The sequence below is a fragment of the Cinclus cinclus genome, chromosome 3 (assembly GCF_963662255.1).
Source record: "Cinclus cinclus chromosome 3, bCinCin1.1, whole genome shotgun sequence".
NCBI lineage: Eukaryota > Metazoa > Chordata > Aves > Passeriformes > Cinclidae > Cinclus > Cinclus cinclus.
The window spans coordinates 91,219,998-91,364,176 of record NC_085048.1 but is presented as its reverse complement, the minus strand read 5'-3'; the positions used below and the strand labels follow the sequence as shown (position 1 = coordinate 91,364,176).

General features: G+C 40.5%; 2 protein-coding genes across 2 annotated transcripts; one reads left to right on the top strand and one right to left on the bottom strand.

Annotated features, from left to right (window-relative positions):
• The first annotated feature begins 28,417 nt into the window (after nt 1-28,417).
• On the top strand, nt 28,418-94,285 carry PTPN14 (protein tyrosine phosphatase non-receptor type 14). Its single transcript, XM_062489304.1, has 18 exons — nt 28,418-28,620; nt 35,164-35,333; nt 58,677-58,774; nt 60,891-60,958; nt 63,917-63,987; nt 65,605-65,692; nt 68,116-68,204; nt 69,816-69,903; nt 70,542-70,624; nt 72,903-72,960; nt 76,247-76,325; nt 77,967-79,456; nt 82,090-82,233; nt 83,259-83,477; nt 86,777-86,905; nt 87,857-88,091; nt 90,075-90,238; nt 94,157-94,285. Exons 1-18 carry the CDS (start codon nt 28,447-28,449, stop codon nt 94,283-94,285), a joined length of 3,576 nt encoding a protein of 1,191 aa, XP_062345288.1. The 5' UTR covers nt 28,418-28,446.
• A 7,264-nt stretch (nt 94,286-101,549) lies between these two features.
• Nucleotides 101,550-129,481, bottom strand: SMYD2 (SET and MYND domain containing 2). The gene is made up of 12 exons (XM_062489303.1): nt 129,297-129,481; nt 126,614-126,677; nt 119,669-119,779; nt 118,001-118,061; nt 115,422-115,546; nt 111,692-111,759; nt 109,908-110,010; nt 107,403-107,513; nt 105,535-105,655; nt 105,162-105,336; nt 103,674-103,782; nt 101,550-101,675 (listed from the first exon to the last, which is right to left on the bottom strand). The coding sequence occupies exons 1-12, from the start codon at nt 129,479-129,481 to the stop codon at nt 101,595-101,597; spliced, it is 1,314 nt and encodes a 437-aa protein (XP_062345287.1). The 3' UTR covers nt 101,550-101,594.
• Between the last annotated feature and the right edge of the window lie 14,698 nt (nt 129,482-144,179).

Sequence of the window (144,179 nt, the reverse complement as noted above, 5' to 3'; positions counted from 1 at the left end):
GGACTGTAGTAAATCTAGTTAATACCTCATACCTCTGACACATCTCTCAGTGTGGTATTGTAATTATTTACCTTGCAAGCTCCAGGCAGGAAGTCCAGTCAGTGAGCACTACATCCCCAAGGCTCTGGCGTGTGCTTGCTGATCCCACTGCCACTGGCACAGCTGGCAGCCCTGCTCACCAAACCAGGGCGTTCGTGTGAGCAGGGGCTTGCGGGATCCAGAGACCAGTATGCAACAGGAAATTGTACTTCCAAAGGTGAGTGTGTGAAAGGGATCAGTAACTCCTGACAGCTTGTACCGAAGTAAATTCTGTTGGAGGTTATTACCTGCCAAGTTGGGTGCTGTGATTTTATTTTAAAACAACATGCTTAAGCAGTAAGTTTGGTGTGCCTACCTCGAGCTCCTTTCACACACTTTTTAGCTTTGTCTGGGAATAAGTAAACACCTAAAATAATCTCTGGTTTTGTCATCTCTCTGGTAGCATGCTTGCTTCCTGTATTATGAAAGTTATCATTAGATTAGCTGTGTTTAAGCTTCCCGTCTCACCAGGATTTTTTCCATTATTTTTACCATCTCTTTCAGGAGGTACCAGTATAATGTTTCTGTAATAAAGGTTTCATTTAAATTATGTATTGGGTTTTTTTTTTTTTCTGTTGTGTTTTTTAATTTTTCCTCTGTCCACTTTCCTTACTTTGTGTGAAATATCTTTTCAACTCTAATACTTAACCAGATTTTTGTTTTACTTGTTTTGTTTGCAATAACATGCAGGCTAAGGAAGCATAATATAACTTCTGCTTACAATTGGTGTGCTTATATAAATGGTACAAAATGCTCTACAACCTATTTAGCTGCATCACTACTTAGTCTTGCTCTTGTGGGGAAAGTGCTATTAAAATAGGTGACCCTGCAGTTGTGAACTGGCTGAGAAAATAAAGAACTGAGATGCACAGTGTCATGTTTGGCTCATCTAGGGTAGAAATTGAATTCATAGTCTGGAAATACATAATCTTTAGTATATTCTCTTACCCTTAAGCATGAAAACTGTGGCCACTGAAAATAATGGACTTTCAGGATTTTACATGTGCTCATTTACTTATCAAACCAAAAGGTAAACTTAGACCTGAGGTTTTAAAGCAAAAAGTCGAGCTGAATTTTCATGAACAATGAGGTAGAACTCCTTCAGGTCAGTCCAACCTTAGTTAGATCGTGGGCAAACATTTTGCCATTGTTGTGTACCCTGCTCAACCTTCTGTGTATCCCTTCTTGTTAAGTCTCAGTTCCCACTAACAGATGTAATTTGCTTGCTAGGGTGAATATTTGCCTATAGTGTTGGAGAGTGCACTTTTTAGTGTGAGTGAAGAGTGGGTGTGTAGGTCTTTAGGCTTGTCTTTAGGTTTTACCTTTTTGATTAACCTTTTTTTGGTTTTGCAGCGGCTGTTTCACCAATTGGTGTTTCTTTGCGGATTTCATGTCAAGTCTTGTGTTACTCCTTGTATATTGTATACAATATACACTACATCCTTTTGTGTTCTTTTATTTTCAGTTGTAATACTGATTTTAGGAGTTACCAAGATAATATTTAGATTTTTTTGTCATATTTTATTTTTGGGGTTGCCAACTACTTTCTTGGTTCATTGCAAGCTAATTGATACCTGAAACATTCCATGACAGTTTCTTTCTGTGTTCATTGATTCATTTACTGTGTCGTCTAGGTTGTTGTTAAATATGCACCTCTAGTGCATTTGGGAGAGTTTTGCCCAATTTGATACCAGCATTCATGTTAATCATGTTAATTCAAGTCTGTTTTTTCCTAAGCTTAGCAGCAGTGCTGTGGTATAAAATCTTGATCTTGTTTCATAATGATGCTTCTTTAGAATAACAGTCTGTCATTTCATTTATTTACTTCGCAAAGCTATGTATTATTTTAGTAAATTACATGTTTATATTTTGCATTTCTAGCCTATGATTGCAGTAATGAGTAGCCCTTTCCTTTCTCTTGAAAAATAGTTTCAGGCTCATCCTAATTGATTGCCTTCACTCATTTGCTGATGTTGTGCTCTTCATTTGAGCATCATTGTCTTGGTGGTAATTAAACAAAAGCCCAATTAAGTCTCCCACTATACTGGGAAGCAGCTTGCCAGAATCTGACAGTACAACAAAGGACATTTCACTGACCATTTTATTCAGAAGGAAATGTCTCAGTGGAGGTCTGTGAAGCAACACATGTGATTTTAGACACTTTCCTGCGATCATTTTTAAATTATTTTAAATTTGTGACTGAGCCTTCTGCTCTGTTCCAAAGATGTGACTCAGAACACTACTTGTGTTGGAGAGCTAATTTCCATCCACTGACAATGTGAAAGCCCTCTTGAAACATCATATTTCCAAAGCAGGCAAAGTGAGAGTAAGTAACCTCTTAGCTTCTTGGAGTATTTTTTCAACACAGGGCTTATGATAAAAAGACGGGATTAAAAATTTTCTTTGTTTATCCAAAACATAAGCCTGTAAATCCCACTTAACTGAAGCCATCATAGTTACTGCTCTTAATATTTTTGTTTCAGAAACTGTAAATTGGAAAAGCCACTTTAGAACTGGAAAAAGAAGCATTAATTAGAACAATGTTTTTTCCAAACTGAGCCGTGCATGGCTGTTGGCATTCATTCTGCTGAATAAAGTGGCTTGAGAAAGGGGAGGGAGCACACAAAATGAAGAGAAAAATTACCTAGAAGAGCCTTCTTTGACGGGACTCTAAGGTAGTCACAGGACCACTGCCTTACTGCATGAAAACTTGTAAAATGTATGAAAAGAGAATTTCAATTGGGTCTCCAGCTCTCTCTCTTTTACTGTTAACTTTTTTATTTGAATGCCACAGCTTTGTATCACTGTATATCAAGACCAAGACAATAATTGTCAACAGTTCCAAGTATGTGTGTACATTAATATGTTTGATTTCCACCAAGCCATAAACACCTTTTGTCCCTTGCCCTTTTACTAGCTATTGGCTTGGCTATTCCTTGTGGACAGGAAAGCTGTGTTTAATGCTTTGTAAAGTGGCCATCAGTTCCTCGCTTTTATCTCTATTCAGCGTAAATTATTTTCAGCAAGGCTACAGAAACGTTCTGCCCATGGTTTGCAGGTGCCCCTTGTGGAGAGCTATTTCAGGATAAAGGCTTAATCTTGCTGCGCCTTTCCTCTCCTTCTCTCATTTCTTCTGTCCTTGAAGAATACTAATCCTGAATCATAGGAGCCCATGGCTGGTCTCCTTCCTCCTCCATGGCTCATGTCTGTTGTTGTTTTTGTTGTTTGTTTTTTTTTTTCTTTTTGTCATTTTCAGAATTAACCCTCAACTGGATAGGCTGAAGTATATTCTTTTACCCTTAAGCTTGGAAACTTTGTGTGCGCTGCCATTGCAATATTTCTAAGGGGAAATTCAGCCCCTAATTATCAAATTAGATGCACATTCTGGTTCTTTGGCATGACTTTGCTTCTGCCCATCTGTTAGGTTGGCACTCTGCCCTCTCAGAAAGTAGCCGACCAGCTTCAGCTGAGCAGAGGAGCCAACCAAAGATGGGTTAAGAGAGGCAGCCCGCAGAACACTTTATGTTTGATTCCTCTTGCCAAAAGCTCTTCCTGTTTGCAAACAATGTCAGCTTAAGCCCATATGCTCCATTACATGGGATGACATCTGTGGAGACAGATGCAGGGATGGCAATACAAATGACATTTGATAAGGAAGGGCATATGTTATGAAACCAGACACCACTATGAGTTTAAGACCCTGTCTGTACTGCATTGCATACAGAAATATAGATTGCTTCTGTATTTCTGTGTGTTAGGGCATTCATCAGTCCCAGGGTTGGGCTTTTGAAGTGCATCATTGTTCAAGATTTGTGTGAGGTATACCTGCAATTTTGTGATTTGCTTGTTGCACATTATTAGCTGAGGTCAATATTTTGCTTCAGTACTCGTTGAATGGTGACATTCAAAGTACACGAAGGGTCCAGTAGCTTGCACCATGTAAAGAAACTGGATAATGCCAGTGTAAGAGGAGCCTGTTGTAGCAGAAGGTTCTGCTGTGAAATGTATTTCTGAAGGATTTGAATGTTACCTTCCAAAAATCCCTTTCGGCGTTTAGAGATAAATTCTTTGTGTGTGAATTTTGCATGTCTGGGAAGAAGAGGTGTAAAATCCTCTTCCTTTGACACAGTCTCTTTGCTGCTTTGCTAGATTTTGCTTTTTCACCAGAGGTCAGCTTTGTATCTAAAGCTACTCTTCTTCAAGCACCTCTGCTTTTAGCACCTTTTTGTTGTTCTTCAAATTGCTAAGGCTGGTGCAAAAAGTAGCATTTGGTGCAAAAATAGTAGCATCTATTTTTATTAAATAGACTTTGCGTAGAATCTGTTTTAACAATTTGAAGAAAATATTTACATTGAGGAAATATATTCTATTGGCTTAGAGTACAAGCAAAAATAAAAAGGTGCAGTATTTGAAATATATGCCTTAGCAGCCATACTTGAAGACTATATTTTTAGTATTGGGCTGAATGTAAACCACCCTTTTCTAAGAAGATGAACAGGTACTGGCAAGGGCAGCTCTTCCATTAAAAAGAAAAGTAACTTGCACATGGGTATGTTTTTCATATCCTTTTAATGGAGTTAATATTTGTTGTTTCCAAACCTGAGAATGTTTTTTGGTGCTTTGTCTGGCTTTTTGTTGAAATACATTTATCCAAGTGACATAATGTATTTGTTTATTCAGATAATGCAGGACTGTAATAAATAGTTGTAGGTGACTTCTAATTTTTCACTCACTGAGATTTATTTTTGGAGCATTTCCTGGAATGGTGACACTGTTTTCTTAGTAGCTTAAGGGCAATGTTATATTTGCTGGTTAAAAAAACTCCTAAAATGTATATAGCTGTTGAAGACTTGGAAAAAATCTGGCTTGTTGGATTTGTAGTGTCATGGTGGGAAAACCCATCTGGAGGAAGAGGATTTCCTTAATCACAGTGATACAGTCACTTTCTCTGCACAGCTTTTTTTCTGCACTTCCAAAAGGATAATTTCACTTCTAGATTGGATTAAACAAAGGAATTCTCCAAAGCATTGAGGAGTGTTGGTTTCTCTGGTTGGGGTTATTAAGAAACTTTAGGTATTTCATTTTCTTATACTTCTTGGTTGTTTTGTCTGTAATAAAACATTAATAGTAATGATGATGATGATAATATCTGCTTTTATTCTCCCTGTGCCCTGAATTCTTCGAAGCAATTTTTTATACTCCAAGATATTACTCAAGTAATACCACCCAAAAAAGTGAAAATAAATGCCTCCTTTTTCCTTTCTAAATTGGTTTAGTAGCTGCAAAATGTGATTCCTCATGACTGTACATAGTAGATAAAGATTCAGTGCAACTAAAAATGATTAAATTGTAGAGACGAAGAAGTTTACTGTCATTTCTTTTGTCACTGTATTAAACTGCTAGAAGTGCAGGTTTTTTTGTAAAAGGAGACCTTTTATATTAAATTGCCTGGATTTTGCAGAAATGTAGTGCTTCTGGTGCATTCAATGTCAGATTTTTTTACAAATTGCAGAAAAATTGGTGTTAATTTGCAAGAAGTCAAGGATATCCTTCTAATTCTCTTGTAAAATTTTTTGTTGCAAAAAGCCTGGCTTTAGTCTGTAGTGCTTTGTTATCAATGAATCTCCCCACAAGTATATCTATGTGTACTTTTTCCTGTTGAAGGATCAAAAAACTGTTTTATTTATTTGGTTACATAATGAATTGCATTAACCTATTGCCTATGCAAGGTAGCCAGAGGTTCAGGTAGAGCATCAGGAAAAATTTCTTCATGGAAAGGTTGGGTAAGCATTAGGATGGGCAGGCCAGGAAAGTGGTGGAGTCACCATCTCTGGAAGTGGAAAACATCTTGACATGGCACTTAGTTGATATGGTAGTGTTCAGTCAAAGATTATATTTTATGATCTTGGAGGTCTTTTCCAGCCTGAATAATTCTGTGGCTCTCAGAGGTCTGCTGGGCACAAGGCACTGCATGAACTGCTTTAGTCATCAGAATCTTTCTCTTCTTCTTCAATGGGAATTGCTCCTCTTGCCTCCTTGTGTTGCTGACAAGTGTTTTCAGTGTGTTGAGTTTTTCATGCAAGCTCTGACATTTTGCTAGCTGTAGAATCAGGCTCAGCAGTCCAAGCCAACCCTGAAGGCTGTTTGTTGCAGTTTTAGGATCAGCACTCTGAGAGTTCTGAGGAAATCTGTCACCTGGTGCTACCAGCCCAGCAATTGCATGAGACTTCAAAGCTCTAGCCTGACACACTGGAGAAATAGTTTTGATTTACAGAAACTCTCCTGTCAGTGCTTATCAGAGAATTTAGATGATGTGAACTTCCTCAGATAGACCATCTCTAGTAGTGATGGCTTGCTTTGAAAAGCCTGTTTGCTTGGCCCTCTGGAACAATAGTGGCAGCTGTCTTGAAAGGAGGAGTTGGACAATTCTGAGATACCATCTGGACCAACTTGGGGATCAAAACAATTATCTTTTAGAGAAACTGAAATGAATTCCAACACTTGAAGACTGCCACATCTTACTAACCAGATGCTCTATGAGTGCGAAATACATTGGTGCCTGCCAGTAAGGGAAAAACAATGAGGTGTATGACTTGGTACTGTTTTGTAATGTGCTAAATTAAGATGCCAGGTCTAGTCCAAATAGGTAGCACCACTGAATTTATATTTCTTTAAAGAAATAAAATAATGATAGTGCCTGCATTGTAGTGTCTGGAGAATTGAGAAGTCAAACGCTATCAGAAAAAAAGCAATTTTTAGAGAATCTTGGAAATTCTGTTCCCTTAATTATTTTCTTTACAGAGACAACTTGCAGTTTATCTCATTTGTTACAAGATTCAGAGTGGTTATAGTATTGCATATCTCTCCTAATGAAATTAATCCTAACCATGTTAACTAATGATATTAATCCTCTGGTGCAAGTTCCCACTACTGTGATCATTTGTGCACAGTGCTATGGAGGCAGAGGAGAAAACAAAATATCAGCAGCTAGATGATACTTGGGGAACATACAAGTTAAACACATCTGATGAGTCACTCTCCACGTATGTGTGATTGAATGAGGGTTAACTGACTGCCGAAGTTAAGTAAGACCAAATGTGTCTGAAATGTGAAACACTTTATTTCTGAAGGTAGTAAGAAGTGCACTGTAAACACCCATAATAACTGTCTGCAACCCACTCCCCAGCTGTCCTCAGGAACAGGTTTGTGCATTGTTTGTTGTTGCCAAGCAAGTATTTCTAACGTTTTTAATGCCCTTTGTAAACGAGGTTGTTAATTGTTTTCTAAGGCTTGAGGGGAATTGCTACACCTGGTTGTTTTCTGGTTGATTCTTCTCTAATGAAGCGACCTGACCTGCCCATTTAGAAGTTTCTGTGCTGTCTTGACATAAAACTGTCTGGGAGCAAAATGCAAATGTTGAACCAATTTTTTTTTACGGTCCACATGTTCACCATGACAAGAAAGATTCAGTCTTTTGGTGCAGACAGTGAGCAGGTACAAGTCATGGTTAGATATGTTCTGCAAAATACAGGTGTTGGTGTTGGGAGCACACAGGGTGGAGACTGAAGAAGCTTTGACCAACTGATGCAACAGCTAAAGGCACAGGTTGTTCATAACAAAGATTCATTTGGCTCTATAGGATCCTCAGGGAGAAGGGGATATCATCTAGTAAGCCTCAAACAACATTGTAAATAATGAATAATTTCAAAATGTGATGATGGTTGTAACGCTGCAGGATGCAGGTTGGGCCTGAGTGCTGACAAATGGGCTGGTTGGAGAGGCAGAGTGCCACCTCACCTTCTGCAGCTGTGTGGTCACTGGCCATTAGTTCTACAAGCAGCTGGTTATTCAAGTGCTTATAGATTGAGGAGCTTAATAGTAAATAGCTATTTGAATGATTGGTGTTCCTAGTTCAGTACTTAAGTCACAATTTACTGTTGCAAAAGTCTGAGCAAACTGTGATGATACTGTGGTTTAAAAAAAAAAAATCAGTGGAAAATACAAATAGTGAAATTTTGTGTTGGATTGACTGGCAGTAACGCATTGCTGGAATGCAAAACAGTAGTCCAAAATTAGTTAAATGTTTATAGCTAGATTATTGAAATGATGAAACTGTTTGGAATGTCGGGTTTTGAAACAACTAATCCAGGGCAGTGCTTGTGTTTTGATAGTTTTGTAGATGCTTTTGTATCTTTGGAAGGAGTTTCTGGTATTGTACATACTTAGTGCACAAGCTTTTAGTAAATTATCATTGTTAGACTTGCATCTTGTTAAACAAACATAGATTGAAACAGATTCCATGCTGTAAAAACAACTGCTTGCAAGCCAACTTCTTTTTGTGTGTGGGTTATGTATCATTTCCCCTCAGGAATTAACAACATACCTAGAACTTCACTTTTTAAATTGATTGAAAGAGAGAGCCTTGCACAGCGAATAAAAACTCTTGGACTCTAATCTCTTAATCTCCATAAAATGCTTGAATGTTTAACTTTGATAATATATGGAACAAATCTGGTGGTCCATAACATTTCTGATGTGCATTTCTTTTTTTTTTGCAGAAAAAAAAAGAAAAGAAAAAAAAATCAAAGCAGGCATAAAACAGTGTATGACAGATGGGTTAGTGTTAGTAAGAGTTAGCCTTCAAGCATGAAGAAATTCTATAGCCCTAACTCTCCCTTCTAATACACTACTGCAAAGTCGTTTTGGTGGCTTGGTAATTCCTTTGCCGATGTTGGTTTTCTTGCCAGTGGGATCACCAGGCACTGTCTTAGGCTTTTTGGTGCTAGAGATGAGACTATCGAGGAGAAATATCAAGGAATGGAACGTTTTGGCTCACAACCTTTTATGCTTGGAGGCTGCTGAAAAATATGCAGAGCCTTCCTCATGCTTGGGATCAGGAGCTGGTTGAAATTCAAAATCAGATAACTTGAGATGAGAAGGTGCACATAGCAGGCCCAGCTCTAGCACAGCTTTTCCAGCCAAAGAGACAGCTTTACAGAATTTGTGAATGCAAGGGAGAGGAAGATTTTTCAATCTGTTTTCTTGTATGCTTTTTTTTTTTTTTTCCCAAGGGGAGATAGTTCTTGGGGTCCTGCAGAATCCAGACTGGGACTTACTTCCCTCCCACCTTCCTCCAAGGGAGCAAGAGAGAGCTGAGTCCTGGTTTTGGCACATACTCAGAGGTGAGGTGATCTCCAAACATGTTGTAACTATTCTGCTATAATTAGTCCTAATGCTAGGAGGCTCATCTTCTGGTTTTTAAGTCTCTAGGGCTGAAAGAATTTTTTTGTTGTTGTTGACGATTGGGGGATTTTTACTTGGTGCAGTGGTTTCATCTTTCCATTGTATCTCATACAACTAGCATGTTGTGGTTGTCTAAATGTAGGCAAAATATACATGTTTTAGAAGTGCTTTTAGCTCTTGAAGGACATCTGCCCTTTGTATTGAACCACTTGGCCCTTAAGTTTTTCTCACCTTTGGGATCTTACACTGGCATTGAAAAAAAACAAAACATTGCTTCAGAGGAGGATTGTCTGTCTGAAAAGTCTGCTCCAGAAATGCTTGCAGGACCTAATAAGAATAAACAAAGAAAATACTGGCACTACACTATGTGTGGATTAGATTGGCAGGAAACTGGACCATAGTTAACTTCACTCATGTGTACTGAAAACACAGTGAACCCCACACCCACGTTGTTGGTATTAGTCTTTAAAGTTTTGTTGGCAAAGCTCTTCCTTTTATGAGCGGGAAAACAAGTCATACCCACAGCAGACAAGTTATGCTGGCAAAAAACTCAGTGTAATCTCTGCCAGTTGAATGAAATCCTCTGACGTATGTATTTTATTCCATTCGAGGAAGAACCTTGGCTACCTCTTCCCTGCCCCCTCATCCATTTTTTTTTTTTTTCCAGCCCAGCAGAAGCTTCTTCTCCACAGTGGGCATTGCACAGTAACACTGCTGGGTGCAGTCCCTTTTAAATGTTGGTAAGCCATTAGAAGCAGCTGCTGTCACCTTGTATCTTATTTGTGTCAGTAGGTAAAGAGAAAAATGCTGTCAGAAGAGACAGAGAGATCATTTGGAGGCAGAAATTGCATGAGAAAAATACTGCCAGGAGTGCCAAAGTCTCTGATCAGGTTCCCTGGGACTTGTCAACCAACCTTAGTGCACCATCTTCACTTTCTCAGTGACGTGGTTTTGCCTGGAGGCAGCAGTAAACCATCAGTATCCTGGTGTGACAGGAAAAGATCTTGGGGATCTAGGTCTCCCAAGGCTGTAAATTGACTGATGCAACATATCACCAAGTGGAAGCTACAGTATTAGAGTGATTTTTAAAATTATTTGTTTGTTTTCTTTTTCTAAGAAGGACAAGTTGCATGTTGTTTTTTGCACACCACCAGCTGCTCATGGAAGATAAGAAATTGCAGCAGCCAACGGTTTAGATTTATTGCTGAGGTCAATTTCCTGTTATTTTTAATAGGATGCGGCCCCTCCACTTCTAAACTGGTGAGCTGTTTCAAAGGACTGCATCGTGTTTCAAACCACTCTGTCAGGTCCTGAACACATGAACAGGGTTCTGGCTTCCTATGCAACCCTACATCTGGTCGAGGTATTTTTTTGTCTGTGTGTGCATCCACGGACAAGTTTCAACTCCCCATTCTGGGGTTTTTGAGGAACCTTTGTTTGGTTTGTTTTCAAGTCATATTGTTTGAAAAGAAGAATTTGTGTCGAGCTTTGCCAGCTCAGGGAGTGGGAAGCAAGGAGTACCTGGTTGTTAGAGCACCTCTGGCTCAGCATGGGTCACTGCTTGGGTCGGAAATTAGGGAATTCCTGGCTGGCTGCTGAGAGAGAGATTCAGTCTCTTTGCAGTGCCTGAGTGGCTGGAGCAGGGGGAGGAAGTCTGGCTGGTAAACTTTTAAAAGATAAAATTTTGAGTAAAAAACAAGGTTTTAAAAGAGGGAAATATGTTTTGTGTCAGTGTTTTGATTATTTTAATTTGGATTATTTTGGCTATTTTAATTCAAAAGTATTTTGAACACTGTAAGTAGTTTCAATATCCCAGTGTTCTCATGTATGATAAAAATAAGGAAACAGAAAATTGAGTCAGACACTAACAAAGAGCTACAGAGGGAGTTAAAGGAGGGAGATCAGTTGGTCTGTATTTTAAAAGGACTTAGTAGGACTTTGAGATGGTGGTGCCTGTGCCCTGCGTGGGATCCAGCATAACTTGCTGGATTTATGCAATGCAATGGTAATTTGGCAAGCTAAATTTGTAATCGTAATTGTTCGGTGGCTATTTCTAGACTTTATAGTAAATTTCAAAACTGCCCTTTAAAAAATGCATTGTTACTTTCTTTCTCTGGCCTTTTTTTTTTTTTTTTTTTTTTTTTTTTTTTTTGTTGGCCTTGGTTGGTTACTTTGTCCTTAGACCATTTACGTAAAGTTTAGTATTAATGAACAATGAAGTTAATTTTAGTTATGTGTATTTTAATGTTTATTTTTTAACCAAGATAATTGAATTGCAAATTGGATTAAACAGGACAATATTTTATTGAATTAAAACCAGGGAGGTATATTTCTTAGAATTTAGCATTATCTATGTCTCAGTTTCAACAGTGAATTTTTTGGTTTTGTCTTTAGAAAGTCACAAGCCCTGTCATACTTTTGACATCATGATCATTCAATTATTTTTTCTTTCTCTGTCCTTCTGGATAATATTCTTTTGCCTCCTGCTAATGATATTGTTAATAAACAAAACCAAGCATCTAGGATCATCCCAAGACTGCGAGTTTGATTTCTGATTGGTACAATCATGCAGGGAGTTTCTACGAGCAAGAGCTGGGGGGAAGAAAACAAATGTAATTTTTAAGCTCAGATGACCTGGAAAGTATAAATAGGATTCAGTATGCCTTGACTACTGGTAAACTTCTGTCCTCTAGTTCTGGACAAGAAAAAAACAGAAATGAAAGGCACGCCTCAATTCTGAAGGTGAGATAACAATACTCGTTTTCATGGGTCCTTGTATATTTAAAGAATGAAAGTGTTTTATAAATGGTGTAACAAAACCTGAAGGTATATCTGAATTGCTTGTTCATAATTGAAACTAGCTACCTAACTCAGTTGCTAATCAGACAGTTTGTAATTCTGAGGAATAAATTTTTCTGGTACTGGAAACTACTGAGTTTTACCTTGGAGACTGCTGCTACCTGTAGCAGCTACCTACAGTAAATACAGGGACTTTGCCATATCTTGGTTTTAGCATGAATTTTCCAGCAGTGGCACTCCATTTGTAAGGAAAGTCTGGCCTTTTGCCCCAGAGCATCCACGGGTTTTATTCATTTTCTCTTTTTAGATGCTTGCCTTTGTTGTTTCGCTCTTCATTAAAGCATACTGGTTCTGTATGAACATAAATATTTTTCTTTGTTTTTTTACATTTCGCATACTGATGTTTACTGTTTTGTAGTAGCAAGAACTATAGTATGTGATGGATATATGCTTGCATGCAATAAGACTATCTATGTCTCCATCTCCATCTACTTCAGATTATAGGAAGAAAAATCGCCCAGTTGAGTTTCTGAATTGTTCTGGCCCAACTCTGTAAGCCAAAACCACAGGGACTTTGGAAAATGAAGTGTATAAATTACAAGCAGAAAATACAGTTGCTCTTATGGAACCATCATAATGCCAATCTCTGTGCTTGCTAGCATGACACAGGGTTTGACAATGGCCGCAAAAGCTCTGAAGGCATCAACCTTCCCAAAGCTTTTCCACTGGACAAAAAGTAGTGTATCAAGCTGGCAGTAAGGAGTGATGGCTTTAATTGTAGCCTGTCCATTTCAGATGCAGAGTGCACGAAAGCTTTGCTTCCCTCATGGGCACTTGCCCAATGCAGTCCTTACTACGTTCTGTGCATGTCACATATTGTCATAGCTCCTTTCTGTAAGACCCATAATAACTATTTCTTTCTTACCATTTTTCCCCCCTGGTGCTGGAGCAGGAGAATTGTTTGTATTTCTAAAATTAGATATCCATGGATACATATAATATTTTTCTCTGTTTAAACTTGGCAGTTTAAATTGCACATGGAAAAGTGTGTTCCACTACAGGAAGTCTGCATGTTGTATTCTTCATTTACAGGAGAATAAAATGTCATATGGGGTATTTCACTCTTAGTTCTGTAGAAGGAAAATAATACTTGCAGCAGCTCGTTTATACTGATCTCTATAGCCAGTCTCTTCCTCTGTTTCCATTGTGTGGTATTCAGGATACCACCCTGTGAAGGACAGCTAGCTATATATGGGATACAGCTAAGGCACATAATCTTAATACTGCTTGAGAGCTTTTATAGAATTCCTGTCTTCCATTATTCAAATTAAGTGCTCTTGATTCAACATCTCCCTTCTTTTCTCAGGATAACAGATAAATTTGTATTGTTTGCAATTTCTTAAGATTCCACAGATAGCTGTAGTAGTGGAAGAAAATTAGGTAGTGGATTATTACTTTTCTTGTCTATGAAAGTAGTTAATTTTGTTTTCTAGAACCCCTTAAAATGCACAAAGAGTGTTCCAAGGGAAAGCAAAGTGAGAAAATGGGAGGCTATTTGATGTCTAGGCTTGCAGGCAGACTTGATTCCAGAATGGGATAATTCATCTTTCTAACCTTTTGAAATTGCTGTAATATTTGTGTACAGATGAGAAAAATGTATAATTCTTACATCTGTGAGGTAAAAGATGATAGCAATATGCAAATGTGAACTCTTTCATAGAATGGTGTAACTGCTGTCATCTATTGTCTGAGTAATAAAGCAGATAAAATAATGAGCCTCAGTCTTGAGAATGGGTGGTGAGTAGTTATGATGGACCTCTCTACTGAAGAAGCTAAAACATACATTAGGATTGAGGTGGTTTCTGGATTTCTTTTTGATCGTTAATATGGCACCCAGTTTTTTTCTGCATTTTTTTATGTTTAGACCACAAGTTAGATGAGTTAGATTTGCTTTTTACTGGCTCTCTGCAAAAACACAAACAAAACAAAAAAACAAACCCCCAAACTTTGCAGTGGGGAAAAGTGCAGTCTGAATAGGCAAAGGAGTTTAGAAGAAGAATGGACTTCTGAATTATGTATTTTACATGAAATTCATGCCACTTACTGTTTTGCTTCTTCAGAACACTTTTAAAACTTACATAAATTGGCCAACAGGTGGAAAATTTTTTCCCCCTTTTCTATCTGCACAGAAAAAAAATTTTCTCCATGTTCTTTGCTTATCTTTGCCAATGTTTTTTTTTTTCTTTTTCTCCCTACTCTCCCTCCATTTTATGCCAAAGTGATGTTTCCCCCCTCCCCCCCCCCAAATGAAATTCTCACTTAAAACTAACTAACTAGATAGTGTCAGATTTTTTTCCTAGTGTTGGGCCAAGTACTTTCATAAGTCATAGTAGTGAGTGGGTGCTATTTGAGTCTTACTTATACAGCCCAGTGACCTCTAGAATGTTACAGCAGTATGAACTTGGTCTTTTGGCTGTGCTAGTTTATTTTTTGACTTTCCATTATGAAAACATGGTAGTAGATTTATGCTGTCCTTGTCACTGTCAGAAGATATTTATTTGCCAGTACATACATCCTACTGCCAGTTAAATTGTTTGGTTTGCTGGAGTATTTAGAGATCAAAACAAAGGATTTTGAAATTTGTCCATCATGAGTAGCAGGTTAGCTTTTCTTCAAAATGGCACTTTCTTTGCTTACTCTTTCTTGGTATAATCATAACTCTTATACTTGGCTATTTTGCAGCATTCATTTTTCTAATTGAATTCTAGGCTTTGTGATTCTAATAGCTTTATATTATTTTTGGCTTGAACTGTAATATTAAGAGTCAGCTGCTTGTTGTTTTGACAAGTTTATATATTAAAGCTTAGGAAAAAGACTGAAAAAAATCTAGCAGCTTCATTTGGGGTATGTAATCAATGGTTGCCTATGAAAACTGATGTTATGAAATCCCATAAGGATATGATCACATTCCATCAAATCTCCTTGGCTTGTGACCAAAGAGAAACATGAAGGTGTATGAGTATTAATTAAGCATAGTTAATGCTTCTTGTTTCCAGAAAATTTATAAAAATAGCCAGGTATAATAACAATAAATTAATTTATCTTAGGAGGATATCCGGATTTTGACATGCCAGTATATGATTGTGAATTCTTGCCCTCCTGAAAAATGAAGGTTGTTTTGAAGACAGCCCTTCAGAAGGATTCTCCTATTTATGCTATGTGAATGCCTGTGTTATATTTAGGCACTGAAAATGCTTCTGGACTGAGTGTCCTGTATTCTGCAGTGGGGGAGTGGCTGGGGAAGATACGAGCTGTTCTGTCTTTGTCAAGGATTCTTAAACCTCTTTTCCAGTGATCCTGTTCCCTCTCAGAGAGTCATGGCTGAACTGTGCTGCCTCCAGTCACCCTCCCACAAGAGCAGGTTGTAAACCTTCCTTATGCTGAAGTGCAGGGCTGTGGTTTGTACTGCAACCACAGATTTTATTTAGCTGAAAGGGAACACCTAATTTCTGTCACAATTGGGCTGGTTACCTTCCAAACCAAAGCAAGGCAGCATCACCTCTTCAGGATGTCTATCTACTGTTTGACGGGCTTGATTTCATATTTTTTTACCTTCTTGACTAGATTCAGTATGAAGTTGGAAATGGAGAATTAAAGATCTCGAGTCATTATAGTCTATCACTATAAAGAGGAAAGAGAGCTGGAGCTATCTCGGAATCACACTTCACAATGATAGACAATAAATTGTTCAGTTTCTCATTCCTTACTCTGCATAATCTTTGTAATGGCTTTATCTGTCACTTCATCCCTGGCATTCGTGCTGTAAATAATTACCTTGTGGCCCTTTGGTCCTTAGTAAATCTTTCAAAAGCACAGCTAATCATTTTATTAAAAAAGCAGGCCAGTTAATTCTTGGGAAGTTTGTCCCAGAATTTTGCATCTGCAAATGGGAACACTGAACTTTAGCAGCAATAAATAAATAGCTTGGGTGGAATTGCAGAGCTGCAGCCACTCGGTGGGGAGCATTTCCCTTTCCCTTCCCGCTGACACTGGTGTCTCGTGTGGAGTAGATGTTGCTGTGAGACAGCATCAGGCATGGTTTGGTCTGCTCCATTTTTTGTCATCACATGCACCAACTTGCTATTCCATGGTTATAGGAATTTGTGTTAGCATGGGCTTGTCTTCGTGGTAAATTGTTGAATGAAATGCACGCTGGTGTCAAGTCTCTGCTGTGACATCTGCTTTCGTTTCTGTTCAGCCTGTTGCCACTCTGCACTGATTTTAGAAAGGCTGGAGACTTGTCTCACTCCTACACTGTGTTGGTACACCTTGTTTGATTTCCCAAGAGTAGTGATCACACTTAACAGCACTTCAGGAGGCTTGAGTGTCTTCACAACTGCCAAGGACAGATTTTACTGGCTTTTGGTAAAGGCAATCACTACATTCACACAGCGCTACCTACTTCACAACAGAACTAGGAATGAAGAAATTTAATTTCCTTTTTCTTCAAAGTGGATGGGAATATAAGGTTTCTTGCTATCCCTCTTGGAGTTTGTGGGCTTGCTGTGCTAAATAATTTAGCTCCTTTAAGACATGAGTGCAATCTGTAGTCCATGTCCACATTAAGCCACAGAGGAATGTTAATATCAGGCTTCAAGTCAGAAAAATGAAATGCTTCCAACTTGCTAAGCAGAGACAGGATTACAGGGAGGGCTGTACCATATGGGCTTTCTCCACTTTTTAATTTTGTTCCTTGTCTCTTCTCTTGCTTTTCTCTGTGTTGCAGTTAAACTGAGTGTAAGTCTTAGGGATACCTTGCACCTTAGACTTCTGTGAGTCCAATTACATGATAACAAATAAGTTGACCTGATGCATACAGACAGACTGTTTAATTATTATTTATTTTACTCCACCTTCTTCTCTTTTGGTGTTTAGGTTTTGCACTTAGAAGAAAATAAACTTACATAACCTATATATAGTATTTTTCTTTGCTTGCAGAACTTCAATGGCCACTGCAGTGGATGCAGTGGATCAAAGGCCTGTTTGTGCCACTTTGATACTAACATACAATAAATACACCTACCTGTGGTTTTATAGAAGGTGTTTTGATTTTGTGCAAGTTGTGCTTAGATCCAGGCTATTTTAATAAATTGTGCAATTTAAATTTAGAGTAACCTTACTGCTTTTCATTTGAGAACTAAAAGTCAGACTAGCTCCTGTTTTTCAAAGCTGAGTTGCTTGTAAAGAACAGAAAAACAAGAAATTGTTAATGTTCTGTTTTGATGGGTTCTGTCTCTCTCCATTGTAATATACAAAGTCTTTATTTTAATATACGAAGTCTACTACAGGAGCTACAGAGGACCACAAGCTTGCAAGTCAATTTTGACCTTTATTGCTCCACTTGCATGCTAAAATGTTAATGTTAAGATGGATTAATCTGAGCAAGAGATGGAGATGGTTTATTTTAAAGAAGAATTTCTTCTCAGCTCATGACAAAGTAAAATTGACTGCAACACAATTTTTCACTCTGAAGTGCTACAAAGCAACTACTCTTTCTAATGAGGGGGTTAACAAGAATCAGGCTAAAATCTCATTAAAAGCTGATAACCTCAGATATGATTCCAAATAAAGCTATCACTGTATGTTAAAGGTTGAGTATTTTGTGCAGACTTGTGGTGAAAGGTTGTAAAGTGGTTATCAAAGTACTGTTTGGAAAGGTGAAAAAAGAATGGCATGCCAGTTTTCAGAATGTATTACAGTGGGTTTGTGTATAAAGCTGCAGCATGTATTTTGCCCTCCAAAACTAATGCAGTTCTACTAGCCTTCAGTGCAAAACTGTTCTCTTTATGAATTAATGACAAATAATATATTAGAAGAAGTAAGCAGCCAGCCTAAACCCATCTATTATAGCACTGCTGCAATCAAAAAAGGAAAATTTTGCTTTTCTATAATGAAAGAATATGGGGTTGGTACAGTTGGTTGATACAATTCAGTTGGTGCAATTTCTGCAGCTTTCAATGTAATTAGCAACACTTTTTGGAATACTATGGAAGTTTATCTCCTGATTTCTCCCTCAAGCTCATTTGAAACCTTTTGAAAAATATAGCGGTGCTGAAGGATTAATGTTGATGGCTGAAGCACTGTTTGAGGTATAAAAGTTTTTCTGTTAAAAACCATTAGAAAATAAAAATACATTTGTCATAATATCTCAGTTGCTATGTGCTATCCAGCACTGTGATTCCCAGGTAATTGTTTTCATATCTTGTTTATCGATGTGATTTGCCACAGAGATGAAGGAAAAATGCAGAGGGCTGCTCACAGAGAGGGGTTCTTTTGTAGCCTTGTAATTCTGAGACACCGGTCAAAGAAGTCAGTCACTTCAAAGAAGGTTCCCCCCTAGCCTCCCCCTTTTTAGCCATAAATCTTACTTCTAAGTATTTTGACTGTTTCAGTCTAGTGTTTAAGCCCACACAGTGGGCACTGGAAAATAATCCTTTAATACAGAAAGAAAAGTGCCATTAGCTCATTTCCGGCAGCTATTCTGTATTTCGGATGAGGTGTTGTGCTGTCGAAACAAATGCAGTTATTCACCGGCTGTGGCTGTGTGATTTACATCAAGGCCTATATTCAGTAAAGATAACAGATTTGCTTTCTTCATGCATGTGCCCACAATATAATCCTCCTTTGATACAGCTTGAAGGAATTTTTTCAGCATTTTGTAGCATTGATGTTTTAATGCATTAAGTGGTGGAGAGGCTTTTTTCCATGCAAGTTCAAAAGTTCATGTTATGATCTTGTGTGAAGTATCTACTTGTGTAACTAAATGTGCCTGGTTGTGGTTTGGGATTGACAGTCTGCATGCTTTTTTAACTTTGTTTTTCTTTTCTCTCTTCCCCCTCTTCTCTTTTTTCTTCACTCCATCATGCTTAGCTCTCATTGCTTTCCTGCAGCCCCTTTTCCCCCATTACATTATCTCTGGTCATTACCTAATATGTGAATGGGACTAATTGAGCCTCTCTAGGATTGTTCTAAACTTCAAGAAACTGAGCTAAGTTTTATTCTTACTTCAAGTCTGCAAGCATGGGTCTTGCTTCACTTGGTGCCAGTCTCGTTACTGGCATCAGTGGGAGCAGGACTGGATTTTGTTCCTATAAGGAGAAGGACAGAATGGCAGTTCAGAGTTTATGCCACCACGTTGTTAACATTTGAGATGTTGCAAATTCAGTGCTTCTTGTTGATCTTTCCCCTCTCCCCCAGCTGTACTTATTAAGAAAACATTTTCTTTCCTGGTGGGCCAAGGAATCCACATATGTTGCAACCTCCTTATGTGAAACAAATACCTTTCTGACTTTTGGAGGAGTTGGAGGTAATGTGATAAATTTTGGAAATCTGTAGTTATAACCCAGGTTTTCCCAGTTTCTGATTATTTGAAAGGCTTTACAATCTTCCATGTATAGTTAGATATATATTTTAACAAATGAAGAAGAAGGGAAGGTACACAAGCATAACCACTAAGCAGAAATTGTAAAAATTCCCTTGTACAAGCCATTTTAAAATCAGAAGAAAGGCAGGAGCAGAAATATCACACCCTAATTAAATGCATAAAACTGTATTTTGCTACAGTAACACACCTTCCCAGCAGGATCTCAGCTGAGAGCAGCATCGTGTGAGTCCAGGTAGGCAGCTTCCAGTTTCCATCTGATACCAGAGCTGTGTAATGAGCCAATCTTTCAGTCTCATGAGCAGAGTAGCTATTTGCTTCCTCAGCTCCAAGTGCTCTCTTGTAACTGCTCCATTGCAAAATCCCAGTACGGAAGAAGAATTGCAGCCACCTCTTGAGGACAGGTATTTTTTCATTAAAGCAGGATAGATGATGTTTGATCTTTTGTGTCTTTCTTTTTAATAAAGTTTTTATTGCATTATTTCATGTTATACACTAGCTGGCACCAGTATGTGCTGGTGGACATTTAACTAGTGAGAATGCTCTGGGGTATATAATTTTACCCCCATCTTATCCTTGGATCTGTTGGAGCTATTGATTCTGCTCTTCATGTTATCCTTTGTTTAGAACTTCTTAGTTTTACTAATGTCTTTCTTTGTAATATGAGAGAATAATGAAACACGCTGTAAGAAGGTTTTCTGTGGTTTTTACTAAGCGTATCATTCATTGTTTTTATAATGTTTTTGCATGCCCATCAATCACATTTAGCAGGAAATGTAACCTCCTAAAAATCACTGTAGCTCTCACAAGTCTGAAGGAGTTGAAAACCTTTAAAAAGCTAACTAACTAGAGGAGAAATAAATAGCACCAATACTATGTTCCTACTGATTGTAGCCAGCAGGGTAAAATAGGGACAAAAGGTGAAGAATCCTGTCAAATATTCTCTGATGTTTTTAAGTCACTTGATTATAATGGATTTTAAATAGTTGACCCTTACAATAATGGTTAGGCTTTTCTGATCTTTGATTCCTAGGAAGTGTTCAGTGAAAATTTAGGCTGCAGGACCTTGTGCCTTTTCTGAAGGGTGGCACTTGGAGACCAGTTGTACCAGGTCTAAAAGAAAGATATGCCAAAATACCAGCATGCTGGTCTTGGTCTTGCTTCTCCTCTTCTGAATGGCTTGACCCATGCAGAAAACATAATACATAGAGATGTTGCAGTATTAACTCCTCTTATAGACATTCAGTTACAGAATGCTGTATTTTGGAGGGGGAGGGGGGGAGCAAAAAAAAAAAATAGTGCAATTTGAATCAATTGTTTATTTCAGATAAAGCAATTTTGGTTCCAACATAGCTTTGTAATACAGGAATAATGGGGATGTGTTCTGGGGAATTCCTTTGCTTCCTGGGACCAGGAGCCTTCCCTGGGCTGTGATTTCACAAACTGCTCTCCAGACCTGACCAACTGCTGTCAGTTAAGGCAGAATTGCTCTTATTTTTCCTTTTCTGTGCTGTGTGGTTCTTTTTTTTCCCTCTGCCAGATGAGCTATTCACTCTGGGCTCTACTGTGAGCTTTCTAAACTCCCTAACCAAGCTGAAAAGGATCATATTCTCTTGTGAAGTTAGGGAGGTGAAGTGTCTAAACCAGGAGGAAGCTCCAGAAGATTTTCAGAGTTGGCACAAGACAAGTTGTAATGTGCTCTGGAATTAAGGGAGGGAGAAGTGATCAGGACCTCTCTCCATTCCTGGCAGAAACGAGCTCTTAAATGAGATTGCCTCAGGTACAAAACTGCATCCTTGGACAGGTGCCATCCTGGCTCTTGGCTCTGTCTAATTTGAGGTCTTGCAATAACCCAGCCAAGGTGTGAGAGGGTTGTAAATGGTTAACTGCTGTACCCTGCAGACCTAAACCCTGCCATGACAGAGAGGTGGAGCTGCTGCAGCTACCTGGCCTAGTCAGGCAGCATTTCCTATTTGGAAGGGAAAAGTACTGGAATCTAGCATTTTGATTTGGTAGTTTGTTTGTTTGTTGCTTTGTTTTGTTTGTTTTTTTAACTTTCGAAAACAAAGTTCTACAAGGGGAGTGGTAACTCTGCCTTCATTACTGGTATGATGTGGGTTAAAATTGATCACAATGGCAATGGAAGTGTCAGGTAGGTATGTCACTTTATGCAGATGTGACTCCTAACTTGAATGCTTGGACTGCCTCAGAAAGAGCCCTCCATCAGCAGTTGCCTTAGAGAGACCTGTTGAATTGCTGTGGGTATTCTGCAGTGATAAGTAAGGGAGTAGTGGATAAGGTGCTAATTTGCAGTTTGGGAAGTTCACATCCTGTCTGCGATGGAAACTTTGTTGGACAGAGACTTACTAGAATCTGTAGAAATACTTGGTACGTGTGGGCCTTGTCACGGAAGAGGACTGAGGTGCTGCCTGACAGATTTGTATCCACAAAACTGCATAGTTCTGTGGATGCACAACAAAGGTGTGTTTACACTGAAAGTGTGATACTTGCAGGGGAGACAAGGAGGGAATAACAAGTGGTGCATGTATTAATCTCTGTGTGCTTCAGAATTATTATGTATTCTTTTAGGAACTGCCACAAAAGAGAGGAAGGAACAGAATTCTAAGTAGTTTGAATTGAAGTTGTTATTTTGACTTTATTTAAACCTCCCTAGATGTTTTATTTGGACTACTGAAACCAGAAGCTGACCCAAGTTGGATACAGTGAAAACACACAACAATGTTAGGTCAAAAAAAGATTTGTTACAGCAGAGGTGGATCTGATGGAGAACACTAGTTCTGAAAAGGGAAAGCTGTGATTGGATTGTAGAATCCAAGTAGAAATGCTAACCAAGATGGTTTTTTCATCTTTAGCCACTGAATATTGTTGTCTGGTGACTCACAACAGTTGTAGTAATAGTAGCAGTTGTCTTCTGAGTTCAGTGTCCTAGAGAAGCCTTGGCATCTGTTCACACAGGTATGGGATCTCTAAATGGTTACTGATTCTAAAAGTTCTGTGTAGAATATTAGTTATAAAAATGAAATGAAATTATAATTTGAGTCCTTTTCCAGAATGTAGAGGTGAGAGTGTTAATAATTTTATTACTGTTTGGATTAGGGAAATATTTAAATTCCTGCCTGCAAGAATTTTTAAGGAGATTTAAATGCCTGCGGATGAAGCCTGTGTCTCACCAGGGTCTGTATAAACAAGTAGTTGAAGACAGTGGCCTTGTGACAGAAGACTTGTTATTATATAAAGATTAAAAACCCCTTTCATCTGCCCAGAGATGAATTCAACCCCTGAAAGGCTTTGTGGGCCTTCCACCCATAACTGGATGGGATACAGACACCTCGCTAGGTGCAGAAATGTTCCTTGCTGTGGTCTACCTGTGTGAAACTCTCCCATGAGAGCACTCAAGGGAGAGAGATCTCCTCCTCTAGACACAACTCAGCTAGATGGAGATGGATTGTGTCAGACCTCATCTCCCATGCACTGTTGTTATTTTTACTCTTCCCTAAAACTGCAGGCCAGCACACCACACCACTTGCAGCTGCCATGCCATGCTGCGGTCTCTGCCCAGCCCAGGGTTACATACTTCTGTTAGGTGTGCTGCTGCTCCTGCAGTGCCAGGAGTGCTGGAGGGCTGCCAGGTGCTGTTGGTAAATACAGGCTGCAGTTTGACATAATTGCTCTCTTCCTGAAGTTCCAGAAATTACGTACAAAAGCAAACGAAGTGGAGGGAAGCTTTCTGCTTTAAGTGCATTTCCTATCAGATGATATTTATTATTTTTTTACGCTGCTTTGAATGTAGTACAGTCTGTACCTGTTGTCTGTAATAGAGGAGAGAGTCACGTACTTGGAAATGTCCTGAGAGTTATATTTGCCTTAATTATTTATAAGCTTTTCTTCACTTCTGGCCTTCAAATAAATTTCAGAAAGCGAGAGAATGCCCATTGACTGGAGCAGTGCCCTTCACCTCACGAAGCAGCTTCTGCTGTATGGCTTCTTCCTCATGAAACACCAAGCAGCTTGGCTTCCCTTGTTCCCTTCAGTCTTTTAAAATTGCTAACAAACAAAAATCTTGCCAGCCCCAGCTGACTTTGGGAGAACTACGGAAGATTCTTTTTTTTTTTGTAATTCTGGCTTCTTTTAGTTTTAGGTTTGGAAAATGTGTAAAATATGACTTCATTTGCTTTTTGTGTAGTTGTGGTGTTTGACCTGGTTTCACTGTAATGTCTCATTAAAAAACAAAAACAAAACCAACAGGAAAAAACAACAAAAACAAACAAAAAACCCAAGTAAATTGCTGGTTTGGAAAAGCACAATTTTTTATCTGTACCAGGTAACTTAAATTCATAGGGAGAGTTTCCATTCTATGCAAAAATTAACAAAGTTTTCTTAAAAACCAGAAGCAATTCCATGCCATAGTTCTTCATGCAGGACTGGCCAGTGAAGAAGGGTAGTTGCTAATGCCACTAATAGGTAGCACTGATGGATCAGCTTTTTCATCCCTAAACCATTATAGCTCTGTCATCTTGAAGATGTTTGTCTGGTCCCCAGCACTGTGCCTCCAAGATATTCTTGGTTGTATGAGTTATGCCTTTCCCCCCCCCCCACCTTTTGGTATATGATCAGCAGTATTCCATGACTGAACAGTGGGGGAATGGTGCCTCTGGAAACCCATTCTGTACAGAGATGGATTTTTTTGCAAGAATGGTCAAGGACTCTTTCTCTCCCCCCTGGCAATATGCAGTGGTGCTGTGGAGGAATCAAATGCTGTTGGAGAGATCCATACCTCTGTGTCTGCTGCTTTTGCACAGACAGTGTGCTGGTAAGGTTTCTGGGCAAGTAGAGATATTTCTCTTCAGTCACATGTTGAAAAGAGACAGGTTAGAGTGTCTTGAGCTGAGATGTATGTGGTTTTCTTTAAGCTGTTTGCTAATGAAGGCTCTTAGGAGAATTTGTGTTGTGCTTTGCATGAGATTGTGGATTAAAGGTTTAGTTCTATTCTGTGTCAAATTTGAAATTTGTTTTCGTTCTTTATTCTGTTTTCCCATTTTTGGTCTTCCCCATTCCACAGTGATTGACTTTATCCATATGGCTTTTTCAAGTAAGTACCATAAAAAGTCTGATTCCCATGACTGTGATAGCAAAGGAATTGTCCTGTTGTTCAGTTTTTTCTTGGTGTGATGAAGTAGGGGAATATAAAATTTTACCAGGAATCCACAAAGGTATGCAATATCTTTGTCTTCATACTGATGAAACTGCATTTAGGATACTTTTTTTTTGTTAGTAGCTGTTTTAGGAGAAATGGTTGAAGAACTTTAAAATTTTGTGTGTGTTTTGTAGGCCTACAGAGTATGTACTTCAAACACAAGGAATTTCCACTTAGAATGTTTAAATTCCAAAGCTTATACTCTAACTAAGAACCTTGTTTAACTCAGCATACTTCTTAGAATGAGCTTAATTTGCAAAGAGCAATTGATACACAAAAAAGAAAAAATAAAAAGTACCCAAAGAAGCCCAGTGTAATTTCTCTTCAGAAAAATAAATTCTTAATAGAAAATGTCAGTTTAAAAGGTGATGCGTCGCCCTCCCACACCTGAAATACTCTTAGTAGAAATCTTTAATTAACATTAGAACAAGTTCATGGTTATCCAGTAAGCTGTTCATAGGCTTGCTTTAGTTTCACTGGTTTGGTTTTGTTTTAAGTGGAAGTGTGAGTTTGAGAAGGGGAGTGTTGTGAATGCCTGCACAGTTGGGATGACTTTGTTAGGGACATTGTTTCTCCCGGGCAAACTTTAAATGGGGAAAGGAGATCCTTCATTTGGAAGACCAAAACATTTCTGTCTCTCAATGGCATCTTTTCTTCAGTTATCTACAAAATTACCATGAGTAAAATGAACGCTCCTGATGTTTTTAAGATGATGCGAACATTGAAGAACCTAGTTTACTTTTTGGTGCCTGTAAGTGACTGGTATTTGAGATTTTTCCTTAGTAACCTTAAGAGAAAACCCAGTGAGAAGTTGGTCAGACATCCAGAATATGTGTAAACAGAAAATTCAGACACCTGCATTGATTTGAGAATTAATAGTTTTTACAAACTGGGCCAATCTGAGCTGTTTTTAAGTGTTTCCAGTCTTGCCATCCCATTTAATTCTTTAGCTGGAAATTAGTTTAAGTGTGGCCTTTCATGTGAGAGAGATGTCATTGGGCATTCATTCATTTAAGTTAAATGAACAAGTAACCTAGTCCGTATTGCACAAAGTGCATCTATTAACCCATTTGTACAGCTGCACCTTGAGAAAATGGTGCTGGCTGATTGCCCTCAGCAGAATTAAGGAAATCCTGTTCCTTTACTGCTTTTGAAAAGCAAGGGAAATACTGGCCTTGTTTTCCTGAATGTATGATATAATTTAGAGCAATTAATGTCCAATCCATGTTGACATTTCTGGTACACAGGAGCTGCTGGGTTAATTCCAGACTAGCAGCTTCCCACACCTTCTGGGAAGGCTTGTCCAGCTGTAGCTGTACCTGGACAGCAAGGCCAAACACTTGGAGTTTTTTAACTAACATCCTTAGGCTACTGCTAACTGTACAATTACTGTACAGTTTCCTTGGCTCTGCAAGGAAATGTGTGCAGCTAACAGTAATGAAAGACAAGTCTTTTTTGAAATTGAATTGGCTAGCTAAAACTCTCCATGTGTCCAATTTAAAATAATCTCTGAAGCCATAGGCTGAACAGAAATGCTGTTCTTGATAAGATGCAGTCACCCACACCCTTCCCTCTCTGTAATTTCCTTTCATTCTTCCCACTTTCCAGATTCAGGCAGTAGTTTCAGACAGGTTGTTCAGCAAGGCAGCTGGTGAGTAGCTGGCCAGGGGTTAAAGTGGCAGCCTGTCCTGCATGGTTTAGTAAGAGGTCTGCAGCCATTCTCCTGAGCAGTGTTGGACAAGCTGGTGAATGTTTGTTTCAATTCCTTTTCTGTGAGTCTTGGGCAACATGTCCCTGACTCATCAGATTGTTGTGAGGAGGATGTATTTATATGTCTTTGATGGCTTCTGATGTTAGAGAGATGCAAGGTGTAACAGTTCTCTCATGCAATTATGTGAAAACAATACATTATGTCTGTACCCATGAAAGCTAAATATGGGAGATTAAACCACAGCAGCTAATTTGATAGGTTTGTTTGCATTTCAGTCAAGCAGCAGTGCTCCTTCTCAGTCCCTAGGCTGATTTCTCTGGTGATGCTGGTAGACTACCAGGCTAGTCACACACCTAGCCAGTGGTTTTCTGTTTGTTTGGGGCACTCTTGATTTGTTTTGTTTGTATTGCTCTAACTCCCTAATAAATGTCAAGTTATACTGGCTTTGGAAAATACACTTTGCGTAAAAATGTGATAGTTATTTTTCTAGTGTAATGTTAACCACTATAGTCAATCGGGCAGCTTTTAATAGTCTCCATAGCAACTACATTCAGTAAAAAGTGAAAATAACTGATTCATGCAGTTGTGTGCCAAGGGATACGTGTGGGCAATGTACTATCTGTTTGAAATGTCACACTCAGCTGATGCATTCAAATGATGCATACTCTGCTGGCAGTGCCTTCCCTTGCTTCTCTTAAGAAGTAAGGAAATGGAATCTAGTTTTTCATTTACAATACTATTGGTTAAGAGAAATGGACTCTTAAATGCTACCTTTAGTGTTCCTCCACTTTTTGCTCCAGAATATTCAAACATAACCAGGAAGACCTAGTAGCAAGTGATTTGCCGTTTGCTTCATTCCTCTCACCACATGGAAAGTGGCATTTTAGAGCTGGTTATGACAGTGCGAATGCTTTGTTTTAGTTTAACTTGAACCTGCTCTTAACTAAACTTTTTTTGTTTGTTTTGCTTTAAAAGAACTGGTTCTTGCAGGTGAGGGTCATAACTTCTTAAATGTAATCACTTCTGTATCTCTATAGTTCGTCTGTCTACTTTGTGTTTTGGCTCAGCAGTTGCATACATTCCTGATAAATTTTAGGAGTACTAGTTAGAGACAATATCTAGAATATGTGTTCTCTTGCTCCCGCTCGGTGTTGCCCTGATCTCTGGCAGCAGCGTTCCTGCCGTCACTCCTTCCACCTAGAAGGTGAAATGCAGAACTGCTTTGGAGCTGTAATCCAGCAAAATGCGAGGGGTTGTCTCAAAGGACGCTCCTCTGAAATGGCTCGGATGCTTCTTGCTTTTCACATGCATATTTTAGGTTTGATTTTTTTCGGAGGTGCTGAGTGCCTGCATTTCCTGCGTACTGCAGTCAGCCTTTCTTCTTTCAAGATCGCACCTCTTTTCAATGCCTCTACTCCTTAGCTTTTTGAACTAGTTTTCAAAGGTGGCCCGAGGGCATGAAAACTCGAAGATTATGTTATAGACCCCTGTGGTGGGGGTAATGATGGGAGAGTTAGCACCTCTGGATGAGCGCCCTGTAGAGCTGCTGTTTGTACTGAGCCTCTCAAAGAACGGCTTTGCAATTAAATCCGCGCTTTAAATTCAGCGCCAAATCAGTGTTTTGGAAGATTTGTTGTATAAAATATTCATTTGGGATATGTAGTAAGTGCCTGGCAATCCTGTGCGTGGAGGTGTCTATTTCATGCTTTTAAATGCGACTCTTTCTGAAGAAGTTAACGAGTCCCGCTGAACTTTAGGAACATCTTGTTTCACACTTCAGCCTCCGTACTTGTGTGTGTTTTGCAGGAATCCCTTGGAGCTCGCCCCAGGAATGGACAGCTACCTCGGTTTGTGCAGGAGAGTAGTGCCAGCTGAAGGAGCCTTCCAGGCGAGTGGACAAGCGTGCTGATAGCTGCGGGAAGAGCCCGGGGAAAGGGGCAGCCCTGCCGGCTTCCAGCCATGCCTTTCGGGCTGAAACTGCGGCGGACCCGGCGCTACAACGTGCTGAGCAAGAACTGCTTTGTGACCAGGATCCGTCTGCTGGACAGCAACGTGATCGAGTGCACCCTGTCCGTGGAGAGCACGGGGCAGGAGTGCCTGGAAGCTGTCGCTCAGAGGCTGGAATTACGCGAGGTAAGGGTAGCCCGGGAAAGACCATCTGTCACTGGATAACTGGGCACGTTTTTAGCTGAGGCAGTCTGTGCGTTTGAGCCATGTTGTTCTCAGGGCTGGCCAGATATGATCAGCAGCTGGAGCTTGGACAAACACACCCCGAGTGAGTGGAAGCTGATGGCAGAGCGGCACTCGGGGCTTTGCGCGTCCGTCGGAGCTTTGAGAGCTCTCCGGGCGTGAAGTTTCTTTCCTCAGAAAGACGCGAGTGTTACTTTTTGAGCTGTCGTGCCGAAGGACAAGTTACAGTAACTTTCTTCTGAATGTTGCCCTGGACTCGCAGGCACTGATGGCTGAGTTAGGCGAGTGGGAAGGAGACTCCAGACTTTTAAACATCCCCCTTCATAGAAATACTCTTGTCACTAAAAAGAAATATACTCTTGTTACTATACAGCTGGAGGACGGTGGGTTTTTTTCTTCCATTTGTTTTGTTTAATATTTCACATCTGAAATCCTGAAAGGCTTCTTTTACATTCCCAATGCTTCTGGAAAAGTTGAAGAAACCAGTCTTTAGTCAAGACTGAAATCCTTTATTTTCTACTTCTTGCTGTAGATTTTAGTGTTTAAATGTTGAATCCTTAATAGAAATACCTCTGCAATGTGCATGGCACAAATGAACTGGCTGATTTTTCTTACCTTCTGTGGGCTCCTATGTGTATCCTGCATTCTTCTAGACTTTGGCAAATAGTAAGTGGAAAGAAAACCATTCCCTGGAAGTGGCTGTGCTATCATCTGGCTGTCCTGGCTGATACTTTCTGTAAGCACAGCTGGGAAATGAAAAATCTTGCCATGTCTTGTGCAGTTGGCCCATGGTAGTGGGGGCAGCTGGAAGGTAGCATGCAAATAGCTGCAATATCTCAAAACTAAACAAACAAACGAAAAAATTATTCTTTTTTTAATAATTATAAAGAATGGGAGAAGAATCTCACTCCTGTGTGTGTCCAGAGTAGGCTGGAGAATGTGCAGACAGGAGCAAGGCAGAGGGAATATTGCATAGTGTTTTTCATACTTGGGTGTTGGTTTTTTGTTTTTGTTTGTTTTTTTGTTTGTTTGGTTGGTTTTGTTTAGTCTTCTAACATGAATTTTAGTAGAATCATGCCCCCCCCTTTACTTACAGAGATAAAGATTTACTAATAAATAATTTTTCCCTTATTTTTTCTTTCTGTTGGTGATGCCCTAGGGTATCCTTAGGAAGGAATCTAACTTCTCTCTTTCCTTCCAATGCAGAAAGCAGTGAAATGAATGAAGTGATTCTCCTCATGCTCCTTGTGAGCTTATCTAGTTGGTGCAGCAGAAGACTGGGACCTTCTGGTTCTCTCTGGAGGTCCACCTGCATTTGTAAACAACAGCTCTGTCAGCGACTTAGTATTCTTTTCCACAAAGTATTTTGTGATTTTAGAACATGTTCTGTTTCCACTTTGGAACAAAGCCTGAAGTTCCAAAATTTTCCAGAGAAATGAAATTAGACAGTAGAGTAGCAAAGGAAGCTGTTTTGGTCAGGGTTCAGTTCTATGGGGGTTTTCTATTGGTTTGGAGTTTTTTACTTTTCAAAATTATTTCTGTCATGCAAAAAAGAAATATGTCAGCACAAAAAGTTTGTGTTTCAAGATAAAAAATTATTTTAACAACATAGAAGAGAATGCTTTGATGTTGTTGGAGCGTATTCCCCTTCTTTCATCACCCTCCCTGCGTTTTTTTTCTAAACAAGGTTTTGGCAACGTTGAACTGGTTTTATAAAGTTCAGATTTCAACAGTACAGCATTTTTTGAAAGAAGTGGGTGTTTTGGGTTTTTTTTTAGGAGAGAATTACCTACCTCTTTCAACTCTGAGAGGGTCTCCGAGTATCCTCTTTTGCTTCTTGGATGAGGAACAATTGGAGCTAGCAAACTTGGAGGTGCCTGGTGCTGCTCTTTCTTTCAGACCCCAAATTAAATTCTTTTTCTGCCCCTGTAGTCTTCCTGCCACTGTTTGTAAGGATAATGAAGTAATTTGGTGACTGTCCCCTTTCCTCTCTAGGTTTACCATAGTTTTTGAACTCACTGTCCAGACAAATTCTACAGAAGGGTCAAAAATATTTTCACAAAACTCAAAATTTCTACATGATTTGTGCAACTGGATAGCTGAGTAAATAAACCTGTTAATTATACTGAGGCAAAAATCCTTGCAAGCATTCATATCAGAAAGACTTTTGAAATTCCCTGAATACAGCAAAAACTGCAGCTGGCTCATGCCTTTTCTTAGAAATCCTGATTTGCAAACTGTGATGTTGAAGTAAGGATAAGCCAACCTTCATTAAATCCTATGCTAACAAAAAAGAGTGCAAAAACCCTGTTTGTCTTCTTCATGCAGTCTCAGGTAATACCTCAGTTTGGTCTTATGTTCAAATAAATCCCAGGTGTACCACAACTTTTACCTTCAAGTTAAGAATGCATCCATGTCTCACCCAATCCAGTTTCTTAGAAATAAACAAAAAACTGTCAAACCCTTCCTGCTAAAAAGCAAAACTCTTTGAGATTATGCCTTGTTGTGAGGGACTGTCAGTCATACCACACATGACTGAAAAACAGTATCTAATGGATTATACATTTTTCTATTTGATCTCTGGGGAATGCAACTCCCCTGCCTGACTGACTCAGGGTTCAGGAATAGGTCAGTAGAAAGTGGAACCATATAACTACTGTAAAATCTGGTTTTATCCTTTTCAGCAAAGCTCTTGACAAAGCATCAGGTCTTCTACTTGAACAGTTACTGGTTTCAGTAGAATGAGCTCTTATTCCAGCATTATGTAAAAGGTAAAGATGAGAAGAGGGAAGGAGGGGAAAGACAAGGTCAAAAACTTCATTTTATAATCTTGTATGTATGTGCACAGATTATAAAAATTATTTTTTCCCCAATATAATGGCCTTTTTCTATTCCACTTCCAGACCAAGAGAACCTGCTTGAAGTAGCAGAGTCATCTATACAAATCTGATGGGAGTCTTCATGTTTCCTTCTTGTTTTTGCTCTTTTTAATTCACTTTCTAAAATGTTAAAATGTTTAAAGGTGGTATGCTCTGATGTATTGTGAGTGGAGGCGAGGGCAAGAAGGTTCTTCCCGACCAAAATTATCCTTGTGAGCCAAATTTCACAATGGTATGTCCATCACTGTGTTCGTGTAAGCCCCAAACCAAAGCAGGAGGTTGGTGAGCTGAGCACCACAGGCAGATGCTGTCCATTGTGCAGAGGTAGCCTTTTGCTGCTGTTCTGACCTTTACTTTGGTGCCCCTTTAGGGCACAACTGAAACCTGGGATTTTGCAGCCAGGTTCCCTCAAAGTGCGGCTTGGTTTGACTTGTCTTGCCAGCAAAGCAGAGATGGGGTTCAGGCAGTGCTTGGAGAAAAGACCTTCTATGAATAATTGGCCGCTGTAAATGGCACCTTCCCCTCTGTTCAAGTGCCCTGGGATAGCAGGGCTTAATGTTCTTTGCCTGAAGAAGCTGGAACTCCATCTTTTTCTCAAGGATAAATATTTAGTTGGCTGCTTAACCAGATGCTTTAACAAACACTGAGCTGGGCTTGGTTTAGTCATTTTCTGCCATCTCCTGAAGTTGACAATTCTACTTGTTTGGCCCAGCATAAAGGCTGGGGTAATTCTGGACTTGGGAGGATAGCTGAGGCCAAGTCCAAAACAAATATGTTGCCCTCTGAATTATAATGCAGCTATAATGCCACCTATTTTAGGACTTCCCAGTGCAGTTTTTGTACGTCCAGTGTTCTGACTCACTGTATTTTGAGAATCACATTTTCATTAGGGCACCCAGGTTCTCTGGTTCTTGTTCCCTGCTATAGCAGAGGACCTGCTCCTGGAGGAGTGTGAACTGATTTCCTTGTACCACATATGAAATTATGTGTGGAAGGTAAGACAAATTTTAAAACTTCAAAGGTAATATGTGTTACTTCAGAGCCTGACAGCTATAGGCATACATATGGATTCCATGGAAATCTGGGTGAAGTCAGTGGTTCTCTTTGTGCAGTTGGACAAACAGACCAGCTTTTGGAATCAACCTAGTTTTCAGTCAGCTGCTTATAAATAGAAGATCCCAATTTTTTTTATAACCTCAGCTAGTTTTTGGGGTGCTTTGTGGACTGGAGAGCATGGCATGACTCACCTTCTTGTAGCATGCTGAACTTGATGCTCTAGCCATTTCCAGTCCCACGTTCTTCCGTTCCTTTTTGGGGATTACTGATATTCCTAGGGGGCAGGGTCTCTTCAGTCATGCACAGTAGTGGCTACAGAAGTCCTCCACTGTGGGTTCTTTAAAAACACATTTTCAAGAAGTAAAGTTGCTGGCAACAGGAATCACAGAATCGCTAGGTTGGAAGAGACCATCAGGATCATCGAGTCTAATCCATAATGAGCTGATGTTCAAGTAACTGTGTGGGTTGTCTCTCCAAAATGCATGGATCTGTGACATGAGCTGAGCTCTGCACAGTTCCTGTGCTCCAGCTGCAATAGCTTGATCCTCTCTAGGCTGCTTTCCAGGAAAATATTTGTCTTTTAGTTGTGCAAAATGCATGTTGCGGTGTTTGCTCCATGGTACCTGCTGTAATCTAGAAGCTTCAACACTGTGTTTCATTTACCTCTTGTTCCTTGGAGTTACTTCTGGATTTGGTACTTCAGGAGCCTTTCTACTGTAGCATATCTAAATTTGTGCTGTCTCCCAGCCCCCACTCAAAGGGGAGGAACTTGGCTTATTCCACCTGTTTAATTGCAGTACCTTAATTCCTTGAATAACTCTTTCAGGCTTCAGAGTCTGAATCTTCTTCATTGCCAGATGTTTTACAAGTACTTCACACTTTGAATTGGGGTTCAAGGTGTTTTGAATGTTTACTTTTCCAAGTAGTATGGAAGCTCCGTGTCTCCATGCTGTTTCTTGCTGAGGATGAGCTGCTCTGCAGTGATTTCCAAGTGTGCTAAAGGGTTTCCCTTAAGAGTGGTAAAATCACTGCTTTTTTCTGCCCTCACATTAATTCCATTTCTCCACTTTGCCTCCACTGTCCCTCCCACCTTCATTTTAATCAAATTACTACCATGGTGAACTCATCAGAAATAACTTTTTATCCACTGGTGATTACAAGGGAGAGTAGAAATATATCAGGGACATGTGTGAGTTTTTAGTTTTGTTTGAAGTTTATCCTGTGGGAGATGTTGACTTCTTGATTTATTTGTGCCTTAGATTGATTGATTGATTTATCGAAGATACCTTTAATTTCTAGGAGGAAATACTACAAAAGAACAAGTTTGCCTCACTGTACCAGACTGAGCAGTGCTCAAGCTGTTTGTCAGGCTTAACTGAGGAATCAAGTTGAATTAGTTATCACCTTAGTTAAATGCTAGCCTGGATGTTGTCCAAAGTTGAAAATATGTATGTAATGAGACCCTAAAGTAAGTACACCTGTGTTCCCATTCAGAGTTTTGCATGATTGTCTCATGCATGCCCTCAGCTATAAAGTGGTTGGAGCAGTGATTCCCCTGCTGGTTTGTTGCCATTTGTAAACATTTAAAATTTTTGGTATTGTATTACTTGTCCTTGTGTTGAGTGCTAAGTCATGGTGTGCGCAATGGTTTTTATTGAAACATCCCTACCAGCATGAAACAGGCTGTTCATGGTGGATTTTGCAAGGTTTAACATCTGCAATTTGTCTGCTACAATGCTTTTCACTTTTTCTTCAGATCTGTAGTCACAGTACTTGAAGTTTAAGTGCTTTTCAATCAAATTCTTTTTGATGGATTGGCTATTCTGTCAGCTGCTTTATTACCACTTTGTAGGTCTAGTTCTGCGCATTGTTCTGTGTTAATTCACCGGCAGCAGACCCATGTGGCAGGAAACAGCTGAGGTTTCCAACCTGGTATTTCTGTAGAGCCTAGAGCAAACAACTTGTGTGTGATATGGACATTCTAAGTGTATACTTGTCTATCATAAAACCTTGTGAGTGCATTAAAAATAAGAAGAGTAAACAATTCTGTGTTGGGCAAATGGTTTTGGTATTGGTAGAGATATTCTGACATATGCATGTGGGTTTGCATTCTTTTTTTTCTAGTTGGAAGAGTGCTTGTCCTTTGTGTGCAGTAGGCCTGATCCAAAGTCTCATGAAGTCTTTGCACTTTAATTCAGACTTAGTGTTTGCTGTCTGTTCACAGAGCACAGATGTCCCTTAGGAAAACAAAGACTCAGGCACTTTCTTTAAATCATTTATGTCACCTGTGCCACAATGTCAGGTAGAGCTCTTCAATATGCATTTGGGAGAGATGGTAGGAGGCAGATAGTGCTCCGTGAAGTATATTGCAATATTAATTTGTCTTTGTCTTCAAAATGTCCTACAAAAAAGGGCAGTAAAAAGAAAATTACTCTGATTTTGCATATGGAAAAATGTACACAATGCCATCTGTTTTTACTTGCATTTGTGACATTGTGTGAGTAATCTAGCTGGCAAAGGTAAACTGACACTCGTGTATTTCTTTGTCTAGACTCACTACTTCGGCCTTTGGTTTCTCAGCAAGAGCCAGCAAGACCGCTGGGTTGAACTGGATAAGCCTCTGAAGAAGCAGCTGGACAAATTTGCCAATGAGCCTTTGCTTTTCTTTGGGGTAATGTTCTATGTGCCCAGTGTTTCCCGACTGCAGCAGGAGGTAACAAGGTATGTGCTTCCCTCTGTTCACAGTATTGTGATAGAGCTGGGAGAGAATGGGACTGTGATAGAGCATCCGGGAAAAAGTTGCTCTATTTCTGGCATTCAGTATTTGCTCAGGTATCATCTGGTTGTTTGCTTTCCTGATTATTGCCCAAATGGGAAAAATAGGAGAAGTCACCACCTGATTATGTCTGCTTGGAAAAAAAAAAAAAAAAAGCTGTCTCACCGAATGTTTGTGCATGACCAACTGCAGGGGAAAAATGGGAGTAATAATTATATGGTAAAAAATCTGACATAAATTTTAAAAAGGACCATGGTGACTGTAGTTCTTCTGTAACTTTGTACTGGGGAAAAGGAAGCCATAGTCAAAGGAACTCTATATAGAGTTTTAGTTTATTATTCTTAAGCCTACGTGTGTTTTGGTGAAAGTGAACTTTGGCATTTTTTCCCCCAGGTTTTGCTCATCCCACTCTTGATTTTCCCTTATGCTTCACAAAAAGATTAAAACTGTTAAGAGGGCATTAGTCCTTTAATTACGATCAGGGCGTACCTTTGCAAACAACTTCAGTGGGAATTACTCTTTTATTCAGAACCCTGTGCTGCAGCTGTAACAATACAACTGTTTTGAGGGGCTATTTTTGTAAACCACATCACTGTGTGGTTTATACATATCTGTGCCGTATTGAAATTTAATAATACAAAAAAGAGAGTGAGGAGAAAAAAGCCCACCTCACCTAAAAAGGGGTGGAATTGTTTTCTTTTTAATCAAAATTATTTCATTTATCCAGTCTGACAAAGTTGTATCAGCACAGCTAAAGGTAAAGCCTGGAATAAGTGGGTGAAGACTTCAGGGTGGTAGAAGCCTTGCCCCTGAAAAAAAAAACTGCTCTTGCTGAAAACCTGGAATTTACCACATGGTCATAATAGCTAGGAAAATATATATAAATAGTGAAGAAAGAATGACCTTAATTCTAGAAAGCGTGCAAGACATGAAGCCATTTTTTATACTGCAGATTTTGTATTTTAAAGGATCTTTATTTGACACTGAACTGAAGAGTTGGCATTGGTAGGATGTGAAAAAGTTGGGTCTTGAAATGGCAGCTGTCAAGCAATTCCTTGACTACTATGCATGCAGAATTCTTGCCAAAGGGTGGGATAAAATCATCATAAAACTTCAACTTCTCTGAGAACAGACCAAACACTGATGCTTGTCTGTCTCTGTGTGCTCCTGCTTTGTTTGTGCTGGGAGAGGGAAGCCTCAGTACCTTTTCCTTCAGAATTATTTTAACGTGCAGACGGAATGTCTGAAATGTTGTGTTGCTCAATTTGTCAGCCCAATCCTGGCCTAGGTGTGTGCAAGGAAGCATTGTAGCTACTTGGATGCTATTATTTCTTCAAGCTGCAGCCTGCAGTGCTGATTGCTCATTCATAGCTCACCTGCAGAGGTATATTTGCTCATTCTGCCCAGGTTGGTAATAACAAAGCATTCAGTGACAATTGAACTTCACAGCACTCTCAATTGGAGTGGCTGCTGAATTGTTTTTCTTTCTGAAGTGATTGATACCATAAGCTGCAGAGTCTTCTAAGTGCCTTTTATGTTTCTTTAAAGGTGTGTAGCAAAGCCATCAGTTTACTAGAGGATTTCAGATATGGAATAGCCTGTTAAGATTTGCTTGTTTGTTTAGTGGAGTGGAATTGCTGCACTGTGGATGGTGTGGTGGTAGCAAACCTTCAACTGTGCAATAGGTATATTCATATTTGAGGCAATGTGGGGACCTGGAGGATTCTTCTGAAACAAATGGCAGAGAAAAGCTTAGTTTAAAACTTAACGAGATGCACAGATGGATGTGGGCTTATAGCGGGGGTTTGTTTTGCCTCTTGGTATATTGATTCAAAATTTGTTTTTATTTTGATACTGGCTGCTTCTAGGATTAGACTTGATCATGATATGATTACGTGTGATGTTGAGGTAGGCACTGGACTCACCCACTCAGTGCCTATGTATTTGACTCATGTTTAGGTACAAATGACAAATCTGTCTGAAATGCAGAACTTGTGATGAGACACTTCGTCCCTTTCTGGGAGGCTGCAGAACCACTGCAAACAAACCCGACCCCAAAACACAACCACCACCATAGGCTGAAGATGCAGAGGTGCTGACAGTACTGCCAGCAGTGAACCTGTCACCTTTGTAACCTTCTCTAAGTAGGAACATCTCCAGCCATGAGCTTGCCTGGCTGTATTTGGAGTTGGAGGTGAAACCCATCTCTAGCAGCAAGCCTTTAGTTAATTGTAGACTCCAGGGTTTCCAGGGGTGATTAATATTCCTTGAAGATGATGAAGTCTTCTGAGAAGGCTTCTGCAAACACTGACATAATGCACAAGTATTCAAAAACTAGGGAGTTGATTTCCTGAACTGGTTTACTGTTCCTCTGCTCTGTAGGATTATAGACTTGATAGCTGGTTTTGAGAAATTTGTCACAAAATTGAATATTCCTTCCTGTTTCCAGTGACTGCAACCTCCTGTGCCTCACATACTGTCATTGCAAAAAATGAAAATGATGCAAGTCTTTTAGGCTCCATTGGTTGAGAGGAGCATTGCTTAGGGTGTTGGTCATTGGCTCTGAGGTAGTGTTCCTTAATAATTTCATTTGAAAGATCATCTGAAAGATCTCTTGAAAACAATATGTGAACCTTTTTGTGTTTGGCCATTGTTTGGTGGTTGGGACTAACAGGAAGAATCCTGGTAGCAACAGGACAGTATTTGTAAAATTACAACTCCTTTACATCTTATCCTTACTTTTGGAAGTAGAAAATGCTAATTATGCCTCCAGGCCCCTGGATTTTAACTACCTGCAGGTGTTGGTAGTGGTCAGGAGCTCTTTGTGGTTTCTCTGGTAACCTCCTGTATTGACAAGCCAAGTGTGGAGGCAGAAGTAAGGGTGAGTAACACTGCCCCGAGCACTGTGTCCCAGTGCTGGACAGACTCGATGGAGACCTGTCCACACAGGACATGCTGGGAGAGGAGTGGAATAGCAGTGGAGTGACAAGTCAGTGCTGCCCCTCACAGGGTGTCACGGTGTGGGAAGGTCAGATGATGTTCTGAAGTGAAATGCAAGCAGCAGTTGCTGAGTGGTTGAGGTTGGAAGGTGTCTCTGGAGATTGTCTGCTCAGAGTAAGGTCAACTACAGGAGGTTGCTCTAGGGCTATTTCCCATTTGGTATGGAATATATTCACGGAAGGAGCGTTTCCACACTTACTCTGGGAAATCTGTTCAGTCACCCTCGCAATAAAGAAGGGGCTTTATGTTTAGAAGGTGTGCCATGTATTTCAGTTTGTGCCCAAATGACCCCATAATTTCAAGTTGTGGACTGATTCTGAGTGATTGAACAGGTTACCTGGGCTGGCCATGTAACTGGTTATTTAGGACCTGTAGAGCTGCAGGCACCTGTCCTATAAACACAAGTACTGCCATGTCTTCCTGTGGGATGCCTGTAGTTAATTTATCAGAGGTGTTTCTGATAATATGAGAGCCTGTGGTAAAGAAAATGAAAAGACAAGACTGCCAGAGCAGTCTATTTAGCTCTTAAGCTCTTTGAAGCCAACCTCTGAGACCTGCAAGAAAAGACAATGTGAAGAGTACTCTGGGGAGCACAATTAATTGTTTTAGTAGGTCAGATCTGACTTTGGCTTGCAGTCCTTTCCTTCTGTGCTACAAAACTGACACTTGCTTAAAGATGAAAATATTAATGGTGTAGAGTTTTTTTTTTTCCTCTTTGGATTAAATTAATCACTGGGACAAGGTAAGAAGCACCTGCAGGACATTGTCATTCTTGTTCAATTCATGGTTTTAAATGCAAATGCTGGGCCTACTCAGGGCGGTCATGCTTCCTGACCTGAGATGGATGCTTTCCAAGGATGTCCCAGGGAAGCATACAGAAAGCACTCACCAGTTGTAGAGTACCTGTTTTTTTTTCTTCCTGGTAGTAGCCATGACATAAATATTATTGTCATGCCTTACTTTCAGTGCAGTAGCATTATACTCTTGGTATTAAGCTTTCCTTCTTGTAGGAAGGCTATTTCCTACCCTCTAGAACTCTTATTTTACTACCCTTTCTACCCAGTTTCTTTTCTCTTGAATTGAGACTCCCATCTGTATATGTTCCCTGATCTTAATCCTGTCTGTTCCAAGCTCTCGGTGACTCCAGCATCTCCCTGGCCACTGGTCATGGCATTCTGCTGGTCCCCAGTCCCACAGATGTTTTCCCTTTTTACAGATTAATTAAAACTCCATGATAACTCCTAAAGGAATTTTCACCATGTTACTATTTATACAATTTGAAAATTTCTAGAAAAATTTGTGATAAACAGAATTTAAAAAAACAAAACAAATAATAACAACAGCAACAAAAAAAACCCCCTCTTCAGACTCAATGGCAGTTACAGCAGGAGTAATTTGGGTGGGAGTATGGGGATTGGCACGTTAGCAAGAAGCATTTTTCATGGAAGGCTACTTAGACAACCTCTTTTTAGTCATCCAGCTGTTCTCAGTGAGCAGCCATCGCAGATGGAGGTGCTGCGCATGCTTTTGGCATATTTAAAGCACCTGGGATCTGCATACTGTCTGATATAAAGCAGTCTTTGTGATGCCCTGTAGAGTAGATATTTGCATAGATTAGACATATAAATCTGCCTTTTATTTTCTGCTAACTCCTCAGAGAGGAGGCATCCTTTAAAGCATTTATTAAAAAAAAAAGTCTTTGTACAGTGTCTAAAGTAAACAAGCTTGCTTTCACTGTGCTCTTGTTCCAAAAACAGAGAACCCACACACTCTTGTGGCTTTCTGAAAATGTGGGTGCAATGCTGCTTTCTGCACAATTATCAGACAATCCAGGGCCTTTTTCTTTTCTCCCCTTCCCACAGTTCTAAGGGAAAACTGAAGTCACATTTTGCTCCCTACAGTTATCTCTTTCTTAGCGCGTGATACTGCTGTGCCTCCTGTGAAGAAATAAAAGTGTGCTTTGGTCTGGTTTTCTTTTTTCTTTCCTGGAAGAAGTTTTCAGTATCTTACTGGGTGCTCTGTACTCAGTAGTATCCAGTGGCTTTTGTGCTGTTGCAGACTGGGACATAATCGTGGGAAGTGAGAGCAGTTCCTAGGATGGGTGCCCCCATGGAGCTGGGTCCCCGTGGTGCACTGCATGGTAGGTCTGGCATGCACAGCTCTGTAGGGAGGGACATGTTCCAGCACCTGCAGTGTGCTGCTTTGGGCTTGTGCCCCAACTTGAGCTGTCAGCTCTGCATTTCCCCAGAAGAACATGCTGTACAGCTTTCCTGTGAAAGGAAACAGTGTTTGGAATGGGATGGCTGCACCTGCAAAGTGTGGGAATGAATGTTTTCGCAGGTGGAAAATTAGAGCCTGTGGCTCCCAGGCCTCTTTTCTGGAGGGTCTGTGAAAATTCAGCCTCTTTTACTTACCCTCTTTTAACTAAGTGAATATTTATTTTCCCTGATATTTTGCTACGCACCCTTTTCTGCACCGTTTCTTGTAGCTGTTTTTTTGTTTTTCTTCTAAGGAAATATTTCTTCTTCACTGTTCCCAGCCTTTCCCTTTCTTTGTTTTTCCACAAGTGTTAGGTGAAGACCTTTTAAGAAGTTCTTCTAAGGCATAAGGAGGTACAGACTCCTAGAACTACATGAATTTTTATATTGTGTGAGAATAAAGTAGAGAGGGGAAAAGTAGCATTTGAGTGCTTCGTATTTACAGGAAAAATGTGTTCACAAATCTCTTTTAACAAATACTGGATTTTTTTGCCTTCCGCTCAAAAAAAGTCCTTGTTGGACTGGATGTCTTACCTACTTGAGCTTATTTTTGCTTTTTAGTCTGCTGTGCTTTTCCTTTTCTTTTTTTTTTTTTTTTTTTGAAAAAGCTAAAGTTTCACATCCTCCTGTGTAGCTACTATTTAATACAAGTCTAACCAGCTGCAGATTTCTACCAGTCACTGCTTTCTTTTCTGCTGATTACTGCTCCTTATACTGTGCTTTTAATTTCTGTGTTAAGGCTGGATATCACATTTCCTCCTGTGCCAACCTGGTTTTGTGGCAAGCTCAGTGAAGTGGAACTCTTTTGGCTGTTAAGGATGTAACATTTACATGTGACAAGTACATGAGGCTGCTTTGCTTTTCATGGTTGGTCACACCTGCAGCTTGTGGCTGCAGAAGTCTCTGTGTGTGCTTTTGAGCTCATGGTAGCTGGTTTGGCTTCATTGGCCAAAATAATTATTTTGAATATCACACTGTGCTGGAAAAAAACAGCACAATGTGTACAATCAGATTTGTTCCAGACATCCTGGACTGTGCTTACCTGAAGCGAGGACTGTGACCAATTATGTGGCTGTGCTTGTTACTACACCACAGATAGATCTATAGGATTTTTGTTAATGCCCGTGATTCTCTAAAATGTACTGACACTAAACAAATTTTCTATGAAAGTACAGAAAAAATAGCATGCAGGTTAGGAGGAGAAAAGAGATGCATGTTTTAGTTGAGTGGATAGGTAAATGAGAGAGAACTGAGTGATACATGGCAAATGGGATGGTGGAGTGTTTAGAACAAAAAAAGTCCGTAGTTTGGTCTCTTACACCTGGAGAATTAAGTCAGAATTTAACCCCTCAGTGCTACTGGTGTGTAACAGAGTGGAAAAAGCTTTAGTTTTCAGGCAGCAGAAGTCTCACTGCCTTGTCTGAATTTGTCTCTTCCTAGGAGCCTTTGTCAGTCCATGTTTACAGTGTACGTACCAGCACATGTTTTAGGAGCATGCCTGCTGTCTTGGGAAGATCTTATCTGGAGGCAGGCTATGTAGTTTCCCGAAAAATGATTGCACTCAGTGCCTGCTTTTCTGGGAAGTGTCGTGGCTACGGTGCTCGTGCTGATCAGCTCTACTCACACCACACAGGAAAGGCCCTGACACACAGCCCTCCCTCTTGGCACCAGGAACAGCTCTGTGGCTTGCCCAGCTGGAAAGAGGATGCACCTCCTCTTCACCAAGAAGCAGCAGTGTTCTCTCCAACATAAATATCATATTAATGGTTAGAAGAGTCCTGTGTTTTTAACTATTTCCAGTTAAAAAGTTTGTCAGTTCCCTTAGTTTCTGGAGTTGTACCCTTGTGTAGCAGAAACCAGTGTAACTTCTTTCTTCTTCTAGAATATATTCAACTTTATATATACACATATATATAATACTTCTATTTTATAGAGAGCTTTGGATCAATGGACTGCAATGTTAAATGATTCACATGAATTAAAACACTTGCTGCTATACATGGAAGCTGTATCAAATGGACAGAAAAGGACAGGATGTTGTGTAAGAATGGCAGACCTTAGAAATGGAACAAATTTAATCCCATGAATCCCATCAAAATTTTGCTCTCATCTAAGGGATTTGGGGAGTCAGATTACTGGGTAAGTTTTTACAGAGGAATGGTGTGAAACAAGAGTGAAAGGGCATGGGGTGCCAAGTGCCCCATATGTGGTGGTGCTGTTTCTTTCCTGTTGAACTAGAAGAGCTAACAGAGGGTGCTGTAGGTATGTGCTGGGTATTGAAACACAGCAAAAGAAGAGTTGGGACAAGTACTAATATAAGTGTCTTATTCCTGAGAATGTTTGTGGGATATCAGGGTGGGATCTCCCAAAGGAAGCAGAAGGAACTCTGGAGCTGAAAGTTTAATTAACATGAGGCAAATTCTTGATGGAACAGAATTCCCTTGGTTTTAGATGGCTGTTGATAGCATGCATGACCATACAGGCCCCAGTCCAGTTTAGGGTCATCAAGTTGGTCGTCTCATGACTGGAACTGCACCCTGTCTCCCAAAGCTGGGAGAAAGGTAAGCGCTGGGATACACTGCTGAGTGGAATTAGGGAGTCCCGAGTCCTCAGGGATCCTAGCTGTCTTCTGTTGGACAAGATTGTGGGTGGGTCATGAAGTAACTTAAAAATGTCGACTTTTTTTTTTTTTTTTTTTTTTTTGTCTTCTTTCCCTTCCTTCCAGCTGCAGGAATTTGGGCTCATGTTGTCCAGGCAAGGGAGCAGCTCTGGAACTGCATGCAAGCTGGATGAGTCCTAAGAGCCCTGGGTGGCCACCCAGGCTCAAACAGCCTGGGATATTCACATTTTGGTGCTCCTTTGATGGTTTTATTGTTTTCTTTTAATTATTAGATGTTTTTAATATTAGTGGCTAATGCAGCATAAAACGCACACATTAGGCTTGTACCTGCCTTGTTGTAAACACCCTGATACTTAATTAGCTTTCATGTTGTATTTAGAGGACAGCAACAACAAATAATTTACAGTATTTGTCTGGGTCTTGTTGTGCTCGTATTACTGCAGCGTATGTGTTATTTCACTTTTCAGTGGTACTTTTCAGTTGGCTCTTTTTGGATGTGTATTTTAGTGGATGTTTAAACTTTGACTTAAAAGTAAGAACTCCTTCAAGGCATACCTAAGATTCAACATTAATTCCCTGTTTATAAAATATTTGCTGAGGAGGGCAAACCCTTCTCCCAGCTGACTTTCTTCAGTGAATGGGGAGCTTGTTCTCCGTGTGTTGGTTTTTGAAAGCTGAGCTCTTTGTGCCAGATATTTTAAGAAACTGTTGACTCTTAGATCTAATCTATTACATTATACTGTGCTTTTAGACCAGAAAGTGAACGTGTTTTCATGTGTGTGATTGGGCAGTACATATGTAGCAACTCTAAAAAATAGTGTTGCATAACTATAAATACAGTGCAGGATACTTTCAGCCTGCATTCTTACTTTACTGTGTTTTGAAGGCAGTGGCTGTGATGGTTAGAAATGTTGCAACAGGAATGTCTTGGCATTGGGCAGATTCACATTTATATCTGATCATAAGGAAAAAAATACTAATTTTATGCTCTGGGATTTAGTCACATGTGCTAACATATTGCTTTCCTGATGGGAGCTATTTCTACATTAAATTTTAGTGGAACAGTAATCTAGCCTTTGGAGTAATCTAACCTTTTTTTATTGTGCCTTTGAAATTGAAGCAAAGATTGCATTCTGAAGTTCTGTTCTTGTTGTATAGTAATGATACATCATTTGCACAAGGTGAGGGAGCTTACTCTCTGGTCTTAGACAGTCTAGGTTGAATCCTTCTATGCAGTTATGGTAGTGGAGGCATTTGCACTTGGAAAATAATACTTTAGATTTCCTTTCCTTGTCCACCTGGGCATGTGTGCTGTTGGAGACAATGGCTGAACCTGCTTGTTCGATAAGCAATGTGGAATGGCTTTTACCATGGTTGACAGCTGTAAATTATTCAGATTTTTTAAAAGCAATTCTGCAGCTGGGTAGAATGTAGCAATTTTATTGTCCATGCTTGTGATTTTTATTACGTTAGGGTTTTCCCTAAATCTTGAAGATCTTGGATTGAGGTAATGACATGAATTTCAGCCTGGGATTTTTTTACATGTTCTGAATAAAACTCAGACTAGATTAGCAAAGGGCAAGTAAAGAAGGGTGTGAAAGGTATGATTCCAAATACTTTATAGCTCTCAAAAACCAGAAGGAAAAAGAATACCTAGCTATACCAAACGAAGAAATATTGTTCTTCAGTAATAATATGGCTTTGAGGGGGCTGTGTGGCCTGTGAAACTTCAAAGATGACAGTACATTAATCATGCATCCATTTCAAAAATGTGTAAGGAACCAGATGGATAGAAAATGTGGATATGTGCTACAGGACAGAAGAGGATTCACTGAATCACAGAATCTCTCAAATTGGAAGGGGCCCATAACAATCACTGAGCCAAACTCCCTGCTCCTGGCAGGACTACTGAAAACTTAAACCATTTAAAGCATCATTCAGGTGCTCCTTGAACACCATCAGGATGGTAATGTGGTCACTTTCCTGGAGAGCTTGTTCTACTGACTGTCCACCCTGTAGGTGAAGAATCTTTTCCTCATATCCAATCTGAACTTGGGATCACACAAGAATCATAGAATAGTTTGGGCTAGAAGAGACCTTTAGAGGTCATATCTGGACCAACCTGCCTTCAATGACTACGTGAGGGTACCCAGAGCTCCATTCAACCTGATCTTACATGTTTCCAGGGATGGGGCAGCCATCACCTCTCTGGGCAACCTCTTCCAGGGCTTCACCACTCTCACTGTAAATATTTTCTTCATTATGTCTAGACTAAGTCTACCCTCATTTAATTTAAAAACATTGTCCCTTGTCTTATCATAACAGGCCCTGCTTTGTCCCTGTTTTACAATCCCAGTGTGCTTCCCCTAAGGCAGCTTCATCCCGTTTCCTTGTGTCCTATTTCTGGTCACCAGAGGAAGTGACTGTTTATGGTTAGGACACAGCTGCAAACCCCACTCTGTTAAAAATGTGTCTTGATTACATAGACTGCCAGGATTGAACCTTAATTCCAGAAAGAAGAGCTGAGGGTCCATGAGGCTGAACCTAGTACTTGAGACATTTTATAATCCTTAAAGAGAAGGAAATACCTTAAGCATTTTGAAGCTTGCTTTGGTGGTCTATTCAACTTCTGTTGCCGGGAAAAAAGATCTTCTGTCTTCCTTCGTGGGAACAAAAACAATTTGAGTGGCCTATATATTTATTTTTTGATATATGACAGTTGAGATGGTGCTGAGGCTAGAAATCTGGGCTTCTGCTTTCATCAGTGGAGAACTTGCTTTGTGTATAGAGCTGTGTTTGGATGTGTCCCACTGACTGTTTGTTTGTTTCTCAGCCTCTGAGGAAGCTGTGCTCACCACTGCTTGATGATAAGCACTTGTGTTAGGTGGATCACTGTGATAACCTGGAGTTATCTTCTATTTAAATCCAGCTTTTCTTTCTCCTTGGCTTTCTCCTGTTAGATTTCCCAGTGCCACACAGACACATGGTTGCATATCTGTTGCTGTACTGCTAGCAGTACCCATTCTGTGTGTGTATGTATTTATGGAAAATCTGCTGAAGGTCTACTCATATGATCTGAACATGTCCCTTTTTCTTGTTCTGTGTTAGTAGCCAGTTATCTTAAATAGTGCTGAAAGGTGATTTTAAATCTTTCTGTAATTGGCAGCAGAAGTGGAGAATTTTGTCCTGCTTTCTTTGAATTGCAGTATCTTAAGCATGAGTCTGTGGTTAGTGAGCTTCTGCTTATGCAGCTGGAGGATGTGTCAAAAGTTGCATTTAACAACATGGCCTTGCTAGATCTACTTACACTTATAAACTCTATAGGAAACCTTCACCTAGGTATTTACTCTTGAGGACTGTATCAGATCCAAGACAGGATGCAGAGATACCAAACGCAGAGAAACTAAGAATGGACTTTGTTTCATAATAGGTTTATTTTTAAATAGGAAAAGGGACATGTTCAGATCATACAAGTAGACCTTCAGCAGATTTTCCATTAAAAAATAAATAGAAATAATATTCTGTAGACTGGAAATTAATGTTTCCTGACCGGTGGGAGCATGCTGCCATCACCATGATGGACAGGGAGTTCCCATCCACAGACTGGGAGGTTTCTGTAAACTTAATGAATAAGCCCCTGCTGCTGGAATGACTCTCAATAGAATCAGTTATGATAGGTTTTGCTACCTGAAGGTTCTTAGTGTACTGTTGTCTCCTTGTTGCATCTCCAGACAGATGCAACTGAAAAGAAATAGGAGGATTTAGAAGAAGATAATGATAGCTTCAATGTTTTGGTTTAAAGGAGAAAGGATAAAATAGAGGAGAAAGGGAAAACACTTGTCATCCCTAGCTACTTGAGTTACAGAAGTACCCATCAGCATTTTTGCATCTCCTCCAATGAAGATGAAAAGGATAATTCCTCCTCTAGTTTAGGAATTGAGCTACTCACTGCCTTTGTCATTTAGACTGTTGCAAACTGCTTGGCTGCCCTTTTTCCCCTGCAGGTGTAGCAGCAATATGTGTCACTGCACAGGCAGGTTTCCCACTCATTTAGGAGCTCTGTGCAGGGGATGGGTGTTCTGGGGCGCCTCACACACCAGCACGTTTCAGACTTGTCTCCCAAGGTAGTTTAAGGCACTGGTTGGGACAGATAACTGCATTGCCTAGGCTGGGGCTGGTACTCTCTGTTTGTCTTCCTTCCCATATGATGCAGCAACAGGGACTTAGCAGTTTCTCCTCAGGGAAGTGCAAACAGCTACACGGTGTACTCCTTACACTCTTTGTGACATATGCCAATCCTGCCTCAGTTGTGTTGCTACTCCTGGTAAAAGCATTGAAGAGTGAAGGTTGCTTTAGACTTCATGTGTAATCAGTGAGAAGAAATGGGCATTTCCACAGCGTGATTCAGAATTCCTCTGTTGTGCATCACTTTCTGCAGGTGATTCATTCTTTTTCCTACTGTGTGTTTTAAAAAGGGAACTGTGGATCACTGGTCTTCTGTTTAGAAGTCCCAGATATATGGTCTGAAATTTTTCTACAGCATCAGGAAGAGGGTCAAGCCACTAGCAGCAGCAGCAGCATGTGAGCAAACAGATGCGTAGATTTTGATTGGGACTTCTATGAGCTTTTCAAATTTTGAGCCAGTGGAAAATTAAATTCAATACTCAGTAGAAATCTTGGTTGTGGTAGCACTGACAGTCTTCAGTTAAATGTATTCAATGTTGAAGTTTGTACTGCAGGCTGGAGCAAACTTTTTCCCTTCTCTTGTAGCTGAGACACAGATCATGAAAACTTAGTTCTAAACTTACCTTTTTCAGTGATCAGAATGCCTTTATTTTTTTTTTTTTTTTGCTTTGCTGGCAGGGCATAGCACTAAAGGATCTGCAATTTGATTTCAGTACAACCCTGAAGTCTCCAAATGTGTTTAAAAGGAGCATTTGTGTGGAGGCCCTTATGCAGCTGAGAATCTCAACAAGAATTTGGCAGAAATCTCAATGTCGGAAGATGGCAGGCAGATTCCTGTGCAGTGAGATGTTTACTGGTTCACTGTTTTATCTTTGGCAGCTGCTTTTGCACTTGATATCTTCAGCTGTTTTTGAAGCTTTTACAAAGAATAATTATTCATTTCATGAAATGGATCTATTTTACCCACCTAACAGGGCACTGATTCACATATTTCCCTGGCAACATCCTGTTGTTATCAGAGCTGTGTTCATTTTTGCGGGGTTGCATTCACTGGGATGTTACAACTTCCTGGGCCGTGGCTTTGTTGCATGAGTTACAGAGGTGTGGAGTGACTGTTTTGAATTATTCCTTTGGAAACACTAGGGTCACTGGGATCTCTGGGAGATGGAAGCAACCTGAGTTTTCCTGTTTTCTGTTGGCAGTGATGCTAATGTAGATGTTCCAACAATCTTTGCACAGGAATATAAGGTGTTGTACTGATGACCTATAGATAGGCAGCAACTTGACTGTGTCACATTTCAAGTGTTTTCTTATTGCCAGGACAGATTACTGTAAAAGGCAACTGGATTTTAACTCCCCACCAGGTAAAATTCCACTAAATCAATAGAGCTTTCTGAGACATTGATTAGGTGAGGTTGGGGCACTACATAAAGGTTTCACTGACAGGGTTTTATAAATGAGTTCTATAAATTCATAAACATGGTTTCACTGCAGGCTCACCAGAGCATGTTTTTGGTTTGTTTTGTTAATTTCAGGGTAAGCACACATTCTTCTGTAAGTTTGAACGTGTTCACTTGCTCTTTGAATAAAGTAACACCTGAATACACTTGCATGCTACTCTGCACCCACAAAGCAATTATTTTGTGATGTTCTGGATGCTTACATATGCATGCCAGTTGTTCACCGGTATATGTGCTCACTCAGTTCAGCTCTTGCATCAGTGCACAGCAGAACACACTACATGCAGCCACAAAAACATGGTGGACTTGAGTAATTCCAGAGTTTGGAGCTGTAAGGAAGGAGAATATTTAAAATATATATTGGAACATGACATGGGTCTTATGGGATATATACATTATGTTTTATTGTTACAACTGACACAATGTGGGGAAAAGAATGGAGCAATGAGAGCTCTTCATATTTGTTTTGTGTCCAAAGAATGGTTATGCCTGTACTTGAGCGCTATTAAAAACAAAACAAAAGGTTATCTATTTATTTCCAGTATTGCATAGTGTGAGCTTGAGTATACATTTGTTCTAGTTAACTCACCACATTTTTTTAGCATGATATTCTAACCTGCTTGGCCATTAACCTGGCTGGCTACCAGGAGAATTTTCAAACTGTTGACTCATATTGCTTCCATATGTAGCCTAAACCACCTTTTCCCACAGTAGATACAGCTTGAAGGTTAGCTGCTGTGTTTTTCAGGGCAGGGAGCAGCATATTTTGAACTGAGTCAACACATATGAATAAAGGAAGTAAATATAAGCTATTATTAACATTTTGGGGTCTAATCTCATTTTTGCCAAAATCTGGCTCCCAGTTCAGGAAAGACCAGCAGGTTTTTTTTGTGTTCCTCTTCCCCAGGAGGTTAAGCAGTCTTCAGCATACAGAATCACGGCTTATCTTTGCACTTTAGCATCTTTTTGAGGATCAATCTTTATAGCTGCCAATTCAGAATTCTTTGTTTTATTCCATCTGAAGATCTGGGGGCATGAGTTGCTGCGTGTGTGTGGGACCTGCTGTTGTGAGGATGTGACTCACCAAGTGGGCAGTGGCACTTGGGCAGGCTGCATGCCATGGCACCTTAGTGAGCACCTGTATGTAGGTGGGGCCTCTGTGTGGCTGTAGCTCATGTTCTTAGTTGGAGCCCGAGTTGTGTGTCAGGCACCAAAGGACAGGTGGTAGCGGGGAGAATTGGTTTATTATCCAAAATCCTGCATCAGAGTAGTAGCTGCCTCTGGGACACACAGTTCAGGGTGAGGAGGAACCTATATGGGAACAGCGAAGACTGTGTTTGGAGGAAGTGAAGGTGGAGGCAGCAGCTGTGGGAGATATTGTGGGTTTGCGCTCCAAAAAACCCCAGCTTACAACTATTCAACTTTTCACAACTATTGTTGTGAAAAGCAATATGTGGTGTTGCTGTAATTCACCTACCCGACTCAGTCCTACCTTTTATTTTTCTTTTTGTGATCAAAAAGGAACGTGAAGCTGAAAAGAAAAAAGTTTCCTGAGCTGTAGCCTTTGGATCTCTGTAGCCAAATGCAAGTGTTTTGCTCAGTTCAGGAGACATGAGCACATAGCTGAGCATGTTTTCAAGCCTAGGCTGAACAACAGATTGAACAATAACACTTTTAGCATTTGTTTCAAACCCAAACCAAATGGATACGTGACTTTTTTCAAAGACGTGGATAACAAACTCTTCACTCCCAAATTTTTATTCTAGTGTTTCCATGTAATATTCATGCTTGCATTGAATGTCCATTTTTGTTTCAGTTAGAAATGCTAAAATTCAGATTTATTTGCATTATATGATTTTGTTTTGTTTTAGTTTTGCAATCCCACCCCAGCCTTTATAAAGATGGATTTTATGGTGGTGTCGCCAGGGTTTGCTGGACTCCAATTGACTCCAATTTTCAGAGACCAAACATAGACTTTTCTAAGTGAAAAGGTTCAGAAGACAAGAGAATATGGCTTCCCCTGTTTTTTGTTTTGTTTTTTTTTGTCTAAAAAGCATGTTGAAGTTTTGTGCTGTATAATTCTTTAGGTATTTGGATTAACTCTGATAAAATTATAGGTGGTTGTAAGGGAGTTTATTGTGCTTATAAATTGTAGTGGGGCTCCCTGTAATTTGTTATAATTAATTCAATAGTTCAAGAGCAGAAAATCAAGATCAGGTTGTGGCATGCCTTCCTTTCTTGCAAAAGCATGCCATTACTGGCCTTTTTATTTAAAGTTTCACTTTGTGCTTGTGGGTTTATTTGGAGTATGCAAAATGCATAATACACTCTTTAAAAAAAACCTGTACAACTACAGAGGATGGACCCGTTGTGGTTGGAGGCGGGGGGGGGGGGGGGGGGGGGGGAATGTCTGTTTAAATATAGAGAAATTGGTGGGTACTGTGGAGCTGCATCTGGTGGCTAACCCTCTCATGGAAGGAGTGCGTGTTTTGGAAGGCTTGTGTCATGTCTGCAGGCTGCAGCAGGGCCTGGGTGCATGTCTATGCTTGTGGCCCATCAGAAATGGCAGGAAAGGAAAACCACTGACAGAGCACTTCTTTCCTATGCAAGCTCCCTCTTTTGCTGCCAATGAGAATGCTGAGTGTGATGCTGTTTTCTCCTGGCTCATTGCTCAGGGCTTCACTAGCCATCCCTTGAACTCTGGGCAACAAAAAGCTGCAGCACTTTGAGATCAGGCTACACTGGAAACTTATACTGCTTATATGGGAGAGGTTATAGAGCCTGTGTTACTTTCCTAAACAGTCAATGTCCAATTGTAATGCACGCATACTTTTCCTTAAGCACTCTATTTTTCTGCAGGAATTTGGTATTATTGACTAATTAATGCCAGAGTAAAAACCTTACTGCACTTAAAACGTTTTGCATTTACTTCTGAAATCATGTGCCATCTGTGTAAAGAACTGGAGGAGGTGGAGATCTGGAATTTTAATTGTCTTTTGGGGAATGCATGCAAATGAACAGCCTTTCAGTAGTCAACTGTTGAACTGGAGGTGGTAAACAACAACTTAGCAGTGTACAATTCTCATCATGCTGTCTTTAGCTATGGAAAAGCTTTCCTGTTCTCGTATCCTTAGCCAGAAGCTGGTTGCAGAGCTGCCCCTTCACCTTTGTAAGGCACTGGCCTTTGGTAGGAACCTCACTGGTCAGCTGTGGTAGCTGGCCTTTCACTTGCTCACCAAGCAAGCCAGGCATCCAGGCTCTGCATCATTTGTCCTTATCTCATAACCTGCGCATCAAAATAAATGGAAAGTGACCACCACTGTGAAGTTAGCCTGTTGTAACCAAATCCCCTCTTTTCCCCTTCAGCTATAATTTGTTGCTTTTAAAGAGAGAGATTGAGTGATCTGGAGGTAGGTGTTAGTGTTGTGATCTCTTTTTTGGGTTTTTTTTTCAGTGAAATCTGTGAATATTATGCTGTCCCAGCATTGTTCTGTCTCATTAGGAAGGGGAATGACACAAATCTTTCCATGTATTTATTTTGTTTTTAGTGTCAGTCATGTTTTCCATCCAGCTGCTGGAGGAAACCACGATGTAGGCGGTTGGATGCTGCTTTTGGACAGAGTCATTTCTCAGTTACCTGAAGCTAGCCTTGACCTACCCTCTAAGGTTATTATGATCAAACAGCTCTTACCCTGGAAGATGTTATGACTGTGTTTTTGCACAGTTGCCATTGACAGTTGGAGCTTCTGAAGGAACTTCCTCCTGCATGTGTGACAAAGGCTCTTTGGTCTCCTTTGCTCTTTTATTTTGGCAAGTCTGCTGATCTTCCTGAAGGTCTCTGACGGGGTGTGGTAGAGTCATTTTCAATAATACCCTTCCAAAAATATTACCCTTCTATTAGTGGAAACACTGGCATTGGTTTTTATATTCTAACACAAATCCCAGATAAGTGGCTGTTGTCTAGTGCTGTGAAACAGCAGACTTTTGCTGGGAGAGAAGTTGATGAAATTCCAAAGGAGTGAACTAGAGATATACTGTTTATCAACACCATCTAAGTTTTTAAAGTGGCAAAGATGAGCCATTAGCTCTGTATTACTGACAATGACATCATGGATCTATGTATCTATTTTTTTTTAAGTGCCTTAAGATTAAGATGTGCTGATTGAATCCTTGCCTCCAAAATGTGTTTCAGCATGCTCAGGCTCAGAAATCAAAACACCATCTTTGCCAATATACTGATGTTGCATTTGAAAAGACCAGTCTTGTCTGCCTGTCTGCCTTCCTTACCATACAAAGTCCAGTGCAGGTCTGCAAGTCAGATTTGAAGCAGTATATTGAGTGATCCTCATTAAAATAAGCAGCATCCAGTAAGGAGTACTCTGGATTGAGATTTGGGAACAAAACCTAGATCTCCCAAATCTGCTTTGGATTCCTGCCCAAGTTTACTTGGGTAGTTTCACCAGCCTCAGATATTTTATGAAATTGGGCTCATGATCATTAATACATTAAAGCATGTTTTTCTCAGAAAAGCTACGAGTAAGAGTTAAGTAGCAATACAGTTGTCTTAATTATGCAATAGATAAATAGAAATCACTTCTCAGTCATTATCAGTGAATTCCTTTGGTTGCCCCGAATAGCCAAGTCATTGGCTCTTCTACCTCAAAGGCTGAGAAAATATGTCCTCAAAATAAAAAATGGGCTTCTATTTCAAAGGTAACATATAGGTATCTATGGAATCCTGTTGCTAAATATTATAAAAGCTGAAATCATGGCAGATTTTAAGGTGTCAGGTGAACAATAGATACATCAATATCAAAGCTGCTGCTTAAAATAATTATAGTAAATGATAAAAGACCTCTGTTCTGGAAAAACCACTTCCCCTGTGGGCACATTATTGTGTAAGCATACATTGCAGCGTCTCTCCTCAGAAATATATTACCATACGAAGATAATCTCAAATGAGCTGACTCGGACTGCTGTTGTGACTCAATGAGACTTCTATTGTGTTCCTAATTTCAGAAGATCATCTTGTACTGTAATTGTAATTTTTTTTTGAAGTTGGAGAAGAGCTGAAGTTCTTCAGCTAAACCACAGGTGGACCAATCTGTTTCACCTTTGAGTCTTAGAGGTTTCTACTTTTGGAGGTATGAAATGGTAAAGCAGTTCTCTTTTTTCCTCCAGAGAAAAAGTTAAATTACATAGCTATGCAGTTATCCAATAGACATGCTTGGTGCCAAAATGGTACCTAATGAGTTACAAAAAAAGTCATGCCAGTAACTGCATCATTAGAAATTATTGTAAAGGAATTGTACCTCTTGGGTAACTAATACATGTTTTGTAGTGCTTTGTTTATTTCGAGATACACTAAAGGTAAATGTTTATTGATATTGAAACTGTGATGTATTTATACTGGCTTGAAATTTCCAAATAAAACAAACTGATTTAAAAAGAAAAAAAAAATTAGCTTTTTAAGTGTCTCCTGCTGCATTGGAGGTACAAACCCTCCCTGATGTACAGAGAAGGAAAGTAGAACCAGGGAAAAATTACATAAATCTGGACAGGTCACACTGCAGTATTCAAACAGTGTTAAATCTTATTAACTCAAAATTGTCACCTTTTTGTATAAAATATACATTTAGATTTTAAATTCCTTGGGCAAAAATAATTTTTTGTTCTGTTCCTTTACATTTCCTAGCAGACCGTGTTGCTGCTTTATTACTAGGGCTAGTGGATCTGATAATTATCAAGTTAAGGAAGTATTTGCCTTGTGGTTCTTTGTGGAAGTCACAGAGTAAGAAAATCCTGATGATGCAGTGCAATTACTCTGCAAACCTAACCCATATTCTTACTTTTGTAAACCATCCTTTAATTTCTCTACCAAGACCTCACTTCTTGTGTTGGTCAGGCCAGATTCTGTGTGGCTTGTGAAATCTGAAATGTTGGTTGTTGAGGAGAATGGAAGTCAGTGAAATTGAGTTATTTCTTGCATGTATCAAATAGCAGCAGGGATTTTACATCAGATAAACAGTGATGATGGAAAGGTGCAATGAATTCAGTGACACTACACAAACACCTACATTCTTTTTTGAAGTGACAGGAGAATAAATGTGAACCCTGGTCCTGGGGGAGGTCCATGCAGACTTTTTTTTTTAGCAAATGGAGTTTCCCTACATTTGTGTAAATGTAGCAGAGTTTGAATCTGGGTGTTGCAATTAAATTTTAAAAAACAGTACTCTTATCTCCTGCTTACTAATACTATTGAGTTTTGGTGGGCTTTTTTTTCCTTTTAAGTATGGATTTCCAAAATACAGATGTTTATTCTGGAGTTGAGCTGTTGTCTCATATTCATCCAGTTGCAGCTTCTTTACTCTAGAAAAATGTGCTTTTTGATGCAATACATGCAAATGTACTTCCAATATTTTGTGTGTTGGCTAAATAGAGTTGTGGGAAATTATATCCTTATAATGATGGCTTTGTTCAGACTTGTCCACTTCCATTCCCCCTGGAATTAGCTACAGGCTGGCAAACTGCAGTAGCCTTCATTATATTAAATGCACAATGGTTCTGCAAGTAGTGTTTAACCCAAAGTGAACAATGAAGGTTAGAGATTTCAGCTCTAGGCTGACTAGGCTGTGGTGGTGTCTTTGCTGCCCTGCACTCCTCTGGTATGCAAGAATGGCTTTGATTAAACCTTTGTAAATCTTAATTTTTAATTTTTTGTCATTTATTGTTTGGGGGTGCAGATTTCAAGCTTCTCTTTTGTTCACTTTCCATATGCTTTCCCTACTAAACCACCTAATAGAAGGCTTATGAAATGCATGTTTTTATCTGCTGTCCTTGAACAGCTTTCCTCCATGAATCTATAGCTGAAACATTTTTAAAATGTTGGATTTCCCTCAAATTATAGATCTACTTTTGCAATCCAAGCGAACAAAGAGCAGTCTCAGTTAGCATAGTGGTATAATAACAGCATTTAATTTAATTTCAGATGGAGGAGCCTCAAACCCCTGGCAGAATGTGGGCCAATTGCTCTTCTCTGTTGGCTGGGTGGGGAGCCTGACCACAGTTTTGCAGCATGGCTAAGCCATGAATCTGTGTCTGGTGGAGTTATTAAGAGCCTTCTAGTGGAGCTTCCTCCAGGGAATCCTCCTTCTCTGCCTTGACACTGGAATTAGCCACCCCAGTCCATGCCAGGAGACAGATGTCCCAGTTCCTGCTTTATTTGGACCCCATGAAAAGACATGTCAGGAGACTCTTTAGGTGGATGTCACTTGTCACTGTCAGTCCAGGGGTAAAGGGGAAGCAGGTACCAATCACAGGTTTCTGCCTCAATCTCCTTCAGACTGTCTTGGCAATTCCACTGGAACAAGTGCCAGAGCCACAGCAGGTGATTGCATTTCAGTGAGTTTGGCTGTGAGAAGTGACAACTTTCTCAGTGAGATTTTTTTCCTGACAGATATGCTAGTTAATGTCAGAGCCCTAATTATGTACATCCTTTAAACTCCTACTGCATGTCAATGTACAATAAATAATAAATCCTAAACTTACTAGATGATTTTTAAGGTCCGTTCCAACCCAACCCATTCTGATTCCATAATATTGTAGAATATTCCTAATAATTTTTAAATGTGACTGCTTCCTGATGATCAAGTGAAACATGTGTGAATAGACATCTTTCTCAGATTGTGGGTGCTGTCTGCTGTCTTTGTGAATGTGTAACTGTGTGAGTGTGTAATAGTGAGTGTGTGACTCTGAGTGTGTGTGTGCTCTTTATTTGCCCTAAAATTTCTGGCATCTGTCTAGGGTCTTACCTTTTTAAAAAATAAAAAAAAAAATGGCAGCTATAGGTCGAAGACAGTGTTGGGGTAAAATTGTGGAGACAGCTCTTGAGAGCTCCACATTGTCCAAGGCAGACACGAAGCAATGTCTCCTTCCTTGTTTACACCATATTCCAATGGCAAGTCAAAAGGCAGCTCAAACCCCACAGCAATGTTTCTTTTGAAAGCCTGAGTTGTAATATTTGATATAACAGTAACTGCATTGGCATAGTATTTTGTTGTTGCTTACCTAATTAATTCTTCCTGTGATTTGTCTCTAATTGTGTGGACACTGTGGTTGAAATCACGGCTCCACTGCCGCTGGCATCATTCTTGACTTCTGTACAGCTAGGATGTCACTAGAAGGTTTGACATTGGTTTGAGTCTCATGTAGCCTCTTAACACTGTATTTGTTTTAACACTAGCTTTATTTTTATTGCAGATATGGATTCTGCTCTCCTTGTTGTCTAGAATATGTAACTTGTGTGTATATGTACATATGTAGTGTGGACCCAAATAGCTGCTTTTGGGATCACAAGTCTTGAAGACCCAACTCATCAAACACTTGCTCACCTGCATAGTTGATAAAGCATGCATGATTTCAGAGTTAGGATTTAGTTAATTAGTAACTCAGCATGCATGATTTTAGAGTTAGTGCATAGCAAAGGAGCGGAAAGAAGCTGATTTGTCTCTTGGACTGAGCAAATGTGAAACCAGGGGCTGAGGCACAGGCCTCAGGCTGAGAACCCATATGCTTTTCAGCCTTCCTCTCTCAATCAAATTTCAAAATCCTCTCAAGTTTAATATTCATTAGGCTATGTGAAAGCCAAATCTGAGCATTTAAAATGAGATATATTTTTCTTATAACTCAACACAAACAGTAACATTTTCAAGCATAGTTAAGGCAGCACATCTCCTGTTCTGTGGGTGATGTTGCAGAGGTTCTCCCTTCTTCTGGGACTGGGAAGGTGACTTACACTCTAAACCAAGGCCAGAAGAGCTTCTTTGTTGAGAGGTTCAGAGGTAAGGTCAGATGTGGTGTGCTGGTTACAGCTGAGCACAGTAAGGAGTTTGCTGCCCAAAGACTTTGACTACTCTTCATTGTCAATCTCTGGGACTGGCTGGTGTGCTTGTGTACCAATTCTTTCTATCCCAGTTTATCTCAAGAATTTATTTCTTAAATCCATGGTATTTGAAGTGGATGCCCTCCACTTTCAGTTTCAGGGGGATGAGCAGGCATGCAGCTGAAGGGTGCAGTAACCTCTGAACCTGTTTCAGCTGTAGCCAGATTGCTGTGTCTGCTCACAGCCTGAAAAAGCCCATTTATTGGGTTTTGAGGTCCTTAATTTGGATCACCCAGGTGTACCCAGGGGTTGGGAACATAAGGCTGAGTGCACACATGGACTGTGCTAGAAACTGTGTTTGCTTGGTTTGTGTGTCTTAGTCATCCTTATACATAAAAATGCCAGTTAAAAAACCTCTTGTATGGGCCATAGTTTAAGGTAAATCAGAAGACCAAAGTGTATAGGTAAAATTCTGTTTCTTTAATCAAAATGGTGACAATGGAGCAAAAACAATAGAAGCAATATGGAAAAGCCCATTTTTGCATTGGGGATTGCATGATCTTCAGTAACCCCTATTAAATTTACAAAAGAGGTAAACTTCACAGATGCTCCTCTTCTATTTGGTCTGGGGAACGCAAACTTGAACTTTGAATTTTCCCTTTCATCCATCTGGAAGCACTGCACAGGTAGGGATCATATTGATTTGTTGTGGTAATGTGGAACCCCTGAAGCCAGGTACCGACCTCTGTTCAACAGCCTGACCTGTTTGGGGTGTTTTGTTTCCTTCCTTTCCACAATCTTTATTTTTTCCTGTAGGAAATGTGCAAGCATATAGATAATGTAATTTGTGCTTTTTTTTGGTTTTCTTTTTATTTTTTTGGTAGATATCAGTATTACCTCCAGGTGAAAAAGGATGTTCTTGATGGGCGATTGATATCCTCATTCGAGCAGGGAATTCGGCTGGCTGGTCTGGCAGTGCAAGGTAGGATGGTGTGACCCCATAGCCTTTGTCCAGGAATGGCTCTTTTGCTTTGTCCTCTCTCTTGACTGGGCACTGAGGCCTTGTATGACTCCTACTCACAGCAGCTGGGTTTCCAATTGATTCCAAAGTGCATGGGTGGACTGCCTCAGGGAGGGAATGAGGGACCACATCACAGTGCTCAGCTTTCTTATTTCTAAAATTCATGCAAGCAAATCTCAACAAAACTCCAGTTCTTCCAGCCCTGACCACAGACTACTTTGCAGTAATGAATTTGCTTCACGTTCTCTGGTTTGAAATGCAAATTGCATCAAAGAGCATGGCATCAGCTTTAATTTTGCCTTTAATTAAAAACTCATTTTGTTGTATAGTGCTATATGAAGTATGAAAGAACACATGACCATAATTGTTATGTGAGTTATAAGTTAATAATAAACTTCTAACAACATGATTTTTATTCTGAGACTCCTAAGGACATCAATGAAAGTAGGATCATATAATGTATATTTGCAGAGGAAGAAGCCCTGTATTTGGATAAAGTATGTTTCAGTCTATCCACAAGTGACTAGGAGAACTTGAGGCAGAGTTTCAGCAATGATGTTCTCTGCATGCTCTCTGATGAGTGGGAAAGGGGAAGTATATACATATATAGCAAACATGAGGATCTGATTCTTGACACTTAAAGGTTCAACAGAGAGAAATGCATATATGGTCATTTTTTAGAGCACTAGAAATGGTGGGTTTGCATCTTTTATCTTTGTTAAAAATGGAAGGGAAAATGTTTTTTGTCAAATCTTGAAATGCATGTCTAATAAAGGGAAATATGTGTATAAGATTCCATAATGAATCTTTTTATTTAGGTAAATGAAGATTTTTGCAGTTTGTAAGTTAGGTCTGAATAGAATCTGAATATGTTTCACTGTGTTTTTGGAACTTTTTCCTAATTTTGAGAGTGAGTAAATCCTACTGTTCCTGACATTGTATTATTATTTCCTTTGTCCTTCGCATATGATGAAACCAAAAATATTTTAAATACTTTTTTTCTTTTAAACTTGCAGGCTCTGTTTCATGCTCATTTTGATTTCTTTCTGTTTATGTTAAAACATAACTCTGAGGTAGAAACAAAATGAAACTTCATTTTTGGCATCCTGCAATATGTGAAATTGTCTAGAAGCTTTGAAAGCATGTTTAGATAAAATGATTTATGGTGGGGATTTCCAACTCCTATAATATGAGAATCTTGTAGATGGTGTTTGATCCTGTTCAATTAATATAAAATAAAAACCTCCTGGCAAGATACTCTTTTGATATAAGCTGTTGTATATTTAACAGATAGATAAATATAGGCATTGTTTGGGGTTTTTTAAATGTAGTTTAGCCTTTAGGAAGCATTTCCAAAACTCCACAGTCTCAAGGACATTTAGACAAGAATCCTTAGCCTGACACAACAAGTGGATTTGAGCATGGAGATGAGTATTTTTGAGAGAGATGTAGAAGCAGCAGAGAAGTGAGTAGACAGGTGTGGGCCACTCAGTTAAACCAACACAGTGCCTGCACTGATAGGCTGGCTGCAGAAGGCTAAACCTTCCTCCGTGCTGATTACTGACAATTTTTAATGAAATTGCTTACTGGATTTTAACCTTTATAGGCTGTAAAATTTGTTTTTCAACTGTTTTGAATTGGAGCAAAGTTAGGTTAATTTTTTTTTTTTTTTTTTTTTTTTTTTGCCTGGTCAGGGTTGGAAAAATGGAGAAGCAAAATTGTGCATGATTTTTACAGAGGCTGAGCAATTCCAGCATTTTCTTAATGGGGATGTGAGTTCAAGCAGGCTACAGAAAAACAAACTCTTGTTCTCCTGATGGTTAAGCATTGCAAATGGTCATTATATTAGGGATCAAAAGAAAGAAATTACTGTTGGCTATTACTTGATCTCTGGTAATAACACTATTATTTTCAGACCTCCATGTTAAAAGTTAAAGTACAAGCAAAAGTCTTTGTGTTGGGCTGTGGCTTCAGAGAGAACTCTGCCACTTGAAATTAAGTATCTGTGCAAAGGTTGAGTGTGGTCTTAACATGTGAGGGAAGTGCCAAAATGAGTAATTGTGTTGGTTTTTTCCAGCGGATTTTGGAGACTATAATCAGTTTGAATCTCATGACTTCCTCAGAGAATATGTCTTGTTTCCTATGGTGAGTTCTTCATCCCTCTCTTTTGTGGTCTTTTGTGAATAATTTCTCCACGATTCAGAGATGGCTTTCTTGATAACAGAGTAAAAGCACCGCTGCTGGACTAGTGGGAGCAAAATTTGCTCCCCAAAACTTGATTGCAGCTGAATGATTCTATGCTGTGTTATGTCAGCCCATTTTCAGTTCCTGTTGAGCCTCCACTAGGAATAGGTGCTCACAGAAGAAACAGACATTTTTGCATCAAAAAAAGAATTTGCAGCTGTTTTAAAAGGTGTATATTAGCAGTACTGTGATATTGGCAACGTGGTATATTAAGGGGATATAAGGGCTCCTGCTGTAGTAAATGATGTGTCCCAGGACAAACCATGCAGCCATTCCTGAAGAGTGTGGATTTACATCAGCTGACTATTGCACTGAAGTGAAGCCTGAATCAGGTCTTCTCAAAATGTTCTCCAGGGAACATTTGCTGTACATTTAGTTTACATTTGGAAACTAGGAAATAACTTGACTGCTTAAGGAAGGAGCTTAGATCACTAATGTTCTAAGGAAATTTGGAGTCAAATGCCAAGCACTTGCAGTCTGTGACACTGAGATTCTCTGGGAGGATGAATTAGAGAAGAAAAAATGAAACAAACGCCTCTTGAAGCAAAGGCTGGCTTTGTCTTCGATGAACAAGTCCGTCAGCATGAGTATTTAGTGTAAGCTTCATAAATATAAAAGATCATGGAATTCTTTCTAACTGGAAAAAAATATCTGGAAGCAGGGTGGGGTTCCCATGCCCTGAGTGTAGCTGCCTGGAAGTTAAGGCATCTGGTTTCCCTCTGCAATTAGTGGAGTGGTAGAGGGAAATGATTCATCTCACTGTAATTTGATGGCTTGTGAAGCATTTCATCCCACTTACCCATGCTCTCTGTACAGGAACTACAGTGGACAGTTCATATTAAGTCCAAAAAGGTGACATCTGTGTGGTGTCTTGAAGTGAATGTGTGATTTTTAAGCCACTAGATAACTCAGTACAATCTGAAAAAATCAGAAGGAAGAAGGGAATGTACAGAGATCTGAGTATGCATTGTGCAGAATATACATGTAAAATGTGGCTTCAGTAATAAACTTCTGTTATCTTCTCTATGGAGTAGAATTTCTTTGGTTGCCCATCTTGTCTACTGATAAGTAATTGATGGTCTTGTGTATAGTTGTTGGCTCATGAAGTCATGTCTGATAGCCTAAATGGCAAAGAAGATGACTGAAAAAAACCCATGTAAATATATATATATAGAGAGAGAGAGAGAGAGAGAAAAGTGTTGTCAGAGTGTCACTTGGTAAATGAACTTCTGCAAAGTTTCTTCAGTACTAAATGAATCATAGAGTGGTTTGGGTAGGAAGGGTCCTTAAGGATCATCTAGTTTCAAGCTGCCCGCCATGAGAAGGGACACCTCCCACTTGACCAGGTTGCTCAATGCCCCATCCAGCCTGGCCTTGAGCACTGCCAGGGATATACTAGTATTATTTTTCTCTTCAGAAAAACATTAGGGGAGGTTTTAGGTCTCTAGATGAGCTTTCAGGTGGTTAATTTCTCTGCAGTTCAGTAATTTACTCTTTGGGCCCATCTCTTAGAACCTCTGTTTTTGTGTCAGCTGCCTCCATGGTGGTGTGGTCAGCTCTCTTCTATTGTGCATGTTTACCACCACTTTGTGGTATTTTGCCTTTCATCCATGCAACTATTGCAAAATTTAAGAAGATCAGCAGAGTGTCTGCTTCCTACACCTTCAGAAGTCTACTCTTACACCAACTGTTCCTCTAGACATTTCTCTAGATATTTCTCTTTGCTCTTCTGGGGAGGGTAGATAACCTAATAGTAAATATTTCACTGCAAGTTCAGTAACAGCAACTAAGTGCTGCAGATACAAATGAGTCCCTAAGCAAGTTGCAGAATTTGAGTGAATTTGGGGCATAGAAAATGCCTCCGCCGAGAACGTTGCTATAAATTCATTAGTGAAGTGAGCTTGTGCACAAGGGAGGGGCAGCTGCCTTCTGCTGTTTGATCTTCTGAGGCTACAATGTGTGTCAAATGGCATTTCTTCAGCAGTGAAAAGAACAAAGTTATGTACACAGTACACCCCACAGGTGTGTGGCTGTGCATAGGCATGTACCATGCCATTTTTCATTAGCACGCTACCATTTCACATATTTTTGTGGCAGAAGCAAATATCAGAGGGGAGGGCCCCATTGAGCAAGAAGCAATGTATTTAAGTACATTACATGCAGCCTTAAGGCTTTCTTAAATAAAAGTAAGAACTTTGAGGTTTTGCAAGAGAGTTTTTCAGCTTCCTTTTTTTGGCCTTGAATTTATGAGTAGACTTCCTTTATTAACTTGCTGCCAATTATTTCAGAATTGTTTCTACCACACATTATTAAATTTGGAGGGTATAAAAATTTCTGCTCAGAAATGTGATGCAAACATAAAGTAAGTTTTAATGCGTATTTGAAGAAGTAGCAAAATTTTCAATCCCTTTAACATGGGGAAGGGAGTACCTGTGTGTTGCAGGACAAAAAGTACTCATGAATTCATTTTCCATGGTCTGTGTATTATTTTGGACTGTTTTTAAATGGTATATATTATTTTGTAGATTTCCAAATCTTTTAAGGACTTGTTCAGTACTTATCCAGGAAAAAATCCTTTCTCGGTGATCTATATTCTGTTCTCTGTTTTGGAATAATGAGGACCTTACCCCTATTTTTCACAGTATCTCTACCCTCTCAAAGGAAGGTATGAAAAAAAATGGAGTTTTGTGTTCTTCTCACATATTTTCAATATCCCATGTTTTGAATTTTCAGTGTGGTCAGTGATAGGTTCTCTTTCTGTAACTACAAGTCTTGAAACATCTGCTGTCATAATTTCTGTCTGCCATTTTGTCCTCTCTCTGGCTGACTACTTTTTGATGCTGCTTCATGTTCTTACAGGATTGGACTCAGGATGAAGCTGTCCTGGAGGAGCTGACTCAAAAGGTTGCTCAGGAACACCGAACTCACAGGTGACTTTGACATGATAAAGTTTGCACTATTTTAATTTTTTTTAATCATCATTCCAGTACTTCCCTGCCTCCCCATGCATTCCTGGCAGTGTTTAAACAGCTTGTCTTCATGTTGCTATTATGCTTTGTGTCACTGGATTTTTAATTAGCCTATCACAGAAGATTATCTACCTCTTGTAAACACAAAATGGCTGAGGAATTTAATCCCAAATAAACGAGCATTTACACCTTTAGGTTTAATGAGCATGCGTAGCACTTCTCGTGCTATGCAGTAGACACCTTTCTCTTTCTGATTTCATTTAAATCTTGATGGTGAAGGACCCTGTGACTTGATTGGTGGCAATCCAAGGGCCTCTTCCAAGAGGAGAGGGATACAAATGCTCTCAGTGTAATGGAAGTGAGAATAACAGGAATTGGGTTTGAAGTCTCAAGGAGAAGACACAGTGTAGTGTTACCAGTTAATGAGCTAGGAGTGTGTGCATTAGTGCTTTAGTGAAAAAACCTTCTTTGTGAGCCAGCATCTTTCATGTTGTCCAGGTGTTTCAGTGGTGGAAGTGTTCAAACCTCTAGAGTGTCATATGTCATATGCAATAGGAATATTATGTGAAGGATGCTGCATTCCCCATTACATGAGAGAAGGTGGTTGTAAAAGGACAAATACCAGTCTGAGTCTAAGGCCATTCTCGGTTTTGAGTTTCAATTCAAGCCTGGGCTTTTGATGCAACCAAAGGGGTAGTTCCAAGCCAGCCATGAACAGGCCTGGTTCTGTTCTCTCCCTTCCATGGGCTGCTTGTGTGATCTTGGTTAACTCACAGACTTGAAAGGAAAGATTTCCCACCTGCTGTGCTCTATAGTGCTATTTCTGCAACACAAAGAGCAAATACTTCCCCTCACTTAAGCAGGTAGATCTTATTCCACCTCCCTTCTCCCAGGTATTTGTCTGGTACCTATATTTCTGTTTGTAAACTGTAGTAAGTAGGAGCAAAGAGGAGAAAAATTAATAGTGGCCTTTTTTGGACCAACCTGCAATCTATTCTGACCTGCTTTTGAAAATTGAAATCTGTTTGAATTCCTGATCTGTGACAGGATGGTGTGTAGACATGTGTGTAAAAGTTTTCTGCTGGTTTGTTCTCTTTTATGAAAGAGAATCTGTTCAACTTTTGGATTTAGTGCCTGTGTTTTTGAACTGCCAACTTGAAAATGTAGGTCTTTCCTTTTAAGTAATTTTAAGAAGCTCCAGTGGCCTTAGATAATATTCAGGCAGATTAGCACCCCTGTGGTTCAAGTTGTCCATCCAAAACTACCCAACAACCTGATGGTTTATTAAATGCTGGAAAAGATTTGATGTGTGTGGAAGAAGCTGGGTAATGTGATCAGTTCTGTTTGTTCCTCCTGTCATTTGAACTGGGCTTTGTACCTTAGCTTAGTGACATTTAGTACATTTTCCCCCCTTGCTGATAATGATCCTAATGTTGAATGTTAGCTTTGTGTTCTGCATTTCTAAGCAGCATTTCCAAAATGTCTTCTTAAGTGGTTTGTGAAACTCACTTTTTTTTTTGCTTGTATTTGTGTGTTTAATATTGAACTGTTTGCTGCCTTTTGTTAATCTAATTGCAGTGGCATTACAGCAGCAGAGGCTGAGCTAATGTACATCAATGAAGTGGAACGTCTGGATGGGTTTGGACAGGAAACTTTCCCTGTGAAGGTATGTTAGTGTGTATTATAAAGGAACCTCTGAATCAAATGATGCAGAACTCTGCAACAGCCTTTGGTCTGTGTGCAAGTCATGTTTGTCCAAAAGAGACAGGACTTGTTTAACTGCTCCAGAGGGTGAAATGACTGCTGGTGTTTTGAATGGACATTGCAACATGAGGGTTACTTAGGCCTATAGTGCTACTTCTCTTCCACAAAAATCCTTGTTACAGAAGAGGTTACCACGTTCTAGGGTGTACTCTCTTGGGAATCAGAGATACTCCTTGCTTTTCTTTCATGTGCTGTATATGGGAGAGCGGCCAAGGCAAATGAATCTCAGCTCTGGTCACCTTTAACAGGATAAGCAAATGAGACTTATTCTTGTCTTTCTAAATTGCTACTTACCAAGCATTAACTTCAGTTTTCTGTAGTTTCCTATATGTGCACACAGATCCTCCATGCATTTTTAATAAAGGGGAATTTCAGGGATTATTTTGCAGCTGCAGACACACTTCCCCTTCACTGGAAGTCCCATTCTGCCATGGATTGTCTGGATGTGTGGCCTTTGTGGAGCACATGCTGCCATAATAAAGTTGTGCTGAGGAACTGAAAACTGCTGTTCTCAAGATGACCCATTCCTTTTTGCTAACCTACCCATTCACCCTAAGTAGTAGATTGTGAGTGGTTTTCCTGCTAGTTAAAGATATCTCGGAATTTAAAAACAAATACAGACACACACCAAACAAAACAAGATTCCTGATGAAGTAAAAATTGATCCTTTGGTGCCAGTCTCAGAATTGGCCTGGAGGGGAGGAGCTGAATGGCAAAAAACTTTCAACCCATCAACAAAAAAATTTGCTATGTTTATTGCCTATGAATGAAATGAAAGCTTTCCTCAAATTCATTTGGAATAATGCTGCACAGTACTGCTAAAGACATCCGTGTTGGGGGTGTCTTTAGGTATTATTGCATATGTCAGTAAGGTAAGTATGAGCAGTGGACTCAGTGCTCTGCAAAATGGCAGGAAGGTGTTAGCCTTGCATTGAAGAGCAGCATGTTGGCCATGGAGAAAAACAGAACTGCATTCAAAGGGGAAAATGAAAGGTTTATCTTCTTTTCCTGGCAGAAAGTGTTTTTAGGAATACGTGTCTTTCTTTCCTTGTGTGTATTTGTGTGTATACACACACACACACACACACGTAGATATATGTACTTGTATGTATACAAACACATACGTTTTCCCCCATGCATTCCCTTTTTGTTTGCCTTGTAAAACTCCCTCTGGCACAAGGCAGAACAATGTGTTGTCCTCTAATCAGACTAAACTGCTGACTGTCAGCTTGTGGATGAATTGCCAGCCATGGTGTCTTTGCAAAAGGCCAAGCAGTCAGTAGCTAAATAGGTGCAGAGACTCCATCGTTGCCTTCTGAAGATGAAGCATAGCAAGACCAGCTATGCTACCAGGAGAACAGCTCTGATCTGGTCTATTAAAATGCAGGGACACCTGATGTGTGCAGATGTGTGCAGGCATAGCACATTAACTTCTCTCATATCCTTTCTTCTAGCCATGCTTTCTAACCACATTCGTGGTGTTAGCGTGATTTCTATTTACCACTTTAAAGTGTGAATCAATTACTGTATATGCAACTGAGGGGAAACTGTTCTTGCTTGCTGATAAATGTAGAAAAACCTCTTTGTCAACAGTATTAAGCTTTTGTAGCAAAAAAAAGAGAAAAGGTTTTTTAAGAAAATTGATTGCAAAATGGATCAGGAGTATGTGCTTTTCAAACAGGGAGACATAGGTAGGTGCAAAAACAATAGGACTTCTTAGAGTTCACTATTTTTGCATTTTTTTATGTTGTGTAAGCAGTTGAATATTTAACCCAACAATTGAAAACTAATGGAGGATGTATCTGCATAGAGATGGGAGTACTTTTTGGGGTGACATGCTGTGAACTTCTATATAGAGTACTTAAAGGAGGAAGTGTGAAGGGTAGAGCCTTTGAGAGGGATTCCATTTCCAGGTGTGGTGTTCTGAAATCTCTACATGTTTTAACAGATGTCTGGAGAAATACCATGGCTGTGAAAGACAACTATTGCTTTTTGGTATTCCTATGGGCTCTGGATAGCTGTAGTCACAAAGATAGGGAATGTGGGCTATTCTACAATAAATGCCACTTTGTGGTCTGCCGGTGTTTGAGAGAGGAGAACTTTGAGCTCATTTAGCCTTTTTCTGTTCTCATTAATCAGCACAATGAATCCACTAAAGTGCTAACTGCTCTGAAATAATGCGAATCAGAGTCCAATCAAGCAGCAAAATATGGGTCAGTTCTGCATCCACACTGAAGGGCTTCTCTTTGGTACTTCAGCATACATTCCTGTAAATGAATTGACCAGTTTCTTTATTAAATTAAATTTATTATCCTTTCTCTGCAGGATAACCATGGAAATGACATACACCTTGGTATTTTCTTCATGGGAATCTTCATAAAAAACAGAATTGGAAGGACGACTGTGATCTATAGGTAAAAACAAGGGTCTGTTGTATTTAAAGTGAGTTTCTTTCCAGAGCTCTATGTGTGGGATTTTTTCCCTACTTGCATATTTGACTGTAATAGTGCCAATCCTCTAACTAAGGAGTAATAACCTTGCTGTTTTCAGGATTGATCTATTGGCCCAAAGGGATTAGATAAAGAATATTTTCTGATGTCTCTGGATGGGTTGGATGGGAAGAAAGTTGTAGTAGCCTGTCATGTATCTTGTTCTAGTTTACAAGGCTTTGATCCCTTTCTTTCTTGTGTCTTTATGCCTTCTTTGATGCTTCTGAATGCAAATCTGTTAAACCTCACAGCTGGCAGCCTAAGAGCTCAACACTTCTGAAAATCTGGTTGCCACATTTAGGTGCCCTGCTGAAAAAAAAAAGTTGAATTTTCTCATTGGGTGATTTTGAAAAACCATGGCTTTGTCACTCTATTGTTTCTTCTTCAGTTTATTTTGGTTAATTAGAATGACTTATCCATTAACTTTCTTTTTAGTTCTGTATGAAAATGTTGCTAGAAATCTCCATTATTCCAGGGAGGACAGTTTCGCTCTTTTTTGCTATTCTTCTAGTGGGTATTTTTATTACTGCTGCTGTTTACTCGAAGTGGATTTTTACTAATCCCCGTGATTAGAGTAGGAATTTTGTGCAGCCTAAAAGTTGTGTTTTTGGAGGTGCACTCATTTTCAGTCAGTAGCTAAGGCTTGTATCAGACTTCAACTGGAATTTTGGGGGGAGGGTTGCCTTAGAAGAACTTTCATTAGTCAGCTTAAAAAATGTTAGTGCTCCCTTTTCCCCATGGCTGATGTTTTGCATATGTAATTTTGAGAAGGAATTAGATAATCCTTTAATTGGACCAGGTGACAAAAACAAGAAGTTTCTTTACATGTATAAATGAGAGTTGGTGCCGGGATTCTTACTCTTTGGAAATATGCACTGCAAGCATCCTGCCATGACATGAAGAGGAATGCATGCTGCAAACAGAACAAACAAGTCCTTTCCATCCCTGTGGATTGCATGCAATGTACGCAAATGTCTGTCAGCTATTTGTAAGAAGATTATAATTCAGATCTTGGGCAACCTGACAATTACTTGGGGAAAAAAAAAAAAAGATTGCAAACATAAAGCCAGAGTATTAACATGGTATGCATAGCCTACATAGCCATGTTATCAACTTAACCTTCTTTAGCAAGAATTAGCACTGAATGAAAGGTGAAAACAGCATTTGGGGAAGAATGGCACTTAAAACAAAATAATTCTATTACATGTGTCTAAAATCAATCCGTTCCAAAATGCCACAGTTCAGTAAAATTATTATCATTAATGGGTTTTCAATGTGTCTTCTATTGTGAGTCTTCAAATTTGTGTTTTTAAAGAGAGCTTTTAACTCTCCTGCTTTGGGTTAAGAGCTGAATATCCTTTCACTTTTAATCAGAGCATGATTTCCTTACTTTCCTGACCGGGTTTATTCACCAAAAAGTTACTGAAAGTATTTCCCATAAAATGAGACTGATGTTGACTAAGGGATTCTTACTGTGTTTGTGAAATGTTTGAATGTATGTGTTGGCAAACTCCAACGCATTTTTTTACTCTGCAGGTGGAATGACATTGGGAATATTGCTCATAACAAGTCTTCAATTGTTCTAGAGTTGATCAACAAAGAAGAGAATGTACTCTTTCACACAGTAAGAAAAAGATCTGATCAGTGTCATCATGAAAGCTACTTATGTAAAAATAAAACTTTAAAATTCCACTTTCCTAAAGAGGCTCACTTGCAGAACACCAACCCTCTCACAGTTCAGGTTGCACTTTATGCAGGAAGAGAAAATAATTTCATTTAGGTACTAATTTCTGTATTTTCTTCCAAGCGTCCTGAAATATCCTATGCTGGGAAGCCTGTAAAAATTGCTTTTTGAATGGCATAAATACAGCAGCATAAGTAGAAACTGGGTGTGAGCTACCTGTGTGCACATACTGGAACTCAGAGGGCCACGGTGCTGTTCTGTGCTGTTTAAATCACTCCACATCTCCCTAAACCAAGACCAGCATAGGAACTGGACCAGCAAACTTGAGCCATTTTATTGTTGCAGTCCCCCCTTACTGTGCCTTAGCGATGAAGTGGCAGTGTGCAAATGCACACCACTGGGTTTCAGTAATCCTATGCCTTGAATGCTCTTGAGACCACTAGATGTGTTCTTGGGAGCCAAATTCTGTACGTGGTAGACCTTAGCAAACATTCCTGCAACTGGATTTTTAAGAAACTCTTGTCACTTCTTTGTAAGAATAACAAATTTTTTTTTCCTATTTTTTCTCATTTTTAAAGGATGACCTTGAAAATGCCAAATATATTTCACGTCTGTTTGCATCAAGACACAAGTTTTACAAACAGAACAAAATCTGCACAGAGTGAGTAGTCTTGCTTCACAGTTGTTTTCCGACACCTTGCTTTGGAATTGGTCTGAGTTTTTGAGTTCTGGTTTTGTTTGGGTTTTGGGTTTTTTGGGTTATTTTGTTGTTTTTTCATTTTCCTAGTCACATATGTCAGTTATTCTTTCCCCCCTTTTCCTTTTTCTGTTTTCTGGGTTTTTTTTAACTAACAGCAAGAACAGACGGTTGAGAATGAAATTTCATTCTGAGCCTTGTGAGCTTTGTTCCCCAAGCAGCCACATCATACAGGGACTCTTGAATCAAATGCCTTGGTGTCTGCTGTTGATAGCCCAGAGTATTAGTCCCAACTGGAGTGAAAGGTGGCATAGGTTATCGTGTCAAAATGTGAGCTGTAGCAGCAGATGCACTGCCCATCCAACAGATAAGGGCACTGGAAAGTGCAGGTTGTCATCTTCTAGTTTGAGCAGGATAATTTATCTGACTCTTATGCATGCTGAACGAGGGAGGACACCTGGGTGCGTTGATCTGCATAGCTGTACTGCCACAACACAGCAGACATTGTAAATCTAAACCTGAAGTCTCCTTTAGGCTCTGGTTTGAGCACTTTCTTAGAAACTGGCCTTGAGCTAGTCCCCTCACACAGGTGGATTCCATCTAACTGAAGGAAGAATTCATTAGGCTTTAGCTTTAATTCAGAAGTCTGTTTCTTAGCTGTCTCCTTTACACCAACACACATTTTCAGGTTGAGATAAATTTGAGTTTCAAAAGGTTAGCATTTTGAGAAATTTTCATGGTGTGCTGGTTGTGTTTAGCAGAGAGCATTAAATTCTTGCAAAACTTATCATGAAGAAGTCTCATCTCTATCAACAACACTAGTTAGAGCTGGACATCCCATCTGTTCAGCTGGGTAATGCCATCTGTTGGAAAATAAAGCCAAAATGATGAGGGGAAAATGGGAAGGTCTTTCACATGTGCATGCATTATATTAACATATGGTGAGTTAGAGCTTAGGGGAGTCCAGTGAGGTGAACTGCTCTTTTCAGTTACAGAAAAGAGATGTTGGTTAGATTTTGCATGTTGCTTACAGTTCATGGGAGGTGAGTGGAAGACCAGAAAAGACATTTCTTAGCAGCATATAATGGATTTCAGTAGTCCAATACTAAACTCAATTTTAATGGTTCCAGAGAGATTAAATTCAAAAGGAGCTCTTGATTGTTTCCCCTGTGACAGTCAAGAAAGAAAACAAAATACCATAGTCTGTCACCTTGGGATATTTCCCCTTTGAAGCTCTGTGTTGGGGCCAACAGAGACAACTTTGTTACCGGTCATAATCCAGACTGCAGAAACCATAGCTTTTGATCATGTTTATTCCTAAACACTGAACCATAAGTATGTGGGTCCTACGAACATGTTGTGTGTAGCAGTTTCAGAGACAACTTGCAAATATTTGGACTAATAAAGGTAGGGAATATCACGAAGTCAGAGAGTGAAATAACAAGTTTCAATGTATTTTTGTCATTAGAGCTGCTCTCCTTACCACGGTCTCATGTGGTATAGGCTTGTGTGCTAGAGCTACAGATATTGATGCCGTTGTGTGTTTTCTAGCCAAATAATTTTCCTGCCCTCTGTGTTAAAATGACAGTTGTTTGTTTTCCTGTGTGCCTTTCCTCTAATTGCACATAACATCATTCACCAGATCAGAAACTGTAAGAGGACAAATTCCACCTTTCCTCTCTTCACGTAAGCACTATATTTCTACCTCCTTCAACTTGTCTCTTTCCCTTTCTTGTATTTTTTTCCCCTCCTACACTCCTTGTTCCTTCCACTGCACCCGGCTACTCTAACACTGTATGTGGCTCTGCGAGTATTGTCTAACCAGTTGGTTGTTTTTTCCTTTTCTTCCTGATCTATGTGCATTGCTTTGGAGTGATTGCTATCAATTTCATAAGATTGTCCTTGTTTTAATGTTCACATTAAGTCACCTGAGACTGTACCTGTGTGCCATGTTCAATTCTTTTAGTCAAGAGACTTGTTTAATTAATTTTAAACCAGAATTTTTCTTTCTTGTGTTTCCAAGTGAGCTAAGTAGGATAGTGAACAAAAGGCATGTATAGTTTGGAAAGGGAGCATTTCCTGTATTTAAAGGAGAAGCTGAATTATTTTCATTTATTCGTGTATCTGAAAATCTCAGTAATGAGCAATATGAACAGATTCTTCATGTCTTGTTTTTCCCATTCATTCTTGACTTAGAATTGAGATATTGTGGTTTCTATAATTTTTCCTTTTTCCTCCACAGACAATCAAATTCTCCTCCCCCTATTCGACGACGGCCAACCTGGAGTAGGTCATCTTTGGTATGTGCCACTGTGAGGTCTTTAAGAATATCTATACCATTTCTAATGGGATGAGGCATTGTGTAAGATGAACTACTTTCTCGATTTTAAATAAGCCCATTAACCCATTTCTTGTTGGCAATATGATTGGAATGAGTTTCAAGGGTGTGACTGCACAGACTGATTAGCTGGATAATATCACCACTGAGTAGTAAAAATTACAGTCTTCAAGGCATTATATTTTTATTTGCCCTGCAGAAGCAGAGCATCTTTTCTGCTGAATTGAGATTATTGCAATATGTAGAGAAAATAATTCCCTAGAGAGAATTTGAAGTGTCTTTTTCTCTATGCATCAAATCTAGTCATTACATAATGTTACATTTCACGTTTCTTCAATCCTCATGTTTTTGCATAAAGACTACTTGCAATTCACCAGCTTCTTGGGTTAAGACCCTATTTGATGTGTGAAGTTACTGTTAATTTAAGTTAAACTATTTGAATCAGTCAGGATTGTGATCTGGAGTTTTTCTTAATTTCTTTTTTTTAAATTTTCATTTAACTAATCCCCAGAAATACTATCAATCTGACAAACTGATTAATTTTTTCCTGAAATATTTACCAAAAAAAGATCATGTGAGTCCTTTCTTTCCCTGCCCATCCATTCTAAAGAAACTCTTTTTGGATCAAATTTTAACATCTAGCATGTCAGTATTTTTTAATCCTATTTAACAGATTCTGAATTTCTGTAACGGTAGCACTGTTGGCTCATGAGACAGAGGCAATATTATCTCTATGCAGGTTGCCAGTTTTCATGTTTGGTATAGATTATACCTACTTTGTAGACTTTTTCAGAGTGAAAGGTCCATTACACATTGCTGCATGGCAGAAAGCTGATGTGGGCAAGTGCTCTCTTGACATTTCCCCACAGCATGGTTGCAGCTTGTGAAAATTTTCCAAAATTAAGCTTAAACAGATACTGATTTTAGGATAGCTTTATCCTTGCAGATTTCAACACAGGTTATTTTCCTGTGTGTATGTGTACAGTCCATTAGATCTAAAAGTTGCAGTCTCAGTTTCCCAGGCACTGGCAGGGAAGCTGCTGTAGCTGTCTCTAGATTTCTTTGTCCTTCCATTGTTAAGGTGCTTCCAAGGTGTTTCTATGATGCAATACACAGGCTGTGTCTCTGTGGCATATTTGTGTGGCATATTTACAGTGCTTTTGGTATCTATGTGTTAGGTCCCTGGAAATGGTTATGAAAAAACAAAGGTGAAAAAATGAACTGTGCTGTGTATGTTGTGCTACGATCTCTTATGTCACAGAGGGGAGAAAGTGAGCTGCTTTCTAAATTAAGTCATATATGAAAAATGGAAATCTGCACTTTCAAAAGAAAGAACAAATCCTGCTGCCATTTTGTTTTAAACACAAGCATGCAACAAGCTTTAAATCCCCAAAGTCTCAGGAAGACCAAGAGGAAGAATGTGGGCTCATCAACTGAAATGTGCACTGGGCTGCTGACTGCTCACGGTGAACTTTCAGCTGCCTTTTTCATAATTGTTCTGTTAACTTGTTGGAACAGTTCTCTTTGGGAGGAAAAAAAAAAAGCCCTCCTGACTGTTGTCTGAACTGCACATACCTTCATACACCTACCTATTCATTTGTCTTGTGTAGCAATAAATCAGTAGGTAGAAATGGGAAGTGAAGTGGAATCTTTGGGGTGAGGCTCTGCCACTTCACTAGGGATCATGTTCTTTACTTTCAGATCAAGACCCTTTATATGGTTTTGGCATGGTTTCTGCTGTCTCTTTTTCCTGTCAGACCACCCAGCAATGTTGCTTTTCCAGAAAAACCCCCTCAGTGTAGGAGATATTAATATAATGGTATGTTTAATTACCTGATTAAAAAAAAAAAATCCAAGTCATCATTAATTTGGATATTGTTGTTCTCCAGACCACAGGGTTCTCTTTTTTCAAAGGAGGCAGATGGGCCTTAGAAATAAAAATTCCAAATTTTTTGCAGATACCTTTCATAACATCTGTCACAAAGAAAACTGTCTGCTCCAGGTGTATGCATTCTTAGTAGAAGCCACTTCTCTTTCCTTCCACTTTTCCTCTGCCCTCCATTTGTTAGGCTTTCCAGCATCTCTGTTAGTTCCAGGCTCAGCTCCTCTACTAAAATTGTCAACTGCAATCTCCTTGGCCCAGGTTGTTCAGTGAGACTAGGGTTTTATACCTTTGGAAGTGATTCTTGTAGCAAAAATACTTCTTGCTGTTTTCCAGCTCTGGTTTAACACAGCTGTTTTGTATGCAAGAATTCATACTGATCTCAGTGGTTCTTTGATTCTCATTCCTTCTAACCATTTACATAGAAAATGTAAATCTTACCCCTTCCCCACCCCTCTTTGCTAGCAAACTTGCATGGTGCTCATTTGGTGCATGTGCATGAAAAGGCAGATTATGTGGGTTTTTTGCCTTGGGCATCCACAATTTTCCTTAATAGTTTGAACAGAGTGAATCAGCCTGGATGGGAAGCCCTTATTCTGCTGCTAATGAAGACATATTCATGAGACAGGAGTGTCTTCCTTGTCTTTCTGCTTACTCCATATATTGAAATATGTTTTTATAAACTTTGCTCAGTGACACCAGATAGGACATTGCAGTGCAGGTGACAAAGTAGAATTGCAAAACATGACAGTTTACCAAGGGACAAAGCTGGGGAATATGGCATCAGCTCTTATTTATTTTCTGAAAATTATCCTGCTGATTTAATGCTGAATTTCCCCCTCTGAAATTTGCATTTAAAAAACAATTCTTTCAGTGCAGATTATTGGAGTAAATTCAAATTCATTATCTAAGGAATTCAATGTTCATGTAATTTACAGAGTTCTTTTAATTCCATATGTGGTCCTATTGCTTGTATAACAGTGTCCTAAGTCCTTGAATTTGTTCCATGTCTGCTTTTGTCCTGATTAGGTGTCTGTTCTGTTTGGGTTTAATTCTTCAAGGGCAAGGGCTTTTAATAAAAATGTGAAGAATTTTAAAAGAGCTGAAATTGTGGATGTTGTTTTCTGAAGTGGTTGAACTTAAAGTGGTCTTAACTGGTCAGTTTTGGGCTCTGTAAGAAAATTTAGCAAGCAATTTACAAAAAGTTATTCTCTGTTCTACAAGGAACTGCCAAGATGTGTTTTTGGCTGGGTAAGAAAGGGCAGTATTCAGTGAAAGGGCACAGAACCATTTTTCCTGTTTCAGCTGCAAAATTGTAGCAAATGGAGTTCTAATGCTTTTTTATTCCCTTGTGCTTTTGTTTCAGCCAAGACAGCATCCTTTTATACTGCCTCCTATGCATGTCCAGTGTGGAGAACACTACACTGAAACACATAATTCACAAGGTACTTAGAGCATGTATTTTCCCTTTAATGTACTTCAATTTTATGTGTATGCAAAGAAGCTCCTAAGCCTTATGTCTAGATTTATGTCATCATGGTCAAATGGAAGCTGCTGCTGCAGGAGAATTAGCAGTTTTATAGTTAATGTTGCAGTAAGTTTTCTGTTTGAAGTCCAATTTCAGTTTTCAAATTTCCCTAAAATATCTGCGTATGATTATATGGACCTTAAACTTGGTATTCCAGTTCAGTGAGCTGAAAAAATAATTTCTAAAGGGAGTATGATGGCTGTACTCAAAGGCAGTGCCAGCTGGGGCCAGGGAGAGAAACTGAGTGAGGTAAAAGGAGACAGTGAAAAGCTTTTACTGTAGGAGAAATCATAATGTTCTGTCCATGAAACTGTATCTGCAGACAACCTTTTCTGCAGATTTTTCACCACCATCTGCCTGCATTGTTAGCCTTACAGACACAAGGAGTGTTAACTTATTTTTACTTCCATGTTTGACAAATAAATTCTTGAAGAGGTTATGCCAGGTTACTTTGATCAGGTCTGGGAATGGAGCCCAGCCCCTAAACAGCTTGAGTCTCGCACCCTTAATCACCCCACCTTTTGGAATACATGTAGCAGGTCTGTTAGGCTGCTGTTCTTTGCAGTTCGTGAGAGGTACAGTTGAGGTGCTCTCACCAGCAGAGAAACTCTCAATCATACCCGTTAGCGTTTTGGGTTGTGGGGTGTGACTATTTTTAAGGTAGAATTTGGTAAGTTTTGAAAGGAGCCATTTAGCAGAGTTCCTTGCATACAGTAGACTTGACTTAGTGGCTACTACTGTTCTACTATGAAGGTGAGGCTGTGAAGGATATTCTCAATTTTAGAAGAATTGTAAAATCCCCTCAGTTTTACAACAGACTTTTCTACATTTTCAAAGAAACAGCTGATTTCAGAGTTTGGAAGGCTATTACTCTTTTCTTACAAGATTTTAAACAAGGACAGTATTGCAGTAAAGCTGTGATCCAAGATACGACCTTTACTGTCTTGATTTCCTCTCAGGTATGCTTTGCTGGAGTATTTAACATTCTGTAGTGCATCTGTAGGGTGTTGGGTTTTTTTGTTGTCGTCGTTTTTTTTTTTTTTCTTTCTTGCTCTGATCGCCCAAATGTGTCTTACTTCAGATCCTCAAAATTGTTGATTGGTCTAATAACAAGTAGGATTTCCTACTGCTACCCTGACTCTCAGCCAGCCATGTATCAACAGGAGAGACAAGAGAATTTTTCAGGTTAACCATATGCTTGCAGTGCTGGAGTTTTAAGGTGCCAGCAGCAGTGAACCCTTTCACGATGCTGAGGGCGGAGATGCCCCTTTATTATTCCTTGCCACCTTAGGCAAAAACACTTCCTCTCTTTCCCCTTTCATGCTTCCCACAAGGATCTGAACTACTACCATATTTTACTAAGTGTTGGGACTGTTTATGTTGGTAGCTCTGCTTTAGTTCTATTTCAGTGGCTCAAGGATGCTCCCGAGACCAAACATTCCCTGCACTTGTGCCCTAAACTGTCTCTGTACTCACTGGTGTAGACTGCATTTGAAGTTTTGTTAACAGTGAATTTGTGGGTTAAAATTGTCAACATTTCTCTCTCTACTCTACACAGATAGCATTTTCCATGGAAATGAAGAAACTTTCTACTGTAGGTCTCAGACCAGTTTGGATAGGTGTCCAATGGACTTCAGCTACTTGAATGGTAATGGACCCAATGGGAGTGTATGCAGTGCCCACAGCATGAACTCCCTCAATCGCTCACAGAACTTCATCCAGGCATCTCCAATGTCCTCAAATCTGAGCATCCCGGGAAGTGACATCATGAGAGCAGACTATATTCCCAGCCACAGACACAGTGCAATCATCGTCCCGTCTTACAGGCCAACTCCGGATTACGAAACTGTCATGAGGCAAATGAAGAGAGGGGTGATCCAGATGGATAGCCAAAGTCAGTCTTTGAGGAATCTCAATATTGGAAACACACACGCTTACAACCAGCCAGAAGACCTAGTTTACAGCCAGCCCGAGATCCGAGAGAGGCACCCTTACACGATCGCCTACGGGCCCCAGGGGGGCGGCTACAACAAGCCCGTGGCACCGTCTGACCAAATGAACCCTAACAACGCCGCTCAGAATAAGACGGCAGCCAGCGCCATATCCCACACGGTCAGCACCCCAGAGCTGGCCAACATGCAGCTGCAGGGCAGCCAGAGCTACAACGCCACCCACATGCTGAAGAACTATCTCTTCAGACCCCCGCCTCCCTACCCGCGCCCCCGCCCTGCCACCAGCACGCCCGACCTGGCCAGCCATCGGCACAAGTACGTCAGCGGCAGCAGCCCTGACCTGGTCACTCGCAAGGTGCAGCTCTCGGTGAAAACCTTCCAGGAGGACAGCTCGCCCGTGGTGCGCCAGTCGCTGCAGGAGGTCAGCGAGCCCCTCATGGCCGTGAAGCACCACGCGGCGGTGAACAAGCGCCACAGCCTGGAGGTCATCAGCAATATGGTGCGGGGGATAGAAGCCATGGCCTTGAAAACGCTGAACGCCCCTCTGCCCCGCAGGAACACTTTGCGGGAGCAGGTGCAGCCGGAAGAGTCTGCTCAGATGGGGCACGAAGTTCAGCAAGTCCCTCATTACCACCACAAAAAGACATTTTCTGATGCCACAATGCTGATACACAGCAGTGAAAGCGAAGAGGAAGAAGAAACGCAAGAATCTGTGTCCCGGATAGCAGCCCTCCATGAGAACATGGAGTACAGTGCTCAGCTGCAAGCTGCCTTGGCTAGAATACCAAATAAACCTCCTCCAGAGTACCCTGGGCCTCGTAAAAGTGTCAGCAACGGAGCACTGAGGCAGGACCACGTCAGCATTTCCGTGGCTGTAGCCAGGGCCAAGGCCATGAGGCCAGGGCCTTCCAAAGCCACCAGTGTCTCTCGAACTGATCAAGTGGCAATAAATGGGTCCTCACTGGGGCCCTCTATCTCGGAGCCTGACCTCACCAGTGTGAAGGAGCGGGTCAAGAAAGAACCGGTCAAGGAAAGGCCTGTGTCTGAAATGTTTTCTATCGAGGACAGCATTATAGAAAGAGAGATCATGATGAGGGTAAGTGCCTTCCTCTGTTGCAGTGGCTTCTTGGAAATTAGTAATCACCCAGGTCAACTTCCATACCAGAAAACTGTTGGGTCAGTGAACTGCAGGGAATGTGTGGGTGGGAAGCTGTGGATTTACTTAAAGTTGGGAATTGTGATATTAAGTGCCGCAATTTGGTTTGGTGGGCCATTCAGGGGGTTGATCCCATGCACTCTTTGGGCTTGTCTGTTGCCTCAGCTGTGACTCTTTAGCTGCTGGCCAGACCTGTGTCTGATCCAGCTGAGGATGCCACCACCCTGGCAGCAGTGCTGGCTGGAGGTAGGTGGCAGGGCGGGCAGCTGGGGTTGGGGAGGCTGATGGCAAATTTCCCCTTGATGCCTGCTTCCCTTTAGGATTTGAGGGCAGGGTGAGTCTGGAATGCGTTTGCCAAGATGGTTGGGAGCCACTGGTGCTTTATTCCTCCTTTGCAAGGGTGTCAGGTGAAGTATCACTTAACATAATGGCAACTTGGGCTTTTTTTCAAATGGTCATTAATTCCCTTCCTCCCACTTTTTGACATAGTTATCTGAATAAAGCCCAGTTAGCCCTAGAATATAGATTGTTGGTTTTGCCAGTAACTGAGGAACTGGATATCTAAATATAGAAGCAGCAGATGTAGAGGCTGTGTGGTTGAGCATCTGGGTTGTTTATTTTGTTAAAAATGCACTCAAGTATGAGAAGTACGATTCTGTTAAATTTGGAACAAATTTAAAATGAAAAGTATTTAAAGGCAATGACAGAAATATGAGGGGTTCTTATCACTTAGTGACCTACATATATACCTGGTGTAGTGCTCTGAGAGTGCAACTGCAGTCACAGAAACACAACTGTATGCTGCAGTTCTTATTTATAGCACTGAGGGCTGAAAAAAACCCAATTCCTGAAACAAATTAATAAAGCACTGAAATGGTCCAAAGTAGGAAAGAGTTTGTAGTGTACTAGATCAATGACTTGCTAGATTTAAATACTACTGTATATTCAAAGAAATTTTCTAAACATGTCCGTTGTCATTCTTGTACACTGGGCATCCTTAGACTGACGTAACTGTTAGCAGTACAACCTGAGCTACTAAATTGTAACATGGAGACTGAGTTTAGTGCTTCACAATTCCTAAACTTCAAATGTAAAATAGGTACTTGACTATAAATTGTGATTTTTCATTAATGAATAGATGTTGACATAATAACAGGCATGCATATGCTCTTTTGATCTTCTGAGGAGAGAAAAATTAGTGGAAAGCAGGTGTCTGCAGGATTTTAGGATGGAAATGAAGGTGACTTAGAGGTCTTAGATATTTGAATATTCTTCCTCTGCAATAGCCTTTCAGATAATTTGGTCAAAAGGTCCTTTATTTGTTGTTTAGAAAGTAAAGGGGTAGCCTTAGCATTAAGCTTTTAAGGCAGTTTCAGCCTGGATCAGGAATCTTGACATGTGTGGACCTCCCTTTTGTCACAGGAATCAGGTGTTATATTAATGGTGATTTGGTGACCTTGATCTGTTAAGCAGACTTTCTTCTCTTTCACCTTTGAAGTAGTAAAAAATAATATAATTCCCAAACAAAGAAAAAATATTTGCAATTTTCCTGCTTTCTTCAAGTATGTAAAGAAGTCATAGTGGGTTTGGATGTTTGGGTTTTTTTTTTTTTGCTTAGTGCTCTTGAGGAGCCCAGTGGTAAGGAAAAAGCTCACAAGCTTTTGAAAAACCAAGACATTTACATATGTCTGAGGGCATTCAAGTTCAGTTGTGTGTTTCTAGGAGCTGAGCTTGGCCCATCTGGTGACCACAGCTTCCATATGTGTGCTGAGAACCAGGCACCCCTTCTGCTTATCCCTCATTCCAAATCCAGCAGAAAGAGCTGTTAAGGAAATGGAATAAAATATTCCTAATTTGGGTACTTCTGGAGATGCTCTGTCTTTTTTGCTGCAACTCCCAGTGGCATAAGGAGGGGGCAGCAGGATGAATTTTAAATTCATGCTCTGTTTCTCCATGTCATACCATAATATGATTCATGAATATGATAAATAATATCCCTCCCTGGCTGCTATTGCTTTCAGTTTCTGGGACATGCGAGCTCAGTTTTTAGTGCAGAATACATCACAGGTGCTGTTTGAATCACCATAAAAGCTGAGTGCATCAGAAGACTGCTCATTTTAAGCATTACCATCACAGAAGAGAAACAATGGCCTGTGTTTTACTGTTTGTTGCTATAGATTGAAATTCTGCTTTTCAAAAGATGCCTCAGGTATCTTGGCTTTGGTAGCGCTACTTTAATGTAACAGGGTGATGCTTTGTGTGTCCTGCATTCAGAATAATGTCTGCAGGAAAATGCTTGAGATTGTATTTGTGTGTCTTTTGGTGGCATGTAAACTGTATTACATGCTGGGATTGCTTCTTTGAAATTAAAATTCTGTGCTCATGTAGGAGCAGGCCTTTGAGGAATAACAGGAAGACTAGAGGTTGTATTTGAATTTACGATGCTAATGGTGATCATCTGCATTCCTTGGCCAGAGAGTTGCAGATTTTGGAGATTAAAAAAACATTCCAGCATTTTACTGGCATTATAAATAATCACACAGAGATGAAAACGTGCCTTTTCTTGCCAAAAGAATCTAGAAAAGCAGAAGATGGCAGGCCTGGAGGCCCAGAAGAGGCCCTTGATGTTGGCAGCACTGAACGGACTCTCAGTTGCTAGGGTTCCAGTGCCGGAGGACAGCCAGGATGAAGTCACCAAGGTGCCAATGGATGAGAGGGTAAGATGGAGCCTCATGAAATGTTACTTATTCGCTTTGTTCCCAGCAGCATGAAGTACCTAAAATACTAAAATTTGATTTAAAATGTGAGAAAAAAATATTCTCATAAGTTTTCAGAGCCATTAATGCAAAAGGTCTGTGGTAACATTGGTATGTCTTTGAATGCAGGCAAAGCATCAAATGTCTCGAACATTTACTGAAGTCCTTGAAAATGGAGGCTGTTCTCTGTTTCACCTGACTGTACAATGTCTTATAAGATCAATCTGTAAATCTAACACTTTGCACATTTTTCACTTCATCGGGTGAAGTTCTGCAGCGCTCACCCACAGATACTGTTTTCCATGTCCTGATACAGATAAGGAATTTAGTTAATGTCTCTAATGGGATTAAATTTTTAAAAAAAGAAGTTGTTTGCCTCCTGACGGTTGCACACATGGGTGTGTGTGTGTGTACATGGAATTTCAAATATTAAAAACAGTTGCTGCTGTTAAGATTTGAGAAGCAAATTTACAAAGAATCTTTGTGGTTTTCTGGATAGAAATTTGCAGCCTTGTGTTGTCTGGTACCCAGGGAGTAGCACTTCACCTCCACCTTGTCTGTATGTGGGGCTGTGTTCAACCACAGACGTTGCATCTTTGTGAGTTAGGCAGTATTTTGAAAATGTGGACCACATCACACTCCTTGCAGTACGATCTTCTTCCTAGGGAAAAAAAAAATTAAAATATCTATTATGTTGAAATCATTTACTGAACCATAGTGAAATTCTTACTGAACCAAGATTATTTACACAGGTTTGTTTTTTATGCAATCAGTCTTCAAAAACGGACTGTAAAAATGTAAAATTTGCCAGTGGTTTCACTTAGTAGAAAGAAGTGTGTCATATTTCCTCAGATAAGTGCAGAAGGAGTGAGTGAGAGAATGCTATGGCTGTGTATTTGAATTCAAAGAATGGAAGGATGGGTCTAGTGGTAAAAGTTCTTCCCAGAAGCATTAACGGGTTGGTGCTCCTTTCTGTTAAATCCTAGTGCAAAATCTTGAGGAGGAAGCTGGAGGAGGGGATGGTGTTTACAGAGTACGAGCAGATTCCAAAGAAAAAGGCAGATGGGATCTTCACCACTGCTGCCCTGCCTGAAAACACGGAGCGCAATCGCATCAGGGAGGTCATTCCTTATGAGGAGAACCGAGTGGAACTGGTGCCGACCAAAGAAAACAATACAGGCTACATCAACGCTTCACACATCAAGGTAAAAGCTTGCTTGAGTTTTGCTTGGCAAACGAAGCTTCGTTTGCATTTCTGGCTGCACAGCAGCATCCTCTGTACCTCTGAAGCTTCTGAAAAGTTTCGGATGCATCCTCGTACCTTTGTGCACCAGCATGGGCATCTCTAAAGTCCCCTATTAACTAACATGCATAAGTTGATTTAACTGCTGGAGGCTGGGAAGTCAATTTAGAGAGGCATCCTGGCCTTTCTGTGCTCACCTCTGCCAGCTTGTTGTGGAATGACTCTACTGGTTAGTGTAGAAAGGGGTGCCTTTTTTCTCAGCTCATGAGAATGCATTAGAACAGCCCCAATATCTGCAGTGTGATAAAGAATTTTTTTGAAGTATGTGCTGACCTTACCAACAAGATCCCTGCCTCTTTGACGGGAAACTACATTGAACTTCCATGTTTCAAATTATGTTTTCAACAAGCAACATCAGATTTCATGTTAATTCAATGTAGAAATAACTAAAGATACAAACTGACTGTATTTACAAGCATGGTCAATTTTAACAGTGAACAGTGTTCCAGTGACAGCAGATGCTTGTTTTTCTTTAAGGTTCCAGCAGTATTTGCAATGTCCACTGTTGGCTTTTGCTGTACCCTAAGAGAAGTAACAGAAATCTTCTGCATCAGATGGCAGAGTCTGTTGTAAGAGAGAGTTTTCTCATTGTCAAAATCCAAATTAAAAAGAAATAGTTAAAAAATAATTAATTTAACAGGATGTTTTATTCATATTTTCCTTGAGTAAAAGCCTTTTAAAAGTTTAAAGAGACTTGGTGGCCTTGGCTGTGATTTACAGTGTTAAAACCTGGTAATTCAAAACAATTTCTGAACCAGAGTCCTGGCAGTTTGTCACTTTGCCGCATTGTCTGGTAGGAAGCAGATACTGAGTTTCTGCATAATGAGACATTGCTATGATGATGAATTTCTGAACCCCAAATTTTCTACCTAAAAAATAGGTGGAGAAAAAAGAAGATGATACTCCTAAATGATGCTCTTTTCCCTGGCCAGTTTTGAGCCCACGTTTTATCTTGTGTGTCACTGTTGGACACAGACACATCTCATGTCAGTGGAGCACCCAGGAGCAGGCAGCAGTGTTTTGATGCCTGACAGAGGGCCTTGGCAGGGCTTCCCTCTCGCACTCAGAGCAGCGCTTTCAGAAGCCAAGCAGATGTGCTTTTGCTTAGAAGGTGAAATTGCATCTGTGAAATTTACCTCAGCAGCACAGTGTGTGACTGTGTTTTCAGCCCAATATTTAATTTTTAATTTCCTGCAGTTAGGGCATTAGAATGCAGTAAACATTCCAGGCATCCCATTCCCTTCAGACTATTTATGGGCCTTTCATGTCATGTGCCAGAAAGCTTGGACCAGAAGTCAGTAGACAAAGAAAACTCCTCTGTCATCCTGATAAGATCCATTTGTGGAGGATGCCAGCTCCCACTGCTTGGTCTGCAAGTCCCAGTTTTACAATAATTCTTTTCTTATTTGCCGTGGATCATTGCTGTTAAGATACAAAGAATATCACCTATACCAAAGAGAAAAATTGTAATTGCATTTATGGTTTAAGCACAAAGATTTTTATGAGCACTTCATCTGACTGTTTGTGTCAGGTCAGTATTGACTTAAAAAGCTCAGTAACACTGTACTACTGCAGACTATCCAAGCAGAGGATGCTGCTTAGGGCTGGGCAGTTTGCTTTAATTCTCATCTAGTACAAGAACTTAACAAGTCTACCAGCATTGGTCTTGCAGTTTTTAACCATCATTCAAAAAAGAAAATGCCGCATAGTATGAAATAAAGGAGCTAATGTACAGGTTGGAACAGTGAAGTGAGAAACTTGTTATACAAAACCTATGTTATTTACAGGTGTAAAACCCCAAGCAACTCAGCTTAATAAACAGCTGTTTGACTAACAAATAAATTGCTTTTATTTCTGGAAGTGTATTCAAAGACTTGTACCTCAAGCACAGTATGTGGTTGAACCTGTCAGAGTTATTGATTGTTCCTCATTGCGTTGTCTGCCAGTATGTTGATATTTATGGGTGTGTCAGCATTTTTGTTGTAAATCTTCTTCTCTGGGATTTATAACTTTGGGAGAAGTGGCTCAGGGCTAATAAACAGAATTAGGAGGCCTTAGCCTGAGAAGGAAAAATATTTCAACTTTCCAAAATAACCAGTTCTTCTGGTAAGCATATTATTGAAATGATATGTAGAAGTTCTAAAAGCACTTCGTTTTTTTATCTAAAATGTTAGAAAAAAAAATTGTGAGCCTTTTCTGATGTATAGCAATTTATTTGTCATAAAATTATGATTTTTTTTTATACACAAGTGATTTTTTTTTTTAATTGCCTCTGTCATTTAAACAAAGCAGTGTTTTATACTGGCTGACTACAACGTAATGCTGGCTCTGTTCAGGGCACTACAGAATTTACAGTTTGAAAATAATTTCATTACATGTCATGCAAATACACAAATATTTCTGTAAGATGTGGTTGGTAAACCAACTGTGTGTTGGGAAATAGATTTGTATGACTACAGCTTTGGGTAATTTTAAATATCTCATGGGCATGGTCTGAAAGCCATTTGATGTGCTGGATTTACTTTATGGTAGTTTTCAAGTTCTAAACTGAAAAGTCTGAGGTGAGTAAGGAAGAGTAACTTGAAATAAAGCCTGTCTTGATCCATCTCTAGCTGGCAACAGGCCTATCAAGCTCTATTATGTGCAGAGTGTGGGTATAGCTGCATCTTCTAGGGATGGCTTGGCCTCATCTTCAACAGTGACCAGTGTAGGAAGAGGCTGTTTAATAAATCACTTTTGTCTGAACGGAAGATAATTGAGGGAGGTTATTCCTTTTTAATGCATGTAGGCACTTCCTCTGGTCCTCAGCTTTTTTTTCATCCTGGGTCACCAAGCCCAGGGATGTCACTCAGCTGCTTACTTGTACTCAGGGCCTAAAAAAAAAAAAAAATCCCTTTTTTTTAATTTGGTTTGTTGCTGGGTTTTTTTTCCCTGTATGATCCAGATGCACTGGCAAGAAAGATGGATGTCATTTAGCCAAAGCTTTATGGGTATGGGCATCAATAAAGGATGTGGAATCACTGGAGGTTATGTTTTGTCAGATTTGCTCTTATCAAAAGGATGATTGTTGTCCATAATTTTGACCAAAAGTATAAGAAAAAAGAAGTAAATGTTTCACTGTAGTTTCTTTTGTTTAAAAGGCAGTTTTGGCACCAGTGCTGCTAAGAATTCAGGCACTGACTCTTTTTCCCTTTCTCCCAGGTGACTGTAGGTGGAGAGGAGTGGCACTACATTGCTACCCAAGGGCCCCTGCCACACACATGCCATGACTTCTGGCAGATGGTGTGGGAACAGGGGGTGAATGTTATAGCCATGGTCACAGCTGAAGAGGTACGTGAAGTCACAGAATAGTTCTTTCTGATGTGAGCCAATCTCCTGTTATCATCACTTCCCACTCCAGTAACCTGTTTTTTCTATCAACATCCCCTTTTCCTCTGGCTCTGTTTGAACATATGCCTGTATTGCTCTCATACTATGCTTCCTAACTTTCTAACACTCAGTTTGGCAAGTGCTAAAGCAAAACAAGCAGGAGCCCTCCTTCCCTCTGCTTGGTCCAAGCCAAACAAAGATGTTTCCATTGGAATGTGAGAGCTCTGAATTTGCTCCTGGTTAAAATGACAGAGATTTCCACACCGTCCAAGGCCAGTTCTGTATCCCATCACTCTTATCAGCTGAAAAGAGACCAGAAGCTGTTGTTTCCATAGAAGTGTCCATCTAAAAAAAAAAAAAAAGTAAAAAAATAAAAAACCCAAACAAAAACATCCCACAACTTTTTTATTCTTATGCCAAGCAAAACAGTTATTCCTATTGTAATCTAAGAAATGTGTGCTATGTTGTAAAAACTGGCACATGTTGTTAACTTACACCGCATTCAAGTTTATGCCTGGTTGCTTTCAGCAAACACAGGGAGTAGCAGAGCACATGAAGTCACTGTCCAGTTCCCAAGGCTGATCAAGAACAGACACTTAAAAGCTTCTGAAGGGATTCTCCTTCTATTTAAAGGAGAGTCTTCCCCAGGAGGAGAATATTTACGATGGTGTTGTAGGCAGTAGCTGTCTTTTGTCATGAGATGAGTCTTCAAGCAGTTTTACTCTTAAAAATATTACATGGCTGAGAGGTTAAAGTTTCAGTGCATATTTTCTTTACTTTGCAGGATGCTCCTTACTCTTGTGGTGCTTTAAAATAAGAATACTTGGCTTATCCAGAGAGTTTTACGCCCTTTGTTTGTAGAGAATTATAATTTCAGAAATGAATGGTTTTTTGTCTTGTTTTGTTATCAAGGAGGGAGGAAGAAGTAAGAGCCATCGTTACTGGCCTAAACTGGGCTCTAAGCACAGCTCAGCCACTTACGGGAAATTCAAGGTGACCACCAAGTTCCGCACAGACTCTGGCTGCTTTGCAACTACTGGTCTGAAGGTCAAGCACCTTCTCTCAGGACAAGAGAGGACAGTGTGGCATTTGCAGTATACTGACTGGCCAGACCACGGGTGTCCAGAAGAAGTCCAAGGCTTTTTATGTAAGTTTTATTTATTTTGTATGATGCATCAAGAAAAAGATTGCTCACACTGGATGCAGTTCACTGTACCTAGTTACAGCTGGGGTTGATATCAAGTGGTTGTTGCTGTGGGGTACACAGGCCTCAGCTAGGTTGTACTTTGCTGCAATTTGGAGATAAAAAAAAAGGTGGAATTCCAGAGGTAGGAGCTGAGGTGATTAGCAGGAGGAAAAATCCAAGGCAGCAGCAGTGCCAAAAACTCAAGAAATTGGAAGTAATGGGATACTTCTGCTGGCTGACCTGTCGGTGTAAGTTACTGCCATTACCCAACTACCTAATAAATGTAGGAGATAATAGGCTGCGCACAAATGTGATTAGAAAGGTCTGGGTGAGAGAGGATCAGTTGCTATTGAAATACAGTGCATCTCCTCCAGCCTTCCTTTTTGCAAAAGAGCAGAGGGCTCTATCACACATGCAGTAAGTGTCAACTCACTGCCACCCTTGTAACCACACGTACCCAGACAATGCTTAAGGGCCTCCCCAATTGCATGTGGTCCTGGTTCATGCATTTCTGAAAATACAACAATTATATTACTCTGTAATGTGTTAATAACACTTCCTGATTCTTACCAAGTAATAAGCACTCCCATATTAAGTAATAGGAATTAAACCATTATTTAACTTAAGATGCATCTCTGGCACTACAGTAGGGAATGATGCAGAAATCTCTAAATTACCACTGAAGGTGTGTGTACATAGTATACTGATGTGTTCGAGATGCCTGCCCTCTTAGTTCCTGAAAGTTTTGCAGCTGCAGTGGAGCTCTGTGGTAGCTAAGTCCTCTCTCAGGAAGAGCCATTAGTTCTACTTCAGTCTTGCCACAGCTACACTCCTTTAGTGATGCATTCTCCTTTGTATGGTACATGCTGGATGCAAATAGTGTGTGCTCCTTTCCCCAGATCTGTCACCAAGGCAAAAAATAAAAAATGACATTTCAGCTTCAGCAAAGGAGTACCAGGGAATCTGTCTTCAAGGAAAAGTTATTACCCAATTCCTCGATTGTTTCATACTTTGTTTCTCCTACCAACCCCTGTAGCTGTGGTTGGGCATGGCAGTAATTGGAACCTGATTGTCCTCATTTCCTCTCTCCCATTTTTTGCCACCACTTACAGTTCCATGTCCCTATGTGCATTAAAATGCAGCTTTTCTGATGTTGGTAGGCCACCAAGTCCCATCCTGCCTTTGGGGAGAGGACAGCTGGGGCTGCAGTGCCCTGACACCTAGGGTCAGAGCAGGAGAGTTCAGCTCAGGTCTCACTTCCCACTTGGAGTGCTGAGAAGCCAAGCCAGCTTCCAGCATGTGAGGTTCTCAGCATGGTCTGACAGCAGGATGTGTTGCATGATGCTGGGACAGTCACATAAGGCAGCTGTTCCTGAGTTCCAAGCTTTCTACAAATGTCTTCAGGGAAAACAAAGCAGTGATCTCCCAGAAGAGCTTGTAGCTATTGAGAAACAAACCCTGAGCAGAAAGCTGGGGGGAGATTCTGTCACAGTCTAGAAGGGAGAAGGGAGAGAGGAATCAGGGCAGATGGAATCAGGACTCGCTTCCCCATCTGATACTGGCTTTGTCAGGCAGTAGTTTCAATGGGACTTAGCTGTTGTTTTGATCCCAGCCTGTTAATAGCAGGAATTGCTGTAAGTAATGTCTAGAATCATCTGCTTAGGGGACCTGGAGATTTGCAAGGGGGAAAACAGAATTTAATTTTTTTAAAGAACTGTTTAATTTAAAGAGATTCCCAAGTAGTAATTGACACCCAGCTGGTACTTGCTGGATGCAGTGCTGTTCAGTGCACCCTGGCCAAGATAATTACCATGTTGTGAAAAAATGTAAATTATTGCCACTTTGACAAAGAATAACTTTCCCACATTCTTTTCCCCTCCCCTCCTAATTTTTACATTTAGACATGTAGATGTTTGCAACCTTGCCTGCTTTTTCCTCTTGCAGCTTACTTGGAGGAGATTCAGTCAGTGCGTCGGCACACCAACAGCGTGCTGGACAGCAGCAACTCCTGCAACCCTCCCATCGTGGTCCACTGCAGTGCAGGCGTGGGCAGGACTGGAGTGGTGATCCTGACAGAGCTCATGATCGGCTGCTTGGAGCATAATGAAGTAAGTCAGCTTCTTTTACAAGCCCTGAGCTCGCCCCTTGGCTGACTGGCTCCATTTCTGAGGTCGAAATTGAAAGGCCTTTCTTTCTACTACCTTTGTGAGCAAGACAAGGACCTTAAATGTGACAGGCAGAGATTCCCCATGGCAGTGTACTTGCTGTAGTTTACTGTGTGGTTGATATTACGCATTTTTTATTAGAATTATTTTAATACATTCAAAGCTAGGGCTTTCTTCTCTCTTTTAAGAATTCATACCTATATTTAATTGAAAGTCTAGAGACAATATATTTACAAGCACTACCTGAGAAAGGCTAGAGAATAATGTCCTTGCTTTTTTAACTAAGTTTTCTGCTCTCTAAATTCTCTCACTGGGCTCCTTCCTCTCTCTTGTAATCTCACCTGGAATGAAACTTAACTGTGTTTTAAGATTAAGTGTATTTATGTATTCCTGTGGGGAATAGGGCTTTAGGATTTGCAGCCAGCATTATGAGTAACACAGTCTGGAGTTAAGAACAGGAGCCCCAGTAGAGCAACATGGGTAGCAACTTAATTGTCATCTGTCACTGGTAAACTGTCTAGGAAGAGCATCACATCTTGACTAACAATGTGCCACACAGTTTTCATGACAACTGTTTAAATCAGGGATTTATTTTGGCAAAGAGAATGCTCAAGGACCAAATCTGCTTGTAGAGATAAGAATGCAGCAAGAATGACAGATACGTATCTTCTGCCCCTCCCAATAATCAGCCACTGGGTGAGTTCAGGGAAGACTGAGTACTCCAGCAGTTCATCATTCTGGAGTTGTACACATGACTCCTACAGATCCTGGGCTCAGATCATCTGGGACAAATCTCCAACTCTGCTTGGACTTCATCGAAGGGGTAGCTGTCCTGTAGATCTGTGTCACAGCTGACACTTTCTTCTTTTGCTTTTTATTTGGGGGAGAAGGGGAAAGGAGGAGGTGTATCCTGGCCAAGAAAGGGCCCACACGGATGTGCCTTGGGAATCCAGCAGCCTCCCAGTGCTGACTGCTGCTCAGTAGCTGCTCTGGTGTGGGGCAATGGCTCTGACTCTTGACCCTGCTTGACTTTCCTTATGCACTGATGCATGGAAGTGACTGCTCCTGTTGTTCACATAGCAGCCACGAAATTTCTGCATGCCAGGGGAAAGCTGGAGAATAGAAAGAGCCATCCTGAATTGCTTGTGAACATCAGTGCAGCTGTGTCTGCTTTACAGCACCCTCTGTGTGTGCACAGAAGCAAAGTCCAAGGGTTGTGCAACAGAGTCTGGCCATCTCAGTTTTCAGAAGTCACCCTTTGGGCAAAGAGTAGCTTTGGCACCTCAACATCTAAGCATGGGGGTGAGCCTTGACATCATTCATATGAGTTTTCATCAGCTTGACTAGGACCGGATGGTAGTGCTCAATAATAAGAGATTTCTCTCATGTCCCTTAATTAAAGCATTATTTTGTCTTGATTAATAATGAAAATTATCATTAAAATAAATACAGTTTTCATTAAGGGCTTTGTTTCTCTGGATTGTACCAAGTTAATGTTTTTGGTTAGCTAGCACCTAATTTAAAAAAAAGATTCAAAATCTTTGCATTATGTTTTCAGTTTGTGACAGATTCTGCACAGAGGAGTTCCTTTTCATTTGTTTATTTTGTAGTAGAATTGGTTGGAGTTGTTTCCTGAAATAAAATTACCTATCACTTAAAATGTTTTAGGAACTGGTTTTCACAGAAGCGTCCTAGCAAGTAAAAGCATTAACATTTTAGCAGTGAAGAAAAGTAGGGAGGGAATTTGAAAATTTTGATAAAGAACATTTTGGAAAGCCTGCAGCAGTGCTGGAACAAAAATGAGAACTCTTGAGCCTGAGGTTTCAGGTTCAGGTAAAAAGCCATGTTTAATCAAATTCTATACAGCTTCAGTCACTGTGGCTTCTGGGCAATGGCTGGTTGAGTCTAAAGCTGTATCTCATTGCAGGGGTAGAGTTTCAGTAACTGCTGCACGGCAATAAATGTCACATCATTACATCCTTACTGCTGTAGACACATAGTACGAGAAAGTAATTGAGAACCTGCTCTATCAGCTTTTAGTCCAGACTTGGCACTGGGACATTTAACTCATGATTGCATCTACAGCATGCTTTCACATGGGAGGTCTTTGGTTTGGGAGGCAGAATTTAGTAGCATTTTTGTTTGTTCTGTTTGCAAGCGCCAGCTTAGCAAAGCATTAGGTGTAAATTTTTTTTTTTTTTTTTTTTGCGTACATTGTAATGAAGGTGAATTTAAGGATTCTCCTCATCTGGAATCCAATACTAAGCTGGTTATAAATAGCAAGGCTGAATAGGCAGGATGGAGTTTTCTTCCATTTCTGAGATAAGGCAAAGCCATCTCCATTTTCAGGAGGTGCATGGGTTGGTGTGTGCCCACTAAAAACCAATGAGCTGTCATGCAGCAAAAAGCTGAGAGAGGAACATTATGTGCAGCTCAAGACTGGCCTACATTTTTGTTATAGCTGTTCAGGTGAGATCAGGTTCCACATGACTCTGCTCAACAAGGACCATTTCATAAGCATCTGAGTCCACAGGGAGGTTGTCTCCAAGTTAGCCAAGTTAACTGGAAAGAGCTTCCATTTTTCTTCGTACCTGTTTGATAATAATATGACATTACTCATCCCAAGTACTTACACACATTGACTCTCCAGAGATGTCCTTTTATAACAGCTTGTTGGGGTATGTGGCATAATATTTGGCCTTGTTTTTAGAAAGTGATAGCCTATGAGTTAATGCTTGTTTACATGGGATGGAGATTCTGAGTTTTATATACATGGACAGAAATGGATATGCAGCGTGACTTTTATTTTAAACTTTCCAGGAAACTTCAGATGTGCCTGGAAGCAGATTCCATGCTCAGTTGGGCCTCCAAGGGTTAGCAGCAATATCAGTCAAAAAACTTGCTAAGTTCCTCTCAGCGTTTCTGCAAGCAGGCATTACAAAGTGCAGTTTATGTTGCTGCCTGATAGGGCAGCTGTTCTTCAGTTTTATATCTTGAACTGCTTAAGAAGCTCCTCAAAAGCAGTGTGTATCTTAGTGCTCATGTTTACTGCTGCCATAGAAGGTTTGTGTCCCTCAGCTTGGCTCACATTACACGCTGTTTGAATTTGAGCCTGGCAGGCTGAACTTCATGGCTCAACAGCTTCTCAATAGCTCCTCGTGTACCTATTGTAACAGATAAAACACAACAGCATCACGGCTCCCTAAATGCCAGAAATCTGATGATAGCATCCTAATGTAACGTGCAGTGATTTCTAACGCTTCACCTCATGGGCCTCTGTTTCACAGAACTCATTTGCAAAAGAGTTCATGCCATTAAAGGCTGGCTGCGCCTGTTCAATGGGGTTAGGGCTGTGCCTTCCCAGTGGATTTCCTTTTCTGTGCCTACTTACTGTACTTTAATTCCTGCTGCAGAGCATTTTCAGGGCGTACAAGTGAGTTTCTTTTGTGTCAAACTAAACTGGAAGATGCCTTCTTGGAGAACCCCTAATATGTCCCAGTGGATAGTCAGTAGGTGGTAACAAACTTATGCTAGCCTGGAGTCTGCAAAACACCTGTTGTGGCTACTGGGTCCTTGTTTCACTTTACAGAGATATTTCTCCTGGAGTGTTATTTGCTAACATACACTTGGCCGTGGCAGATCAGATGCTGGAGCTTCTGGATCTTTTGGTGGCAATAAGTTCCCTTCCCCTTCAGTGAAAGGATCTGTATCTTTGCCTGCACATTTAATTTTGTCCACAGAACCTTTGTCTTCTATAACTATAGTATAGTTCCCTGTGCCAGATAACTGATATTTGAGACAGTGATTTCTTGGTTTAATGAACCCACATCCTTACGGGTTTTTTTTCCCTTTGCTTTACAGAAAATGGACGTTCCTGTGATGCTGAGACACCTGCGGGAGCAGAGAGTGTTTATGATCCAGACCATAGCCCAGTACAAATTTGTCTACCAAGTGCTCATACAATTCCTGCAAAACTCAAGACTTATTTAATCTTTTCAAACATCCCAGACCCAGCATTGTGGACCTGACTGAACCTTACTGATGAACAAGGGGAACTGTCTTGACAACACTGTGTGCATATATTGCACTTTTTAAAGTTGTCTTGAAAGTAAGGAATTATGGTTCTTTACTAGTCTCCCATGGATTATTTTATACAAGATATAATTTATTTTTCTTGGAATAACTTTTGAATTACGTTAATAACTCATAAACTTATAGTGAGTGACCTTCAAAGTGAACCACATTTAACATGACTGGTCTGCATCGTAACATGTCTGTAAGGAAAACAATCCTTTGTAAAGGTAGTTTGCTGGCTTTTATTTTGCTATACAGCTTCTGAAACCTACAGTTATTTGGCAGTGGGCTTTTTTTCATGTAAGGACGTTCTGGACCCAGTATTTGGCTTTCCTGGTAAAAACAAGACCTGCTAGATGCCAGCTACAGCTCTGTGTGAGTGGAAGCTGAGTGTGCACAGCATGGAGACCTGAGCTTCTGCACATGCAGCCAGGCACATCACAGAGGGCTCAAGCACAGGACATTGTGAGGACGGAGAGTTTTGGGTGCTAAACTGTTCAAATTCCAGAAGAATTACAGTTTTAGATTAGTCCTTGAAAAAAACCAGTATCGTATCCTTTTTAAGGAGGACTTTTGCCACTGTGTGCAACCCTTGAAGGGATTCATAAGAAGCAATGTAGGGTGAAGTGCAGTGACTTGCAACAGGCTGAAGTCAATTAATGATTCTTTCCAATAACTCTGGTGCTCTGAGAGTTGAACAACAGAGGATTTTCAACCAAATGTATCTGGAAAAAACTCCAAATCAAGCACCTTCTCACAAATTACACTGAAAGTATTATTGCCTTGAGGCTCACCCTGTGTAGAAAAGGAATCAGGCATCTCCAGTTGCCTTAGGCTTCATGCGTGAACTATTGTTGGATGGTTAGAGAAGGAATCAGGCTAGAGAGGTACCTTGCAGGTCTCTGGACTCAGCCCCACTCACCCCACTGCTGACTTTAAACTTGGATAGGCTTGTCCAGGGTCACATACAGTTTCAGAATTCTCAGGGGTGAAGATTTCACAGCCTCTCATTCAGTGGTGAATGCAGTTACTTTGTCATGGTGAAATCAACTTTCTCCGTATCCCTTCCCCAGGCACTTTTAATATTTTAATCCTACTGTTGCTTTTCTGTTGCATCCCCACCTCCAAACCCTCAATATACAAAGACCTAAGCCTACAAGAGCTCTTAATTTCAGCACTAAGGAGACTAAAATCAGTGAAGAGCCTAAACTAAAGCTCTCTACCAGAATGTTTCTTGAATGTGTTTAAAACTGCACTGTTGATTTGGTGCTCTGCAATACAGGCCTAACATGATGACAGAGTTTCTGGTGAAGACTTGTACTCACCAACAAATGGAAAGGAATTGTTTCACTGTAATACCTTGACCATGTTCTTTTTAGGTATCAGTTGAATTTTCAGTCAGCTTCAGTTTTCCTCTATTTTTTTCTGCCAGTGCCAACATATCTCTTGTTAAATTAGCAGCAACCATTTAAAGTCTTTTCAGCAGCATCTGCATGATAATTGCAGGGAGATGCTTTATATCTGGGAAAAAAGCCAAGGAATAAACCTTGAAGCAAAGCGTATTAAATTAGTTATCTTGTTATAACTTTTTGAATAATTTCCTAATGATGAATAAAGTTTGAACTCAAGAGCTGTCAAGTCCCATTGCTCCACTTGGATGTGAGAAGTAGAAAATCAGCAGGGAAAATAATCTGTTCTTATGTCTTATTATTCAGCTGCTCTTGGCTGAAATGTGTATTTCTGCTGCTACAATGAGCACAGGAAAGGTATTGCATAAAAGAGTGTGAAGAGCTGTGTTCGAAGAGAAGAAAATTAAACAAATGTATTTTTTATGCAAAGATGCATCATAGGTGTCTTAGAAAAACATTAATTAGAAAAAGGTACAAAAAATCCTTTCCAAATTAAGTCAGTGCCTATTAATGAGCCAAATAAGTGGCCATGTGGTAAACAGTCATTTCCAATTAACTCCTAATGTGGCTGGTATGGTTGACAGAGGCCAATGTGAGTCACTTTTTCCCTTTCATTGTCAAAGAATGGTAATTTTAAACTTTTCCTTTCATCTGACTTCAATGTATTTTTCCCTGCTAGATTTTATCTTGACTAGATCTGTTAATATCATAAGTGAATTGGGCTGGTGCATGTCTTCAGAGGTTCCTTTCCACCCCAGCTTACAAGCAGCCCTCAGCATGCTGATGTTTTATGGTTGAAATGTGATACAGTTTTGTAAGGGAAAAAATGAACCTTCTCACTTTGAACCTCTTGTAGTTTTATCAGGCCAGAATTGCTTGGGCAGTATTTCCTAACCTTTAGGGAGTGACAGGAAAATGCATTTTGCATCCAATTTTCTTAGTCATAGCAGGAATGAACACATGAGCCTTAAAGCAACAGTGCTGTTTAGTTTCTGTCCCACAGACTTTTAAACAGCAGAACCCTTGAGGAGAAAAGGGCAGTTTGGAGTTGCCGTTTGTTGTGTTGCATGCTTTTTAACATCAAAGCATGACAGTAGTTTGAGACCAGTTTCATTCATTTGGATTAAAGTCTGGATTGAAAAATCTCACAATGATTCATTAATTCATCACTGAATGGAATTTTGACCCAAGCAGTCTTCTCCCAGGGTACCCACCTTGTGGCCTGGCATGTTCAGCCTACACTTCTTGATGCTTCCCAAGAAAGAACTTGCCGCAGATGAGTAAGCCTGGTTTGGGCATCCATTGTGTCTGTTTTCCTTTTACTACGCTCTTCATCTGCATTTAATAACCTTTGCCTTTTTATTTTAAACTCTTACCAACTATAGTATTGAGGTGCTGGTTTCAGCTTTTTGGTTAAAGTTAGGGTCTGAGCATTTCATGCTTCCCATTGTTCGAGCAGGGATGGGACAGATGACAGCTGAGTTGTGACGCTGCTCAATGCTGTGGGGATCCTGTTTCTGTCCTCCTCCATCAGTCACACTGGAGCATGGTGGGCATCAGCTGCTCAGGTCCTACTTGTTCCAGGTCCTACAAAGGCTTGTTCTGGCACCTCTTGTCCTTGACTACCTGGGGAAAGATGAAGCTTGTTCCCACAAGCATTTTCCTATATAGGCATACAGAGATCCTAAATGCTCAGCCATATCAGAAGTTCCCTGAACTAATTTTAGCTGGCCGAAGACACATCTGAGAACTTACTCAGCCTATTGCCAGCACAGTCCTTGAAGTATATTGAAGTGCATTTCTGTTCTATTTATTTAAATCAGCTGCCTTAGCTACAGATATTATTAAATATTTGCATGATTTCAAAAGCTGGGGGTTTTTTAATTACTTTCTTGTAAACAAACAGAAATGCAAATGGCAAAACATAGACTTATTCATTCTTTTCCAACCTAAGTGCCTCAATAGTGCTTGTCATTGTCAGCCAGGACATAATTTTTTCATCCAATACCTGCTATGTCTGTGTAGTACACAAGCAACTTAAAAGAAATGTTGGTGGGCAATCTTGTACTTGGATATAGCACAGAAATCTGTAGGGAAAATTCAGCAGAGCTACTGACAATGCTGCGTTTCCAACAGCTGATTTCCCACTGGTCTCCTGGGAGAAGACGATGACTGAATTAGCTGTTGTCAGCCTCACTAACAGTTTGTGGTCTGTGTGCTCAGAAAGTGGAATCATCAGGCTAATCTCTGCTGTAGCAGCTCTTATGCACCACTGAGGGAGGTCTGAGTTAAATTTTGCTGCTTATCTTGGTGGATAAAAAAATGTTAGGCTGCCAGCCACAGCAGGAAATAAAGGCTGCATCACATTTGCAGGAGCAAACTCCTGAGCTGGCCATGAGAGGAAGGACTGCATGAAAACAGCCTTTGACCACTCTTCTACAAAATGAATATAAAGCTGCTGATGTATACTTCAAGACATACGGAGTTTGGGATAGGTTTTGATGCCAGTAAGAGAAAGGCTGCAAGTCCAGAACCCCAAAAGCAATTGTCCCCAGCTCACTCTTAGCCTTTTAGAGAGGTTTTCTAGTAGTATCTGGTGCTAAGGGATCTCTAGATGCCATCTAAGTCTTTAGAGAGAAGGACATTATACATGCAGCTGCTTGTAGGGCTTGGGATTTGAGGAAGGGAACAGATGGCTGTGGGGCAAACAAGATGGAGGTATTTACCATAAATAAACTATTGTTAAACTGTGAAACAAAACAGGGCACAGGTCAAAAATAGCAGTGTTTATATAAATATCTAAAGTAAATAAACTTAGAGTATCTTAGATTACAATTCCATTGGTTTCTCTCTGCTGTTTTTTGGCTGGCATTTCTCTGAAGTTTTTTTGCCTGTGCTTTATGTGCGCCCTCACCAAGTGTTTCCCACATGCTTTAATAACAGGACTTTGCCTTTGGAGAGTGAACTGGAAATCAGTGACAAATAGGAGCTTCCACTGGAGAATTCCAGCACTATATAACAGCAAGGGACGGACTACCACTGATTCACCTGGATAAGGATTCAGTGGTTGGACAGCCAGTTCCAGGTATTTCAGGGGTAGTGTTCCTTGATTAGGCAGGGAGGCAGAAAAGAGGAACGTTTCCCACAGACTGTTTCCATGTCAGGTTGAAGGGCAGCCCCTGACTTAGACAGTGGCTGGTAGTTGAGGAAGAAATAGGGATGTGTCTAGAAAAGGATGCTCAGCCCCTCTGGTGTACCTGTCAGCCAGTCCTTTAGGGGCTTCCTAAGGCCAAAGCTGTATCCTGCTCACTGTGGGTAGTACCTACTGATGGATCCATCTTCCATGAATCACAGTACCTTCTCTTCAGAAGCCATTTATTCCTCTGGCCTTCACAATGTCCTGTGCTGGTGAGTTCCACAACTTATTGACATAATGTGTAAGAACCTCTTTTTTGTGTATGCTAAATAAAAGTGTTTTCTTGCTTCTGCTTGGTCCTTAAAAGAAGCAAATATGTAGTGCCAGAAACACCGGTAATAGATGTTTATCTTGTTGAGGTTGTTCCATATGGAAAACTCATTTTCCTCACTAATAAAGTACCTTTCTTTGGATATTTTACAAAGGAAAAAGTTTACACATGCAGATGACTGTAATATTCCCATATGTTGTTGTGTGGAATGTGTTAAATGATATAACATGTTTTATGTCACTGGATTTTACTGTCCTGTTTTACTTCAGTATTGTGATGCCTCCCGTTTTATTTGTTCTGTAATTCTGTACCTGACAGTTGAGCACAAAACAGTGATCTGAATCTCACCACCTCATTGTATTTACACATTTTGTAGAGAAATGAGACATCAGTTATGTGTCCTTCCTGCCCCCAACCCCTCCTGTTTGGGCTGGATTTCTATGCTATTGAAACCCTTTAAAAAAAAAAAATCTATGCATGCTATTTTATATTCTAATGTATTATTCATATCAGTACATAAGCTTATGCTTGTCAGTTTTATTTTGTGTATAGAACTGATTACTTTTGACAGTATTTTTGCACTGTTTCTTTTCTTTCTCTTTTTATAATAAAAAGTTCTATCAGCATTAATTGACTGCAATAATTTTTTACCCCTTTCACTGCCTTTGTGTAAATAGTGTCTTACATGCTTCTGCGGATGTGAGAATGTCTTCAGTCTCTAAGGTTTTTTTGGTAAGGCTGTCCTTCATATTTACAGTATACAATAAACCTTTTTTTTTCAATGAAAACAATGTTTATGTTCTTTTCTGTACCCCAGTAAAGGGGTTTGTATTTGCACCTACCCCACTTGAGTTGGTTTCCCATGTTAAAGTGATAGGCACAGCCAAGGCCACAGTGAGCTTGGAATAACCTTCTGTGAATAGTAATCCAAGTTTCACAGGGGCCTGGCTTCCACTGGTGCCTCATGTTCAGCTAATCCAATTCTCTGGTGTTGAAGTGTGGTCTGGGCTCTGGACAGACTTGCTGAAGTAAAGGTGTTATTTCCCAGGACTAGAGTATATTTGACAAGACAAAGTTAGGATAAAAATAGTCAGCTAGTGCTCTCTTCCTAGGCTTGGCTGTAGTTAAATGGCCTTGGCTTTCCGGAATTGTAGATCTGGTGCAGTTTTATGTACACCAGCAACAACTGCTGGCTGGAGAGCAATGAAAGATTTCAGCAACATGAGCTGACAAACCCTTGTTCAAGCAGTTTTATTTTCAGAGCAGTGCTTACAAGAAAGAAAATACAATGAAGTTCTTAAGGGTGATGTGCTCTTTCTCATCATACTTCATAAGCTGTGAAAACAGTAAGGAATGGGCTGGTAATTCTATTATGCACCATATTTCAATTTTGATGGTAGAAGTTTACAGCTATGCTTTTTTCCCCCATCCTTAAAAGCAAACTCTTGCCATTGATCTAAGTGGAGAGAAAAAATCCTCTTGCTTTATATGTGGGTAGAGAAAGCGAAGTCATGGACTTCTTCCTCAGAAAGTGTTCCTCTTCCTCTCTTAAAAATAATTGTTAACATACTATTACAATAGTTGCAATCCACTGGAGGTGAAGGTGTGGCTGTAAGGAAATACAAGCTCTCCTCTGCACTAACTCACTTTAACTTGTAAAGGAGTCTAAAAAGCCAGAAGTTGCATAGTACAGGTCTTGTACAAGCCTTCAAGCTCCAACACAGGTGTAAGTATTTTCTGTACAAGACAAAGTCTTCGCTGTGATGAATCCTTATCTGCCAGGAGCAGTGATGGACCTGCAGATTAACTGGCTGAGGGAACATTGATGGCATTTCTGTAAAAGGTACAGAATCCATCACCCCATTTCCCCTCTCTCTCAGTTAAGCCACTGCAAATACAAATGATGCAAGAAAAAAAGGGAACGGGTACCAAACCACAACAGAAAAAGTAGGGCTTTTGCTAATTTGCCAGATTAAGCAAAACTATTTGGACAAAAGTACATACCACAAAACTATTGCACCTATTTAAGTGTACGAGTGGAATCGGGAAGGGCCAAGACCACTCTATTTACTTTACATAAATAAGATCCACACCAACATCCCTAAAGGAAAAAAATGGCCATTTTTGCACATGAGCCCATCAAAAGGCATAACCTTTAAGAAACCATGGATGCTTCCTTAAAAAGAAAAGGCAATTGTAGACGTGTGGAAGCTAGGCCTATGTGTGTTTGTCACTCCAATTATAGGACAGAACTGTGTTCATACTCTACCACTTTTCAAAGTGCTCCTGAAGGTTTCCATAACAAGGCTTTTTAAATAAAGGTTTGAAGGATTGCATAGATTCAAAGGCTCAGTGGTCCTCTAATTCCTTTTTGATCTCTGAAATGTATGGATGATCTTTCCCATGTGCTACTTCCATGATAGCAATTGCCTATGAAAAGAAAAAAAAAATATATTCACACAATTGATTCATATATAACACCAGGCTATAAATACTCTCTTTAGAGGTTTGAAGCAGTCTGACACCTCTAGCTACTTTTTGTCCCCTTGTAGTCATAAACCCAGTAGGAAATAAAATGAAATTCAAAACTAAGTAATAAAGGTTTTGTATTCAGAGAATACATCTTTGATCTTAAAGGAGCCCAAAGCACCTTTTAAAATTATATTTCTGACAAAACTACTTTGAATGCAACCAGCTCCAGGACAGAAAACTGCAAGTGTGGTGGGTAATAATCCAATAGAGGACTTAGCTAGTATCAGAGCGAGCTCTGCTCCTACCAATTTATCCTTGAGCTGTCACAGACATGCAGGCCTAGTGCAGGAGTAATGCTGAGGCATTTCAAACTTAAGCCTGTAAACCCTCTGCTCTTTCCAAGGGCTGCCAATGCTTTAGGAAGGAAGCAACTTCTTAGGCAGAAGTGAGATCCCATAAGACTTGGACAGACGCTCTGTGTCCAACTCCCTGGTGTTTCACCTGCAGCCTGCTCCAGGCTGGAGAGGGAAGGCTGCAGGCAGCCAAACCCCTGACTGACACCTTTCCTGCCCTGGAGTGTGTGCAGGGGCAGGATTTCCACTTGAGAAAAGACATGATAAAAGGCAGCACTAGAGAGCACTGAGAAAAAAAGTTCCATGTAAGTCAGAGAATTTTTAAAGACCAAAGACAGAGCAAGGAATTGCACTATCCTGGCCCTCTGAGTATTTAGTCATTTCATCCTTGGGGAACTTTTATCCTCTTGTATTTGTTAAGTCAGTACAACAAGGGCTTTTGGTTCTACCTCAGCAGCAAGAAATTACTCCACCCCTCCTCCTGCTCCAAAAATGAAAGGAGGACCTTCTGGTTGAGCTGCTCACAAACTGACAGGGAACAATGGGTTTGCTTTTCCACTAAATCCCAAACTTCAGAGGCTGGGATAACTTTGGGCAGTTCCTGTAGACAGCTTTTGGAAGTGAGTCATTAGAAAATGTTTGTGTTAGGAAACTAACTATGCCAACAAATTTACCTCACAGTTCCCTACCCCCCATCCCATGCTCCTACTGGCACAATTCCCATTTCTGCTCAAGGGTTTTACATCACAGTGAAGGAAAACCTATGCCAGTTTCAAACTGGGTAACAGTTAAATTTTAGAGGATATAGTCTTCTAGCATCTTTCACCATGGTTGGATGGTGCTGTTATTTGCTGGCTAAAATCTTGCCAGCATCTAAAAAGTAAGAAGAAATAAATACATTGTGACATTCCACACCGAGTCATTATATGCTACAGTAGTCATTGATGCTTAAGAAAATAGAACAAATTTCTGTCCAACAACAATAGGGGAAAATAGTCAAGAAACACAGTATAGACTAACAAAAAATAACAGACTAAAAACATAAAGAAAAAGGCACAGACTAGCAAAAAGGAGTGAAGAAAAACATAAAACCAAAATGCTGTATTTGCCAATTTCAGCATTACCAGATGCATTGAATTCCCTTCAGCTATGTAAAAATCGACTGGCTCCAGAACAAATAACCACCAAAAGCATGTCTACTCTAAGTTGGATATAGAAATTGCAGACTTCAATGAAGCACTATGTGCCTTTTATAAAAGCCAAGCATTTTTCCTGGCCTTATCCAGCAAATGAGGGGAAGATAGGGTTCTGCTTCATTTACATTAGTGCAGCTCTAGCTCAGTGAAGAACTCAAGAGCAAATGTTTAAGCATAATTCTCACTCCAGCTGCTGCAGTGTGAACCCACTGTGAAAAGGCACCCAAGAGCAGACCTATCCTCCATCTCTAGAAAAACCAAATCTGAGCCAAAAATCCAGTGACCAAATACATTAACACATGGTACATTTCCTACCACGCCAGGCTCACTGACAGAGAAGCACAGAGTGTTTCAACGAGCCCATGGCTGAACTGGTGTTATTAATGGAGAAACCAGGCAATAAATACCCTCTTCAGGGCTTTAACTCCAGCCGTCCTGTTCTTCAGTGCCATGTACAGTCTCCCTAATTTCAGCCACATGGAGGCAACATTCAGCGAGTAGGAGGGATAATGTTTACTGCAAGAGAGAAAGAAATTCAGCTTTATCGACTTTGGCAGTGTCATAGCATTTTCCCGTTCTGTCCCCCTCTCATGGGGCAAGAAGCTGCCTCTCGTTGCCCCTGCCCATTCAGTGCTCATCCCCTCTGCCGTGACTGCCAAGAGCCAGTGCCAATTGTGTCTGGGATGGGGACGCCTGTCAGCTGGGAACTGGACTGAAACTACCATATGCCTCCGAACAGCTGTCAGATGGCAATGACTTTCTGCCACTAGTTTTAATCTAGCCAGCTACAGAGAGAGCCTGCATTGTTAGGGGTTTTTGGAGGCACCCTGCACCCGCAGCAGTAGCTCTGTGTGTTCCACAATGGTTGGTGGGCTGGAAAGCGAGGGGCCCTCCGCAGTGTGCGGGGCACACATGGCACTCTGTGCTCGCACACACCGAGCGGGCAGAGCTGACCTGGAATGCCAGGCTCAGAGCCAGAGGAGCTGAGCAAGTCCCAGGGAAGATAAATAGCACTGAGCCCCCGGGGTGGTGGTGGGGGGGGAATGTTGGCTCCTTCTTTGTATCACTGCTCTCTGCCAAGTGATCTGTGACTTTTTGTTGGCATCTGTTCCAAAGGGAGAGCTTTTCTTGCGCTCCCCCCCAGCTGGCAAGAGAGTCACGTCTCAAGACGAGAATCTGTTTGGGAGATTCACGGCAGGACCAGACACAGCCAGCGTAACTGGCTGGCTCTAACCAACTGCAAAAACAGGGAATTCTATCAGAAACAGCGTTCATGTCTGCTGCAGAGGCTGTGTGCTGCCTTGTGCTGCCTTGCCCCACGCAGGGCTCCAGCCTGGGCATTCTCCCACACCTCCAGCTCTGGGGCAGCGGGATCAGGGATGTGGGGCACCCCCAGCTCGGAGCGCAGAGCTGAGCTCGGCTCCAGCTCCCTCTGCTGCTCGGCCCCAGCCCTGGGACACGGCTCTGCTCTCCTGCAGCCCTGCCCACCGTGCTGCTGCAGAGACGGAGCGCTGGGAGACTGCGGGAGGCTGGCAGCAACACAGGCTTTGCATCCATTACCTCGTAGGAAATACTGGCTGCAGATGCAGAATTTGAAGCCCTTCTTTCGTAAAAAATTACGGTATTTTAGAAACCGGTGTTTGCCCAGCTAAGCGGAATTAGCACAGCACCCAAGGTGGCACAAAATTATTTTAAGAACCCAGAGTAAGGATTTCCAAGTCAGTCCTGCTATATATTGCAGACCACATTCTGATAGCAACAAACACTATTTAAATATTCCTATGGGTAGAATGTTTATACGACATACACTGAGAGAAGTGTTCTCTGCCCAAACGTGCCTTAATTGTTCAGATTATTAATTAGAGCATTAAAAAATATTAGTCTCTCATATTTACCTGTAGGGTCTGATAATTTTTTGCCCATAGCACAGCGCACCTTCCCAGTCCTGCACGTAGAGGCAGACACCCATGGCCTGGTACATCATATGTAACATATAAACATTACTGTCTTCAAACACTGCACCCATCTTGTCCAGGCTGAGCTCACAGATCTCCAATAATTCACTAGGGGGTAGGAAGAAGTCAAGGAATGCAATAAATCTATGGCCTCTCGTTATACAACTACATGATGATGCCTTCAGACACAAAGAGGACAGAGGTAAGTTTAATTTCTAATGGTCATAGTATTCCTCCTGCATGTACTTCTGAAGTCCAGCAAGCAAGATGTTTAGGTCACACACCAGTGGAGTCAGGGTAAGACAAAGGATATATTTGTAGTGTTTGGCTCTCCTGAATTCCTCAATCACGTTCCTGGCATATCTGATCATGTCCTTTACCGTCTCTGCTGACGGAGGATCATTCAGCTTGCAGATTTCCAGTTTCTCTTTATCCTGAAGGAAACACAATGGACCTTACAAAGGCAGGTTCCAAGCCCTACAAATAAAAGTGCACCTGCTATAGAAAATTTTTCTAATAATAAGACACAGATATGAACTTATGCTCTTCAAAGAATGAAAAAAACAAAGGCAGAATGTGCACCTGCAATTTTTCTCTAAAGCCTTGGCTAGAAATCCTAGGAACCCCTGGCCTTCCAGTTCATCTGCCATTCTCTACTTCCAAGAAGGCCCTTTCTTTTGAAAGATTGAAGAGCTTTTCAATTTTGTCTTGCAAGTGGTTTTACATAAGAAATTTCACTGCTTCCAAATGATTAGGGATTAAAACAAATTTAGCCTTAGTTTTAAGGCTATAATAGGGCAAGGACCTTAGGTTGACTACCAAATGATATCTCTGTGGAAAATGACATGATCTTCAGTACAGAAAAGGATCCTTCAGATCTACAGACAAAACCACATTTCCATATATTTTGTTATTTCTGCTGGACAGCTCCACTTGCTCTTATCTCTCTAACATACTATTTCATGAAGAGTTCAGCTACAATCTAGAGACAATTTTTTGCTGTTTAAGCTTCACATTGCTGCAGAAACAACAATTATTATTTAATCTGCCAGATGAGAGAGCTACAGGAACCCTTTCCAGAACTGAAGGAGGCTGAGTGACAGGTGACTCCCAGAGTAGCACATTGTTGAAAATCACAGATGAAATCCTGGCTTCATTAAACGCAGTGGCAAAATTATCAAGGTCACTGTGGGGAAAAACAGAAATGATATGGTAGCAACAGAATAGCCTCAAGCAACAATACTGGGTACTATCTGGAAAAAAAAAAAAGATTCACAAAAGATGACACCATTTAGGGGAAGAGATAGCTGTCTGGTCAGTGTGGGAAGCAGCTCTCAAAAAGACACCTGGTAAAAACGGGACGAAAAACAATCTGGAATTTAAGGATTAGATTATGCTAGACATCCTGATCTTGTCTGGAATGACAGATAAGCTACACAGATCTCAATTCTTGTAGGACCTTCAGCAAAGGAGGTCCAAATGGTTGCACAGGCACAGCTGTCTCAGTACCTGCTGGCTTTGGGTACCTTTTCCCTCCAATAAGTGCTTTTCTTTAAAAAACCTAACAGCTTGCTGTCAGGAACACTGCCTGGATCTTTCTTTGTCCTTTGAGGGGCACCAGCTCACGTTTAATGAACTCTGGCCTGCACATCACAAGGGGCTGTGACCCAGGACCGCGCTGTCCCTGAGCCAACCAATATGATGCTACTGTAGAAAAGACCATTCCTCAGATTCTCCTGGGTCTCAGAACCATCCAGACATGCCATACAATGTCCCCCAGAATTAACTGCAATGTCCCAACCAGGAAATGCAGCAGCACTCTATTCCAGAAATGCCTCAAGCAAGATTTACTCACTGGGAGTTAAGTTCTGAGCTAAATTTGTTTGGCCAGGTAGCATAGACACAGTGTAATTATCTACTTTTAACAACGTTTTCATCTTTGCTTTGTAGCTCAACTTTAAATAGGTCTCTACCAGGAAATTTCCTGATGTGTCATGATTACGGTGGAAAGAATGAGTATCAGAAAGCATTCTGGACAGAAAGACAGAAAAACACAACCACCTCCCCTCATCCCCATTATCCTACTTTCCAAAATGTAATTAAGCCAGATAGGATATTACATCTAAGGACATGGGTAGGTGCCTTGACAGTCAGGAGTATACTTTACACCAATTCCATTACCTTTTCCTTAGTAGTGCACTCCCTGCAGTCACAGCTAAAGAAATAGGAGTCTCTTAACCGGTCATTTCTGTCTTCTGTGGGATACAGCAGGTCAATATAGCTGCTAAAAATCTACACAGTAAAAAAACCCCAAAAAACTGTTAGTGAGAAGCAGCATCACTAAACATACTTACTATACTAGTTCTGATGTATGTAGTATGACAACTACTTATTCATGCAGCTTGTGGACCCCTGCAGCCACTTTACCTGCCCATTCTCCCACATTCCAAGCCCCTTAGCAGCATCAGGACTAGTCACTTGCAAATGCAACCTGACAGAGAAGTGTTCCTTTCCTATTTATTATGGAATTTCCCTCAATATTACCCTGGCTTGCACCCAGGACAGCAAGATTCAGGTGTGGATAAGGAAACTATCACAGCATAAATCTCAGGCTCCTGTCAGACTACAAAGAGATTCCTACTTTTCAGAAGTAAAATAACGATTTCAGGTATCCAGCCTAGGATAAATTACAGTGGCCTGGTTTTATGGAGGCTGGAATCTCAAATTTTTCTTTCTGAAAACCTACAAAAATTGGGGCAACAGCAGTCACTAGCAGCTTTAGAAACTTAGCACAAGACCTTTAGATCTCTGAAAAGAAGAGAGGCCCAGTGCTCCAGTTCAAGGAGAATGAATATCAGATTTACTTCAGCAGCAATATTTTAAAGGAAAGAAAACCTGCTTTTGAACATTTTAAAGGCCCTTCATATACACTATTCTTAAGTTTTCCTCTATTTCAATGGTCTTCAGAAAAGAACCCCTGCAACTAGCTTTAATGCAGTGCTTTTAAAACGAGATCTCCCCCAAGAAATACGTCCTATGCACAGCATAGTTGATCATTCTGCAGACCAAGGAACAGCTTTAGCTCCATTTCTTCATCTATAGTTATTTGAAATGCTTTGCTCAGTCTCTATACTTAAAGTTTTTCTTTTCTTTAAAAGTAAAATTACATGCAATTTCATACAGTCCACCTTCTTCTTAAGTGTGAGCATGTCATCGCACACTTTCCCTCACACTCTTTTCCTTCGACAATTTCAAAGCATGTGGAACGCAGGGACCACATTAACAGCAAAAAAAAAAATCCTTTAAAATGTTGCCCTGCAATGGCTGCACAGAGCCTGAAGATGGAGACACAGGCTGGGAGACTGCACTGCGACCACACACAGCCACAGCTCACGTTTAGAAAACCCTGAAGTGTCAGAAAAGCCAACCTGCAAAACCTGTGAGGTCCTGGAGAGCTGATGTAGCTTCTAAGGCAGAATTCCACCTGACAATGATACCGAGCAAGGTAAGGACTCCACAACTCTACCTCTAATGATATGCTTTCCCCAAAATGCTGAAAATGTCTGGGAATCCACAACAAAATTCTGAATTTAGAATAAGTCCTCATCTGTTACCACAAAGCTTTTGCAGCGACTGCAAACACCACAGACAAATCATCACTGGCAAATGGTATCATAAGAAGCTGCTCACCAGAGTCATTCACCCTTGGCTACAGCAACTAAACTCACTTTGTTCTCAAGGGGGAACAGCTATAATCCACAAAAATAGTGGATATAATATATAATATTATATTATAAAATAATATAATCCACAAAATCTTCCAGGCTGCTATCACACACCTCAGAAAACAGTAGACGTTATCAAAAATGAAATCTGACTTTATTAGCATTAACTTTGCCCATTAAATTAACATTTACAAACGAGCCATTGAAATTCTGTGCAAACTCCATCCCCAGAGAGGATGCTCAGTATCCTCATTCCCTGCAGGTATTTGAACATCCTCCCCAGCTCTGTTTAGCATCTTTTTTTGGTTGTTTTGTTTTTAAAGTGCAGCTCTACTGTTTAAAACTCCCTGCCAAATTCATTATTTGATTGAGAAAGTTTCAAGGTAAACCCAGAGCCTTACTCAATTTCACAGATTTTTATTCCTCTCTGTACAGTTTCACTCCACCTAAAACCACACATTTGCTCCTCTGATTTTCCAGCAAATGCTGCTGAGGTGATATGACCAAGTCCCATGTTTTGTGGATGCTCTGTCCAAACAGAAGTCAGAGGATTTATCTGTACCCATTTACCTTGTTTATTCTGGCTTCAATTTCAACACATTACTATTACACTGGGAACTATTATAGCAGTAATAATTTGCTTTGATCTTGGAATTTCAAAGCACCAGCCAAACATCAGTAAACTCAGCCTCATTTTACAGATGGATAAACTGAGAGAGAGGCTGGCAGATACACAGTGACTGCTGTAGGTGCCCTTCCCATGTTTTAGCAAAAAATTGAGTACCACCTCCAAAAATCCCTTCATCCTAATTTTTCCAAAGCACCATCTTGCATTTCTCTGAGAAACAAGAGATCCTTCTTTCTGTTATTAGATTGCCATCTAACTGAAATGATTCCTGAGAAGCAGAATGGATCCTGTCAGATTGCACAAGAACAGAGCACATTCAAACATTGCATTTACCTCCTCTCCAGGCTCAATCTCTCTAACAGCTCTGACTTCAGCCAAGGTTCCCTTGTAAGTCACAATCACATTTGGGCAACAGCTATGGTTCATCAATGCAACACTGTAAAAGTAGAAAAGTAAATGTTTACCCTAACAACCACCACAAGCAACAGGCAAAAAGTTAAGCACCACTTCACAAAATAAATAAATCTGAAAGACTGAGTCAGTCGGTCTCTCTAAGCTGTTTTTATTCTGAGGCTTAACATGAACGTAATCTTGGGAAAATCTGTTGTACTGTTATTTATTCTAATGATATGGAGAATGGCTGTGCTAATGAATCATTACAATTTTAAAACCCTATTATTGCAGAACTAGGCAAGTTATTATTTCTCCCTTCTTACAGTGCTACAGGACACCTGACAGGTATGTTCATACAGCTTTACTATCAACATGATAGACAGACTGTTTTCCTCAGAGGAGAAAGAAAAAACATGTTTAACCTAAAAGGAAACAAGTAAATTACAGGAAAACAAAAGTCTTTGCTGCATTGCAAATTAAGATGGGCATTAAAATTTTAGGTGTCTTCTACTCAAATTTGAACAGCTTCCATGTTTGAAGTGGCAGGGAAGAGATCTCTCTCTGTTATACAAGCACATGATTTGGACAAAAACCTGCATGGATAGAGAAAAGTATACCCTCTTATTACCAAGCTTGGAGAAAGTGAAGTTCACTGCTTATCTGAGAAAAAAATTGTAATTTTAATTCTTTCTCTTCCAATCTAGCAAAATAACAACTGTCTCTTCAGTATGCTTAGCTCACAGACATAGCTGTTAAGTAGGAAAGATCTGACTCTTGTATCCTGAGCATTTACAAAGGATGGTGGTGGACATTTTTCCAGGACATCCTGGCTTAATAATCTCCTCTTCCCACAATGACTCTGATCCTGGGCATTTCAAGGCATTAATTTCCAATCTGTAGATCAGGGATGATAACTTCAGGTAGACCTGCCTGAAGAAGAAGAGTAATCTGTGAAGCGAGGACTAGCTACTACTGCTTGTCTGCAGCAGTTGGCAAAATCACATCTAGCTTTAAGTGGGCAACCATAAGTTTCAGGTTTCTTTGACATAGATAAGCTATGAGTAATCCAAGCCTCACCAGGAAGCCTCAGTGCTAATACCTTCATACAGGCTGTGCAAAGATCAGGGGCAGAAAATACCCTCCTCTCCTACAATATAAACTGGGAAGGGCAGATTTAAAAATGCAAGAAATGTTTCTTGGCCCTAAAGAAAGCCGTAGTCCCCTGTTCATGAACTGCAGTTAACACTTAACATCTGCAGTTTATTTGTAAAGCTAAGAAGCTTGTACATTTTTTTCACTGTCATAGCAAGGAGGCTCAAAGAAGCTATGAAAGGGATTTATTATTTGCCAAGAAACAAAGGTAGTAGGGATACTGTTCAGAGAGCACCAGGGGAAGGATTACACCCAGCCAAAACAGGAAGTTGTGAACAGACCATGTCACCTGCAATCCCTTTCATTTGGCTTTCATCATTACTTGATGTCCCTGTTCAGAACCTGCTACCCAAGCATTTTCTACCAACCTGAATATAATTCACAATCTAAGTTTCAAAACCAATTACATGTGCAATTTTACCAAAATTACTGGATTTTTCAGAAAAACTGCTGCAAATAATTAGCCACATTTCAGTAGCCAATTAAAGATATTTACAACAAGATAATTATTTTGGTAGGTATCTACTTCCTCTATTTGTTTTTAAAAAGTTAATTTTATCTTTTCAACCTACTCAGGAAATATGGCTGATCCCAAATGAGAGAGTTCCTCATCTTCAATTGTGAAGCCATTACAGTTAACCTAAGAAAAAAGAGGAAGGTGCTGGATCAGCTTCTGGTCAGCTGAGTACTTCATGTGTACACACTTCACATTCTCATGCATCAAACACAATTGCAGAAATTTGCTTACAATTTTCCATCCACCTCTCCAGGACTCACAGGGAGCTCCATGACATCTCAAGAAGTGAAGTGAGGACAAAGTCCCACTCCAAAGGAATACACAGGACACTAAAGAACTGACAGTCCAACACCTGCACCTGCTTAGGACACATCTAGTGAATTGCTCCTTGGAGGACCAACCAAGATGAGTGGGGCTCAAAAAGAGCACATAAAACCTTGCCCCAACATTGGCCATGACAAGGGAGGGGCCAAAGCAGAACTACACATGCAAGGAGCAATGTGGGAATCAAGGGCAGCAAACTCAGCCAGGCTGGGGCAGTGCAGAGCTTTCATGCAGCATATGTCACAGAGACCTGCCACAATGGCACCTGTCATCAAAGACTGCACATGTCAGCTACAGCTAAAGCACATGTGAAAACAACAAAAGCACTGAGAAAGACTTGAACCTCATAAAGACATAGAATAGAAGGGGACAGGAAAAGGACAGAGTATGAGGGGAAGTGTATTCCTAATTTAAACAGACACAGGATCAAAAAGAACTTTTACACAAAACTCTCTTATAGAATAGTTTCAAGCAGGTTTTAAAACCTTCTCACTTTTGTTCTCATCCAAGTCAAAGGAATCTTATAGCAGTTACAGCTTTTTCATGTGGTTTGCATGACTTTAAGTGGCCAAAATGCACCTCAGTCAAGTACTTTATTCCACTTCCACTTCAAATCACATACATACTGACACAAAGGGAATCCTCTCCCACATTCACCAGTATCTCCCTACAAACATGAAAAAAGCACCAGTAATGCACTAAAACAACTACTCACTAAAATGACATGTCCAAGACCAGTTAAAGCTAGAAAGGGCACAGGAACAGTCAACCAAGTACAGCACAGTAGTTGCTTTGGAAAGGGTAAGAGCTGACAACAAATACTACCAACAATAAACACAGGACCATTGAATGGTTTGGGTTGGAAGGGACTGTAAAGATCAAGTTCCAATCTCATGTTTTTCCTCCAATCCCCAGAGGCAGGGACACCTTCCAATAGACCAGGCTGCTCACCAAGCAAAGTGATATGCCCACAAGCTGGAATGCAGCCTGGACTGGCTTTTAGAAATACTCAAATACCCAAAGCCACTCCTTAGGTATGAACTATTCAGGGTGAGTTCACAATTAAGGCAAGTATCCTGATTCACTTCTCAGTATGTCTGCTATCTTTGCTTGATCTTTATCCTGTTATTTTTAGCAATACAGTGCCCAAAGATTCTCAGTCTCTCAAGATGGGCATGCTACTCCACTGGCCAATGTAAGAGCATACCTGAACCAAAACCAAAATGTAATTGCTGAATGCAAAAACAATAGAAGGGAAAGAAAATATAAACAGCAAGTAAGAACATAAGGCTACAAAGGCTGACAAAGAACAGCTTGATGATTCTGAATCACAGGAAAATATTTAAAAATATGTAGTGAGCTATCGTCAACTCCCCTCCACTAAGCCAGAGCCAACATACTTCATGAAAGTATCATATTAGAAATGACACAAGAAGAAGGATTAGAAGGGAAGAAATGTCACTGGTTTCACCAGATGAATGCTTGACTAAAGGCATGCAAAGTGGAGGGAGTGAAGAGACAACAGCAGAAAAACTGGAGTTCAATGTTGTTCCCAACAGTGGAAAAGAGAATGTGCTAAGGAAGACACAACATGCAATGTCTTCAGGGAAAGTGTGAGATGCTGGAACTTGAGGCAAGAGAGAAACTGTTTGAAGAGTAAAACAAGATGAGACTGAGGAAGAAAAGCTCCAGCCTCAAGACAAAATAGAGTAGAATGATGCCAACAGCTGGAGAATAGAGTAGTGAAAGGCAAGGATTTCGGACAAAAGAACTCTATTTCACTCACAAGGACCACTTACACCTTAGGCTGTGTAAGGAAGAGCATCAGGCAAAGCTCACTAAGAGCAATGTGAAGGAGTCAGAGGTATTGAAGTCCCAAATGACTGCCCTGAACCACAGGGAAAAACAATGGGGAATGGAGGAGCAAAATAGACCACATGAGGCCAGAGTAAATACTGAAGGAAAACAAAGGAGCATAAGTATAATAATATATAATACCATAATACTGGTTTTAGGTCAAGTTAACTAATCATTAGGAAACATGTTTGTACAGCTCAAGTACAAGAATACCTCCCTTTCTTCTGGAAGGGTTTGTCCTGAGACTAACACCTCAGAAGGCTCCATACTGTAAAACGCTTCTGAGAAGCATCCAGATGACTTTTGGAAATTTTAGTTCAGAAAATTCCAATGTCCACAGTGGCAGTGTGTTACCTAATGATCAGGATGAGCTTAAGGTAAAAACTACAGGTGACCTCCATAGATAAGACTGGATGGAATATGAGATCTGGGAGTCAGCAGCTCACAGAAGTCAGTTAAAGTACCACAGTCTGGTGGAGCTGCTCTTGGACAGGACATGAAACACAAGTCATTATAGCCAAGATAATGAAATCTTCTAATAAAAATATTCAGAAACACCACAAGAAATTGGTTGTACTAACATCTTCAAATTATCCCTCTGACAAATATAAATTTTTAAAGTCTTCATAAGAGAAAAACCCCTTGTCATTGAAAGGAAATGTGTAATTAGAAACAACACAAAGGATGATAAGCAGATGCTAAACATCCTAAAGAACCATTTCCTTGCAGAATAAGAGTACCGCTGTATTAAGAAAATAGTAACTGTGCCTCCTTGTTGGTAGATGCCCAGCTCTACCAAACAGGATATTTCCATCTCAGCTTTCATCACAGAGGTCAACATTTGACCCCATCTCAAGATACTATTTTATTCTGAAACTTAAGTACAAAACTAGCTTGTATTAATGCAAAAGAGGAAAAATAAGAAAATGGATCTTTCAGTATTCCACTGGTGTATTATTCCATCCACTACAATACATTCAATTCAGATGCATATTAAAAGTAAGTGAGAAAAAAGAAGTGATACATCAGAAGTCATCTAACAAGACATCCTGTCTTTCCTTCATCCCTCCAGATGGCCAGACCACCTGACTACATTTAAAAGCCACACACCAGATAAAAGTTTTAGGCTGTGCTTTCTGCTGCTCTTTCTGTATCTCTGAAGTTTACTCCCTGTGAAGGTCAAACACAATGATGACCTGACCAGCAAGGATTTCTACAAGTTTGAAGCCTGAATGAAGGATTTGCCTCTGCAGGGTCTCAGGCCAGCAGCCTTCCATGTTAGTTCAACAACAGCCACACTATGTTTGGCCCACAAGAAACTTAACTTTGACAGGGTTTATTAAAGACTGTTTCCCCTTTTCTTCAGTGTTTGAGAAGCACCTCACAGAAAGTCTGCAGACAAGAGTCTCTACCCTCAGAATGGAAGTGGGGCATATCCAGCCACTACTGCTCAATTAAGCAGATCTCCATCAAGTATAGTCATCCGTACCTAAGATAAGCAAAGAGCTACCCTTCCCACTGCCATTAACATTCTCCCCCTTTTAGAAAGGCTAAACTCCTACAGCACCATCCACCTAAGCAGGGCTGTGCTCTAGCCAACTTACTTGTGCAAAGAGAACTACAAGGGCAGCATTGTCAGGGTAGTCCAAGTGCTTTGAGTAAAAGTGATGAAGAGCAGCAATGTCGTTCTGAATCAGCTCTCTCTTTTCATTGTCTAGTTTGTCAAGGTCTGTGGATAAAAAATACATTCCATTTCAGTAACAGGAAAATCCCTCCAGGTAGACTTAGGTTAGAAGAGGCCCAGACTTTAACAGAAACCCCTGAGGGACAAGCCACTTGGAAGTACTGCAAGTGCCTGCTCTTCCACAAACATAACATTGCCTCTTCTAAAGCCACGTGTGTTACAAAAGCATAGAATCACAGAATCACAAGGTTGGAAGAGACCCTCAAGATCTTTGAGTCCAGCCCATGCCCAACAAGAAGAATTAAAAAGCATTTTCTCACATCTTTAGGTTAGCAGATAATTGGACACAGACCTTACTTTCTTGGGTTGTAGTCTTTAAAGTGCATTTGTTAACTTGAGCAAACAGCCCAGCCAGCCCTCTGGAAGCCTATCAGCTGGGGATAGCTGTCCTCAGCTGTCTGACATGACCTTATGAGCTACATGGTCCCACCTGCTGTGGTGTGAACTCACACTAAATGTCACTCACCTGAAAGCATGCTTTGTATAATGAAACTTTCTCATACAGACCTATTCCTCACCAGCACAAACCAGACCACACTGCTGCTAAGGCTGCTTATCCCTGCTGCTTTCGAAAGATGTGGTCTTTCCTAGCACAGAAACTCTTTGTGGCCACACATGATAGGGATCTAGCAACAACCCTGGGGCGGGTTACAGGGCCTCTCCTTTGCAGCAGGAGGAGGATAACATGAGGGTGCCCAGGAATGCAATCCACCTGATCTGTTGCATGTACCTGCTTCAGGAGGTAGCAAACAGTGCCTGAAAGTGCACACGTATCCATGGGCTGGGGGGTGACCACCAACAGAGATGTTGAGACTACAGACATCTACTAATAGCAGACAGCTGGAACATCAGTGGAAATGTCATGGCACACCTGCCAACTGTGTTCAGAGATTTACCCTCAGGCCCATGACAAGTTCTAGCCAAAGCCATGGCTACTGAACCTTTCCTTATGTGGCCCATGCAGAGTAAGCTAGATGATCAGCCACATACTCCTGGTCCCCTCAAGACACTCTCTCCCCTCAAGAGCAGAGTGTTTGGAAGTGTTTTCCTAATCCACTCTCTCACAGTGGCAGTGTTACTAGTTCTCTCCAAGTCAAAACAATAATGGAGAGAAAATGCTGCACAACAGTGAAAGAAAGGAAATCACTTGTAAGAGCATATGTGAATGATGGGGGAGTCACAGAAAACACTGAGGAAAATGAAATAGGACCATCTGATGAAATTTAAGACAAATCAGAAATGAGGAATTTTGAGCTTCCAACTGACAGCCAGGTGCCTTTTCCAGCCCTGTGTATGGTGTTGCAAAGCGTTCAGACACCTGATAAGGGTGTGCTAAGCAGTGAGGGGAGACAAAAAGGCAGCACGAACAGGGATGCCCGCTAACAAAACAAAGGCTTCTAGAGGACAACTGGGACACTGCAACAGACAACAATATTTCAGCCTTTTATCTCCCAAATTAATAAATTATTAAAGACAAGCTACAATGCAGAAGAATACACAGAAATTACTTCACCACTTACCCATTCTCCTCCACCTCAATCTTGCCAATTTACCTGTAGAACTATCCTTGCCCTAGGCAAAGTAAAATGTTGGCATTTTTCCCCTTTTTCCCCCCAAGTTGTCCCAAAAGCAATGACAGGAGCTTTTGTTCAGGAAGGAAATAAGAGTACTGTGCTTCGTTACTCTGCTACCTCAAGTCCTAGCAATGAGTACATTTATTCAGCATTTTGTAAAAGGTTTTGGAAGCCATCAGAGTGAGTAATGTGACTACACAACCCATTGCCTCTGTGTATATTATGCTCAGCACCAAGAAAGAAAACAACAGACTGGTGAAAACTGTGCCAGGATGGTTACTAATGGTCAGTTTCTAACTTGGATGTAAACAGTAGCTTTCCAGTAGAAAGCAAGCCATTGCCTTATCTCCTTCTTTGGATTATTTTAGAGCATTTAGGACATGGAATCCTATATAACATGTCAGATTTGACTGGCGGTGACAGACACTGAAGCACAGTCCAGAGGGTTCTGCAATTAGCCCCTTAGTCACTGTCACCATCAAGCAACTGTGCTGTCTCTGATTTTATGCCTTCTGGTAACAAATACCAGCTATTTTAATTTTACAACATTACAATTCTCAAAAGACACTAGGATACCAGAGAAGCAAGAGATGGATGTATGCTACTTAATTAACTCTGTTTAGGTTTTCATCCTTGTTTCAGAGCTCCCACAAAGAGGTAAGGGGAAAAAAAAAAAGGCAAGTAGAGCACTGCACTTTCAAAAAAATGAGGAACCAATTCTCTTTGTTTACTCCTTTGTTTACTTCTTTCCTCCAGCAGGAGCAGGATGTTCTGAAAGTTGTTCATGGAGGGGACCCATGGGGAAACAAATCATTAATATAGTTAAATCAAAACCTCTGCTAAACTGCAAGCATTTTTTACTTACGTGATTCAAACTCTTTTACAGCAAGCAGCTTCTCTGACTGTGTTCTTTCAGGGTGAGTTTTCTAACAACAAGGGGGAAAAATACGAAAAGATTTTAATGTTTCACTTTGGCAGTTTTGTATACTCATACTCTGCCTGTAAGACAGATCCAAATGCACAGTCTATGGAATTTAAAAGAGTTGATGAACGACAATGAGTTAAATTGACTGCCCTAAGTAAAGGCATAGAAATAGTCTCTCCACACCAAATTAGGCAGCAAAAGAGGAAATCCTATCAAATTTATAAACATAAACTGAACAGTATTTTAAATATGTCATTTGCTTTGTTCTAGACACCCAGAAAGCTGCTAACAATAGCAAGCAGGCAGAAGACAGGCTTTGCTTTGAGGAAAGTGAATAAACTGACTGTTGACAGAGTTCAAAAGCAATGCTCCACTGTTGGCCTAAGGCCACTTCTTTGTAATCTTGGCCATTAAATATGGCTTTGCAGGTGGCCCAGCAGCTGAGGTTCAGGGACTATGGTTTGCATATTTAGCTTTTATATGACATGTTGGGTTCTCCCCCCTCCCTGTAAGTGATGAAAGCAGAAATTTACTCCAATGACTTTTTGTCATTAAACATTCGATTTTGTTTGTGCATCACCACCAAACTGCACTTTAATTAAGTTACACACATGTACATTCATGCACACATATCTACACACACAGCAAGGATGCAGCTACCTTCCCAGCAGGCCACCAAAATCCTCCCTACATACAGTATCCAGGTTGCCCTTGCCACATAAGCAGACCTCAATCACAAAAATATGCTTCAAAGAGGATTTGTTTTTGCAGAGAGAGTTTAGAGCTGTACAAAGATACACAGCACAATAACCTTGAAACTCATGAATCCCATCCCCTCCCTGTAAGCACCTGTGCTTTCCTCAGTATCCATATAGTTAAGGAACATTGAAATAGATGTTGACATGGCAATCTTCTTTCCTTACAATATTCTTTTTCTCCAAAGACCAAGGGTCTGAGATTTCTCTCTCAAACTCTGGTTTTCACCAGCTAACTCATAATCATAAATGTTTATAACTGAATACCTCAGAGGTGTTTTTGACTCACAAATGTACTGGGAGTTATATGCTGCACAATGCTGTGGAACTGTAGCTGAAAAATACTACAACAGGCAACTGCTTCACAAAGGTATTATCAGTGCCTGCAGCCAGATAACTCTAGAAGCTTTCCTTGAAATTTAAGCCCAAATACCAAATTTTATTCTTCTTTCTCTTCATCAGTGTGGCCTTGGTGCTTGCCCAGACACGTAACCAAGAGCTCAAATATACCAGAACAGAGGCTGAAACATCAATGTGAAGCCATCAGTAAACATTTCCAAGCTCTGTTCAGCAATACCTTGGCCACAGGTTACAGCTGAAGACCTCACTAGCCTTTCACCAACTTCCCACAGAAGTCTCCAGCTGGATTATGCTGGTCAGTGCTCTGATGGTCAGTTCATACAGCTGCTCCAGCTCTGTGTTACACCTGTCTGTACACAGGAAACTTAAGAGTGTGTGTGTGTGTATGTGTGTGTGCTTTGCAAGGACCGTTACTGTCAGTCAGTTTTCCTTTTCCTGCCTTCCCTGGCACCCGGAGCAGGAGCAAACCTCCCAAGCTTTGCCTTCTGTTCACCTGTTTGGCAAGGATCCTTGCTGTTAGCCTCACAGTCTCTGAGGGATGCCAGTTCTGCCCAAAAGTGCACATGGAGGCACATTCCAGCTTGTGCATTGGCCAGTCTTCCTTCTGAAAATGTAAAAAAAAAAAAAAATTAAAAAAAAAAGAAGTGTCATGGAGATAAATTTATGAAAAAGGGGTTGAAGCAAGTCCTGCCAGATCCTTTCTTTAAAAAATAAGATGATGCTCACTAAATCTGAACAAAAGCTTGAGTCACATTTAAGGGGTACAGCTATTCTGCTTTTTTTCTAACAAATTCACAAAGGAATAAGCTGAGGTCAGAATATCTTCATTTACTCAACAGAATAAAAGTATTAAATGACGAAGAAGCAGACATCAAGATTTATAAATCAGCAGTTCTTATTGTTCAGATCAAGCATGTGAGCATGCAGTAGGTCTCAGCTTGATGACTTTATTTGGTTCATTTCCATTTAATACCTTGGCCCCTCATTATGAGGTGACCCTGGTGTAACCACAAGTAAAGTGTCTGAAGTCAATGGATTCAAAATCATTAAGAATCATTTGACTGTAAGGTCAAACCTAAACATTCTGATGGAATTATCAGATTTTTTTTCCTTAAATGTTGAAGACTAAAAGTACAGCTAGACAATGAAAACACACTAATATAGACAAACATTTCAGTTAAATGTACAGACCATAGTTTAGGTAATGTATAGTATATTCCTAGCTCAACAGAAAGAAACAACATACAGGACTGATGGCACAAAGCACTCACTGGCTTTTGTCAGTCTACAAGTTTCACCCAAGGCCACAGACCCTTCCAAAGAATAGCAGAGAATCACATAGTAACAATCAGCATTAGCATGAGCTGTCCACAGACTGAGCCAAATTTAATTTTACTTATTTATTAATTCATTTAAACATGGAAATATTAAAGGAATTGACAGTTATTTATTGCTATATCTCATCCCAAACACACATTTATAAATTTATAGAACAGACCTATAGCGTTCTGTCTGCACAGGGAGCATCAAATTTTGTTTTCATACGAGATTCAAACTGGTGGAAAACACTAGCAGAGAAAAAAAACAACAAATCCCACAAATCTATAAGTGAAAACTTGAAAACCTTTTTATCACCTTCCAGAATGTTCTTAAATCCCATTTCTGTGATTCATTCAGTATGGCAGATCCTGTGTTGGCCCACTCACCCCCAATTATAAAAAATAATTATAAAAACTCAACAATATGGCCCATCATAGTGACTGAGTGGCACAGAAGGAACAAGTTCCCTCAGCTGCCTAATCACTGAAGGCAAGAGCCATTTGAAACACTAGGGAGACACACTGGAGGCTGTCTGAAGCATCTACACAGTAGATATGCTACAAGTCTGCTGGGAGGGAGATTCCTTGTGGGAATTACAGCTACAGGCTACCTACAACAACCCAAAACAGTAAACAGGGGAATCAGGACCCTCAGTGCCTCCTGCCTCGACTGCTCAGCTTATTTCCAGGTTTTGCAGATCAAAACAAAAGCTGAGATCACTAATTTCAGAGTTACTGCACCAAAAATTATTCCGCTCAAAACAGTTATTTTAACTGTACTGGGTACAGATAGCTTTAGGAGGTTATTTTATTAGAAAAAGAAAGGTCAACACCAGCCCCAGCCTTGGGTAGGATTTGAAGCAGGGCAACATTGCAAGGGTATTCAACCCCTCAGAATGTCAACTTTGCTGTCCTTGATATCTCAGTTTGGTACTTCCAAAAAAAACTACTTACAGGCTGCTTGAAATGAGCTCCAGTGTAAATATTCTAAGAGGATGTGGCAATACAGACCAGAACCAAAATAGTATATTACACTGTAATCATGTCATGTGAAATTACACTCTCGACTCTCCTGCAGCTGTCACACTACAAAATGCATCCCCAGAGAGACCCATTTCCTATGTATACCCTGAAAACTTTTCTGGAAAATTCATGACAGCATTTGCTAAGGAATCTACAGGCTAAAGGCTAAAAAGAGACAGAGGGAAATCTCGTCTCTCACCTCTTCTTGCTTACCCAGGACACCCACTAACTCCAGCATGACTGCTCAAAAAGTGAAGGCACTGAACCTGAAGCTTTGCACGACTCTCCTCCACACACACTCATTAAATAAACAGGAGAAATTACCTGATAAAACAAAAAATCAAAATGTAAAATCACGTGCCTGTCTCGAAGCAGTGTTTTCAAAAAAATCCATTTCTCCCTTTATTCTTTACACGTCGTTAATTAAAATCTTTCCCCAGGCAGAATCATACTGAGTTATGTGAACTGGTGGGGAGGTTAAAGGGACAAGATACGGCTGAATTGTGCAAAATGAGATAAAAGCCCAAAACACCACAAAAAAAAAAAAAAAAAAAAAGAGTTCTGATGACTGAGTAATACCTGGGATAGAAACACCATGACAGCAGCTTTCCCTGCGATCACAGCAGGACTATTTTGCATTCTCTTCCACATTTTCCTCCAAGTAGTTTGAATTATAACAAGTAGCATTGTTCTAGCTGAATCCCCAATGCTACATTAATGATATTTTCTTCCTATTTTCATTACATCCACAATATTTTTCCCTTCATTTAGGATTGACAACACTTTTGGAAGGGAAGTTCTTTAAAGGTTATGCTTTTTACATCAAAGCAGGGGAGCAGCCCTTTTTACCAAGTTCTTCAAAAAGATTCTGCCATCCGGGACTACTGGATTGATTCCCAGCACACTGTCTTATACCTCACTGTAGGAGAAAAAGAAAACAAGTAACAAAATACAATATTAAAAAAACCCCAAGACTCAAACCCAAACAGATGTCCTCATACCTCCTTTTCCACATGGACTTTTTCAATACTAAATAAAAACTCTGTTCTATTTCACTCAATTAAGAAGAAATACACACAAATATCAGAGAGAAATGATGGGCAAGACAGTGCAGAGGTTAATCTCACTTCTTCAAAGTCTTAAGGCCCAATTGTGATCAAATGGCATCCAACTCTTTAACTGAATTTCAGCGAGGCAACTTCTGATGTCTGATATTAAATTGGTAAATTTCTCTGATACACCCTTTCAACAAGCAGTGAAGGTAGAGGTTCTATGTATCTTCACAGCCATCCTTCCCTATCATCATTTACCAAATGCTGGGCTATACAGGGTATTTGAGTTCCATGGGTTAATATTTAACATGTGCATGGAGATATCTACCAAAGAAAAATACATTGGGAAAGTTTTTCTACAGGGGGACAGACACCCAACACAATCTTGCAGTGTCGAAATCCCTTCATGCAGAATCATTACAGCAAAAAAATTTCTATTTTTTTCTACAGCTCACCAAAGAGGAGCAGGCAATTTCTACAAGGTACCATTTAAAACACACCTGCTTAATGCTAATTACAGGTGTGCAACTACATTTTGAGGCTTACTAGCTGGTTAAAAAGACCTGCTTCACTTACTCCAGCAATACCAACTACAGCAACCTTTAATATGACATGCTGAGAAAAACACAAATGGTTTGGTCAAAATATATTTCGAGTGCTGAAAATCACCACAGAAACATCTCCTTCTGCACACTGGCTAGCTGATCTCCACTCTGGCTGGGATAAATGATAGCCATGTGTAATAACAGCGAGAGGAGTTCCAGCAGCCAGTTCAAGATCACCAGTTCCAAAACTGCAACCACATAACTCTCTTAATACATTTCTCTTTGGGGTGTTTCAGCAGCTAATTTCTAAAGAGAAAAAATGAGCACAGGTCTCCTCCTGCTTGACTAAAATTATTATAATTTAAGAAGTCAAGACCCAAACAGCTGCAGATGGGGGCTGAAAGCCATTGTTATAATAACAGGCCTGTGGTCCAAGGAGGTGAAACTAGAGAGTGGGATGGTGTGAAAATCACAATCCCTTTTTAAAAGGAGACCTGGATTAGGGCTTGGGAAAAGAAAGAGCCAGCAAACCCAGACTAGATTCAACCCACAAAACATTAAAAGCAGCAAGGTCAGGCAGTGAAGGTAGCTTCCACTCTGACATGCCCTGAATCCACACCTATGCAAGTATCCAGCTTAATATAGCCCAAACACATGGTTATCTATCTTAAAAGTAAAATAAGACACGAAAACAGGAACATTAAGGAGCTGTGCCAAAGCCTGTGTGTGTGCATATGTGTGTGTGTATAAATCCACTTGCCATAGATCCACCCCTCCCCACAAAGAGCAAGAATTCCTATAAATTGTGGTATAGGACATCTTTAAGTAAGAAGAGAGTAAGCTCAAAAGCTTTGGATTTTTATCCCAGTATGCCTCTTATGGTAAACATTTGTCTAACTGAATTGTATTGACTAACAAGATATTAACCAACATATGAAATCATATCATGCCCTTGTTGGGTACATACAATTTTTAGCTGAGCAAAAATATATGGATTTCAGGGAAAACTTAACTTAGAAAATACAAATGAAATGAACAATACCATGACAGTTCTCAAGAGCAGCCCTTGTCTTTTATCATTGTCGCATGATGTCTTACATCCATGGGGGCAAAAAGGACACATTTCCTGTACATTCCAGTGTTACAAATTCAGTATCAAGGCACAGATATCCTTTCTGGCTCTGACAGAGAATTGCTGAACTGCTGAAAAGTGCCTTTGAACAAGACAGGGATGAAGATGCAGTGCAGACTGTCTGTGTAGCACGTACAGACAGTGGAGACCAGTTTCTAGAGAATATTGTGCTGGAAGGTAACTTGGAAAAATTGTCAAAGAATTCAATCTCAGCAGCATTCATAAATTTCATCAGACTCAGAAGGGCCTAAAAGATGTAAGACTATTATATCAACTAGGGAATAAAAAGCCACATGTGTATCACCAGCAAGAGGGAGTTGCTAATACCTGTGCATGTCATACTATAGTTTAGACATCAACAAAATCTAAAAAAGGCCTTTATATCTAGAGCATCACACCACACACCAACAGGTAGGAAAGATTCTAATTCACTAACTTATCAGACAGACAAGCTTTTGCTGAGGAGTAGCTTTAGCAGACTTAAGGACACTCAGTTTGAGCAGTTCAGGTTTTTACTCTAGGAACATGTCCCTGTAGAGAGAGAGAATTCTGACCATCAAAAGATTTTTTTTTTAATCAATCTAAAAAAAGCAATACATGTACAAAACTTTACCAGGGAAAGGGAGGGAAAAAAAAAAAAAGGAAACTAAATCAAGCTCTCCTTGTTTGTAAATATAAAAGTATAAATTTTGTCAAGGCTGGAAGTCAGAACGCTGAGGGAGGGCTACTTGGTGATGAAAGCAAAGGACCACAGATGAGAAGAAATAAGTTCTTCTACTTCCAATATGACATTTACTTGCTGTTTTTCCCAGTACAAATTACTGAGCTTTCCTACTTCAGAAAATCTTACATAGCTGTTTCATAAACCATTGTACATTTTAGATAGTAAGAGAAGAAACTCACAGTCTCAGATAAAAGCTGTTGAACAGCTGCTGTATTCGAGGATTTCCTTCCCTCATCTAGTTAAAAGCTTGTAAGAAATAATGACATGAGGAAACATTTCTTAGAACAAGCATTTTCCATGAATGAATCCTAGGCTTTCTCTACACTGTCTTTAAAACTCATCCAGATTCCTCTCAAGACCCTTAAGGAGGCTCACACAGTAAGCTTTCACTTTGGAAATTCTATTAGCTACAGCATATTTTGTAAAAAATTCATTTCTGTTAAGCATTTTTGAGTTCTCCTGGTGCCTCAAAACTAAAAGGCTGTTCGATTAACCCACAATTCACTAGGATTCTGTGGGAAAGCAGGAAGCTGGGGAGGTAAAAGAAGGAAAGCTGAGGACAGGTCAGGCTTCTTTTGTGCAAACCTGTGCAAGAGGAGAGCAAGATAAATCCTCGAAATAAAAGCAAGAGCCCTGTCCAAAGTGCCTGGGAACTGAACAGCACAAACCATGACATCTCTGTCCAGGTAATGACAACAGAAACTACTTGGCACACACCCATGCACCCAACAGCACGTTAACGTGGGAGAAGGTTTGCATTATTTATAGCTAACACACAGCTGCATGCCAGACCTTGGGTGACTCAAATCCTTCATAAGCAGTGTTCCACACTCAGTGCCCAGCACCATAGACATTGCATAGCTCACGTTACTCAACCAGCAACCCTGTTGAGTTTTTCCATGCTGAAACTAATAATTCTTCTGCATCAAGTGGAGGGCCCAAAAAGACTAGATTTTCTTTTTTTTTTAATTTATTCTAATTTTAATTAAAAACAGAGTTAAAACTGCATGGAAATATTTTGGATGGCTTTGCATTGCTCTACTTTAGTATACACATTATCTTCTACATCCAGGAGCCTTTAAAACACGAAGTATACAAAAAGAAAAAAAGTTGCCACAGTCAGTAAGTTAAGGAGAAAGCCTGCTAGGTTTCAAAAGGTTATGACTACCATCAGCTGTGGTAGTCTCAATACTCAAAATATTTGCAAATATTTTTTTAAAAATCCTAAAAAAAAAAAATCTCCTAAAAATCTCTCTCCTAAGATGGATTTAGTGATGCGATTCTTTTCTATTAGACACAGGATCTCTTACCAGTTTAGTGAGCTAATGCTAAATTATGTGGTTTGTCCTTAAAAGAGGGAGTAATACAGACATAATTAGTGGGTTGACAGGCAGCTCTAATCAAAGTCTCAGTGGTACCAAGCCCTGAAGCTACTGATCTTGAAAGACTCATGCAGACCATGTCGAAATCCTGTAATTGTCCAATGCAGAACTCCGTGGTCAGCATCTGTGGGATGCTGGAACTGACTGGACTGCTATTAACCATAACTACAATTAGAGAACATCAATGCCACACAAACAAAAATCAGAGTTCTGCAACCCCCACCCTCCTTTTCCCCACCCTCACAAATTGCATGACCATACCTGACATTCCACATTGCAGTAAAAGGCCTGTTTGCATCTTCCACACTTGGACAGTCCTTCTTTCCTTAAAAAAGAATACAGAAGTTATTCTGCTATAGAAACCTGAATGAAACAAAACTGTATGCTGGATCACTTTTTTGCACAGTAGTTTGCATTGCACAATGAAAACTGTATTAGACTTTCAAAAGCACTTTTTTCCAAGCAACCGTCATTATGCAAAAGCACTGTGCTTTCTTGATGAATTGCTGGGTTTGGAAAAATGCTACTCTATGCTATTCGACAGACAGCATCATTTTTTGCCACTATATGATGCATAATGAGCTAAACTTAATTGTGTTTTGCAAACTTTAAAACTGCTCTGTGTACTTGTTCACAAATATTAACCCTTTGGTTCTGCTATGACCATTCTACTGCTTCTTTGGTTATAGAATGCATGACCTTTGTTGAGTAAGTGCCTCCAAAAGCCAAGAACAAATTCTGCATTATTAAATATACTGTTTGATCTCCTGTCACCTGAGAGGCCCTTACTGTCTGACCCTGTCTGGTCTGATATCTGTGTATTCTGAGCAGACCTAAGGCTCACACTCTCCTTTTTTATATTTGTATATACCTCAACAGGGGGAACTGCCACGAGGAAGGTCCTTTTCTTCTTTAAAGTGCATGTGTTGCAACAGATCCCACCAAAAATAGAACATGTGTTACCCAACAAGTGACATTTTGGTATGACAGCAGTAGGGATCTCTCAGCAGTACTGAATGCTTTTAAAATGTCTGCATACCCTCCCTGGTGTAAGTAGCAAAAAAAAAAAAAAAAAATTGCCTCAAACTGATGTAAGCTCGCTGGAGTAAATCAAGGGTGAGGGTCCTCATATGATGTGATAGTGTACAACATTTTGGCGGTCACTGGCATTAGGAGCCCATAAAGCCCAGCAAGTCTGGCATCCTCTGATTTTATCTGCAAATCACACAAGGTGCAACATGAGCGAGCTGGGCTAGCATCACGACTCCTCTTGCTGACATTACAACCTCGTATTTAAAGTAACAACCACTATCTCATGCAAACACAATGTTACGGCCTCATTCTGCCCCTGTTACACAAAAGCTTTCATGACAGCTTCGCCAAGTTTCCCTTCCCACGGCTGGTGCCGAGCCCACAGCCTCCCCGCTAGGGCTCTTTGTGAGTCCAAGAAGCACAGCTCGGAACCTGGTACGTGCTAGCTCAGTGCTAATGCAACAGTCACAGACACAGAGCACAGGGCTGAGCACTGCGGATCACCTTACATCACCGAGACATCGCTCCTCTTAGTGGCACTTCATCACCCTGGTGTGAAATAAGTTTCAGATTACCCCGCTAACTGCTGTCCTGCTGCAGTCAGTGTGTTCCTTGATCGCTGTGCTCCTCCAGAACTCCAAAGGAGAAGCTTGCATGGATAACAAGCAGCTGCTCCCGAAGGTAACTAAAAGCTATTCCACGAGATAATAGTTATCCTTACGGTATTACTTCATATGTGTGAAGTATGGAAGTATTTCCCCGTCCTTTGTAAGAGAAATCTGAACATGATAAACAAAACCAGACAGTTTCTTTGGCGCAAGGAAATTTGTGGTTAGGTGCGAGAGTTTAACAAAACCTTAAACCGAAAAACAACACCTCCACTCAAATCTTAGAGGCTGAGAAAAGATGTAAGGGAGGTGAGGAAAATCACATCAGCTGTACCCTTCTTCAAATTGATGGGACTCTATGACCAGCTTCACCAGGAACTACATTAGGTGCTCATATGCAAAGAGAGGGGTGAACCAAGTGAACAAGTCACAAGTAGATAAGGTAATGAGGAAAGAAAAAGGATGCGTGCCTTTACTGAGGCAACTACTAACATTTGCTCTGAGTTATAACCAGGTAAGGACTTAATTCCTCAGTAAGCTGTCAGAAGGCACGAAAGTACTACACCTTCTAAAAATATGGTGTGGTGTGACATGCCGGAGTGTCACATCCATGCTGAATTTGCTAACCCTAATAGACCTTCTTTCTTTCTTTCTTTCCTTCTTTCTTTCTTTTTCCCTATAGCAGCTCATGTTGAGAGGCTTGAGGCAAACCTCCCGTTCACACAGGTGAGGAGGCAGCTGCAGAAGCCTCGGCAAACTCGAGCCCCCCGCATCCCTCCAGCAGCAGGAATCCCGAAGCACGCAGGAGCAGGCAGCACTCCAGTCCCAATGCTCCCTGCCATGCGACAAACAACTTCTTGCGTTGCCTGCGCTCCGCCCCAGTAAAAGTAATTTGCAGACTGAGGTTTCAGACAGAGCTAATACACAGATATTTCTGTATATTTCATTGCGGAGATATAGACATTTCATTCACAGATATTCCATCCGCACTACGGAATGTGAAGTGTGAATTAGGCGATTGCAGACCCTTTCTCCCTTATCAAACCTTCATTAAAACCAGCGAACGCGGAGTTATTACAAAACTTAAGACAGATCAGTGAAACTTCCTGCCAGAGGATGGTTACGCACGTGTCTACGTGACCGCCAGAGCACGGGAAGAGCAGAATTTTTTTTTTTCCCCTCCATTTTCCTTTCTCTTTCCCGAGCTGCTGAGCACGGAAAACCAGCGCTGAGTTTAAATTTCCACGCTGCCGCAGCACCACGAGCCGAGGAGGGGGAAAGTTGCGAAGCCGCCCGGGCCCTACCTGGCGAAGCAGCCGTCGCAGTGGCTGCCGCGCTCGCTGACGGTCAGCACGGCCACGTAGGCCGGGCAGCTGAACAGCAGCTCCCCCACGGCGAAGCGCCGCCGCGCCCGCAGCCCCCGGCCCTTCCCGGCGCTGGCGAACATCTCCAGGCCGCCCAGCTGCGCCGCCGCCGCCTCCGAGCGCATCCCGACCGCGGGAAGGGAAGGGCAGAGCAGGGCGGGACCGGGCTGGGCAAGGCTGCCGGGCGGGCTCGCAGCGTTGCGCTCCCGGCCGAGCACGCCGGCGCTCGGGGCCGCTGCCGCTGCCGCCCGCCGCGGGAAGCGCCTCCTCCGGGCGGCGCGGGGCCCGCCGGGAGCGGCTGCGCGCCGGGAGGCGCTGCCCGCCGAGGCCAGGCCTGGATGCGGCCACGGTCCCGGTCCCGGTCCCGGCTCCGAGCCCTGGCCACGCTGCCCGTCGGGGAGGGGCTGCCCGCGCCAACCTGTGCGCGGTGGAAGCGTTTATCCCCCAGAGCCGCTCGGATCTCGGGCGGCGAGGGCGCCGGGGAAGGGGCTGCCCCTCTGGCCTCGCAGCCTTCTACTTAGTGGTAGCACCTCATGCACTCCCCGGTGAAGTCATGAAGCGAGTCCTATTCTGTACTTGAGGAAAGGGACAGCTTTGAGGTGGATTTGCTCTCCTCCTTCACACCAGTGGCATTTCCAGCCTCTAAGATTTGCGTTGAGCTGTTGGGTTTTTTGGATTGTTTTGTTTTGAACTTAGGTGCCTAACCACAAATTTTCTTGTGTCAAAGAAAATGGTTGGTTTTGTTTTATCTCGTTCGGAAGATTTCTGTCTGCCGAAGGACCAAGAAATACTTCCGTGCTCCATTGCTATGCGGTAGTATTGTGAAGATCATAGTTATCTCAGGGAATAGCTTTTAAATATCTTCAGGAGCAGCTGCTTGTTATCCCTGCAAGCTTCTCCTGTGGAACTCTACAGGAACACAGCAAGGAACATACTGACTGCAGCAGCAGAATAGTTAGCGGGGTAATCTGAAATTTATTTCACACCAGGGTGATGGAGTGGCGCTGAAAGAAGCAGTAAGGCCTCCCAGATCAAGGCAGCTCAGTGGAGAGCAGGTTTGCAGTCCAGGTCACAGGGAGCTCAGGTGATCTGGCCTCCTGGATAGATAACCAGGGCAGGGAGACAGAAGGTGGCAAGCCCAGTCTCTCCCTGCAGGTTCATTGACAGCCCCAGGCGCTGTCAGGGGTGAGCCAGGTCCCGGGGCAGCAGGAGACAAGGTGGGTGGGAGTCCCCAGGAAAGCTGGACAGGAAGATTAAGGTGTAGTTGTGCCCTCAGGGCCCTATCAACAAACTATTCCATATAACTAGTTTATATCCTGTTGCATATCTCTAACTTCTCTTATATTCTCATCTATTGTTACATGATGAAATTAGTGGATCCACTGCAAAAATAATGTATCTTTCTGGACCAGCACTACTTGAATTAATTAAAACATCAGTGTTTTCACAAGGAAAGACTGAGCAATGAAAATAGGTGCAAACCTTGAAAAATATCCTATCACCCTCAACAACTGAGCTAGATATTGATCATGACCAACTGTAGACCTGCAGGAATGGAATTAGGGTATCCAGTTAAAGTAATAAGAGCAGTGTCTAACCAAGTACCTCATCTAGTGTGTGAGGACTGCCATTTACATCCCAGTTCAGTGTAGATTGAGGATGTCAAGCTCAAAGGTCTGGACTCTTAATTATAGACTATTCTGTGTCTAAGTATATTTAAATATAGTGATTGATAAAATGTATTCACTTGAGGAATTAATTGACATTGACTGGGAAAATGCCCTTATGGTAAATCCAGATTGATTAATTTATAGATCCATTATAGTCAGACAAATAGAGTCACAGCTCCTATACCCATCTACTCTGACTTCCTATGCTGCACAATCTAGTAAATTCCTTTAAATAATTCCTGCTCAAAGTAGGGCAAAACTTCTAGGAAGTAACTAGTCTTGATTTTAAAATGTTCTTAATAAGTGGTGTTACAAACCCTAGTTTGTAAACCCTCCTAGTAAACACATGTACTTTATTTTCACCGTTAAAATGCCCAGTTGTCTCTTCAGCTGCTGTGTCTTGTTGTAGCATTATAAACTATTTTGAAATATTCTTAGTTATTTTTCTCTCTACATCAGTAAAATGAAATGGTTGAGCATTTGCTTCTGAAATCTGAAAACAGCATGATATACTCCAGTAGAGAAATCCTGGTCACACTGACAGCGTGAAGTCAGTGACAAATTCCGACATTTTTTTTCCCAGAAGTCAGCATTTAATTTGTGTTTCAAATGACACTGTGTCCAAATAAAACAAGTCTAACAACTCATACCTATCAACTTGATGATCTTGGAGGTCTTTCCCAACCTTAATGATTCTATGATGTTCATTATCAGATCACTTCTAAACAATAACTTGTGCTTCTCTAAGATGGTGTGGGTTCACTGATGAGAAGGTTGTGAGAAGGTGTCTTTTGGGGGGAACCAGCTGGAATGATGGCAAATGTTATCACACTTCTGTTCCACATTATCACCCTTGTAAAACAGCTGACAATTTGATTATGCCTCAGGTAGTGTGGAAAAATTCAAATTTCACGAGGTCTCTTTGTTAATAAAGAGTCATTTAGTTTTAAAAACAAAAATAATAATTTACTAAATAGGTTTTATTCCACCCTGAAAAATATTGCTTTCCAAAAGATAATGCATGGATTTATTCACAGGAGTGAAATTCAGCACCGGCCTGCAGTCCCATTCAAATCCTCCAGGAGAAATTCAACCAGCTGCCTGCATAGCTTTTAGCTTCCTTTGGACATTTTCAAAAATAAAACTGGTTTGATAAGTTATTAATGAAAACAGTTTGGTGACTACTTTGTTAGAGTATTTATCCCATCCCCTGTTTTCTGTATTTATATAAAAACTGTAAATAAAACATATTCTGTTGGATCTCCTTATTTTATCTGTGTTTTCATACCATGTTCATCAGAAAATCTGAATGTGCATTTTTATGAATCAGTATGAATGCCTAAATAAATAATGGTTTCTTGCAAAACACAGACTTAGTAATCAATTCATGAAGACTCTCAAGGCTTTAGCCATGTAAATATGCATGCAAAAGCTGAATGAACAGTCAACACCAGGGAGTTTCCTGCAACCAGACAAAGACTGGAGTGCTTTCTCTCTCCATTGTTCACAAGATGAGTGGAGGAGTCCTGCCTGCAGAATGTGTTGAGGACCTGGCAAGATTGAGTGATAAAATACTTTGCTAAATTGTACCTTACATATGCAAAGGCTTGTAGTTCTCATCTCTTCTGTCTTTTTTGAACTTCCGTTGTGTCTGCTTTAAATAAGAAAGATGATGTCTCATGAAAGGATGTGAAGTAGGGTATAGGTTTAAGAAAGTCACAGAACAAAGTGTAGTGCCAGCTCTTTGAATTCCTTAAAATTAAGGAGTCTTTAGAAGCAAAGCTGTTCACCTTCACTCACAACCTTGGAGCCACTCCATGAAAACCTTGTGTGTTTGACAGGAAAAGATCCATCCCTGTTAGTCACTTTTAGTTAGGCTTAATCACTTAATCTTCCAGAAAGAGTGCTGCCGAAGCGCAGCCTGCACTCTCCAGGAGCTGCTGCATGCCCTGTGCCCTGAGCTGTCTTTTTGTGTTACGTGTCACCGCAGACTTTAGCCAGAAAGGTTCTGAACTTGGAAAGGGAGCGGAGAGTCACTCGCTAAGACACAGGGCCCCGAGCGAACTGGAGGGGGAGCTAGGAATAAACAATAAAATCAGCTACAGGGTAGGTACAAGAAACAATCATAGGCCAGCAGCCTATGGGGAGAGAAAGGACAAAGGAAATGGTACATAACCTTTTCTATACTTAATGCAATTATTTCCAGAGAGATCTGGTATAGTAACCTTGTCTTTTTTTATCCTTTGGAGTTTTTTTTTTGTTTGGTTTCTTTTTTCCTAAACCTCTTGATACCGTCAGCTGCTTTTAGCTCACCAGTACAGGTATTCACAACAGGGGCAGCTAGAAACACATCCCACAGTGCAGTGTAAGTACCAAAAAACTCAGCGTAAGTTGATTTAATAGGTTTTGTGGGTAGATTTAATGGCTTGTCCAAAACTGTCTTGCTGTAGCTAGGCAGCTGTTTCTGGTGTCTTTGCAATTTATGGGTAGTTTGGGTTCAGATTTGCACCTTCTCAGCAGGTGAGAGCATTATTTGTTGTGAACCAGAGATTAAGTGTAAGTGTAAAAACTCAGCAGGAGCTGGGAAATGCTACCTTTCAAAGAAGAAAAATGCAGTTAATCATTTTTAGGAAATAACCTGCAAGGTGGGATGGAGTTCAGGGATGGCAGTGAGTTCAGAATTCAGTGGGGGCTGCAAGGATGGTGTCACCGATGCCTCTCTAGGCAGATGTGTTCCCAGCTCCCAGGCCTGGAGGGGCCTGGGTATGACATTCAAAATCTGTCCTCATGTTATCTTCAATATTTGTGCCACTAATTGTTGACATGCTGACAGTGTTGACATTGCTCACTACTGAAACACAGACAAAAACACTCTAGAGATGCCATGGTTCTGTTGATAGTCAGAACTTTGTTCCCAATCAAAGAGGACTGGTGGAAGTGGAGAAGATGGGCAACCCTATGGAGATGTCTGACTCTTCTCTTTAGAGACATTGGGATGTGAAAGACCAGACATCTAGAAAGATGTTCCTAATTTTTATTTTTTTTCATGAAAGGAACAAACACCTCACTGTCCTCACCTATCAAGTGCCTCCTACAGTTTTACCAGTATTAACATCCCTATTGCAAATGCAGAACTAGAAGAAAAGACTCAATTTTCTGCCTAATATATGGAAGTGATTTGCCTGGGTTAAGCGTATTGTAAACCACTCATTTGGAGTTTACAAGCAATTTTAGTATGTCATTATTGAAAGCCTGTACACAAATTTCCAAAGACAAAAAGTGACAGCAGCACAAATGTGGTTTCAGGAACATATCATGATGACAGAGCTGGATGGCTGTGGGGAGCAGGCAAGGGCAGCAGTTAGGTGTGAATGTGACACTCAACACTCAGATGCTTGCAGTTCACAATTTGCTTTTATCAGAATCAGCAACCTCACAACTGCCTTTCTGAGTTAACTCCAGCCTGCCCCTGCCAGACCTGCATTAACCTTTGCTTATGGAGCCACGGCAGGACTCAAGCAAATAAAAAAACATATTAAGTCAGATTCTCCATTGGTGTAAATTAGCATCTCTCCACTGACTTTGAAGGAGTGGCACCTTGCTTGCTCAAGTTGAGGATCTTACCAGTGCTACTGTAGCATCATTAAGTTGTCACATTCTTCCCCTGCCTCTCCTTTTGTTGTCTAGCTGCAACTTTTTTGAGTTGAAGACTAGAGAAGTGTCTTTGATCCTCTGATAACTCCTTGAGGCTCCCTAGGATAATTGGCCAGGACACTTTCTGAGTTATCCAGGGTCATTTTATCTGCCCTTTACTTGGAGAGGGATTACAAGCAAGAGAAAATTCTTGGAGCTTTCACAGATGCAGACGACCTACACGAGTGCTGCTGTGTGTAGTAGGTCAGGCACCCCTCCTGACATGAGGGACACCCCATTGCCACCAGGCTGTATTTAACCTATCCTGCTACTGATGTGGAAACAGAAACCCTTCAGGGTGACCTGGGCCCTAAGACTGCCAAACTCTTTTTTTCCGAGCACACTGGGGTGCTGAAAAAGGAAAGTGTGTGAGCTGCGTTTCTTCTGATGCAGGTATTTACTCACTGTTACCATGCAATCTCTCCATATTCCATAAAGTTCTCAGGTAAGGCATTTTCTTCAGTTCTAACAATGAGTTTTGCAGTTATTCTTTATATCTCTGGGTTTTTTTCAGCATTGTGAAACATACAATCACTGAAAGTGTGAAGTATTTCAGCAGCCACACCTATGCTATACAAAGAGGTGACATCACATCCATGTACGTATTGTTACTTTCCTATTTGTTTTTGCAAAGATTACATTAGCAGTAAAATCAACAGTAATTTATATATAATCCAGCTACAAAAATGCTCAAATGCCGTGCCTAAGACTGACCCTTTCCCAGCCACTAACAATATCTGCATTCAGTGATGACTTCCCAGAGATAAAACATTTTTGAGATTTGCTGCTTAATAAAAGCATTGTTCTGCTAGGGGATATTTCACCGAGGCTGTACAATATATATATATATATATATTTAAATCAGAATGTTTTGAAAAATTAAATCAAATGCCTTACAAATGTCTCAGTATATCACACTGAGGCAGTTATCTTTTTAACCAAATTTGTAATCTAATCAGGTTTGTCTGTGAAGACCTATTTTCCATAAAACCATGCTGACTGGCATTAATTACTTCCTGTCCTTTCATTCTTTATCAGTTGAATCCCATATTCTATTATTTTGCTCCCCCCTCACCTCCTCTCCAGTTTGAAGTTTGGTTCACTGGCTTGTATTTACCAAGGTCATCATGTTCGTCCTTGCTGAATAGTGACAAAACATCAGTCTTCTTCCAGTCTTCTGGAATTTCTGTGTTATTTCTAGACCTATTAAAAATTAACATGTGGAAGGAAGAATCTCCTCCACCAACTATTTGAGACCCCTCAGGTGCAAGTTATCTGGGTCTGATGAATTACAGGTTTTTATCACAAGTAGATATTTAACATCCTATTTGGTTACTAATGGACAGAAAAAGGTTTTGGCTGCCCGATATGATACTGCTGCTATCCTGCTTTTTCCAAATCAAGGAGAGACATATTTATTGAATATGGCTTTCTTCATTTTTAATGATTTTTACCACCTTCATATAGTTCCTGCAAATTCCATCACTGGGATTTCTTCTGTGTATAATGTACTCTACATGCTCCTTTTATTTTTTTAGTTTTGATTTTTCTTGCTGGATTAAGACACAAGTATCTAAATTTTCAATTTCTTGTGTGTCATATTTTTCCTCTTTCTTCCTTTTTGCTGCAGACCACCATTCCTCTTTCTCATCTCTTCTCCAACAAAATGAAGTAACAGCAGGAAGAAGGGAAAACTGTAACTAATATTGTTCTTACCTTCTCCCCTTACTGACCTGGTTTAATATCATGAATGGAAGAAAAAAAAAGACATTGAGTGGATGGATGCTGGAAACCAAAGAGCCTTCTTTAAGTACACCAGCTCCCTTTTACAGGGTATGGTTCCTTGTTGACTGAGGAGCCCATCTTTCAGCAGACTAATTAATTTCCACATTTGTTGGTGTTTTCTCTGTTAACCTCCTCTTCTGCTTTTCCTTCTGTGCCTGCTTTTCTTCATGGACAGAAGCAGAGAACACACAGATTTTGCTGAGACAAGAGTCACCATCCATCGTCAAATGACAGGTACTTCTTGAGAGATGAAACCTGATCCAGCAGAGTATTAAATATTTGTAGAAGGACACTGTGGCGAGAAACATCACGCCACCAGCAGCTGGGAGGCCTCCAGATGTGTTTATACATGAATTTGTGCTCTCCCACCTCTGCATTAGGTACCAGAGTGCATTTGAAAATTAAGTCACATATAGAGTTATTACAATCAGTGGCTTTGGGAATTCTCATTGCTTGAAACAATTTTTTTTTGGTGGTCATTTAGCTTGTGGGGTATCCACTAAGTGGATGGGAGAAAGAAAAATGTAGTCAAAGCCTGGGAGCTTTGCTCTGGGCTTGGGCTAGTGAGCCTTTGGCCCATGGAGAGCACTCTTAATTTGTGATGTTTGCTCAATGTATATGGAATAATGCACCCCTGAAGCTGCAACTGCTGTGGCTCTGGTTCCACTGAGCAGAGTTCTGTGGGCTCAGGGATGTGGCACAGGGAATACTTGAAGGGCTGGATATTGTGAGATAATATAATCTTGCATTACACGGTGCACTGTTGTCCATGTTGCCTTTGGGAATGCTTTCTGGAGGAAACCATCTGTCACACGGACACTGCATTCCTTTGGGGATGCTCTTGGAATGATCCAGAACAGAGACAGAATAAGTGTAAATTGATCAGGGATTTTGGGTATTCAACACTACGGAGAATTGTACTGTGAAAGTATTTTAGACCCAGACAAGTACATTTTAGATACATACCCACATCTCCCTTGTCCATTGTAAGGGCCTATGAGCTTTCAGGGTTAATAGAATGGCAGTAGCAATAATAACAATAACAATAATCATCATCATCATAATCATCATAGTGATAGTGATAAAACTACAAGAACTTTTATCTTAAGTGTGACTGCCTTGCAGGTTTATATCACTGAGTAGCCTCTCAATGGGGTGAGAAAGAAAGACTGTGTGGGTCTTGGAGTTGTCAGAATCCATAAAATGCAGTTGGAGCACCTGGACTGCAGAGAGTAAATGAACCTCAGGGCCCAACTGTGTAAAGGGACCAGTATGGCAGATTTGATTGACCAGATGGAAAAGCAAATGTTCTTTAAGAACAACAATTTGGAAAATCCCAATCTATTAGAGAGAAAATGAGGTTATTCAGCAACTGATCTGGGTAATACAGATGGGTTTAGATCTACTCAAAGGTATGGTGCAAATATTAAATGAAAGTAAAAAATGTGTTTTGTTTACATAAAATCATAGAATGGTTTGGTTGTAAGTGGCCTTAAAGACCATCTAGTTCCAAACCGCTGCCATGGACAGGGACACCTCCCACTAGACCAGGTTGCTCACTATCCCGTCCAGCCTGGCCTTGGACACTGCCAGGGATGGAACATCCATATCTTCTCTGGACAACCTGTGCCAGTGCCTCAAAAACCTCACAGTAAAGAATTTCTTCCCAGTATTTAATCCAAACCTACTGTCTTACAGTTTAAAGCCTTCACCCCTTGTCCTGTCTCTATCTGCCCTTATACAAAGTTGCTCTCCAACTCTCTTGTAGGTCCTCTTAGATCCATAAGGTCTCCCTGGAGCCTTTTCTTCTCCAGGATGAACAACGCCAACTCTCCCAACCTGCCTTTGTATAACAGAGGTGCTCCAGCTCTGAGATCGTTGTTGTTCCTGCCTGTGTTGGGGGCCCTGCAGCTGGACACAACACCTCAGGTGGGGTCTCACCAGAGCAGAGGAGACCTCCCTGGACCTGCTGCCCACACTGCTTTGATGCAGCCCAGCACAGAGTTGGCTTTCTGGGCTGCCAGGGTACATTGTCAGGCTGTGTTGAGCTCACCCACCAGCACTCCCATGTCCTTCTCTGCAGGGCTGCTCTCAATCCCTTCATCCCCCAGTCTGTATTTGTGCTTGGGATCACCCTGACCCATGCGCATGATCTTGCTCTTGGCCTCACTGCACTTCGTGGATGCATTTACATGCTATTTTACTCTGTTTCATGAAAATAATAAAAACAGGAATTCATAGATAAATACATCAATCAAGAATTCTCTTCCAGAAAATGGCTGTGTTGAGAAAGTCAGGATTTTTTTCAAACACTAGAAAACTAGGAACAGAAATCTGTTTAGTCCCAAAGATTAATATGATACTTTCCCTCCAGTGCTAGAATGGGAGTACAGATTCTCCATACTTCAAGAAATATCTTAAGGAACAAAAGAAAGACAGAGAACAGAAGATGCATTGGGATTACAGTATTGAGAGTTGAAAACTGTGTTCAGCTGGACCACAGTACCTACTTCAGCAAACAGGCTCACAAAGACAATGAGATTCCACTGCTCTGTCAGTCTGGGAAAGAGTGTTAAAATCATCATTTAAATCATCTTTAGAGAAAATCCATAGAGGCAAAACTTTCTTAAAGAGGGAAAAGAAAGAAAACTAGTCAATGCAAAGCTTCTTCTCAAGGGAGTTATGTAAAAAATGAAAAGTCCTGAAATCTATGCAGGATCTAAATGAATTGAAACAATCATGGAAGCAGTAAGACATAATATTGTCACCTCAGAAATGAAATAAAGATTTGATGATAAAAATAAGTGGATATACAATCCACATTAACACTTAGGGAATTGGAACTTATTCCTTTTTAGGACATCTGATGATGCTTTGGATGGTATTGAACTGTGATTCATGTATTCAGAAATCTTTTTACACCATCAAAGGCATTCTTATGAAGAAAGTAACTCTTGATGAGTCAAAATTGACATAAAATTGTTGTTTAATGAATGAAATTAATCAACTCAAGGAGGATTGCTCTTACTTTTACATTTTATAAGGGTCCTTCTTCAAGGTTCTAATTTTATCAAACCTTTCTGGAGTCCCTTGTCTTCCAGCCATAAAAACTGGCACAGGTATCCTTGTGGCAAGGATCAGTGTCTAAAAATTGTTGTCTCAAATTGATAAGCTAAATCTTGCCACTTTGCTTTAAGCTTCCATCTCCTGCCTCTCTGAGATCAAAACACAGTTACTCTGAAATTTATTGAAGTGAAAAAAATAATAGGCCATGTGACCTTCATTGGTTCAATTACCTTCACTTTTAGTCTTCTATACATTTCTTAATATACCGAACAATTGCCTTCATAGATGTGGGATTCCTTATTTTGATCACTGACTCTGTAAAGGCAAAAAGTGAGTAATGAAACCTATTTCTTAGGCAACATCTCTTTAGTCACTGTAATTTTTATTACTCATCATAAGGCCATATGGAATATCTTGTGTTCCTTTTCCCTCTGAACAATGTATGTGAAGACAATTTTATCTCTGGAGCCATGGCCATGCCAAACAGGGACTAGGTGATAACAGATAACAACAGTGTTGTTATAACACAGTTTACTAGGTGACCTTTCAAATGAAAATTTCTATTTGTATTACTGTCATTACTCCAGTCCATTCTGGAATAATCTGGCCTCTAATTATTAGCTCAAACAACAGACTGAGCTATCTTTCCACAGTGGATTAGCACTTTCAGATTATAAAGGTATTGGGTCACCCTTGAAGCACCTGCTTTGTCCACTGACAAACATTAAGCAGACCATGATTTTGGAAATTAAAATTAATTAATACCCAAGGCAAAACCACTGTATTCCAGAAAGACAGACATGTAAGAATTGCATCATTATTTTAGGACTGTGATGTCTCAAACATGTCCTGAAGACTTTCCTCTGGGAGCTAAATTAACCCTTGCTCTACTTACTTCACCTTTTAACATAAAGTCCTGAGAGGACATCTGCCAAGTAAGGTTTCTATAAGTGCTTATAGTTTGGGTTTTGCTTCAAAATTAAAGGGAAAAAAGATTGAGAGCTCATTTTTTTTCCTCCCTCTTCCACACTAGTGTTTTTCATTGGCCTAATCAAGATGAGAAAGCAGTTGTAAAATTATATTTGTCTGGCTTTGACAGTTTTCTCACTAATTTTTTAAGCTTCCTAGCCAAAAGACAAATAATGCTTTTGCCACTTATGGGAATTTAATATGTCTAAAATCATGGAATTGTAAGAAACACACCTTGTAATGTGTATCTCTCTATACATTTTGTTAAAGGAAAGCAGAGAGATAGGGAAAGGGCCTGTTGTAAGATAGGCTTTTTATGAAAAGTTCTGGATAACATAATTGGAATAGAAACAAGGGGGTCCTATAGAAATGTAACAGAACACTATAAAATTACTCTAAAACCTATGGAGCATTATATCTTTCATATGAAGTTTTTTGAGCCATTGTATAGAATTTAATAGAAGAGGTATCTGAGCTATAGGATGGTAGGGGAAAAAAAAAAAGCTGTAGAAAGCGTATCGTTTTGTGTTCAATTCCACAGGAGTTTTCCATAAGGGCTGGGCTGTTTCTGAGTGTATCCTGTGCGTGTTTCTTCTCTCTCTGCTCCTGTGGCGAGCTGAACTTTGGTTTTAGTCTGCAGCACATTCTGAATGCACGAGTAGCCTTTTGTGGGGAAAAAAGAAGATAGTTCTCTGTCTCATTAATCTGCAGATTCATGTGGAAGTCTATGCTGTCTTAAACTTTATTGGCAGGTCACCATGCAGCTGCATGAGCCATTGTGTTTGAGTTCTAAATGGGGACGTACAATAGGCACTGTACCTTCTGGTGTAAAACGTACACAGGAAATCACATACCACTACCATCAGCAACTGAGGTTTTGTATTATTTCAATGGACTGAAGGCCCTTTTTCAGTGCACCAGGGAGCTAAGAAAGTGTACATAAAGGGCAGCATAACAGCATCCTTGCCTGAGTTGGTAGAAATGAGAGAAAGTACCTTTTTAATTTTTTTTTCCTATTTTTGTGTTGTTTATGCTATCCGGGGCACGTTGATTATGTATGAGCCACAAACACAAAGTTATGTTAAAAAATATTACTTTTAGAAGGTCAAACTGGTCAGATATTTAGAATTGTCAACTGTTCCTACCACAGTATTCAAAACAGAATTTGGGAAGATTGCTGCTGAAGCCAATATGGCAGGAATTGGAAATGACAAAAGGGTCTAAGTTCTTCCGAATCTAGGAAGGAGAAAAAAGCGTCAAAACAGTAATAAACTACAACCAGGTCAACAGGTCCAGCCACATGAGAAAACCAGCATTTAGCAGAAAGGTTTCTGAAACTTCTGAAGAACAGAAGATTGGTAGGAAAGCATTTTTATGAGAAATAAAATATGCCTTCCTGTCAGGGAGGAAGGGTGTTGCGGGGTGCTTGAGAAATGGAAAAAAAGAGTACCATTAAACCCCGATATGAATAAAGATCAGGTGAGAGAGGATGTCACCCTGTGGCCTTTGGAACTGTATTTCTGCTGCCTCCTGAAATTATGTTTTCCTGAAACAAAGGAACAGTGTTATGGAAAAGTGGGTGCCAGATACTTTAGGAAAATGAGACACAGTGAAGCGGATAAAAGAGACAAAGACAATAGCAATCATATGCAATAAAGTGAAGGCAGCTGAGGTCTGAGACAAAGGTGAATATTCTGAGCCAGCAAGATGACTGAAGCAGGGGAAGGAAGGAGGGAAAGGTGATTCACAATAACATTTGAAAGACATTGGCTTGAATATTTATCAATGTCACAACAAACTTAGCTTGGCAGCCCTGGTGGCTGACTTTGTTCTTTCGGCAGTTTCCCACCCTTAAGATGACAAACAGGACATGTGGTTCCAAGTACAGCTCTTAATGTGGGCTGAATGCAACAGTTCTTAGACCAACATGCCAATTACATGGCACTGTTGTGCATTTTATAGCTTTTCTATAGACATAGCTGAGGTTTTTACTCATATCAGCATCCTGGATTCAGGAATGCTGCACATTTACAGAGGTGTGGAGGCAAACATACAGTAGGACATGCAGAAAATTCTCTGCAGCTTCTTCAAGTACTTCACTTGCTCTGAGTCTATTCAAATTACAGTGTAGGTCCTATGTAGGTCCTATGGTCAATGACTCTGCTACATCCTTAGTTTAGAAATAACTAAAATAAGTGTGAAATGATTAGTCCACCTGATTTTTGATGGATAAAAAAGTGCTCCAGTAATTAATTTTTGGCTGATTTTCTGGTCTAATTTGTAGTGCTTTTGCAAGAGTTTCTTCTGCATATACAAGATGGTATTCTGAAGTGACTGAAGGGCTGCTGAAGGGTAAGATGCAGGGATTATTAAATACCTTAGAGAAGGTATTTAATAATCCTTAGGTATTAAAAGAAAGTACCTTGGAAGTGCCCAATCAATAAATTCTGGAACTCTACTTAATGCTGTATCCCAACTTATTAAAAGTTAAAACTGCAGGCCACTTCTTATCTAAAGGTAAGGACAGAGCAAAGGTCATGCTCCAAAAAGGCAGGAAAAGGACCATGGCTCCCCTTGATGGCATCGGTAAAAGTGGAGTTAACTCCAAATGTCATGGGCTGTAACCAAGGGCAGAATTTGGCTATTTGTTTTGAATCAGTGCTATCAATAAAAGTCTGCCAAAAATAACCAACTGGTAAATATTAATTTAAACAGGAAAATTGGAAGTCAGTTGCTCACTGAGTTGCAACATGGGGCCATTCCATGCTGGCAGTAAGAGGATAATGGTGCAAAGTGCCAAAAAATACCTGGAAAGCATTACTTCTGTGTGACATCCAATAAAGATGCTGTACACACCCCTACATTTTTCAGCAATTAAATATCTGAAAATGAAAGTGCTTTCTTTCCCCAATTCCCCAACTGCAATGGCCAAACTACAGCGCAGCAATGCTGCAATAGAAGTTTTAAAGAGTGGCCCCTCTGCACAACAGCTGTTTCTCAGTCTGATAGTTGCATCTCCAACCAGCTGCTTCAGTTTGCTCCTGGCTGTCACTGCTATAGGTTAATAGGAACAGAGGCAAGAGAAGGGCCTAGGCCAGCATAAAGCAGAAATAACAAAATTTTCTGCCAAAAGGGAGTGTGGGATAAGAACTTTAATGGGCAAGCAAACAAAGAATCAGACTGAAGCCTGAGGCGCTTCAGTGTGTTGGCAATAGACACACAATCCTGGAACAAGTGCAGCCCAGAGTCTAAATTTGAAATGACTGTGGGGCCTCTGTGCCAATAAAGTTTGGCTCTGTGTATACATGTGTGCATGTATATCTATATCCCCACACCAAATATGTAGTTGTGATAATCACATAGTAAATTACAGAGCCATATGATGAACTGCATGTGCCTTTGACCACCTCACCTGCCCCCTGCCAGCTAATCCATCTCTATTTGGATTTGCTCTGTCATTACAAACCAAGGCTTTAATCCTGCAAACACTTATGAGTATACTTAACTTTAAGCACTGGAACAGTCCCGTTGAAAACAAGTTTGGCTGGGGGTAATTTCAGCTTTGACTCTATGTGTGATCGTAATCCTTCTTTCTACATTCAATGGTAGCAGTTTGGGCTTGTGATTTCTTTTAGCTGGT

Coding starts and splice junctions, on each gene's coding strand:
- PTPN14 (XM_062489304.1), top strand. CDS start 28,447: ATGCCTTTCGGGCTGAAACTGCGGCGGACCCGGCGCTACAACGTGCTG. Junction 28,621..35,163: donor AGAGGCTGGAATTACGCGAG/GTAAGGGTAGCC, acceptor TTCTTTGTCTAG/ACTCACTACTTCGGCCTTTG. Junction 60,959..63,916: donor AATATGTCTTGTTTCCTATG/GTGAGTTCTTCA, acceptor ATGTTCTTACAG/GATTGGACTCAGGATGAAGC.
- SMYD2 (XM_062489303.1), bottom strand. CDS start 129,481: ATGCGCTCGGAGGCGGCGGCGGCGCAGCTGGGCGGCCTGGAGATGTTC. Junction 105,337..105,534: donor GAGAGCCAAACACTACAAAT/ATATCCTTTGTC, acceptor ACTTCTTCCTAC/CCCCTAGTGAATTATTGGAG. Junction 101,676..103,673: donor GAGTTAAAGCCCTGAAGAGG/GTATTTATTGCC, acceptor TTCTTTTCATAG/GCAATTGCTATCATGGAAGT.